Consider the following 144179-nt stretch of genomic DNA (forward strand, 5'->3'; position numbering starts at 1 on the left):
CAATATAATTGCAAAGCATATGCCAAAATAAGCTTTTGGAAGATCAGTTTGCTACAAGATTTAGGTACCAAATCTCCAGAAGCATAAATCATGCAGACACTATATGGCACCCTCCCCCAGTGGATGAAATTCGCATAAATGTTGATGGATCTCTTTCTAACTCTAATGTAGCAACGGTAGGCAGAGTCGCCCATGACCATCAAGGAAACTAGCTATAGGGATTTCAACGTCAAGTGGGATATACCCCTAACATGATAGCTAAGCTTGAGGCAATAAGGAATGCCCTTAATCTTTGCTTTGAATGTGGTATCCAAATGCCATGGTCTTTACTTATTCATTAGAGGCTTTAAACCTCATCTTCAGAGACATTATTGCAAACCATCCATTAGAGACTCCTTGTTTGTGGATAAAAACACTACCATTTACTATTGTTGTCGTGAAGCAATATGTTGTGTGAACTTTCTTGCCAAACGTGCTCAGGATATGGAATTTGAATTTCTCCTTTGGTTACATGCTCCTCCTTTTTGTATTGAGTCCCGTTGGACTAACTTGACTAACGCCCAACTAGCATCCTCCATTTAACTTCCTCAAGAACTTTGTACCTTACCTTAAAAAAAAAATGTTGCAACTAGTTGTATTCAAGGAGGGAGGCCATAGGTACATCAATGGGAAAAATTACATGTGGTGCTATAATACTCCCTTCGTTTTCAAATATAATTTTTTTTAACCAATTCACATGATTTAAAAAAGTTAGTTAACTCTAATAATTATATCAGAAATTGAAATATTTAGACTAAAATGCCCTAGTAATTAATGTTTAATTTTTCCTTTTAATTTAATGACACTATTCATTTATGACGGATAGTTTGAGAAAAATATAATCAGTGTTTCTTGAAATTTTTAGTTTTGTTTATAATATAAAAAAAGAAATATGGAGTAGTTTCTCTTATATTTCAAAACAAAGGGAGGGTGCTAGAAATTTTTTTTTACAATTAAAAAATAACTTATTTAAAGAAAATTAATTATTTCTTGACTCCCATATCCAAAAAATTAAATGTGTAACTAACATACTCCCTTTGTTGAAATATGCAAAGTATTTTTAAGAGATTGGATGTTAAATAATGTATGACTTTTTTTTTTAGTTTCTGAAGCTATAATAATGTGCTTTTTTTCAAAAACGATCTTAATAAATAAATTATTTTATAATTTTTAAATAGAATATTATATTAAATAAAAATAAATATGAAAAGATGTGTTAATTAGAAGACATTTAACTAAATTATTAGGAAATAAAATTTAATTAAAAATATCATAATATTTTTAATAGAGGGAGTACACCTTTCGCTGGGTCTCACATGAATAAAAGTTACTTCTAATTATTTTATCAATATTTATTGATGTTATTTAGAAAAATTTTAATTTATTCTTATTAAATATTTCATTTTTTAAGAAATATTTTCTCTCTAAAAAAATTTGGTAAAAAACTATTTAAGATTAATAAATGCTCTCTCAATTAAAAAATATAAGGCATTTTTTAAAAAATTGATTGTTAAAAAATATAAAGCATTTTTATTTTTTTGAAGCGTAATCATTATCTTTTTTTTTAAGATGTCCCTATTAATGAATGACTTTATATTTATTATATGTTATTTAATAAAAATAAATATAAAAAATAAAATTAATTTAAAAATATATAATTATTTTATTAGAGATAAAATTTTATTAAAAATATTTTACATTTAAGTAATTGACAAGGACAGTGTGAAAAGTGTTCCGATGTCTTTTTCGGGTTTGCGGCAGTATTCTTTTCTCGCTGTTGGACTTTTCGTTGATTTGTTGGGTCCTTTATAATATAAATCAACTTTCAACTTTCAACTTTCAACTTTCAAGCAAACCAAAGCAAAAGCAAAAGAAAATTACGATCAGTCGATTTCGCTAGTAACCTCCCACTAACCCCCCTCCTAATGCTTGCTTGTCGGCTCTACTTTTTTGTTTTTTCTACAGTGCTTCGTAAACCTTTCACAGGTTCTCCATTTTCTTCTCCATATATGGGTTCACTGGGTCTCTCCAACTCTTCCATATTTATATCTCGAATAAATCATGGCTATCTAACGTTTTTACATTTCAAGATTCGAAATAGGATTTTTGTTTGCGCAGTAATTTAATCATTTTGACCAGTCAAAAAAAAAAAAAACCCAACGGGGAAAAGGTTCAACCTTTGTGGGCAAGACACGACATTACCTCTCATTTGGTTGACTTGTTTGCTTATATAAGTGTGTAAGGAACCCAGGCTGCATCATTGATCATTGCTTTCCCCGAAGAATGATATTTCTTCTTTTTCCTACTTCGTGGTTAGTGGTTGGTTTGTTGGGTGTGAAGAACAAATGCCGATAAAAAAGTTTATTAATTATAGTGGTAGAGACTGGAAGAGAAAGCAATGACTGGAAATTGCTTCGGTGCCACGAATTGGTGTAAACCTAAACGGAGGAATTATCCTAATGATCAGTCACGCGAACAAGGTAAGGAGAATGGGGTGTTTTGACTTTTCTGATTCATCACTGAGTTCTATGATGTTCATGATTATGTCCAGTCTGTTGCATGGCATGTTTCAATACATCTCTTCTTCAAACCCGATATGAATCTGTCACAGATTTTGAGATTGTCTGTCTATAACTGCGACAGTACAAAGTTGTTTACTCAAGAGATTTGTATTAGTTTGAGATATCTTTGTCATCTCATCAATGCATCTCAGAACCTGCGGACAACATTTGTCTGGAATTGTTGCATGTTCTTGTGGGAACTGGGATCAGGATGGAGGTCTGGTTGTTTGGGAACTTACTTGTCCAACTTAAATCAGACTTGCCTGCCTGAATACCTTTCAGAGATTTTGAGAAGCTTGCTAGGGTTTTCTTTTTTACTAGCTGTCTCTTTGTGAGAAATTTAGTGATTTACTTGTTTGTGCTATGTGTTTTTGAATGGCAGTGATATCAACTAAAAGATTTAGTTATAATTCTTTGAGATCAGCAACAGGAGACTTTCATCCATCCAACAGAATTGGTAGAGGAGGTTATGGAGTTGTCTACAAGGTGAGAGCAATTGCCCTTATCAGTAGTTTTTAAATTTTGATTGTGCATCTGCCTTATATTCTTTGTTGGCTTTTTATGGGTTTTGCATTCCTCTCTTTCAATTTTCCCCTTTATTTTTGGTAATTTTCTTATTTGCTCAGTCATTAATATTTGCAGGGAGTCTTAAGGGATGGAACTCAAGTTGCTATCAAATCTCTTTCTGTGGAATCTAAACAAGGGACAAGAGAATTCATGACAGAGATTGATATGATCTCAAACATAAGGCATCCAAACCTTGTTCAACTAGTTGGCTGCTGTATTGAGGATAACCATCGCATATTGGTCTATGAATTTCTGGAAAACAATAGCCTTGCAAGCTCTTTGCTTGGTAAGTAAGTGAGCAATTTAAAAATGCATATTATAGTGTGAATATGTGAGTTTTTCTCTCCGCTGGTTGGATATTCAACTTTCTTTAATGTTCAGAATTGTTTGCCTTCATGATTTTGGTGTGAAAAAGCTCATTGAAATGTTGTACATCGAACGTTTTTGTAGGTTCTCAAAATAAATGTGTTGCTCTAGATTGGCCAAAGAGGGCTTCCATTTGCCGTGGTACAGCTTCTGCTCTTGCATTTCTTCACGATGAGGTTCAGCCTAATATCGTTCATAGAGATATCAAAGCTAGCAACATACTGCTTGATGAGAACTTCAATCCCAAAATAGGGGACTTTGGCCTTGCGAAGCTTTTTCCTGACAATGTCACCCATCTTAGTACGCGAGTGGCTGGAACTGTGTAAGAACAAATGCATGGTTTATATTATTTATATTGTTATATGTGAATGGCACCTTTATGTTACCCTCTGAAAGTTATTTTGAAGCTAGATCAGTCTCTTTTTCTTTAAAACAAAGAAAAGAAACAAAATTCTTCTCCAAATTCATTTGAATTTGACTTTTTTTTCCTTTAAATATTCATTTCAAGAGAAGAAAATGCAAGTGGCTTATAAATTTTTCAGTTTCTTTTGAATCCTTTTAGACAACACGAAGGCTTATGAGCTGCTTGCATGAGCATGTCTGCTCTCATTCTTGGATTAGTAGTGTTGTCTGATATAGTAATATGCTTCATATATCCATAGCATACAGTAATACAATCATCTTATCATTGATTCGCAGCATGTTACTTATTTAAAGTTGAAATGTGATTAACAGCAGTTTAGACATTAAAAGCAATTTAACAATGGTAACTGTGCTTGGAATGAAAAGAGAAGTTTAAAGCTTCTATCTCTAAGTCTCCCCTAAAAAAATAGTTCTACTTCTATCCATAACGTTATCTTTATTAGGATAAATTAATAAATGCGTAATGGATATCTCCAAACTGCTTTATGATTTGCTCTTGGTGATTCTATGGGATTTGGCTTCACCATTCAAATTGACTTTTTCTTAAAAAAAAAAGAAAAATTATATCTGCAGGGGATATCTTGCACCAGAATATTCACTTCTAGGACAGCTTACGAAAAAGGCAGATGTATACAGTTTTGGCGTCCTCATGCTTGAAGTAATTAGTGGTAGAAGCAGTAGCAAAGCTGCATTTGGAGAAAAGCTTCTGGTTCTTGTGGAATGGGTATATTTCTGACTCTTATGTATCAATTAGTTCTGAGAAATGCAGGGATGTTAATTTGACTTGTTTAGTTTCCAAAAAGAGACAGTTGAAGAGAGATAAAATAATTTGTCAATATTGGCTAATGTAGCTTTACAAATCAACTGTTTTTTCTTTTTCCTTCCCTGGTCCTACTATAATCTTGCACATGGCTTGGTCTCTCTGTCTGTATATTTTGTACTGAACAGATCATTTCCATCTCGGGCTTTTTCCTCCTGCTACTAGTTAACTGCAGAGTTGTTTGTTGATGATGCTTTTTGATATTTTTAAGTTAAATGACATCTTTGTGTAATTCTTATGTATCATATTGTATAATACTCGAAAAGTAATTTATTTTAAGGAAAATACAAAGATATGCTTCAAGTTTAGATCATTTGCAAACACTCATTTCCACTTACTTAAAAGTTAGCCTCTAAATTTTCACCTTCTGACATCCAAAATCATTTGTCTTTTTCTTGCTAACAAAAAGGCCACTTCACCCTTGTCACATGGCATGTCTTCATTGGTTCAAAAGTAATAAGTTTGCCTAAATAGAGAATGGCTTGCATGAGAACGAAATGAAACTAAATGGGCAGTTTTATATTTGTAAAATTGGAAGGTATATTTGCAAATGACAAAAGGTTGACGAAACGTGTTTATATTTTTCTTCTGTCTTTTGAGTTACATTTATATAACTACATATTACCTCAGGGCATATTTATAAGAAACACTTGCAATTAAATTGTAACTATCAAGTGTTTCTTATAAATAGACCTGGAGGTAGTATAACTAGATATTTTATGACAGGCTCATGCACAAAGGTTGGAGTGAGGTGGGGTTAGTGGTCAATTCAAACCTTCATAATATAACCGAAAAAAAGAAAATTGTTGTTTGTGAAAGAAAAGAGCATAAAACATTGAATGTCAGGACTCATAACACGTTGCCGTGTGTCTTTCACTGTTTGCTTGAAAACACATGATATCTGTTTCTTCTGACATAAGAATTTACTTGAGGCAGATCTGGAAGCTGAAAGAAGAAAATAAGCTTCTGGACATTGTTGATCCAGAACTAACTTGCTATGATGAGACTGAGGTCATGCGTTTCATTAAGGTTGCTCTGTTTTGTACCCAAGCAGCTGCTCATCATAGACCCACCATGAAGCAAGTTGTGGAAATGCTCTTCAAGGAAGTTCACCTTAATGACAAGGCTTTGACAGGGCCTGAAGTTCATAGGTGGCATCATGCCTCCAGAAAAGCTGTAAATTTTTTGGAAGACACATCAACTTCTCAAGTGGATAAGTCTAAAAGACCTGAAATTTCGCACATAAGCTTGAACCAGTTTGGTCGTTCTGATATCATGACAGAGATGCTTCCTAGATGAATTTTCTACGGTTTTTACAAGCCAATGACTAATCCCTTTCGAGGCAGAGAGATTACAGAAATAGGTCTTGCCTCTTCCAACAAGGGTATTTTCATACCCTTGGTATACATCAAGAATTATGACAGATGAAAAAGGCATTATGGTGTATTAAATTTATTTGTAGCAAATGGCTGACTCTTGGATTGATCACCTGTATATTCCCCAAACCTCAAGAACCGTCGAATAAATCAGAGCATGGCAAGATCGGCCATTCTTTTGTTAGCATATTGCCAATTAACTTCTCTATGCATGGTAGATTTTGTCATGAGTATTCTAGATACGAAGAGGATTAGAATAACAAGGAATTCAACCCAAAAGAGAGAGAGAGAGAGAGAGAGAGAGAGAACAAGAAGGAATTCCCATTTTATAGGCACTTAGATGCATTCTGATTATGGTTTTACACGAGTTTGGCATGGCATTGGCTTGGTGACTAGTAACAATGATTATTTTGATTGTTACATGTGTAGTAACATTGAGAAAGCAATGGCTATAAGCACTTCAAACAAAAGCAATGAGTGAGTAGTAACAATGATAATTTGAATTTGATGACCACACTTCAAACAAAAGCAATGGCTATACGCAAAAGGAAAAGATTACGAGTGACTTACACTAAGGATCTTTCCCATATCATAGTGGAGTCATATTTCGACAATTACATGTTGATGATCAAGTTTCCTGTGTCTTTAGATTCTGCCCTTCTATGTTTTTGTCTTGTTACTCTGTACTTGTTATTTTTAACGAAGTATTCAGCGGCCTAACATAAAACCTGGATGACATCATGTATCTTAAAGATTGAAAATCATCTCTGCACGTATCATTGGGATATAAAGGTTTTTTTTTTTTTTAATGTTATCGTAGTTCAAAAAGTTCCCTTTGAACTTTGATTGCCTCACTTGTTCAATTATATATATATATATATATATATATAATCATATTATCACATAACAAAGTAAACAATGATGATTCCACTATGTCCCACTCCATCAATATGGAATTTTGTTTCTATGAATCAAAGCTTTTTGCCCTTCTGGTGGAGGTGCCTATTGCTTGCTCTGGCTGCTAGTTTATTTCCTCTGTTCTATAAGTCTACGGTTAAAATGGGGGAATTTATATTTCAAGACAGAGAAATATAACTTTTGATTTCTGTTTTTTTTTTAAATTAACAATCCAATCCCTAAAAAATTAATTTTAAACAATTTAATCCTTATCATTTCTTGGCTGGAAACAATCTAGTCTATATAATTTCGTAACTTAATAAACTAAAAAGATTAAATTATAATAAATCAAATATCGGGTAGAATCAATAATTAAAAGAAAGTTTAGAAATTAAAAATTATGCTTCCACTTTTATGAATCTTGCAATGAATTTATTTTGGTTAAATATAACGAGTAGGTTCTATTGATAATAAAAAATATTTCCTCTAAGATACTGAGAGCATTAAGTAAATATTTCTCAATTAAATTATTACATATACAAGGGTTGGAGTTTGAACTCTCAATCACTTACTTAAATGATAATAGTCTCTATCACTCACGTAAACTTTAAAAATCATTTTTTAACAATACTATGAATAGTAAAATATGTAGCAAATTTAATTCTATATTTTAAACATATTTCCCATGTATTATAACTAAAGAAACAACATAACTTGAAATTCCTATATTTTACTGCAAATTTTTGCACTTTTTTTGTATTTTAGGTCTCCATATTTCTATTTTTTGGTATTCTAAATCTTTATAACATCATTCATGGAGAGGTTGAGAATAACAAAAAATAAAAATATAGAGACTAAAATACTGAAAAAAAAAGCGCATTGATTCATGATAAAACTTTGAGCAAAGTACATGAATTTAAAATTATGTTTTCCCTTAACTAAATCATACTATTTAAAACCACAGAACTGAAATTTTTTTTTTAAAACTCATTAACTCTATTTATTAATTTAATAAATTTTTAACTTCACCCTATTAAATATAATTTAAAATAAAAATGTCCCTTAACTAAATCATAGATTTTGAAAAATGGGTCATACTGTTTTTCAACCTTAATAGTATAACAAATTTTTTTTAAAAATATAATATGTTTGATGATACCGGTGGTTCAATTATTTTACTAATATTCTCTTTACATGAAATCCTCTTAAAAGTTTAAATCACATGAGAAAAAGAAAAGGTTCCCAGGAAGTGATAATAAGGAGTTATAACTTGGTCACCGAAACCTACCACAATAAAACATTTGATGCCCAAACCTCGGTCAAAGCAGCCCATACTATCAGCAATAACATCTATTGCAGTATTTGGCCAAAAATACGTCTATTGCAGTAGACAATGGAGATAGACAGGCTGTACTAAAAAAATTGAGATAGACAGGCCACACAGCACAGGAGATCACAGCCAGAATAAAAGTCCAGAAGCAAACAAAATACCAATACATTATTAAGTAACCAAAATCGACATGGATATTTTTAACTTTCAACATAATACACAGCCACACACCCATGACCAAGATGCTCACAAACTAGCGGTCACAAACTTGACATACTGATTTTCACACATAGAATGAGCAGGCAGCAACCCTCTCAAGCTGCCGCAACAACCTCCACAGCCTTGGGAGGTGTAGTTGCTCCATCAGGAGGCCCGGACTTAGCATTCTTTTTCAGTTCTGATGATGGGGGTGGCGTCATATGTGGGGGAGTATTATGCTTGAGCTTCAACAAAATTTGGCGCATTCTTGAAAGTTCAGTTGGCTTCCCTGGCTTTGGCCCCTGAATCACTACAATGGAAGGCTTCTTCTCCTTTTCCTTCTTCCCTCTTTTCTCTATGGCTTGCATTTCACGAGGTATAAGCTCATCAATTGCCTTCCAGTAGTTTTTCTCTGCCTCGGCATGGAATTTCTCTCGGTTTGCCAGAAACAGCTGTGTCAAATTCAACAGTAAATATTATATTTAAGACAGAAGCCTGAAGTTGACGCAGTCATGTTATTTACACAGCTGGTGGAGATTGTCTTATAGGTTGAGAGGATAATAATAACACATATTAATACTACTACCTAAGAGATGGTGGAAGTAGTGCGTATGCAGAGACAAAATAGGAAGGAGGAAAACATAACAATATAGGAAATTAAAGGAGCTGCAGTCTGGAGATATGTCGTTCTAAAACATAATTCTCATATAACAGAAATGAAAGTTTGAGAGGGTGACAGATAGAAAGATGCCAACTTCCTCGTAGAGGTTTCACTGACCTCACGGTCTTCACAAGGATGGCGATGCTATGAAATCATCGGTGCAATTCAACTTCAAATCAAATAATAATGAAACTGATAAGGTATTGAACAAGGCTGTGTTTTCAGAATAACTATAACTGATTGGAAAACTACTCTAACTAGGCTCTGATACCATGACACTAAAATGAGGTGAAAACTGATATATTGCTTCACTGAATACACTGGTGGAGAGTATTTATACATGAATAATGCAATAAGAGAATAGTAAAACTATTCTAACTAAATACGGTTAAATAAATATTAAGTAGTTTTACAATTAGTTACAATAACTACATAAAATAATTGTATAAAATGTCAACTTGACACCTCAACTCAGAGAGTTCGTATTATACTCGCACATTGCACAGGAATGCGTAAAGCAGACATAAATAGTCTTAATATGCATGTCTTCAACAAAATTAGATTAAGAAATACTTGAAGTTCATCACAGCAACGCAATAACAAGCAGAAGATCATATGAGAAAACTCTAGGAAATATATGTGTGTGAAATAATTTACCTTCTGTTTTTCCCTGTTTGACGCTTTGTTGTTCTCAACATTAATCTCACGCTTCCGGCAAAACTCCATTTTGTACTCCTCCGCCTCCTCTATAATATGTTGCCTCAGCTCTTTCTCCTTCCTCTCCTTCTCTTCAAGTTCAGCTGCGTTCTTTCTGCCCATCGAAACAAACCATCATCACATCATCTACATGCAACAACTTCATACGCCGATACACGGAGACTGAATTATATTGGACTCGAACACCAATAAGAAGCAAAGAACAGCGATCATGAGCTTACCTTCGCCATTCCCTCAGGGCGAATCCCACTTCAGGTTCCATGTCCGCTGCAGGCGGTAAGATCGGACCATTAGAGGCACCAAAATCAGAATCGAGATCCTTTACACTCTGCTCCGGCGAGAACGTAGTGTATACGCCGGCGGCGGAGTAGATCGATGGCGGAGAAGGAGCTTCCGAGACTGGCCGAGACGAAAAAAAATCGTCGCCGGCTGCATAAGACTGGTTGCCGAATATGAGAGACGAATCACCAGCAGAGCTGGCATCGAAGTTGGAGAACGAGTCTAAGCGCTGAGATTGGAAGTGAGGATCGAAACCGATATGGCCGTCCTCCCCGAACGGCCAGTTAGAGCTTCCGAAGGATGACATTGCTTGGCTTGAAATTCTCCGATGACCGGGCCCCCCGGACTTCGCACGAAGCTCTCCGTGCTGGTCGATGGTGAGACTTCGAGTTCCACTGTGATTGCATTTTAGTTCTGCAGAAATTCTTAAAATGCGGTCGAATCTATCTTCAAAGCGACAACGACTGGACTCTTATTGGGAAATGGTGCCAAGCAATGAAATTTAGATAGAGCTAGCGAGTCATTTAATGCCACGTCATAACGTAATGTGGAATTATGCATAGCTGATTAGAGTTCCAGGACATAGCACAGCGCCACGTCTTGCTTCGCTGTCCCCACCCCCTCTCGAATGTTCTTCAGTTGCATGACAGATGTTTCGCTTACGTTTTGCAGATGGCCACAGTCCGGCACTCTCATTTTCTTATTTTCTTAATATATTTGTCATAAAAATATATAATTTAATTGAAGAAGAATTCATGTATTCCAGGTGTATGTCATGTCATGATAAATATTTTTTAAAAATTAATATTTAATATTACTAAATGTTCAAATCCAAAATTTATTAGAACTTGAATGATGGTAGTTTTCTTATAATAATTTGTCCTTTCTATAACGTTTCAAATTTGTTTAAAGAATAAGGAGCCTTTTTTTTTTTTTAACTTATTCCTGCAAGTGTTAGTTATTTTTTTCCTCCTTCGATCTAATCGTAATACCCCAAAAAAAAAATTCACTCCTCTTACAAAAAAATACAATTAAAACACGACTCTGTTTAGTATGGAAGTAAAATTTTGACTTAACTCAAGATCAGCCTAAGCATTCATAAATTCTAAAATAATGATTCTAAAACAGTAAAATATTTTCATAAAAATATATTAATCTAGAGTTTATCGTGCAGTTCCATTTAAATCCTTACTTTTAAACAAAGTCGGAGTCTCACTAGATTCAAGTCAAGATGCTCATATCTATAATCTCCTTAATTACGTCCGAACTTTAGAATTGCTTGACTTGTCATCCATTATCAACCACTGGGTCCCCCAACTTTAATCTAATAGTTTGACTAAGAGGTAAGAGGATGCTAAGCAATGATCCCACACGTTTGATTAACTACACATAAGTAATATGTATATACGTGTGCTGTTGAGCTTTAGATTGAGGGAGGTAAAGAAGGTTTTCATTTTCATTGAAATTCAAATTGTTTTGAAAAGATGATAATTTAGAGCTCGTTTTGATCAGGTTTATACACAACACAGAGGAAGGCTTCCCCAATATTTATATATGATTAATCCGGCTTCTTCCCTTAAATCCATATCAGAGTTTGCTCTCGAAACTAGCTCTATAATTGTGTGTGTGTGTGTGTGTGTGTTCGCAAGTTATTTCAGAGTGCATCAGTGGAGGAGAATGTGTTGTGTAATGATTCTATAAGTTCCACGAAGCACACACAAGCCCCATCATGCAAGTATTGGTCTTGTTTTGGTTTTGTTGATAAACAACAAAAGAGAAAAGGGAATGAAATTCCATCAAGCCAAACGGCTTTTCTCCTACCTTTCCCTCCTTTCTTACACCTTCCATTCCACCTCACCTGAAAGCAACGATATATAAAATAATATTAAAAGGATGATATAATTTTGCCAATATAATAGTATGTCTCTATATTTTCATTATATTTTATTTTTAATTTCTATAGTTTTATTTCATTGTTTTCAGTCTCTTTAATTTGATTTATTTACAATGTCAATCTATACTCCATCTCTTTAAAAATAGAAAGCATTTTTAATATTTTAAAATAGAATCAATAATTGTTACATTTTTTTTCCTCCAAAAATATCTTTACAAATATACTATTTTGTATTTATTTTAGAGTAAAATATTTTATTAAATTGAAGTAAATATAAAAAAATAAAATTAGTTTAAAGATAAATAATTATTTTATTTGAGTTAAATTTAATTAAAAATATTTTATATTTTTAAATAAAGAAAAGGTAATCTTAAAAATGTGTATTATGACCCTAAGTTAGCACCGTCAGAGTTAAATTCGCTAAATTATACTCAACTATATAATTGAGACTTTGGTAATTGATTGCGTCAGCTTTGTCTTTCGGTGATTGAGACTTTTAGATAATGATGTTATCTACCCTGGTTGCATTTGCCTCTATCTCTCTCACATTCCATTTAAATAAAATAAAAAAAAGGTTTTTTCTCGTACCTTTTATTTTTTATCAGACCCGATCAATTTATTTATGTATCGATATATTTTACTATGCTGGCAAAATGGTTAATTGAGTCAAGCACATATTTGTGTAATTAGTTTCCATCAATGTCACATATATGCACTTTTAAAATTACAGAGGATAATGTTGCAAACTAAAGGGATTGAGAACAACCAAATAAATTTATTGGAACTAAAAATAAAACATAATTAAGTTATAATGATCTACTATTGTATTTTTCTTGTAACTTCTAATTCTTATATTTTTTTCTCAATTATCAATTTAATTTTTAAATTTTGACTCATTATAATTGAATACTTATAATTTATTAAGTTTATTGGAATTGTTGGGATTGAATTATGTTAAGTCAAAAAAGCTAGAAGGATTAAGTCGTTTTGAGTTAAAAAATTGTAAGACTTGAATCATTTTGATCCAAAATTTAGTAACTATATCGGCAATTGAAAAAAAATTCAAGGTTAAAAGCTATATTTTCTCATTATCCAATCAAGCATAAGACTTGTTGGCAAGCTAATCCATTTATCTATTATCCTTGCAATAAATTTGTTAAGCTTTAATTTTTCAGTAAAATCAAAACCGATCCTATTTTTATGGATCTTGCTTTTAAATATGATGGAAATTAAAACTCATTTCAAATTGAATCCTTACACATTAAATCAATAACTCATTTTTCTTATGACAACTATAACATATTCTGCATTAACAAACTGGATTACAGTACTTCCCAATTGTCCATGAATGGAAGTTAACTTTTCAACATGTCTTTTTTAATTCTAAAACCTGAGGCGTTATTTGTAGGACATTAATTTCGTTCACCTGATTCAATTGTAGTTTATTACTAATAACTTATTTTAATCCTATAATATATTTAGAAGAAACCATCCGTAACGGAATTATGTAAAAAAAAAAAAAAGCTTACCTTTTGACTTTTACATTCTTAATATAATCTTTTAAAGAGACATTGTTCAATTTTTCATATAGATTATGTTATTATAAAAATGTAATGACAAATAACAAACTAAAGAAGATCTGCATGAAATTAATCCTTATTATAGTTATACGAGTAGTAAATAAACCGATGTTTTAAAGAGTTAAAATTAATATTTCGACAGAGTCATTCATGCTAAACGTTTCGAGTTTCTTTCTTTCTTTGTTTTTTTTGGTTGTAAAAAAAAAACAAAAACCACAACGTTTCATCCATCGACTATCAAGTAAAGCTGTCAATTAGGGTCAGCCCAGCCCTAAAGGGCCGGCTCTTGAAGGGCCAGGGCCTAAACGGGCTGGCCCTAATAAACCCCATTGCACGTTAGTGTTTCATTTTATAAGGCCCGACCCTAGCCCTTAAGGCTAAAGGGCCCGGTCCTTAGGGCCTCGGCCCTATTTTTTTAAAATTATTTTTTTAATTAAAAATTATAAAAAATATATTTATAATCATAAAAAAAGTTATTATTCATAAAATTAAATTTAAAAAAATAAATTTAAATTAATTTACACCACAACAATAAAAAAAACTAAAACATTTAGGTCTAATATCAAATAGCAACATCAAAGTGAATATCAATAGAAATCAAACTTAGCTAATATTATCAGCCAAATCTTAATAAATAAATGAAGGATGGATAAATGCATTTAATATGTTCATTTCTTTGAGTTATGTATTTAATCTTTTATTTTTTTTATATTATAATTTTTAAAAAAAACAATAAAAGGGCCTAAAAGGGCCAGCCCTTTTATTTTCGGGCTTAAAAGGGCTGACCCTTTTAGGCCCAATTTACTTTTTTAGAGGTAAAATAGAAGTCTGACTCTCAATTTTTTTAGGCCTAAAAAGACTGACCCTACGGGCTCAGCCCTAATTGACGGCTCTACTATCAAGTAGCAAATTGTCCAAAAAGGTTCTGGACAACAAAAGTTGTCCAAATAAGTAATTTGCATCGCCATTGGCAGAATTCGGAATTGCAACATATTTTGGGCCTGCAAATAAAAATTAAAGAGAATTGTTTTTTTGGGCCAACAAAGGAACATTGTTGATTATTGCTATTGATAATCATTCAATGATATCTAATCAGACTATACATTTATTTTCATGAAATCACAATTCCAATAAGATAAAACAGTTAATGCCAAGTTCGTACTAATTATTAGACTAGTTGTCGGGGAAAAATAATCAAACTCTCTACCTTAACCCTTGTTTTTGACATATCCTTTGCCCATTTCCTACGTTGCACCTGTCAGACTAATTTATAAAAGCCATATTATTGATGACACAACATCAAATCTCATATTATATTTCAATCTATTTTGAATAATTAAGGACGGGAAACGTGTAAAATGGTCAATAACAATAAAAAAAAAAGAAAAGGAAAAAAATGGCAATAAGTAGATGGAGAACAGGAAGGAGGTCATTTTTGTAATTTGAAATGAAAATCCACGTTTCTTGGTTAACCGGACCCTTCTCGCCTATAAATACAGGAGAAGCGCTCAGTGGTTTGAAACCGCAGTGGGGGAGGGAGATAGGGAGTTGAGAGAGAGAGTAGCCTCTAAGAGACTCTAAGTGGGAGATGGTGAGGGGGATTACAAGCGAAGGACGAGACTAGATGATTGTTCCAAATAATTTTCATGAACTTCTCATTCTCTGCGTATTGCCGTTTTCGTTGAATCTGCGTTCGAGTTTTTTCTGCATCACCTCCCTTTGTTACTCCAAACGAAATTAGTACAGATGAACCGTCTAGGGTTCAAATCCGTGGTCTACCACGGTGACTTGCGGTTAGGGGAACTGGATGTTATCTCCGTCAAGGGCCAGAATTTCCAGTTCCCAAACAACGAGATTCGAATCCGCCATATATCGCCGAGGAGTGAGCGCTGTCCTCCACTCTCAATACTCCAAACTATTTCTGCATTCTCTGTTCGATGCAAGCTCGAGTCATCACTGCCTATCGAACAACCTCATTTGATCAATCTTCATGCTTCGTGTTTTTATGAATTCAAGGTTTCAGCCAAATGCATTTTTCTTTTATTTTACTCTGTCACTGGTATTTTCCTGAAATTCAGTTTGATTGCTCATGAGGAAATGTTGATTAGTAATATAAACTTAATATTGACATTTGCATTTTACATCAATGACTGAAGATTCAGGTTTTGTCATTCGGTCAACCAGGTTGGATTTCTCGGTAGCACATGAATTTTGATTGTCTCTTTAACTCCTTTTAATTATTTCCCGTTTAATTTCTACTTCAAATTATATAAGTGAGGTGGTGATGCATTGATTCTGATTTTGGTTTTGATTTGGGTCGAATAGACGGCGGTGGCATTGGTTGGGGATGAAGAAATTCACTTGGTTGCTATGCCAAGTAAGAGGAAGAAGTTTCCATGCTTCTGGTGCTACTCAGTTCCTGTGGGTCTATTCAATGCATGCTTGGGGTTGTTGAATCTAAGGTGTCTTGCGATTGTGTTTGATTTGGACGAGACCCTCATCGTTGCAAATACTATGAAGTCATTTGAAGATAGAATTGAGGCCCTGCGAAGTTGGCTTGCTCGTGAGACTGATCCCCTGCGACTGGCAGGAATGTCTGCGGAACTTAAGCGTTACATGGATGATCGTTTGCTTTTGAAGCAGTACGCGGAAGGTGACTGTGTTGTCGATAATGGAAAGTTATTCAAAGTTCAACTGGAAGAGGTCCCTCCTTTGTCTGATAACCGTGAGAAAGTTGTTCGGCGGCCTGTCATTAGATTGCAAGACAAGAATATAGTCCTCACTCGCATCAACCCAGAGGTTATATTTCTGATCTTATACAGACGGTATTTATCCACGCATCATTGTCTATGTTGTTATGTTGGACTTCATGATTTTTATGGAAAGGATTCACGATCACGATCACGATCACGATCACGATCACGAGCTGAGAGCTAATTGTAATTAGTAAATGCTCATTAACGAGCAGGACCAGGGAGTTCGGGATTCTTCTCTGAGAGACTTGAGGACAGTCTTATAGAGAGGTCAACTTCGACAATGTGAAAACATACCTTTTGCTGGGACACGGAATTCATTGATGTGTGTGATTCATAGAAATACTCATAAAAGGGAATTCTTGTTTTCAGAAATTAAGAACACGTAACAGCCAAAGCGATGCCAGAGCCTGATAGATTAAAATATCATTCTGTGAACAGTTATTACTTATCAGCGATATTGGATTATAGATTCATATGTTGTTTAATATTGAAGGCTACCTTTACATATCCGAGATTGATGTTGAGCTTTCTTAGATATTTTGGGGCTTTATTTTCAAAACCTTGGAATATGAAATTTTATACACTTTATTATAGAGGTGGAAGGAATGAAATGCAATTTACAATATATGTTAAAGTTAATGTTTACCAGTTCTATGTTGTAGGTCAGTTTCTCTTGGTTCAAGTTTTCTTACGCCATATTTTAGACTTACTAGTTTTATACTCTTCCTCTCCCCTCTGGGAATGATTTGAGAGATAGAAAAGTGGTATAATTGTTTAGAAGCGTTTTCTTATATAAGTTTTTTGACATTTACAGTAATCTTTACTTGTTTCCTCACTTAGATTCGAGATACTAGTGTTCTAGTAAGGTTACGACCTGCTTGGGAGGATTTGAGATGCTACTTAACAGCAAAAGGACGGAAACGGTTTGAAGTATATGTTTGTACCATGGCTGAAAGGGATTATGCCTATGAAATGTGGAGGCTTCTTGACCCTGGGGAACATCTTATAGGTTCAAAGCAACTTCTAGATCGTGTAATTTGTGTCAAATCAGGCAAGTCCTCTTTCTTTTGCCTTTCTTGATGCTTATTTCGTTGCAACATTAAAATATTTCTTCTATAAAAGAGGAAAGGGAAAACATAACTTTAGGTCCTTGAAATAATGAAAAACAAAAGTAAGGGACCAAAAACACTGAAAAAAAAAAATACAGGGACTAATAGCAAAATGCGAGTAAAATACAGGGATCTAAAGTTATGTTTTTTCAAGAGGAAACTATATCTTGCTTTCTGTATACTTTTGGGTCTCATGACATTTTCAAAATAAATTGCGTAAGTGGCTCTGACTGATTGTGTGACAACTAAAAGTTGCTCAGATTCATTCTTCAACTTGTCATGTTTCTGGTTCTCATAATGGTCACTTTCTTCATGATGTTGTTGTTCATCTTCATTTCCCTTTTTCTCTCATACGTACCTATCTCTTTGGGGATGGGGTTGCCAAAATTCTATAAAGAAAATTTGTAAACCGTTGATTTTAATGATTTTTGTAGGTTCTCGAAAATCTTTATTGAATGTCTTCCAACATAATATGTGCCATCCAAAAATGGCAATGGTGATTGATGACCGGTCAAAGGTTTGGGAAGATAAGGACCAACCCAGGGTTCATGTAGTTCCTGCCTTTACTCCTTATTATGCTCCACAGGCAGAGGTTCTGTCTTATTTATTGCAAATGAAATACTTTTCTAGTCTTACTTGATCGAAACATCATATTTTCTTTGTTGCATTTTCAGACAGCCAATGCTGTTCCAGTTTTGTGTGTAGCAAGAAATGTTGCATGCAATGTCAGAGGTTGTTTTTTCAAGTAAGTTATTTACAATTGTTTTACATGTTCAAATGTTTTTCTTCCAATGGCTCTAATTTGTTATGACTTGTGGGCAGAGAGTTTGATGAGAATTTACTACAAAGAATTTCTGAAATCTTCTATGAAGATGAGGTTGCAAGTTTACCAAAACCTCCAGATGTCAGTAACTACTTGATGTCTGAGGTATGTCACTGTAATGTATTTTCTTAGTTTATCGGTGATGATTAACAAACCTTGAACTATGTGGTGCTATTTTGCTGCTGTGAGATGCTTGCTTATTTATTACTGTGACATCAACAACTTCATTGAATGGCAGGATATGCCGAATGGTAATGTGAACGCCCCCATCAGTGAAGGAATAAATGGTGTAGAAGCTGAACAGAGGGTAAACCAATCTGTTAGCTTCTGAGGTTTTCATATCTGTGTTTTGTTTCTCTGTTATAGGTGCATGCTTTGAAAGTTACGATAAAACTTTATAGTTTTGGTTGGAGATTGCTTAATTTTGCCTGTGATGGGTCTTTTGCTGCAGAATATTGATATTCTTCATAAGGTTGAAAATAATCATAGACATTACTAATATTGTCTTGTTGTCACCCTTTACAGGATGAGAAGTCTTCAGTTGATTTGGCCACTCGATCTATGATCAATAATGTCGAGCTGAAACCCGAAACCTCTCAGCTACCTGCTGGTGTAATTTCAAACGCCATATACCCTATGTCTTCCACCATCTTCATTCCTTCTCAAAGTATGTTACTTGCGTATTCTAGTTTTGAAAATATATGCTGTTTTTTTTTATCTCACAGCAGCTCTTCTTTATTTGTCTTAGAGCCTGGTTTGCTTGGACCTGCAGTCAAGAATGAAGGAAGCTCTGTTAATCATGATTATGACATGAAAAAGGGACTATTAACAACGAGGCATGTTCCAGATATAAGAATTCAAAGTTCTGGTGAACCCCCTCTTATATCAAGGCTTCCCACTCAAGCATCACCATCTTTAATGCTCCCACATGGAGGCAGGTTGATAGAAGATGACATAAGTAGCAAAGTTCAGCTAAACATTCGACCTACTGTATCTGTTAATGTCAAGTTTGAAAGGCATCAACCTCAACTGAAACCTTTGTCTCTGAGTATGCCGGTTTCAGCTTCTAATGCTTTATTCTCACAAGCATCACAGGGGAAGGGTGAAGAGGTTTGTCAACGGACAGTATATTGCTTCCTGCTTTCAATGGTGGTTGTGTGTTGTTTGGAGTACTTTAAAGTTGCTTCTGTCAATTTTTTCTTAATGCAGGCAAGTTCTGCCCGTGATTTGCATAGGCAAACTCTTTCATCTCCATCCCTGCTTGCAGGTATTTCATCAGAACTATTTTCTGAACACCTTTTTGAGTCTCGTCTGTTGTCTATTATTACTATGAACTATGTATTTCTTTTAACACCAAGGGCGCCAAATGGCTCTTTCCAAAGAAAAAAAAGAGAGGCCCTTGATATTGTAAGGAAAGTGATCTTAAATAATCCATCCAAATGAGAAGAGCTGTTTTAGTCTATAGCAAAATGCCATTTGTGTAAGGAATTGACCTTAGAGGAAGTTAAAGAATTTTAATCTGGCTTGTCTTTCATTAAGTACAATTTTTATACCATATATCTCTTTTTGACATCCATTCTATTCTCTAACCTTTCATTGCTTTACTTGCTTAAACTTCACGATCTTACTGTAAATTGTATGATCCATTTTCCCTTTTTCATATCCATATTTCTGAGTTGGGTATAAGTGAACAAGTTTCTCTTATATTTGTGTGGGAAAATTCATTTGGGGATGAGACAAATTTAAAAATTGGGGGAAACGTGAGAGGAGGTTCTGGTTCTGTTATAGTTTCATGATATTTTGTAGGGTTCATATCTTACAAGATTATTATTGCAGGTATACTGGCTGTTATTTTCTATATTTTTTTGTATGGACCTTTAAAAATGTTTAATTGTCCCTAAGTTGAATTTCTGGGACCAGAGAAGGCTAAATCCTTCTGACAAGCTTTCTTCCAAACTTTTCAGTGGCAATCTAATTTCATAAGTTGATGACTTTTGATGTTGATGATTATGCTATGTTACTGACTGAAGCTTTTTTTTTTTTTTCTTCTTTTGCAGAGGATGGCGCATCTCAGGATCACATGTCTCCCAATAACCGAGAATTTCAAAGTGAAGTGGGAAAATTGAACTTGTTACCCGCTCTATCTATTGGAGTTCTGCAAGAAATTGGAAGGCGATGTAATTCTAAGGTATATGTGGTTTCTGCATGCAATTTCTTTTTAAATTTTTTGTTTTTTCAGGCAGTGTTTTTCATGTGTTTCTTTTTGTAGGTTGAATTTAGGTCCATTGTCAGCACCAGCAAGGACTTGCAGTTTTCAATGGAGGTCAGTGGAAATTGTTTTTTAATATATCTTTTTCCAGTGAACTCGGAACATTTTATGTATGTATGAATAATTGTGTTACATTGCATCATTTTTTTTTGGGTGCATATTTTATAAAATTTCATGATGTTATATAAGATTGATTGGCTTAACAAGCGCTAGCTGTTGAATTACAAGTCTGATTGACATCATGTTATCATCCATGTTGAGCCATGTGGAATTTTTGCCTGGTGTCACTGGTGTCTTGAATATCAATGAGCATCATAGTTCACTTTGTCCAATCATCCACTTCTTATCTGTATAGTTTCTCATAAAATGTGTATTCACTATGTTTTCTTTAGTTAACTTTGTTTAGGATTATGAGATGTCCGCTTAGTTTGTTATTAAAAGCTTCATTGTGGAGTGCTTCACCATTGGTCACTATTTCAGTTTCTTATCTTTCTTAGCATTTTCTTTGCTATTTTAGTTTATGATTTGGGCCTTATGTAGCATATGTTATAGGTTCTCTTTCGTTTGATCCTCAATCTGCTCCACAGCTTTCATGTGTAGTTTTGGACTCGTGATTCTATGATGTCTTTGTTCAGGTACTATTCACTGGTGAGAAAATAGGTGCTGGAATGGGTAAGACAAGGAAGGATGCACAACAACAAGCTGCTGAGAATGCCCTCCGCAGTCTAGCAGGTGAAAATATTTTCTTATAAACCTTAATAGTGTTGGTCAAAGTCAAAATTTTGTTATGATTATAATATTTCCTTGAGCTGTTCTTCAATTTTGGTAACATATAGAATATTTTGGTAGCAAGGAACTTAATTGATGCTCATACAGGAATATTCTTGTTTTATAAATGGTTTTGAGATTGATAAATAGGAAACCGTTGCTTCACTTGGTAGGAAATTTATTGGACTAGTGAGGACATATAGGGAGCATTGCCTCTTTGCTTGATCAGGATTCAGGAGTGTCTGAGTTTTCCCTTTGTCCACTGGTTATGCAAATAAAACAGTTCTAGAGACTCCTTAGTTACGTGATTTGTGAGATTTACTCATTGAAGCATCTTGAACAAATGAGTGTGTCCCAAGTTGAAGGACACCATCTGCAGGCAGCTGACTCAGTTTTTTTAGTATCTCCTAATAAAATCTTGCTCTATCTGCTGACTAAATTGTGCATGTATTTAACTTAGCATTCTCATGTATTAAAGGTTGAACTGTCCAGAATACCAAAAAACTAATTGGTTCACAAGGTGAATATTTTTGTACATATATGTGGGGCATTGAAGAAATTAGTGCTATGTAGTTTTGGTGACCATTGTAAGAGAGTTGAACAATTAAAATTGTGGTATATAAAACTCCTTTGTGCTAGAATAACCCTTGATAGTTGATTCTTTAATGCAACCTGTTTTATTCTTGTTTAATCATTGTTTTTAAAGTAATTATTTCATGGAGTTTTGAAGTTCTAAATGCAATATTTTTAATATGGAAATTACAGAGAAGTATGTTGCACATATGGAGCCTAGATTTGGAGCTGTCGACAGAGAATTTGACAAACTCTCTCTTGGACATGAAAATGGTTTCTTATGGGATGACGTCAATCCTGAATCTAGTGAACTGCTAGGAGATGGGCTGCCTAAAGAAAGTGCTTCTGAGGTGGGGATATCTGATGTTTTTCGTAGTTGATTTGAGTTGTTTGTTTAAGGAAATAGGTGATGCTTGGATAAGGGGTATGTGGACTAGAAATTCCTGATGAGGCCTAGTGGTTGTATAGAGAAACCACTCGTATTATGGATTTGCATAGCACCGATGTGTGAGAGCTTAGTCACTGAATGTGGAGTGAGCTGGCTTCACGTCTGCTACTGCTGCCTTAGACAGGGTTCTTAAATTCCTTTTGAAAGGTAAGGGTTTGGTGGTCAGTCCCTGGTTTCTGCCCGTTATCCAAGTATTCCCTTGTAGTTAATTATGCCTATAGTCTTATTCCTATCGTATGCTCCTAATTTAATTACAACATTGTCATTTTTTCAGTTAATTGGTAAACATGAAGCAATCAATTGATATTTGTGACCCTATGTGGGCTCTATATTCTGTGCAAGAAAAATCTTGGATGTATTAGATGGTCTGTAATTGCTGGCTTATCATAGTAGTTATCAAGGTAACTTAATCCGCCCTGATTTTCAGGCTTTGAATGGTGAAACTAGGATCTCTTCAGTAGCTAGTGCAATCAATCCACAACTAGAAAAACGTGCCAGCTCACCAAGGTAACTTATAAAGTGTTGATTATTAGTGCCATTTTATTTTTCTTCTTTTTATGGTTTAACTAGAAATAAAAGAGAGGGTTTTCTAGTTCTGTGGGGTTGGAGATAGGACAATTACTTAATTGTTGTTGGTTGTTGATTGGTCCTATTAAGGAGTGTGAAAGAAAGCATCACTTCAGCATATGAATTTACTGTTCAATTTCTGTTTGTGCCGTTCCTTCATATTACAGCTTTCTGAAGTATTTAATTTATATTGTTTTTGGTTCCTTTCAATACTTTTATCATTTTATCCTTCACTGCTTACTGTTCCTTTTGGGTTAAGGAATTCTATGCTCTGGATTGATGTATAAGAAATATTTTCCAAAAAGAAAAACACCATTCAGTTTTTCCCTTTTGGTTGAATTTGATTTTTTTTTTTTTAACACAAGCTTGGTTTTCGTAGTTAATATTTCATATGTGGTGTATGTTAAGTACTCTCATTCTTTCTTCTCAGATTAGATCAATCCATTGCCAGTAAACGATTGAAGGAATGAAAGACAAAATTCAGAAGAACTATTCCATTGCTAGTAAACGATTGAAGGAATGAAAGGCAAAGTTCAGAACTACTATTAGGGCAGCAACACGAAAGAATAGGCACATACTAATTCATGGGAAGGCTGACAATGAGTTTCAGAACAGATTTTGATGGCTGTTACTTGCCAAGTCATATTGCAAATATATGTAGCCTATGCGGAGGTCATATCTCTTGGTAAAGTCTATGCTTATGGAGGAGGGCGTCTTTTTTGTTTTGCCCTTCCTTACCTTCTTTTTTTGTATCTTATTTTCTTTTGTCTAGTCTGGCAATTGTAATGTTATATGATATATTTCCATCAGAAATCACAAATATCTTCTTACACCTCAATGTTTAGTTAGTTCAACTGGAATGCCAGCCATTTACTACCTGGAGTTTGACCATTTTTTATGCATATATTGTAATAGTGATTTTTACAAGTTGTATTATAGTAAGCAATGACTTGAGCATCAATTTCTGACAAGTGTTTGCTTGTGCTCTTGTGAGTTACAAGTATAGTGATTTTTCTATAATGATTTTCTATCTGTTTCAAGCTGGGCGAAGGGATTCTGCTTTTCGGCTGCAAGTTGGTGGTCAGCCTGAGATCTTTGGCAGCTTCATTTTTAACTTTCATGCTTCCAGGGTAAGTGGGCTGTTGGTTCAGAAGCGCCCAATGATGGCTGGCTTGTTGAAAAAAAAAAAAAAACACTGTCGGTTATTTTCTTAGAGAAATTTGACATGGAAAGTAACCGATTTAACGTTGGTCAAGTGGATATGAATTTTTGTTTTGAATAAAAACTGATCATCATTCAAAACAAAAACAAAAAGCCCAAACAAGCAATCAAACGTCTAGTCTAATGAAAGGTGGGGGATGATTAAAAATATAATAAGGGCTTTCCAACAAATGTGCTGCTCTAGCAAGGTTTTGGGTATAACACTTGCCCCGAGTGTTATCCAAAAATCACACAATTCAAATAAATTAAGTGTGGTTAAGGAATTAATCCTAAAACTAACTTAGAAAACAAACCATTTAAAGCCTTTAAAAAAAAATTTATAGGTTCTACTTATAGCACGCGGAAGCAAGCTAAACGAAAGTGAAATAAAAAGATGCTATCATGACAGCATTAAATTGCTGTCATGACAGCCCTCCTGAGCCAACTTCTAGGAGGCACCGTTTCGTCATTCGACCTCCGATCGAAGTGATTTTAAAGCTCACACGTCACATTCAAAGGGTACTATAAGTATACCAAATTTCAAAAAGATCTAACGGTCGGATTAAAAATTAGACATGTTAAAAAATTGGTTATTTTGGCTGTTATAGCACTTCCGGACCAACTTCCGGAGTGCACCATTTCATCATCTGATCTCCGATCGGAGTGATTCCAAAGCCCACATGTCACTTTTAAAGAATACTATTAGCATACTAAATTTTGAAAAGATTCAACGGATTGATTGAATTTTATGCAGGTTACAACATCAACACTGTAGCTGTCATGACAGCAATGACAGCACCTCCAGACCAAATTCCGAAGTGCGTCGTTTCTCCGTCCGATATCCGATCGACGTGATTCTAAAGCCCACACGAAGCTTATAAAAGGTTTTACTTGTGACCCAAATTTTAGAGAAATCCAATGGTCGGATTAAGATTTGGACACCCGGATGCAAAAGTGCAGCTTTTTGGTAAAAACCATTTTCAAAATTGTCCAAATCTCATCCTAATGGTCACAAACCTATGGGAACACTTTGAACACGTCAAATAAGATTAAAAACACCTGATAGAACATTCAAATGATGGAAAACCTCTATACATCAAAATTTGACCACCCGGGTGCCATTTCCCAAAATGGACCTTAAACCCCCAAAATGCACAAATCATACAAGAGTGGTCACAAATCAATCCAAATATCATGTGTTTATATAAATACATATGCTAAACATTTTCACTTGGCTCAGAGCTCCTTGTGGGGCCCACGCACCCACTCTCTCTATCCAAGGTGTATGTTTGCCCATAGCACACCATTTGCAATGCAACCACTTTGCATTTGCTTATAAAATCACATATATATCAAAATAAAGATCTTCTTGTAATAGAAACTTGGTCTACTAAGTAAATCCATCAAAACCACACACAATAACCAAATTTTTTAGCCACAAGTCTGCAAACAGACAAAAATTCATACACAAGCACACAATCCACACATATTCACACACACATACATAATCATATCCTACTGGCATCCTAATCTTAAATACATTACAATATATTTGCTCAAAAGAAAGGGGTTGCAGTTCTTTACAAATCACAAGCAAACCCCTAGCTTTGCTCCTTTCCCCGTCCACCACTGGATCTTTCGTCTGGACCTAGAATATTAAAAAGAAAGGGGTGAGATAACTACAGTCTCAGTAACAGTGAAATCTACATTGATTATTACAAAGTAAGCCATAATCAAATAAACGAATAATAAATTCAACATAGTATATAATTTAGCCATTTAAAATGCATGAATGCATGACCTAGGCCGGTATGGCCTTTCATGACCAACAGAATGCCCCCTGGCACTCTTTAACTCGCAGGTAAACCTTATACCTACTTGTACCTCCACAGACACAAAACATAATCTAAGGCATGATCTAATCCACCAAACCTCCTATGCCCCTTCGACGTGAATCCTAAGCAGTTAAAGCTAACTCACTCCCAGAGCCAGCCCTACTTACTTTCCATGTGAGGGCTACCTTGGCCTAGGCACTCAACCTCACACTTCATATGTTGAATTCCCTCCCCCACTGAGAGGTGTCGAACACTCAATACACTAACCACTTTAGTGCACTGAGCCCACAATACGTAAAACAACACTGAGTACTGACAGTGTGCCATAGAATATTAAAAATCCACACCTTCTCATTGGTGAACTCCCACCGAGATCATGCATTTTACTCTTGTCTACCTTTCCTGAGTATTGACCATTCAACACTCTAAAGTAGTATAATATTTATAAATCTCATTTCCATAAAAACATTGTTATTAAACAATTAGAAAACATATTTGCACCATAATCAAAGTAGTACCCCATAACCCCTTATAAAGCACATTTAATCTTTTAAAACATGTAATGCATGATAACTAGTAATATTTATTCAAAAATAGCTAAAAAAAGTAATAAAAAATATAAATTCCCCTGTTACCTCAACCCTTTGGTGCCAAAAGGGTTCCCCTTGTACAAAATAGGGCTCGGCTTGTTCCTTACTTCTCAATAAGTTCCACTAATAATTTTCTACAACATATAAGTGATCCACATCACTTATCATGACAAATAGCATCAATGAAGACTATAACTCATACCATACAACTTGGGTTTATGAGCTATAATCCATCCCAATAGTCCATATATTTAACCAACCATTCACATAGTATCACTTAACCACCAAAACCATTTATTAGCCATCATTAGGCTAAATTTTTAATTTATATAAAATTTTTAATCAATTAAAAACCTTTACTTAGTGCCACCAACTTTCACCATTAGCCCTTATAATGAAAACCAAACCTTAATTTAAATCTTATTGGGCTCAAATAGCAAAATTATAACTAAATCAATAAGCTTAAACCATTGAAGAGCAAAAACCCAATTTCTCAGGATTTATTTTGTGCCCAAAACACCTCTTTTCATTCAATTATCCACTCAAAATATTAGATCACTATATAGAAACTCAAAACATGCTCCCTAAGATCTAAAGAAACAAAGGCTTATAAGAATAAAGCCTTTAGAATCAAAATCTAAAAATCTCCTCTTCCAAAAATTGAAGAAAATCAAGAGAAAGAGAAGAGGATTGAAGTAGGGAGTTTACCTATCATGTAGCCGAGCTCACAACGGTCGTAAAGACTCCTAGATCCAAGCCTAACTCCCTCCCTTTCTCTTCTCTTCTTCCTCTCTCTCTCTCTCTCTGCGTTTTGTTCTTCTTTCCTTTCTCTGCGTTTCTGCGTCTCTTTTTCCTTATAAAAGCTGATCTAAAAGTTTGGAAAAAATTACAAGAAATGGCCCAACATTTTTTATTATTACACAAAAGCCCGGGTCAACTTTGGTAATTTTTTCCATAGTTAAAAATCAAATAAAACTAAACTTTTGCTTAGAAAAATTCAAACTCTGGACCTCTATCAAATTACTCTAAATTTTAATTTAATTATAGATATTTTATTTTATTTTATTTTTATAAATCCGAGTCTTAAAATTTCGGAATGTTACATTGGGCATGGCTAATGAGATCTCTAGAAACACAATTAATAGAAACAAACCAATTTTTAAGAGGTAAATTACAGGTAGTTTGAATGATTTTATGATAGGGGTGATCTTCATGTTGCTTTTTGGCTAAAAGATTTATGGCTTCAACACTATCTAAGTACACCTTAATGCTAGTAAATCTTTTTGACCAACAAAGTTGTAAGCCTTTATATATACCTAACAATTTAGCAATGGACGATAGATAGTTACCAAGTTCGCAACAAAAATCCACTATCCACCCCTAACTATCATCAATTATGCAACCTCTACAAGTGTCTATTCCTTTGAGTCTAGATGATTCATCTACATCTAGTCTTACAGCTCCTTGTAAAGGTATATGCCAAGAATAGGTGTAAACAGAAGAGAGTTGAGAGGAATTTGATTTAGCAACATATCTCTGGTTGACCAAAGCTTTGAGGAAGCATTTGCTTGAATTTTGTAGGATTTGCTTGTCTTGCCCGTCAAAGAGTTTTTTGCATCTTATGGTCCAGATATCCCAACACATATAAGCAAATAGAGTAGTCCATAGTAGTCTTGATGTATAGCCTCTCCTAAGGGAGCATTTTGAGTTCCATCTAATCTAATTTAGACAACTTTGTTGCATAAATTTAGACCAACACTTCGGTTTCACGACTCATCTCCATGCATCTTGTGCTATTTTGCAATTGCGCATGTGCATTGCATCCCTCGCCTCATTACAACTAAAAGGGCAGGAATTTGAGTCAGCAAGTCTTCTTTTCGCCTTCAAGCTTGTTGTATGTAGCTTGTTCTTTCCTAACAGCTAGATGAAGGTTTTGATTTTTTTCAAGAATGGTCTACTTCCATATTTGTGTCCATATCTTGTCTTTCTCTAGTGTTGTACTTGCAGAAAGGAAATCATAGGCAAATCGTATGTTAAAAGAGCTATCAGTGAATGGCTTCCACACAAATTTTTCTCTCCCTCTCATCTCACAAGGTGGTTTAGAGTTAGTGATTCGATTCATTATAGAGTAGTAAAGCCAGTTCAACATTCTTGAGCAATTCCATGACCCATCAGCTTGAATAAAATGATTAATATTCAAATCAAGGTCTACAAGAGTGTCATTGTTCCAGATAAAATTACAGACTAGTTATCATACTAGAAATTAAAAGATTGACCAAGAACAATACACTCATCAATGCCTTCAATGAAGGTGTCTAAATGCTTTTCCAAGTTTTAGAAGCTTGTTTCCTCTTGCAAACTAAAGGAATAGTGTTGTTATCACATTTATATTTGGATCTTAGCACTTTCACCCACAAGGCTTCCTCTTTGCATACTAAATTTCAGGAAAGCTTTAGCATAAAAATTTGATTTTGTTTAAGGAGGACCTTAACTCTTAAGTGTAACATCTTGAATTTTAATTCCCCGATGAACTAAACTTAATTATGTAATTAAGTTAGTTAAAGTGGTGTGTGGCCAGAGAGGTCTAATAATTATATTTGATGGTATTTCAGTCCTAATTATGGGTCCGATATCAAGGTGGGCCACTCGAGCATTGAAAGGAGAAGAAAAGGAAGAGTTAAAGTTGTTGTGTCACACGTCACGGTGTGTAGATCGTTCGCTGTGGCGCACAGACATTTCTGAGTGAAGGAAAGACCTCTCTATGCCATGCGCCGCGACGCGTGGCCATTTTCTACAACATATTAGATGCGAAATAAAACAGAAAGAGAAAGAAGAGAAAAGAGAGAATGAAGAGACGCGCCAATGCTCTGCTAGGGTTTACTTGAGAATGACTTTGGGAGTATTTTAAAGGCTACAAATACCTAAGGTAAGTATCACATTCATTAATCTCTCTATTTCTTTCACATTTATGAGTTTATGGTTAGGGTTTGATAGTGAAAGTGGAATTTCGGTCCATATAGGTTATGAGTCTAAATTTGTTGACTCAAATGAAGTTAATGAGGGTTTATTAGAGTATCTAAACTAGGTATAATGAGTTTTGGTGTCTTGAATTGTTGGGCACCATTAATATCCAAAAATCTCATTTATTATAGGTGGTTGAAAGTTTTTGATACCATTAATAGGGATTTAATGGCTTATTAATGTTATTGGAGGCTAAAGGTAATTATTAAACTTAATGGTTAGGCTCCACCTCTTGTAGAGTGAATGCTGGGCAATTTAAAAGTAGAGATTAAGGGTTTAAATGTTTAAGTTAGTTATGTTAATGAAATTTAACTTGATTGATTGTAGTTTTAGCTTTTAGTCACCTATTGGATTGAAAATTCAAGCTTGGAAGCTAGTTAATTGAGAGGTAAACCTTTAAATTCTCAAAAGTTTGAGGTAACTGGGAAAAAAACTCTACTTTGGATAGTTGTATGTTAATTGATTGTTAATTGGTTGTTGAATGTGAATTGTGAATGTTACATGCATGAGATTGATTGTTAAAGTAAACACTATATATTAGTTTCATTGAGTGCATGAAAAAGCTATCTTTGACTTGAAAATGCAAAATGTAAAGTCAAGAGAATTTTAATTTTGAACATGCTTTTGTTTTTAAAAAATGAATGTAATGACGTGTTGAGGTAATTGTTTGTTAATGAGAAATGAATTTTGAGAAAAAATGAGAATACACACTTGGGTAGTGCAAGGTTATAAGCCCAACGTGGTTGTTGTAATAGTGAGTATATGAAAGCGAAAAAGTGGGAATAAGTGAGTAATGATTATGGCATGATCAGTGGAGGGAGTTTTCCTAGGGATTGGTAGTAGAGAAAAATTTATATGGTATTGAGGATGCCCTTCGGTGCACGGGGGTATAGCCTTGTCCCACTGTTTGTCGAGGAATTGTCTCATAGTTTGTCGAGGGACTAGAACCTAATTATCTCCACTGGTTTAATGAGGAGAATAATTTAGGGTATGAGACACCTCAGGGATTCGAGAATGGGAGAAGCCATTGTCTAAGAGTGAGTTCTATGATTTTTAACTGAGTCATACCTCATAATTGGTGAGTTTGGGTAGTCCAATCACACGGACGGAGCCTTAATTCATGTTATAGCCTATGGTTTCGGTCTGAGGAAATAAGGAGGATATAAGGTTAGTTGATCGTTGCCTAAGTATATATATGACATGTCACAAATGATAAGTGGTGGCAAGTCTAATGAAAATGGGTTATATCACACATCTAAGAATATGATGATAATACACCTAGTTATGAGAGTTAAAGAAGTTATTTAATGATAAATGATGAGATATGATTTATGTCAGCATGTCTTATAAATTTGATTTTCTTGTGCATGTATTTGGTTTATAATTGATATATAACTACATAGGATAGGTTTAGCCTTGGTTACTGAGTGGCTAGACTCATCCTCTTATTTAATACTTTTCAGGCTCTAGCTCTGGTGTTGAGAGGGAGAAGATTAAAGATGCAGAGAATTAGCATATTCCTACTGTATGCCTCTAGTTTAGATTTAATTGTGTAATGGTATATGATTTGTCAATTCTAGGATGTATGTCACTACACTTGTACTATTTTGGTTGTTGGAAATGTTAAAATTATATTTTGGGCCCTTAGTCTTTGTGTATGCTGATATATATATATATATATATATATTCGTAGGGCCAAAATACTAGTGTAAGTATAGAAATAATGATTTGAACATGTTTTGAATGATTTGGGCAAGGTGCAATCACATTTTACCTCCCCCTCTATTTTTAGTAAAATGAAGTTGAGGAGTGAATTTTTATTATAATAATGTTTCAGTGCTTGTGACGTGTTATACTGGTAGTCCTAGGTCTATTGGACATGGTTCAGGTGTTAGGAAAAATTTTTGGCACTTATTGAGAGTTTTGGATGCCCATTTTATATAAAAGTATTGAAAAGTGGTTAAAGTTTATTTCGGTGTCCAACTTCCTAGTATGATATGTTTCAGAAGCAAAACTTGTGCCATTAGCTAATACTTGTAAAGAGTTTTCTATAGACATCTAGATTATGTCATTTGGACAACGGATGGAGAATTAGGGTAGTTAGAAGCTCTCCAATTCTGCCATTAAATGACAGCAAAATCAGTAAAAATTTCGTGCAACATGCCGTGATGCATGGCACCTGAGCCGCGGTGCATAACACAGAGAGCAACACGCTACGGCGCAGTGTGCACAAGTCGCGGCACATTGCCCTCTATCATAGCACTTCTTGTTTTTCAACCGTTTTTGACTTCTTTCACTTCTCTGAGATATCCCATACTTTTGTAACTTATTTTACTTTGAAATGAAAGATTTTGATTGATTTTAACTCATTTCTATTTAAAAAATTTAGGATCCCTTACTTTTAGATTAAACCTTGGTAATCACTCTTTGAACTAATCCTTTGATTACCATGAGTTTCATTTATTAAATGTGTTTAATGGAGTGAGGATGTTTCACTAAGCCCCTTTCATCTAAAATAAGATGAACTACCCCATAAAAAAGATTTATTTACTTTCCCAATATCAGCCAAAACCCTTTTCGATAAGCGTAGTTTCCATGTGGTAATTGGGCAAGACTATGAGGGCAGATCTAACAAGAGCTGATCTAATTGTGAAATTAAGTAATTTACCTTTCCAACCTGATAATTTCATGCTAACTTTCCCTAAGATCGATTTGAAGTAGTTAAAAGAGGCTCTAGTGTGAAACAGTGGGATGCTAAGATATTTCCCTAAATCCCTTGATAGGACAATACCTATGATTTTGCTGAAGTCCAAGGCCCTAGAGAAGTGTGCACCTTTTGAAACACATTCGCATCTTGCTTTTATTCACTTGGTGTCCTAGAATTTTGCAGAATCTTTCCAGGCAATCATTAATAACTTCCATTTGATCTATAGATGCCTCCCAAAAAAAAAGGTCATCTGTAAAGAACAACTGGGAGATCGGTGGGCTATATTTGACTGGAGATATAGGCTTCCATTTTTTATGAATGATCTCACCCTCAATCATATGACTGAGTTTTTCCATGCAAATAGTGAAGATGTAACGAGAAATAGGCCTCCCACTTGATCCCTCTTGTCAGCTTGAATTCTTCAGATGGTTCCCTATTCCATAAGATTCTTATAGTGGAGCTATTCATGTAGGCTTGTTTAAGATCAAGAAGAGGTGATTCAAGACCCACTTCTTGAAGACAATTTCGAATAAATCTCATTCAAGCCTATCATATGCTTTCTTAAGGTCAACTTTTATTGCCACTAGCCCTTTGTTGGTTTTCTTGAATTTCATAATATGTATGACTTCTTGGGCCATAATCACAATGTCACTTCCTTGTCTTCCCTTAATGAAGCTACTCTGGTGGTAACCCACAATTTTGCCCATAACATGTTTGATTCTGAAGTTAGCACTTTAGAGATTATCTGATAGCTCACATTACAAGGAGATTGATTGGAAGTCCTTTATGCATTCATATTTCTCAGATTTTGGAATAAGAGCAATATGGGTTTGGTTGAGGTTCTTAACTTTTGCTGGGTTAGAGTAGGCAGATTGCACCAATTTTATGATTACTGCTCCCAGAATAGACCAATATTGTTGGTAGAGAAAGGCTTGAATGCCATATGGCCTTAGGGCTTTCATCGGTCCCATGTCAAAAATAGCATTTCTAATCTCCTCAGCTGTAGCAGAACAATGCAATATGCTCTTATCTTCGGGACTTAAGTTTGGGATAGGACATTTGTGTTTGAAGCCATGACCTATGAGAGTCGTCAAATTTAAATAATTTTTGAAAAAATTCAACTACCATTATCCTCAACTCATCTTGATTGTCAATCCAGTCCTCTGATGAGTTCTTCAAAGCATTTATTCTATTCCTACGTCTTCCCATATTAGTGGATGTGTGAAAAAATTGACTATTTTTATTTTCCCGTTGAAGCCAATTACACCTAGATTTCTGGTACCACAAGAGTTCGTCTTGGGCAAGAGTTTTGTTATATTCATTCCAAAGGTTAGCTTCCACTTTTTGAAGGTATTGATTGTCTTTTTTCTACTCCTAGCCTTGTCCAAGACTTCAAGGCAACATAATAGATTCTTCTTTTTCTGGGAAACGTTACCAACTCTGTATTTATTCCACTTAGTAGCGGGTGCTTGAAAGTTTTAAACATTAATGTTCCATTGTTCTTCAGACCAAGCCTTCTTGATGATATTCGGGAATTCTTCTTCCAACATCCAGGCAGCTTGCACTCTAAATACCTGATTTTTTTTGCAACGACAAAGGAGAACTTAAGTTCTTAAGAAAAAGCGGACGATGATCATAGCTGACTTTAGGTAAATGGTGGATTTTGAAGTCATTGAACTGCATAAGCCATTGGGTATTAGCAAAGCCCCAATCAATTCGCTCTTTAATTCAACATTTCTCCTAAGTAAATTTATCACTAACAAAATTAATCTCAGCTAGCTCAAGATTGTGGATACAGTCGCTAAATTGTTTCATAGAGGCAGAATTATTTGAGGTTCCTCCCACCTTGTCTTCTAAAAAAAAGATAGGCATTGAAATCCCCAACCAACAGCCATTGCCCTGAGATAGAATTCTTAAGAACAGAAAGATCATTCCAGATATGTTTCCAAGATAATTTAGTTCACCATAAATGCTAGTAAACCAGAACCCATTATCACCACGAGGATTGGTCGTAAAAACATGAAGTAGTTGAGTAGAGGAAGTAAAGTACTGGACAAAGGTTTCTACTTTATTCCAAAAAATCCAAATATCCCTACAAAACCTATCGCTTGCACTCTAATCCAATCAGAAAAATCCATTTTTCTTGACACTAAATCAGCGTTGGTACCATTGATTCTGGTCTCTAATAAGACTAACACCATGACCATAAAATCTCTAAGAATGTCTTGAATACACAGATGAAATTTTTTTGAGGTAGAGCCTCTACAATTCCATACTACTAAATTCATAAAAAAATATTTTTTTTCTTATTCAAGGATTAGTAGAATCACCTGGCTAGCTAGCCTTGTTTGACATTGGGGTCTCAGCTACTTCAGCCAGATCATCATCTACTTTGTCACCATTTACTTCGTAGAAGCATTCCTGTGAGTCACCATTCCTGTGATATTTGAGTCTTGCATCCATTCCTAGAAGGAGTCGATATAATGGGAGAAGGGTCATTTGTATGAACAAAGCACACTCCTCTTCCCGTTAGAGCTAGTGTGGTGTCTCGAGGGGGATTATTTAAAGATTCAATGATCTGTCCTCCTTTTGGGTCTTGGACCGAGTTACTTGGAAAAAGAGGTCCTTTAGCAACATTTCCAAATGTAACATTGTGGATCCTATTTGAGAGCTTGCATTTGAGGACAGGTGAGAGTATCTTAGGCCGTGTGGCCTGATTTCTCTTAAGCCTAATAGCTTTTGAACTTTCTTTTCCTATGTCAGTAGCACCCCCTAGGCCTTTTCTTTTTTGTTTGACTTTTCTTGATTTTTTCTTTTTTGAGAATAAGCTTGGAAAGAGAAAATTTTTCATGCAACCTCCTCATTGACCCCTATATTATTATGAGAAATGTGCTTATTCTGACTAGGAATAGGCGAAGTAGCTTTTTCTTGGCTCAAGGGATTTGTAGCCTGAGTATTTTCTTCTCTTTGCTCAACCTTGCTGTGACAATCATCATTCTTTTCGTCACCCACTTTCTTCCTCCAGACCATATTCGGACCCTTATTTGTGAAAATCTTGTCCTTTTCTTTCCTCATTTCAGCTTCCATATCTTCTACGAGGGCTGCAAATCTGGAGGAGTTGGTGGCACTTGATACTCCTTTCGGTCCTTCTCTTTGCCCAGAGTGCAAGTCATTTCTACCTCTAAGTTGTTCAGACCTTGAGACTCTTGGATGAAAAGGACGTTTTTCTAGCATCTATTCCCCACATCGAACTTCAAGCGAAATATCATCAGTTTTCATCGAATTAAAGGTTGAAATTTGTTTCTGAACCTGCTCTTCAATTAGGTTTTGAACTTGCTTATCCTTTTCTATCGTGCTCTTAGTTGTTTTTAAGGGGGGACAGTCTTCACTTTTGTGCCCCACCTTCCCACAGTAAAAGCAAATGACAGCAATGCCTTCATACATAACTATAAAAACTTTCCTTCTAATCACAAATCGAAAATGCAGCTGCTTGGTCAAGTCCACTTCAACGCTAATCCATGCGTGCCTTCCCCTCTCGAGCATGCTCTTGTGGTTCACTTGGGCCAAGTTGTTCATATCAATCTTCAAGGCTTCTCCAATCGTATTTCTTATTTCCCACATGAACTCTTCGGCGTAGCAATGCATTGGTAGGATTGGTATCCTCACCCAAAGAGCAATCTTCTTTTGCTGGTTGATGAACAGGTTAAAGTTCGAGCTCCACTATTGAACAGCCAAACAGTGTCCGGAGATAACCTAAGGACCATCACTTAGAACTTTCTGATATAATTCCATGTTTGCTGTTCTAAAGGTGAAATAATTATTTTCGAAATCAATAAGCTCAAAATCAAAAGAACCCAGCCTAGTCCTGAGTTCAGCCAAGCGAATCCGCTTCCCCAGTAGCGTGATGATAAGAGAATCTTTCCAAGGTTTACATAGTTCTTTGAGTCTTTCATCAGAAACCTCAAGCTTGGGTAAGGCATCCACGATCTTCTTTTGTTCTTCTGACCACTTTGGAGCATTCTGATCTTAATCCAGCAGCCACTCCTTGAATTGTTGCTCAAAATCATGCGTGCAGGCTTTTTCTTCTTTCCCAAGTATTTTAGCTTTGCATGATATCTGCTTCAGCTTACTGTCACTCTCTGGTTTTTTCATTACACTAGCAGAAGGCATCTTCTCCATGTGAACGTCTTGGTCTCCTGTCGCGCCCTGCATGATGACGTCATCATCGAGCTTCTTTGTACTTCTCTCGAGAACATCTTCCTCTTCAGATGATCTAGCACCACCACTTTCACCCAAGGGGGTGGCGGACGAAGTCAAAGCACTAACTCCATCCGGCCCTCTCTCTCTCTCTCTACCCTTCTCACTCATCTCTCTCTAATTGGATAGGAAGTTTAAATATGTAGTTTGGTGTGAAATGTTTTGTTCGAGGAAGATCAAACAAGAGACAAATATTACTTAGTCCATGTTATAAGGCCTTATCGTGTTTTACATTATGATCGCTTTATCATATTTGTCAATAATAAATCTTTTATAATTTTTTAACTTTGTTAATGATATATTATTATATATCAATGATAAATTTTTTGTAATTTTTAAAATTTTTAATGATAAATTTTTTTTATATCAATGATAACTTTTTGTGAACCAATCATGCTTTTAAATTTTAAAAATTTGGCCTATAATTTTTATGTACATGATTTTTTTGGATGAGATGAGTTGATTGATGCTGTAATATTCTGCGAGTGTGGTGGAGAAATTGAGAAATATAGAAGGGGTCACACTTTGATGAGGGTAAATCTTAAAAGTTTTGATTATTTAAAAACTTCAAAGATTCCGGTTGCTTGTTAAAAACTTGTGAAGTAGTGTGTGTCTATATATACATAAGAAAATAAGAGAAAAAGGCATGACAAGTCTAAGAAGCTGTAAAACACAAGAGTATATTTATTTTTCACCTTTGATTCCCTGGGTTCTCATTTGGTGTTATTACAATGATAAGCAACGCGTGTTCATTGTTATTTATAAATTATTGAGAGAATTACATTTAAAAATCATTCAAAAAATTTATTCATAAATAAAGACCAGTAATAAGTTTTATTTGATATGTTAACAGTAATTTATTTCGCATTTGTCCTTATTTGTGAATTAGTTTTTTAAGTGATTATTCATATAATCCTTTCTAATTTTTTTATTTTTATTTTTGACTATGTATTATTAAAATATAAAGTAAATTAAAAAAATAAAAAATTAAATTAAATTTGAACCATCTGCAATCAATCTCCACAGCCCAACTTGATTAGGCGCTTCTTGCTTCTATATAACTTTATACAAAGAAAAGATAAATAATAGTGAATTATTTGATATATAGAATACAATAAAGAGTAAATTAGCCCAATGGCCATGAACAACAAAGTTTGCATAAATTATGAATGTTTTTAAATATTTTAAAATATAACCCATTTAAAAAATTAATTAGAGGTGATTTTTTTCTTTTTATATACAAAATAAATATATTATTAAAGCGCTTTGCATAAATTAGTTCACGAATATATCTTCTATAACTAAATAAATAATTTTAACTTTTAATTAACTAAATTAAATTCCTACACACACATCCATCATATCTCTTCTTCTTTCATAATAATTCCTTTCCTTTTTTGGTAGGCAGATTCACATATTGCTTTTTTGTTATCCTAACAAATGCACTCTTTTGCAAGAGAAGTCCAAATATGAGTAGGTCAATTTTGTGCCTTTGCAAATTAGTCTTATTGTTAGGCTTCCTTGCATGAAAATGAATGGAAACCCAAAACTTTTATTGTATAGGGGTATTTGATTCTTTATGATAAGCTAAAATATTTAGAATTTTTTACAACTTATGTTTGATTTGTTTTGAGCAAATACTTATGTTTTTTTTCGTATTTCAAATCTACGATAATATGTCAGTGATATACAATTATATATTGCTAATAAACTATATTAGTGAAAACTTATCAACATCATTTAATCTTATAGATATGAAAATGCTTAATCTCATCATTTCTTATGATGAGAAATAAAATTTATTAGTTTAGGTATTTAATTCTTTGTGATAAACTAAAATATCTAGAATTTTTTACACATTGTGTTTGATTTATTTTGGATCAATGATTATATTTTTTTTCATGTTTTTGATCTATAATAGTATTAGTGATATACATTTAATTTTGTAGATATGAGAATGTTTAATCTCATCATTTTTTTTTTTCAAAAGAGGGTCAAATGAAGCTCTTTTTCATGTTTGAGTATTTGAAAGAAGGTTTTTGTCCAAAAATATATTTGAAAAAAGATTATATTATTTAGAAAGAGAGTAGTTTTGTCATGTAAAACTCAACTAAATATTAAAATGACCATAATGCAAAATATAATAAATGTTAGGCTGTTTATTGGGTTTGGTTTTATAAAATAAGTTCTATATGCAAAAACTCTTAAAATAAATCTTGTAAAAAAAATAAAATTGAACTAAAAACATGATATTTGTAGTAAGCAAAAATGTACCACGTGCCTGTTTGGATACAAAAGATAGTCAATTATTTTGGGTAAAACCATGGTTTGGGTGAAAAATACCCAAACACTCACATTGCCCATAATCAATTAATTGGTTGCTAACCATGTTCCCGTATAAGTTGTTCCAAATTCAATTACACCATTGTAACATTGCCCCTTCACAGCCTGAGTGCCGTCCTTCTAATTTCTCATTAGATTTAAAGCCCTTTGGTTTCTTTGACAGTATTATTGCTAGCTTGGCTAATAAAAGTGACTAATAATCAATCATGTACTATGCCTCTGACATTCTGGAAATTGATAAGGAGAAAGTATAAGTTAAACAATATACTTTACTTGTTAAATAATGTTTAATAAATTTAATAATATTATACACAACTTTATGAATATTTTGATTTTCAAACTTAATGTCCTTTATAGTAATTTAAACATCTAAAATTGTTTTTGATTAAATCATCCAAGCATTTTTAATTCTATCAAAATTAGTTTAAAAAAAATATCCAAACATAATCACATTGTAATATAATCAATTATAATCAAAATAAATCATATTAATCAATTTTTTATAATCAATTATGTCTAACTGAAATCCAAACATATAAAAATTGAACGAATTCCAAGAATCAAGAAATTTATATAATTACATGATCTAGTCATAGTTACTTATTCCATCAAGTGATTTGTTATTTATTAAGCAAAATCTTGTGTTCCAATGTTGTATATGAAAAAAACCTCTTGTTGAGAGAGCTTTACACTCATGTTCACTCACTCAATTAAGATCAAGAGAGGTTTAATATATGATTTTTGAAAATTGGTTGGATATTATCGCCATTTAAATATTCCACGCTGTTTTTGTCCGAGGGTTGTTAATTAATTACTTCACGAAGATTCCAAAGACTTAAACGACGTAGACCATTATCAGGTGGTTGATTTGAGGAGGAGGATTATGATTTATGAACAGACAAGATCTAACCTGCTGACTTCGGTCTTTTAAAATGTTGATGTTGGTATCCTTGAATCTTCTTGTCCAAGTGCACTTGCCTTGCCACTACCAGTGCCGTACGTTTTGCGCTTCACTCATTTCAAACAACTGAGCATCGTCAGTTTAGCATCCTTTCATTTCATTCCTTCATCACTCCACATTTATTATAATAACAACTTGGATTTCAAGCATTTCTTTCTTATGATTTCTTAGTTTTAATATTCGAATCCCTTGTGGTTACCGAGGAGTCGAGGACCACTTTGGAAATCTCCTCCAGAGGTAACACGCCACTCGGATTATTTTCTGCAAGCATTAAACTCTTGTAGTTCCCTGGTAGTCACTCCTAACCATTGAACAATTTTTATAGCAAAAGAATCCAATAGGGAAGAGAAGCAAAAGCATTTCACATACTGTATTACAACATGCCATTTGTTACAAGTAAGTTCTGTTGAGCTCACATGAACATAGCTCTCCATTCTTGTGCACCTGAAACCCCTCATACTGTACAAAAGTGAAAGAATCATACAATCTACGACTACACAAAATTACACTTCTAGAACATACCACGCATCTACTCTCAATACCTGCTAAGAAAGTCTGTGCTCCCATCCATCTTTGCCAGGCTAATAAAATGGCAAATGGATCAGAACAGTCACACAAGTCTCATAGGCAAATTTGCTTTTTGAAGCATTATAAAACCATACTATTCACGATGAACATGAGCTTGTCACGAGTCTCACAGAAAGTGTAGTAATATCCATGATTAATTTGATCTACCCATTCTTTTTTATCAACCGAGTTTACTGAAGAATTTTTTCTCATAGCAGCCCTAGCTTTGACAGAAACTTCTTCAATATTCCACGACCCCATTGAACGTCACTTTCTAAGACATTTTCATGACCTGTGTGAACCTCGGAAACTTTGACTACTGCTGTGGTTGAATCGAACTTGTCTTGAAATTCACTGCCAACCAGCTCTGGCTCATCACTGAGCGCTTCATTTTCCAAGACATTTTCATGACCTTTCTGAACCTCGGACGCTTTGACTACTGCTGTGGCTGAATGGAAGTTGTCTTGAAATTCACTGCCAACCAGCTCTGGCTCATCACTGAGCGCTTCATTTTCCAAGACATTTTCATGACCTTTCTGAACCTCGGACGCTTTGACTACAGCTGTGGTTGAATGGAACTTGTCTTGAAATTCACTGCCAACCAGCTCTGGCTCATCACTGAGTGCTTCATTTTCCAGGGCACTTTCATGACCTTTCTGAACCTCGGACGCTTTGCCTATTGCTGTGGTTGAATGGAACTTGTCTTGAAATTCACTGCCAACCAGCTCTGGCTCATCACTGAGTGCTTCATTTTCCAGGGCACTTTCATGACCTTTCTGAACCTCGGACACTTTGCCTATTGCTGTGGTTGAATGGAACTTGTCTTGAAATTCACTGCCAACCAGCTCTGGCTCATCACTGAGTGCTTCATTTTCCAAGACATGTTCATGACCTTTGTGAACCTCAGACACTTTGCCTATTGCTGTGGTTGAATGGAACTTGTCTTGAAATTCATTGCCCACCAGCTCTTGGGGTTTTCCATCATCTGATTCTTCTTGCTCCTCCTCATTGACCTGGACCCCATCATTCGATTCTTCTTGCTCCTCATTAAACTGGACCTTTTCATTTCCATCAAGCAAAGAATGAATAGCATCAATAACTCAGCAGTTTCAGCTTGTTTTGGAGGAATTCACAATAATACATTACCTAAAAGAGTGGAAAGAACTGCTCGACCAGTGTGGAGAAGCCACGAATTTTTATTACAAATTTATAGCCCAAAGCGCTCATCAGATGCTTGTGGTACTAATGCTAACTGAGTCCCTTAAATCTAGACACATTGCAAGTTTTATGGCTTCCGGTTGCATCTTTCAGTATAATAGCTTGGTTTTTTGGTTGTTCATCATGATTGTCAGAGAAGTTGACTATTGATTACAAAAACAGGTATAGTTAATGGTATTACTTTTATTCTCAATTACATTGGAGTCATTGTTTTTTCTTTCTTTTCAGGCCTTCAAATGACGAAATTATGTACGAAGAAACAACTTGATGTGCCACGGAAATGGACAAAGCTTACTCCATTAATAAACATAAATGATCATACAGAAAGGGAGAAAAAAAAAATCTTTTTATTATGCAAGTAATAATGTTCTAAGTGGAATAGAACCCCAAGCCTGAGAAGAAAAGAAAAAGAAAACCCTTGTGCTGGAAACAAAATCAACCATTTTTCTGCCTAGGATAGGTTTGAACAAGAAAAATGAGGAAGGAATTACGTGGGCATCATTAGAAAGCGAACGTGGCGCTCATCAAGCAGTTACCTCTGGCAAGTTCTGATCCTTGGTTTCAAGTGCTCCAACTGAACTGTCCATGTTAACCTTCTCTTCAACTTTATCTTCAGTTGTTTCTTCAGTTTTAGGTGGTGTCAAGCCAGGTACAAGAACAGGACCTTCTTCAAATTCAAATAGGTTGCCCTTCACATCTTTCTTTCCCTGATTATCAACTTGAGGACCTTTCCCCATGTGTTCAAGATCATGGACTGTAACTTCACTCTGAAGTGCCATATTGTTCACACCTCTCCTCCGAGGTGTGTTCTTGGGGGCATCTTCTGATAAATCTATATTTTCTGCAACTATGGGCATTGGTGTGTTCTTGGGGGCATCTTCTGATAAATCTATATTTTCTGCAACTATGGGCATTGGACTCTCCATTGAAGAAGAAGTAGTATCAGCTATAATTTGTTGCATGTCTGGTTGAGCAAGTGGTTTCTCCTCTAAATGAGTTTTGCTATCTTCAAAGTCTAGTACATTGTTGGTTGCATCAGATAGCATATCCTCTTCCAGATGATCCAAATTCTCAGAAAAATTTGACATTTCTGAGTCAAACTGGGGTTTCCCATTTGAGTGATCAGATTCTTCTTCCTCTATTAGTTTCTGAAGCTCAGCATTCTCCCAATCCTCACAAACGGTTATTCTGTTAACAGTTCCCCAAGTCTTGACAATTCGGTCAGACCCAGGCTGCCAAATAATATCCCCAGAAGTTAGTTTCAGAATAAACTTGTATTGGATTGATTTCCCAGCAGGTGCATCCTGTTTAGACACAGGAAAGTCTATTTATGCCTCCATGTAAAAATACTTTTATTCTTCACATATCTGTCAGATTTAGAGATTCTACTCACCATCTCAACAGACCATACATGCCCTTCCGACCAGGTCATTGGTAGTGCATTTGAGGGATCCCAAGCACCAATCATAGGATCATCACCTACTACATGAAACTGTTCGCCGTACATGCAATCTTTTTGTAACTGAAATTTGACCCGAACAACCTTTGCTTCCCCTGCGCAATCCGTGTATTGTTGTCTTCAGAATTTTTTAGAATATTGTGCAGTAGAAAAGTCATGAAAGGTAATTAGGACCCACCTGTATGCTGTGCTTGAGGCTCTTCAGTTTCCAAGTCCACCTGCAACATGTTATACAAGACAAGATTGAATCTCGCCGGATATTCCAAATCTCACACACACACTCGCACAAGGAAAGAAAGCAAATCTGGATCTTGCTCCAGAATCTGGAACAAGGAGAACCTGATTGAGGGGGAAAACAATTTTCGTCTCTCCAGTCATTTTCAGAATCTTTTATTTCTTAAGATAAGAAATTTATAAGGGACCTAAAAGATGGGGGAAAGCTGTGTCCGACAGCTGCATGCGAAATTGCAGGAAATAGAAGAGCCATATACAAATTTAAAACACTTCACACAGAAAGCAGCTAGAACTTGTGCCAACCTGATTCATTTCGATTGATAATATCCACTTTGCCACCCCAAAAAATAAAGAAGTAAAGAAAAGAAAAGAAAGAAGTAGCAAGAACTTAAAAGTGTTGATTGAAACTCACAAACATGATATTCTAAGCAGACAAACAAACCCAGAAACAGAACCCGTCACTGAAAAAAATCACAACTACGGCAAAAAAAGCAAGTAAAGGAAAACCCATCACTGAGGGGGAAAAAAATGAAGGTTTTGGGGAAGAAAGGGACCTGGGGTTTGGCTGGCACAACATGAAAAGGGGAAACACCCTTGTTGTGAACCGTTTGAAGGAACCGAAGGTTGCCGACTTTATCATTAGAGAAGGAAGAAAATTCAAGCCTGTCGTAGAAGTGAAAGGCAGAAACAAGCCTCGGCCTTGGGGAAGAAGATCCAAGGCCATCCAAAAGGGGCTTAGAGCAAGAACTGGTGATGGCTTCCATCACTCGGCGGAGTGAAGTTGACGACGAAAGTGATCACAGCGGAAGTTTTGTGGTGGGTGGCTTTCTTCTCGGTTGTACAGCAAATACAGTTTTTTGTTGGTTAGTGGCTGAGAATGCAAATCAAATACATATCAGATGCAGTAAGGTAAGGTCAATTTTATAGAGGTGGGACCAAACATGTGACTAGCAGAAACATGTAGAAACGGATCTGGTTACACGTGGCATTATGGAGAAGTCAAAAAAACATCAATTGCTTTTTACTGCTTTTTATCCGACGCGAGAATCTCAGCCTCTTACGACAGGTGGTTTCGGTTTGGTGGTTCACATGCCTCCATCACCGCTATTTCTAGTCAAGTCGCCTCTATTAGATTGGCCTGTAAAATTGAAAACCGGGTAAATCACGTTAATAATATCAGTAAAGGTATTGTCTGATTCAATAAAATATTTTATTTATAATTAATTTAATCATGACTATAAATTTGAACTTGTTCACTAACACGGTTTTGAGTAATTTAATTAGTTTTCTTTTTAATAAAGGCAGTATTAATTTGTAAAGTGGTTAATTATTATTTCTTCTATTAAAAATATAACATTTTTAATTAAATTTCACATTAATTAATAAAATGGTTGTTTATCTTCAAATTAATACTATCTTTTTATATTTATTATTCTTTAATAAGGTGTTTTACTTTAAAATAAATATAAAATAATTTATTTATTAATGATATTTTTAAAAAATAATAATTACACTTTAAAATATTAAAAATATCTTATATTTTTTAATACTTAACTTTTTAAAAAATGCTCAGGGAGTATCTTGCAGGAGAAAACTGAAATAAAGGTAAAAACAAACAAACAAGCGCTTTAATTTCAGTTAATAATAGGTTTGTTAAAATCATAACTAAATTTACTGCTCTTGCGTTGCATTTCATCGGGTGACAAATTTTTAATACTAAAAATAGAAAAGTTAATGTTTGTGCATATAAGGTGCAAATCTCAGTGCCTTCGGCTTCAGAGTAGGATCAATGTTAGAATTATAATTTTATAATTGTACATATCAAGTAATTGTGGTGATGAATTTATATATTATTTGTTTTTTAGACACTTATTTTAAGTTTTACAGATTCATTATATTTAAATATTTAGTTAACATATTCCCTTTAATTTTATTTTATAAATTTTAATTAAGTAATGAGAAAGAATAATTAATATTAAGAATGGACAAAATTTATTTAGTAAATTAATAAGAATATCAAAACCATTCTTGTTTGAGTCTCATATTTAATAGCATAAAAGTGAACTCTGTATTTGTTTAAGATTGATCAAAACACAAGAATACGGATAAATTAAATCTACTTTATAAAAAAATATATACTCTTTCTTACATTGCTTTTTATGAAAGTCTATTAGGATTTAAAAATATTTTTTTTTCCTTTTTAAATGGCCATCTAGCCTTATGTAGAGTAAAAACAAACCAACTAGAGGATATATTAGTGTAACAAAGGGGTAGAGCATGCATTGTTTGGAACTCTACGTCTATGTTGTGATCATAATGGTTAAAATGATTTTTTTAAAAAAAATGACAAGGCCAAGAAAGAATAAATAAATTTAAAATAAGCAAAAATCTACCATAAGATGAGCTCAAAATGATATAAAAAGAATTATTACATCCTTATAAGAAATATGAAATCTGCTTAAGTACTCTACATATACATTTTTTTACTACAAGGTTTGGAGAAAACTGTGCGAAATAATGACAGATTATGTTAGTAGACAAAATATTTTTGGTAGAAATTTGATGTGCCAACCAATTAGTACAATTATTTATCTTTTTAAAGAAATGCTCAAAAGTGATAGCTTAATGTCTCATAACAAATTTCATGGTTTTGTTGATAGTTTTAGCAAATGAATGATTTTTAAAGAACTCATTTCGGACAACCATGAGTCTTTTAAGAGAATCAAAATAAATGTAATTTTGTTGAACTCATCGTTTTAATTGATGTTGAGACTTTTAAAAATACTCATGAATTCTATGATGATATTGAGATGATAGCTAAGATATTTAAAATTCTTAATCCATTGTTTGGTTACACCAGAGACTCCACATATATTTGTTTATAGAAGAAGGAAAAATATAATCTTTAGTCCCTATAATTTTATCAGGTTTTGCTTTTAATTCTTATAGTTTTTTTTCAATGTTTTTAACCATTATATGGACTAAAAGTACTAAAAAAGTTGAAATTAGAGGAATTTAAAAACAAAGGACACAATCTTTCTAAAACTATAGGGACTGGAAACACTAAAAAAATTATAAAAATTAAAAATAAAACTTAATAAAATTATAAGAATTAATAATTATATTTTCTCATAGCCTAGCGAAGGAATCTCATAATTTCATATTCCTTGGGAGCTAGGCTCTGTGGGCACAATCTCTTTTTTAATATTATGATTTTTCTTTTTAAAAAATCAAATATTTTTAGGTTGCATTTGAATAGATGAATTTATATTGAGAATTTAAATTTAAAATTTCATATTTAAAATTCATAGATTCTAAATTCTTTATTTAGATGATATAAAAAATTTTAAATTATAATGTTAAAATCTTTTGTTTGGATTTAAAGTAAAATTTTAAATTTAAATTTAAAAGAAACTTGGACGACTGGTCAAAGTCGATGGTCCAAATGGTCAACTTTCATCAAGATTAGACAGTCAAAGCCGACTGGGATTGTAGCACCAGCAATGAACAGGACGAGATGATGAACTACCATTGGGACTAGATTGACACGACAATGAGAACCAGATGGTCGACTTCCACTGAGACAGGACTGATGGTGACAATTGAGACTAAATGACTACCTTTCACACCACCAAATAGCCAACTTTCATAGAGACTGAACCAGGTGGAGTTGACTGTTTGAACTGGTCAACAGTGGTCATTTGTTTCTATCAACTTTTGCGATTCAGTCCAATTATCATTTGCAAGTCAATCAAGCCTTTGTAAATTCGAGTCAAATTATAAAAGACATTGAATTAGAATTTAAAATAATAAAGGTTTAGAAAAAATTTTAAATTTCAAAGATACTGAGGTAGAACTTGAATTTAAATTTGAATCAAATTTAAATCCATACATTTTTAATTAGCTAAACAATGAATTAGACTTAAATCTAAAATCAAATCTAAATCTTATGTATCCAAATATAACATTATAGAATTCACTTTGAAAATATTTCTAATTGACACACCGTGCACATGACAGATTTTTAATCAGAAGAATGGAAGAAGAAATGAAGTGAAAATAACTTAAAAAAAAAGAGAGAGTAAAGTCTATCATATGTTTGAAAGAGAGAAAAATTTAAAGTAATGTTTCATATGATTAAAAATATGCGTGTCCCATTAATTATTAGTATCACACAAGTCATGCATGTACATATAAACAAGTAATTCGATGTTTTTCCTGTGCAGAATTAATTATTAAATGTTAGTTTTGATCAAAAGTCCTTAAACAAGGCTGGTTCTTCTGATTTGTCCAAGATCTCAAGTCTTTCGCTCTCAAAAACGAATCTGGTCAAAATGGGAAGGATACATAAATATGGTCGTTGTAGGACATTCACGTTATATTTTTCAATCCTTATTTCAGCATCCCCAAGCTCACAATGGATTATAAAATTGTTTAATCTCATTTCATTAATCTTTACAATTAACAATTAAAAAAAATACATTGATTTCACAAGATGACGTGAATACATTTCTTAAGAAATCGCATGATCCTGATTCCTGAATACAACTTCAATTTACTTTTCTAACTAAAATATTAGATGCAAGATTCACATTGTAACTTTGTTTAATAACAAGTTCACATTATAACTTTTTTCTTTATATGAAATTCACGTCATAACTTTTTTTTTATATATAATTCACATTATAACTTGATTCAAATGTTAATTAGTCAGGCCCAAATAAGGTTGCTCCCCTCACGCAAGACATGGTGATTTTATTCTTAAGAAAAATCATAAAACCTGATTATGAGCCTGATTCTAATTTTAAGATGATGCAGAAAAAATAGAAGAAAAGAAGTTGAACCCCTCAAATTATTTGTCCAGTACGAATTTTAAATATATAATATGTAATCAAATAATAATATCTTACCACTAGCAATGAAAAAGAAAGAAAAGAAATATAGTATATTTTTGGCAAAGCTACCCTGACTTGATTATCCTCAAATTTGATCTCATTGCACTCAATATGAGGTTATATACATAGATATATAACATGAGAACCACAATTATTGAGAACTTGTTTTTTAAATTGAAAATGTAAACATAGAAGATTATTAAATTGGTAGGCTAGGTAAACATGTCTTTCTTTCCTGTTGAAAATAGTTGAGGCCAAATTAGGTTTTCGCTTTGTAGTAGGCTAAAGGCTTGAGCTAAGCCTGAGGCATATATAAACTTTTTATTTTTATATAGCTTAGATCTAAGTTTATTTAAAGAATGGTTTGACTTAAATTTTTTTTAACAAATATACTTAAAATACAATAAAATGCAATGCAAGAACATTATTGAAAAATTGAATATATAAATATAATATGATTGAAAACATCACCAAGAAGCTAGAAATGAAAAAGAATATATCTCGATTAAAAATTAAATGATGAAACCGGTAATGAAGAACATGTCTAGTGCTTTTGATTTTCAATGGAGGAAGAATAAGAAGAAAGGAGTTAAAGAAAGGTAATGTAATTGATTATTTTCTGATTTCTTAATATTATGCATATATTACAAATTATATATATATATATATATTTAACACATTATATAATATATATGTAAATAGATTGATTTGTAAGACTCACGATCTTGTACTTGTAAAATAGACTTAACCTATTTATTTAAATAGGTCTAGATAAATATTTGAACTTAATTAGAGCTTTTTAGTAAATAAGTCAAATCAGACATGAAGTAGGTTAAATTGTGAGTTTCTTATAAGTTGCTTGACTTACTTCTATCTCCATCCCTGTAAAGTGTTTTCATTAAAAAAAAAAAACACCAAGTACCAACTTTTTCTTGCCTTTCTAATAAAACCGACATGTTGAGTTCACAAAAGAAAAATCATAGCTAAGAACTATTATATACATGACTGCAAATTAGACAATGCTGTGATATAAGTCTTGCCATAACACTTTCTTCTTGAATAGCCAATTTGCCACTCCATTTATTCCACAGATGAACCCCATAAGTTTCTCCTCTGAGCTGAATCACTTTGTCTTTGACCCATCTTGCTTCGCCCCTGTTCTTTGGCTTCTGAAACCACCCTCCTATTCTGGTCCAATCCACAGGATAAAACGCCATTGGAGGTAACACTGTCAAGTTCAAACCATCTTCTTCTTCTTTCACTCTCTCCACTACTCTGGAGACTAAATATGGACCGTTATATCCCCACTTGTTACCATCAAAATTCAACGCAAATTCTTCTATGAATTGTGACAAAAGTGGGTGATTCTTATCAAAGACAAGGACTGCGTTGTTCAATCTAGTCCACTGTTTGGAGACAGAGCCCATACTCTGTGCTCCAATGCAATTCCTTAATCCTTTGAAGGGTTTAAGGATTATGAAATCTGTGTCCAGATAGATTCCTCCGTATTTGTATAGAACCACAAGTCTTATTAGGTTTGATAGGTTCTGAGATAAGGGAATCTCACCTGGGTCCTTCTTCCCTTTTCTCAGATCATGAAGCCATTTTTCTGCTGGAGTTTTATGAAACAAAAATGGCAGATTCGGTGTCACGGCCTCAACTTTGAAACCACGATCAATCAGAGGCTTCAGAATTCTGTACCCTTGTTTGGAATCTAAGGTTCTTGATAGGATTACTAAGCATGCCCGAGGATGAGCCTTGAAAAGAGATTCTACGGATAACAGTTCTCTGCTTCTAAACAGATTCGCAGGGTAAATCCAAGTCATGAAGAACTGAGCCTCACATCCATGGCTGAAGAGTCCTAAAACTCTAGCATGAAACTGACGAGTTAAATTGCTTCTTGAATCGAAAATCTTGAAGTCGTGAAACCTTTTCCGGAACCAAGCGATCCTTTCCTTTTCTGTGACATTCAATGGAGGAATCAGAGGCTTCTGGCTTCCTTGATCATCATCATTATCTTCTTCTTCTTCTTCAACGAGTACGTGGGAAAGCGTTGGCTGTATTGCTTTCTGAATTCTGGGTTTCTGCAATTGTAACTGAAACTTCTCAGGAGCTTTATTATTTAAGGAACAATAGGAGATAGTTATGTCTTCACAGAGAAGAAGAAGAATTGCAGAGAGAGTGATGAAGAAGAACATGATACAGAGTTTGGCACGTATAAGAATCCTGCGATCAAACATTGTACAGAGCATCCGATGATGGTGAGATGATGAGACAGAGGTAGCCAGCAGGAAAATGTATAGCTTTCAGGAATACAATATGAAGGAAAGACTGAAATTAACAATAAATGATAATGAATTCGTCAAATTTGGAAGAAACTGTGGTGCATCGCCTAGTCAGGCGATATATGGTTGAATCCGGCTTGCAGCCGCAGATACCTTCTTATTCTTTCTTAAACTACTATATTTACAATTTAAAAATCTTTATTTTATATTAACTTTCTTGCGGAATTCAATTATCATTATCCCTTCTCTCTTCCACTCTGTTTTTTTTTTTTTTTTTAAGATGAAGTTTATCCTTCTATCTTGAATTTGAATTATATAAATTTAAAATTTATTTTAATTAAAAGTATCATTATCTTTTAAATTTATAATTAAAAATATTTTTCTATTTAAATATCATTTAGCATGAGCGAAACAACCTATGTTCTAGCCAAAAAAATCCAACTATGTAACATTATTTTTACTATTTAATAATAGAGAGAATGTCAATAAAGTCTCAACCTGAAATTTTGATAGTTAGGTCTCGACAAATTTTTTTAAAAAATAAATTTTAAATATTAATTCAAACAATTACAAACAAAAATCATAACTATAAAATGAGAGTTATATTTAAATTTTAAATATTTTATTTATGATTAAAATGCTTGAATTTAGAATTGTTTGAATCACTATTGACAATTGATATTTTAAAAAATTCTGTCAATGACCAAATTGTCATGCATAAATTAATTATTTTGTGACTTTAATGTCATTGTCGCATAATAATATATACGCAAGGTTGTAAAAATTTAATAGAAAGATCGATCACTCTTGTATTTTATTTTATTAAAGATTGGAGATCAAAGTCACACGAGTGACAAGTGATAACTTTGGCCTTGGCACTCAAATTATATTGATATTAATTATATGCTAAGTTTGAGAAGTCATATTCACGTCTTATCACATAATTTTTTTTTTATTAGAGTAAGTTAGATGAGTTGCATATTATATATTCACGTCTAAGAATTAAGTTATACGTTTTATGACTTGTGTGACTTATCATATTTTTTATATGATAAGTTTATAGTTTCTACATTGCTTCAGAGATTATTTGAACTTTCTCCAACTACAATTCTTGCCTCCTATTTGATTGACAAATTAATAAAAAAGATTGCAATTACTCACAAAGATCAGGTAAGTAATTAACTACAATATCCTCTTTTAATATTATACCACTCCAAAATAATGTACAGTTTTAATTATGAAAATATATTCATTGAAAAGAAATCTTAGGCCATAATTTTCTTCTAGTTATCTGAATGGTATTTTATTTTATTTTATTTTTATCATAGAACCAAGCTTATAGTTTCATAGTCAAATAAAGTCCCTAAGATTAGGCAACGCCAGAAAAGTAAATTAGACTTAAAATTTTGTTAGAGAATTATATTTTAATTTGACTGTCAATGTGTTCCATGATTAGAATATAATTTTGATTGATTCATGCCCACATTAATTTTTTTTTAGTAATTTTTAATCTCTATCACTCTGCATTTTTTCGGTGAATGAATTTAGTTCTACATTGCTTCCAATTTTCTCCAAAGCATTAGCAATTTCAATCCATGTGTAATCATTTTTTCCAATGTGCAGTTTGCTTATTTGAAAATAAAATGAGAACAGAAAGATATTCCTTCCATTAAAAAATATAAAATATTTTTTGAAGAGTTAGATGTTAAAAATATAAGGTATTTTTAATTTTTTGAGGTATAATTATTGCCTTTTCTCCAAAAGTGTCCCTATTGATGATGACTTTATATTTATTATAAAGTGTTTAATAGGAATAAATATGAAAAAATATGATTAGTTAGAAAGTAGGTAACTAATTTATTGAAGAATGAAATTTAATTAAAAAATATTTTATATTTTCAAACGAAAGGAGTAATAATTATGAATAAATGCGAAAAATAGTTGGCAACAATTTTTTTGGACTTATTTAACTTAATCACTTTGAAGTTCTTCGTAATATATAGATAGCTTTTTTCTGTAATTTTCACGTTAAAATATTGCATTTTTAAGTATCACAAATCTGATCTCAACATTAATATAAAATATAAGTATTATAATAATTTATACTATTTATAAATATTAAAATTATGAATAGTACATTATATTTCTTATTTGCTCATTGCATAAAAATAAATTATTCACCTTATAAAGATGATGATGATATAAATAGTAAATCACACACGCGCACACACAAAAATTATTTTTTTTTAAACCAGCATGGTAGAACACACACACATATATACATACTTTTTTTGTCTATATTTATAAAAAAAAATTGTACTACACAGTTCAAGAAAAATTAATTAACTATGTTAATTATGTTTGTAAATAAAAAAACTAGACTATAATATCCTTAATTAATTGTGTTAATCAAGCCTCTATTAATTATTTTTTGTGATTATGAATGATAAAATTATAAGGGATAATTTAAAAAATTAGCAATAAATACTTATTAAAAAATGTAATTTTATTTATATATAAAAAAAGTTTAGTTTCTATTATAAATAAAAACGAAAGAAGTATATATATATATATATATATATGTGTATATATATATATATATGTATATTCCTTTGCTTGTTGCACATGGAAAACTAGTATTTTATTTTTTTCACATGGAAAACTAGTATTTTATTTTTTTAATAGCTTCTTTTTGACAAGTTCTTAATGATCTTCATTAATTCGTTTTATTTCAAGATATAACGCTCAAACCTTGTCAAATTTGGCAAGGCCTAGAAAAATATTTATTAATTTATGGTGACATTAATTAATTAAGGATTTTAATCCTAATTATACAAAACAACATAGGCTCATTGATTTTTCTTTTTTGAATAAACTCTCATTGATCAATCAAAGAAACATATTATTGTATGTGACTTGATTTCTTGAACCCAATGCCAAGAGTGCTCTAACCAATGAGTACATAGCTCACTTTGTAGAGGGTAGTGATACTGATATCTTAACCAATAATGATTTAGAGTTTAAGCTCTAAATATGTAGCTGCTCTAAAAAATTATAGAAAATAGTTTTTCCTTCTTATGATTTTATCAAACTTAAACTAAATTAGTATTAATCTAATATAACATCCAAATATATATATATATATATATATATTATCTATGATATCATCTATATTTTAACAAGACAAGATTGAGATCCCGATATTTCATCTTAACGATTCAAAGTTATAGAAAAAGAGCCAAAAGGTAATTCTTTTTTTCTTTTTACTTTAAGGGGTAAATTCTATTTAAACTTAGCAACGGTTATAAACAATATAAACACAAAATACAATTTGGCAGTTAAAATTAAAATAACACGGGAAAATTAAATCTAACGTGCGCGTGCGTGTGTGTATACAGCATAAATTTAATATTACACTATTAAGATCAATCTCTCTTTTAGTCTTATTACTCTTTCTCATATCATATGTGGGCAAAAAAAAAATCAAGTCTAATCTTATTTGAGGGAATGATAATTATATTTGAAAATAAATAATTTTATGTAAATCTTAAATTTTAAATTACTAAAATTATATCCGATTTCAAACTCATGAGTTGCAATAATGGATGATCAGGTAATTACATAAAAAATAATAAATTAAACCAATTAATCCCATCTCCTAACCGGACTCTTCCGAGCCATCTCTTCTCCATGTGCATAATCTTGGAGATTTATCTTCCCCGACACCCGCAAGAATTTCGTTATGTACTCTCTAATGGAATCTTTTTTTGCAGATTCAAATATTGATCATCATACAATGTTTTATCAGAGAAAGCTTGGACGGTACACCAGAACAAAGAAAAAGCTTCGACGTGCCAGTTTCTCCATCTTCTCCACAATCACTTTCTTTGCCTGTATAATTTTGTGTGTCCACAAGTACCAAACAACGAGCCATGATTATTATTTCCTACGTTGTTCTTTAATAGATTTGCAGAATCCCATACCCACAAAAGGAACAGTGACAACACTTTCGCGCTCAATCTTTCTTACTTCTTCAAATATTCCCACGCAACAAGTCGATGAGGATGATCAGAAGGCTCCAGAACCGCCATTGAACCTCGCAACAAAATACCAAAGGATCAACTGGTTTCGAAAGAACCTTCACGAGTTCAAGATTTTCAAATCCAACAACCTCACTCGTCAGTTTCACACCAGAGTTGTGGGGTTCTTAAGCAATGAAGAATGTGAAGCTCGGTTTTTCATGACCTGGATATCCCCAGCGAGGTTGTTTGGGAGCAGGGAATTGTTATCCTTGGAAACCCTTTTCAAGTTTCATCCTCAGGTGTGTTTGATCATCGTTTCGATAACTTTGAATTCCAAACAAGGGAATAAGATTCTAAGGCCACTGATTCATCGGGGGTTCAAAGTTCAAGCTGTGACACCAGATTTGCCGAGTCTGTTTCGCAAGACTCCAGCAAAAGCATGGCTTCATGATCTGAGAAAAGGGAAGAAGGACCCTGGTAAGATTCCTCTGTCACAAAATCTATCGAATCTCATAAGACTAGTGATTCTGTACAAGTATGGAGGAATCTACTTAGACACAGATTTCATAGTTCTAAAACCCTTTCATAGGCTAAGAAATTCCATTGCTGCCCAAAGCATGGACCAGGTTTCCAAGAACTGGACAAGATTGAATAATGCAGTTCTTGTGTTTGACAAGAATCACCCTCTCGTGTTTCGGTTCATTGAAGAATTTGAAAGAAGTTTTGATGGGAACAAGTGGGGGTATAATGGTCCTTACATGGTTTCTAGGGTGGTGGAGAGGGTGAGGGAAGAGGGTGGGTTGGATTTCAGAGTTTTGCCTCCGACGTCGTTTTATCCGGTGGATTGGAAGCAGGTTGAACAATTGTTTAAGAAGCCAAGGAATGAGGAGGAAGAAAGATGGATTGAAGCAAAATTGGATGAACTGAAAAGTGGAGAGACTTATGGAATTCACTTGTGGAACAAGCAAAGTAAGAATTTGACAATTGAAGAAGGAAGCCTCCTCAAATTGCTAATATCTTATCACTTTTCTTGAAATGTTGGTGTACATCTTCCCTGATTGACTAATTAATAACATATATTTTCTTTTATGTAAATACTTTTATTGTATTTTTTAATGTCAGATATTCATGCCTTAATCATGACTTCAGTGCAATAATATTCTTTTTTTTCATTTTCATGGCTCAATGTAAATTTATAATTTTTATCGTTAACCCATATTTAAACTTGTGGCTATTGCCAAAGCTTCAATTGGTTTTAGCTCAAGTATGGTCCATTCTAGCCCATGAAAATATAGATTAAGAAGTGGCAACATTTACAATTAAAATTGATATTTGAATCTAGCACGTAACATCTTAAATTTTAATCTCTAAGTAATAACTTAATTATAAAAAATTTTGAGGTATAAGAAGGAAATTTTGAAACATAGGAATGGAATTTTGAGACTTGTGAAATTATTTAGTATTTATAGAGAATAAAAAAATTTAAAAATAGATAAAATAAGTTAAAATTTTTTACCCAAAATAAGATAAATTATAAATATTTAATTTTGAGAAAAATAATAACAATAAAAAGATAATAAAATTAATATATGTGTATATATGCAAGAGTGGATAGGCGTATATAAATATATTTATAATTTATAATTGCGAAATAATATTGTAATATATTTATATATACAAGAAGGAGAAAGATAAAAATTCATGCGTGTGGGCCCAAAGCCCACTCCACTCATTTATCTACCTAAACCCACACACGTTTATGCTTCATTCCAGCCGAGGCAGCTGTGAGTGTGAGAAAAAGAGAGGAGCCAACGCGAGTCAGAGTTTAGATTTAGGAATATATTCTGATATCTCGATTTGAATTTTTCTACTATATCAGGTAAGTGTTTTAAATTTTTGGTTATGTTTACTTATCTTCCTAGTTTTAAAATTCTTGAACGTGAAAAATCTAGGGTCCAATCTATTAGAGTCTTTTTTTTTTCTTTTTTCTAATAGAAAATTTTTCTAATAATATATCTAGATCTATTTTAAGATTTTAGGAAGTTTAATCTCTATATGAATTGTTTACGAGGTTTGAGAATTCTTAGCGTGAGAATTTAGGGAAAAAGTAAAGATTTGAGACGAGCAGAGGCTTTATATGAATGCTTTTAACTTGTACAAAATTCATTAGAAATATAAATATGGACAAACTGGCTGATATAAAAGGGTATGGATTTAAAAGAACATTTTGGGTTCTCCAAGGTGGCTTCAAGGCCCAAAAATAACTTTAGGATAATCTCATAATAGCTTTAAGGAAATTCTTTGGTAGTTTTAAATTTTAATACTTTTATATGTGTGACTTTTGTAAACTCTCATTGAAAGCTCTTTATTGCCTGGACTGACGTGTGACTATTTCCAAGCTAAAGGAGAACAGGTAACTCGAGATTTTTTCATATGTGTACAAACTTTGTGTTTGATAATAAATGTGAATAATCATAAATTTAAATGTGAGAAATTTATATGTTACTTAAATTTTGTCGAGCATGCTTATAGCTTGGCTATATATTATTGTTAGCATTTTATTTTCAAGCATGCTTGTGAATATAGATTAACAATGTATATTTTATGAAAATTGTATATTATTGAAGAGTAGTTTATTTCTTTCAAACATGCTTGTAAATTGAGTTAATTGAATGAGATATTTTTATTTCTTTTCAAGCATGCTTGTATGCAATATAAGTGTTGTATATGTCTAGTATGTATAGGAGAATGGTTGATGAGAAGATGATGATGTTGATGTACAAATGAATTAGTGACCATGTGGTTTGCTTCCATTGCGCTCACAATAATTGGCCTCTTTCAAAGCCTCATTCCTCAATACTTACCTGGTGAGGTTTGTAAAGAGGGAATGTGGGATAATGACCCTTCCTATTGGGTTCTTCAAGGAGGAGAGCTATAGTCTGAGTTTGGACTTTGTACCTTTGACTAAGTACACCTTCAAAGCTTGGTTAGTTCAACATGTAAGCTAGACCACATTTAAGCATATGCATGGTTCTAGTCAGCGGAATAAGAAAAGATAGAGTAATAAGAAAGATTATCAGTATTGATTATTAGTATGTTATAAGCTATATCTTATGAAATTCTTATATCATTACTGAATAATTCTCATGAACACTTGTATAATTGTTTTATAATTGTGTAGTTATAGTTTGTGCATGTATGGTTAAATTTTAGATTATTGATATATTAGTACTCACATCTTCTTTAACATTTTTAGGTAAGCTCAATAGAGCAAAAAGAAGAAGCGTCTAAAAGCTTAAGGCTTGGCTTAAATAAGCCTTGAGTCCCGTTTGAATTTATAAAATAATCAATTGTCAATTTAAGACTTTCATTTGGGATTTACTTATTGCTTTGTTTATTTTTTATTGATGATTTATTTATATGGATTAAATATTTTATAATAAGACTTTTGCACTGAAGCTTTTACAAAGATAGATATTTGAGCATAATGTTCACAAGTCTCAATATTTTATAAAAAAGAAATATTAACCTTAAACTTTTATACCTTAGTTGAATCTTTTTATAACAATAATAGCTCTTTGAAATTTGAAATAACTTTTTCTAACATGGTTACCTTTTTAAATATATATATATATATATATATAAAATTGAGATTTGGTTTCAAACTATTATACCGTAGTAATTATTTTTTATCATTTTACATATTTTTGTTGCCATGGTATTTGAGTAAGTTTTTAGTTAGTAAAGTTAGAGTGTTACATGGCACAACTTGATAATCATTTTAAGAAAGAAAAAATTGGACCTTATTGGTTTCTTATCACAAATCAAAACTCATAGTTGAACATTTAACAATGCCTTGAATATGATTATTTTTAATAGAAAGATACGTAGGTGTATGATAAAAAAAAATCTTGTTAAAGGAATAGTCTAAAGATAATTTTGATATGCACTTTTTATGTTATGGATCGAGTCCTTTACTAAGATGAGAATGTAATATTCAACTCACAATTTTTTATTTTAAAATTTAGAAATGTATGTGTTAGAGATAGATAGAGGTTCAATACAACGATATTTTAATCAAACATAATTATACCTTTGTACCATCTAAGTTACACATTCAATAATTTCATTGATTCTTCCTAATTACCTTAAATTATATTAGTATACTACTTATTTTGAAAGAAAAGGAGAATATATCTATCAACATATATTCAGAAAAGAAGTGTGTGTGTGTGTGTGTGTAAAGAAACAATATTCTCTATTTTGTTGACAAAATTGGTTGTAAGGAGACGTATCCTCAATCTTATCGGATAAGGTGCCCATAGTTTGCTAAGATATCAACCAAGATCAATCTCAAAAGATTTTTTTTTTAATTTTTTGGTAAAACAATCTCATAATAAGCGTTTTATCCTGCTAAACCAGAAGTTTAAAATCATTTCATTATCATCAAACTGATAAGCTCTGCAACACTTATTTTGAAAAAGAAAAAAGAAAATAACTCTAGTGTATCATTCTTTTGTTTTCCTCATTCTCACGTGTGATCGATAATCATCATCCGTGCCCACTGTCTGTTTCTTTTTTCTCCTTTCTGTTTTTTTTTATTAGCTTTTTTTTTTTAAATGGCTTGCGCACATGTTTGATTTGCGCACTTTTTTAATACTTCGTCCGCACTTATTTATGAAAAATAACTTATGGTTATGATTTAATTATAAATGATTTTTATAAATTAACTCCATAGTATTAATTGAGTTTCAAATTTCAAATTGTTATATTTTTTTAGGTATGTGGTTGGGCTATATAAAATAAAATTATCTGTGAATATCCATAGCTTGAAAATTTTATGATATTTTAAAGAAAAAATATAACTTTAAATTTTTGAACTTTGCTTAAGTTTTATTATATGTTTTTATATTATTTTTTAGTATTTTAAATCTTCATATTTTTATTTCTTAATATTGTAGGTCCTTATAACATCGTTCATGAAGGAATTTAAAATACTAAAAAGTAAAAATATAAAAATTTATAATATTAAAAAAAAGTATGAAAATTTATAACAAAACTTAAATAAAATGTAAAGATTAAAGTTATGTTTTCTCATTTTAAATGTGAAAAACATTTCGTTGACTTTTGATGATGAAAATAATGTTGGCATGATCCCAAGACAAGACAAGACAAGGACGATGGAATGGGATGGAAATAGGTTCAAATTAATTTATTCTTTTATATATATTCTTTCTATTTTTGTATATAAAATATTTTTAATAAAATTATATAAATTAATAAAAATTAATTATTTCATTAAAAATATAGCAACATTTTAATTTTATTTTTAATTATTATAAATAAAAAATAAATCTCTTTTTTTAAAATAAATTAATTAGAACATTCATATTTTTCTCTTTTTAATTTAATAAGGATATAATGATTCATTTATTAAAAAATATGTTAACAATATATTATATTTAAGGATAAAAAAATTATAAAAAATTCCTTATATATAAGGATGGAGGAAGTATATATATAGTTCTTATGATTTTATCAATATTTTCTCATCATATATATAAATATATACAAATTATTGTTATATTTTAAGAAGAATATTATAAAAATAAATTAAAAATTCAAATACTATAAATAATATGAACAGTATTCGCTGATGCGTTATACTTAATTTTCTGAACTTGATGACATTTTGTCAGTTTGTCACCAAGTTTCAAATTGTGTTCTAACTTCTTAAGGATATTTCCCCCCCAAGATGGTTAATTAGAAGTAAGCTCGATCTCTATAGTGTTAAAGACACAACATGGAGTTTAACTATTATCTCCAAATCGTAGACTGCCATTTAAAACATGATTTTTTTTTTATGAACAAAAAATAATTTCTTAAATCTCACCAATAATGGCTACGAGAATTAAAGTTAAAGATATACTTAAGAATACATCATTATAAAATATTAAAAGCCTGTTCTATACACACACACAAACCTACAGAACTGAGAATTCAATACCTGAAGCGAAGTTGCAGTTTCCTTCTGAGATTCTCACAAATCAAAAGTTTCACGCGTCTAAACCTAATTCTGAATCTTCCACATATCCAAATCCCTAATCCTGGTAATCTGCGAAAGGACTTCTTTCTAGTCAACCTGCGCTTCCTAGGTTTGAACCCATTTCCAAAATCTTCATCAACAAGATTGAAGAAGCTACCTTTCGAAGCTAACCCACTTTCTCTATCATCACTTCCATAAAACTGTGTGTGCCCTATCTGCATCATGATCATCGCCCATGGATCCTCGTACTCAAGCTCTGAGTCACTACCCCACAGAGGTATAGGCTTTATCAATGGCGACCCACTGTAATACTCAAAATGTGCGGCCAAACTGGTATGCTCCATATCAAACAATCTTCCTAGTGACGTGCTTCCTTCTTTCATCAGTTCCAACAAGTTTTTGCGCGAGGATGATGATGATGATGATGAACAAGATGCAAGTAATGATGAAGTTGAAGACGATGATAACGAAGATGAAGATGAAGAATGCAGAGATTTCTGGTGCCGTATAATCTGCATAATCTTTTCCTTTTGAGCTTTTGTGTCGATAAACCAGTTAGGCTGATCTTCATCTGTTTCTTCAGTAATTTCAGATACCATAATGTTAGCATATGTTTATGATCCAAGCAAGTAAACTTGTTATGGAGATAACTTAGAAATGATGAAATCAGAAAGGATGGAATATAATATGAAGAAGGGAAAGAAAAAACCATTTTAAAAGAATATCATATAATAGCCGGCGGTGCGATGTGGTTAGCATTTGGTTCGGCCTTCATTTTCAGAACAGAGAAACCGACATGCAAAAAGACAAGCTTCAACGTAAACCCTCTTCCTATTGGACATTGAAGAATTGTTCAAGAAGAATGAATATAAGCGTGTCTCAAAATAAAGAAAAAGATAGTCCACTGTTCCAGAAAAGTGTATAATTGACGCCCTATAATTGATGTTTATTTGAAAAAAATGACAAATAAAAAAGGCAGAGAATACTTGACGCTTTTTACGAAACAAGCATTAAATATTCAGGAAGATACTTGACGGTTATTTAAAGATAACCGTCAAGTATATATATTTGATGTTTTTTTATAAATAATTGTAATATAAAGCTAAAATTTATACGTCGGTCTTTAATAAACAAACGTCAAATTAATAGTAGAAAAAAAATTAAATTTTTCCATATACTTGACGCTTGTTTTGAAATAACTGTCAAGTTTGTCTATCATATACTTGACGGTTAAAGAAGCATCAAATATGTAATACTTGACGGTTATTTCATAATAACATCAAGTGTTATCATTTAAATTCCCTTCAGATTTTTTTTCGCTCTCTATTTCTGCAGATCCTTCGTCTTCAGAAAAAAAACTCAGAGCCACCGAAACCTATATTTTGTCACTCTAACTGCCAAAAAACACATTTTCGGTCTCGATTCTTGAGGGGTTTTTGATTCTCGGCCTCCATAAGTCTCGTGAGCACTCGTTCGTTTGGATTCTCGGTCTCTACCACTCTGCAACACACTCTCGTCTCTGTTTTTCTGCATATTTGGCGTTCCCTGTTTTTGTTGAGGTAGGTTCTTACTTTTCTAATCATTAATCTTCATTTTGAATGTATGGGTTGTTGATTTTAATTTTCATATGCAATAAATAGTTTCTGTGCTACTTATTTTGATCTGCATTGTTGTTCTTCTTAGTGGGTGTTTGAAGTTTTGAGTTTTTGAGTGCTTAATTATTGAATTAATGGATTATTTTGCTGATATGAGGAGATTCATTAAGGATTTGAAAATAGTATACCACCTAATTACCTTGTTTTTAAGTTCTGAGTGTTTGTTCTGGAATTGAATGATTAATTTAGATTTATATTCCTTGAGTCGTTAATTTTCACATCACTAGTTTTTCAATTGATTGAAAATTGGCTTATGAAAAAATATTTTTGAGATTTTAAATTGATATTTATATAATGTTTGATGTGGTTTAATATGATTTTAATTAAAATTGAGTTTCTTATTAATGTTGTTATTATTATTGTTGGATCATATATAGTCTCATTATGGATAACTTGATTTTTCTAAAGGCATAAAGACCTGATAATACTCATTTTAAGCTGTTATATATACTATCAATTTTTTTTAAATTATTCTTGAACATAACTTTATGTGATTGTTGTTGTGGATGCTATTGTTGTTGTCATTTAGATTAATAGAGATAGGGGATAAAGCTCGAGAAACTCTCTTTTTCAAGTCGTTATGCTGCCGAAATTATTTCAATGGCTAGCATTAAAATATAATTATTAGTTTTAAATAAGATTAAAGAGGAAATGTGCAAACATATGGTTAGTGACTTATTGACTGATTGATTTTTGTATCTAATTCTCCTACTATCTATGAGTAGTCAAAGTCACTAATTATATTTTTCTCTTAATCTTTGTAGGAATTATGGATAAGGAATGGATGTCTGCCAATCGTCTATCCAAAGAATATTGGGATGGGGTGGTAAATTTTGTTAAGCTTGCAGTTAAACATGCGGAGGATCCTACTAAGATTGTTTACCCATGTTTAAAGTGCGGTCTTTGAAGTGGGTTAGTCCAGATACTTGTGAAGAACACTTAGTGATTAATAGGATGGACTAAAGTTACAAGTGTTGGACAATGCATGGAGAGACAAGAGATGATATTGGTTGCAGCCAGAAGCATAGTGAAAGCTGTGTATCATCTCTTGATGATTTTGACACATACACACTTGAGGAAGATTGTCTTGAACAGATGGCCAAAGTAGTTGAAGAGGACCTCAAGGATTGTCCGAAAATGTTTAAGAAGTTGAAAAGTGATGCGGAGACATCATTCTATGCTGGTTGTAGTGCATCAAAGTTGTCAACAGTGTTAAAAGTGTATAATATGAAGGCAAAACATGGATGGAGTGATGCGAGCTTTACTGAGTTGCTTGGGTATTTGAAAGTAAAATTACTTCCTAAGGAAAATGAGCTTCCTTGTCGAACATATGATGCAAAATAAGTATTACGATCAATTGGCATGAGTTATGAAAAGATACACTCATGCCCTAATGATTGCCTTTTATTTTGGAATGAATATGCGTCGTTAACCGAGTGTTCGAAATGTAATGCCTCACGCTACAAGCAGAACGGCTCAAGTCTCGTGAAGGCACTGTGGTATTTTCCAATCGTGCCTAGATTTAGATGCATATATAGCAGTGCAGAAATTGTGAAAAGCTTAACATAGCATGTGGATGAAAGGATAAAAGATGGCATGCTTCGTCATCCTGCTGATTCTCCACAATGGAGAAAGATTGATTATGAGTACCCTGAATTTTGGGAAGAGAGTAGGAATTTATGCCTTGCATGTCTACCGACGGGATGAATCCTCATGGGATTTAAAGTAGTAGCCACAGTACTTGGCCAGTCATTTTGGTGATTTATAACCTTCCTCCATGGCTTTGCATGAAGTGCAAGTATATGATGTTGTCCATGCTAATTGTGGGACCCAAGCAACCTGGGAATGATATAGATATATATTTGACTTCTCTAATTGATGACTTGAAGATCATGTGGGAGCCAGGTATAGAGGTATATGATGGGTATAGAGAAGAAAGATTTAATTTAAGAGCTATGCTCTTCGGTACAATCAATGACTTTCCTGCTTATGGTAATCTGTCAGGGTATAGCATTAAAGGACAACTTGGATACCCTATTTGTGAAGAGGGAACACATTCTATGAGGCTTCAACATAGGATGAAGAATGTTTACCTCAGGCACCGTAGGTTTTTACACTAAGAACATCATTATCGGCGGTTGAGAAAAGTGTTCAATGGAAATCCAGAAGAAGGTAAGACACCTTTGTCGTTAACTGGTGATGAGTTGTTTGAGAAGATTAAGGATTTGGATATTGAATTTGGCAAACCATCTGCAAGGCACCTTGGGACAACCGGATGGAAAAAGAGATCTATTTTCTTTGAACTCCCTTATTGGACCACCTTGGATGTTCGGCATATTCTTGATGTCATGTATATTGAGAAAAATGTCTATGAAAGTCTTATTGGGACTTTACTCCAAGTGTCAGGAAAAATAAAAGATGGTATAAAAGCAAGGTTAGATATGATTTCTTTAAGAATAAGAGAAGAATTAGCACCCCAAGATAAGGGGAACCGTACCTTTCTCCCTTCGACAGCTTATACGCTATCTAAGAAAGAGAAAATTGTATTTTGTGAGTTCCTTAATACAGTTAAAGTTCCTGAAGGTTACTCTTCAAACATAAAAAACATTGTATCAATGAAAGATTTAAAGTTAAAGGGCTTAAAGTCTCACGATTGCCATGTTTTAATGGAGGATTTCATTCTAGTTGCTATACGTGCAATTTTACCCCCTAAAGTATGAGGGACAATCACTAAGTTATATTTTTTTTTCAAGTCCATTTGTAGTAAAGTGATTAACCCACATAAGTTGCCAAGGTTACAAGCTTGAATTGTATTAACACTGTGTGAGCTTGAGATGTATTTTCTACCGATATTCTTTGATATTATGATCCACCTAACTGCTCACTTAGTTGAGGTTTAAATGTGTGGGCCTGCTTATTTAAGATGGATGTATCCTATTAAGTACTATATGAAGATTTTGAAAGGTTATGTGAAAAATCGAAGTCAACCGAAGGGTTGTATTGTTGAACGGTATATTTGTGAAGAGGCTGTTGACTTTTATACTGAGTACCTGAGTCATATTAGCTATGTTGGGCTTCCAAAGTCTCGACATATGGGTAGAATAAGTGGAGAGGGGATCATGGGAAATAAAGTCATTACTATGTCAAGTGTACAGTGGGAGCAAGCCCACCTATATATGTTGCACAACACTAAAGAGGTTGAAGAGTATGTAGACAAGCATATGGCTGAACTTAGGAGGGACAATCTCAATAAATTAAAAATTTGGTATGCTAGGGAACACAATAAAACTTTTATAAGATGGTTTAAGGAGCACATTATTCAAATGTTAAATGTTAATTCCAATTCAGTTTCTAAAAAATTGAGATGGTTAGCTAACGGTCCAAGCAGACAGGCCATTTCTTACACTGTTTACCTTGTCAACAGATACATATTTTATACAAGGGAGCAAGATGATAGGAGCACAATGCAAAATAGTGGTGTAACTCTTGTAGCTCATTCCATGCATATTTCCAGCACTAAGGATAAAAATTCTATCTATGAAAACATGTCATATTTTGGTGTAATTGAGCATATATGAGATTTAGATTACATATCCTTTCGAGTTCCAGTCTTTGGGTGTAAGTGGATTGATCGAAAAAATAGCTTAAAATTTGATTATCAATTTGGATTTGTACAAGTCAATTTGAACAAGGAAGGGTATAAGGATGAGCCTTTTATTTTAGCGTAACAAGCTAAACAAGTGTTTTATGTCCCTGACCCTACTAATAAGGGGTGGTCTATTCTTATGTTACATGAAAAAATAAATAAAAATATAGAAATTGAAGATGACCCATTTGAAGGGACATCAAATCAAAGTAACGACACTGCTGATGAAGCTCTATACATGAGAAATGATCACAATAAAGGCATTTGGATTTCAAAGAGGAGTAAATTATTTCAGCATAAGAAGAAAATATTTCAAGGAGGGGGAAGTAAAAAACCAAATTCAAGGAAATGAAAAAGAGCAACTTGAACATGTAACCTTTGAATTAATTATGCCATTTTTTTATGTTTGAATTAGTATAATTGATTAATATTTGAATTAATTATGCCATTTTTTTCATGTTTGAATTAGTATAATTCATTAATATTTGAATTAATTATGTCATTTTTGTTTCATGTTTAAATTAATATAGTCGATTATATTTGAATTAATTATGGTTGATTAATTTTTTGAATTAATCATGGTTGATTAATTTTGGAATTTTATTTTATTACAGGTAAATGGATTCAAATTCTGAGTCCATTGAAATCCCTCCATTAGATCCCGCTATAACTTCTACTAATGCTCCGTCGTCATAAAAAAAATTGAAGCAGGAATATAACAATATTTAGCCAGGCCTAACAATAATGGAATAAGTCACAAAAGCAAGAGCTGTAAGGAAAAAATAGCAGTGTAGTGGAACAAGAAAGGCCAAGCCATCAAATCTGTAAAGTTTATAAGCTATATTGGGGTTGTGACAAAGACAACTGTACCTATCATGCAGAAGTCATGGCGCAAAGTTGATCAAGCCACGAAGGACATTTTTTGGGAGACTGTATCTGTAAGTTGCATTTGACTAAGTTATATTCTATTATAATATTTTAAATTAATGCACCTAACATATTTATTTTATTTTACAGTCAGGATTTAAAATAGATGAGAGCAAGAAGGATTTTGTCCTTCAAAAGGCTGGGAGGGCATTACGATCTTTTAGACATTTTATTACACAAAAATATTTGAAAGACCCTGATGCTGAATTTGTAACCCAAGTTCCTCCCCTATTACAGCCTTTAGTAAAGCAAGAAGATTGGGATGCTTTTGTTGTCTCTTAGCACGAGAAGGAATTTAAGGTATTTATGTTTCTAAAATTTAAATTTTAGTGCCTTTTATTGAATGTATCTATGTGTACTAATAGGATATTTTTGTTATTGATTAAAGGAACTGAGCGCCCAAAATAAGGAGAGAGTGGCCAAGAATGAATACCCTTATAGAGCAAGGAGGTTAGGGTATGCAGGCGTGGAGTAGAAAGAAGTGGAGGCTGAGGGATCGGATGTTACCATATCTCGCCAAAGACTTTAGGCATTGGCACGAACAAATAAAGATGGAGTGATTGACAACCCTCGTGTGAAAGAGGTTGTTGAAAAAAGTGTAAGTGTTATTCTTTTCTATCAATTAATAAATGATTATTAAAATGCATACTAATTAGCTCTACTTTTCACAGAATTCCCTCTCTCAAGAAGTATCACAGGGCAAGCTTACTGAGCATGAGGATATCTTAGCTAGAGTGTTGGGGACCCTTGACCACCCTAGTCGTGTTAGAGGTGTCGGCTTCGGTGTCACAAAGAAGCAATACTTTGGCAAAATTAAAAAGCAAACATCGGCTTCTTCATCCGAGGTCCAAGAGTTGAGAGAAGAGCAAGCTATTATGAAGCAACAGCTAAAAGCCCAGGCGAAGTTAATTGACATGCTATTGAAGGGGCAAATCCCTAGGAGGCTTTTGGCTGACGTTAGCCCTAGCGGAAAAGATAGCTGCACAGTCCCTTCAGACAAAATACTCGAGGTAATGTATTTTCTCTTCTAAATTTGCTTAACTAATTTTTTATCTAAACAACTGACATTCTTTATTTATTTAGGGCGAGAATGACTACAACTGTTTAGCAGACGATCCGTCACGCAAAGTAGTTGCAACAGGACGCGTGTATAACATTGTCGGGGACACAATCCATAAACTTCTCATCCCGCCCGATTGCATTAGGGTTTCCTTGCTTGTTGCAATCGATCCCAAGTATCCATTACCTTATCCTACCAATGAGATGCAGACGGTAGGAGATGGGTTGGGGAGCTTCATTGCATGGCCTAGCCACCTTGTTATGGTTGGTACACCAAAGCCACCAAAGGACCCAAAGCCGCCAAAGGACCTCTTGCCAACAAAGAAAAAGGTATATATGATTTATAAAATTATTTAGAATCTTTAATATATGTATATATATATATATATATATATGTCTAACTTTTTCATTGTATAGCCAAGGGGGAAAAGCAAATTGAAGGGCAAGGTGTCGGGCCATACTAAAGAGTCAGCCATGGTTTCGCTACATGCAGTGCCTATGCCTGTTGTAGAAAACAAATTCCATGACTCTCTTGAGACCTATGCTTCGGCTACGAGGATGATTCGTCAAGTGCTAAGATGAGGGCATTCGAATCTTTAGAGAAATGGATCACTATTAAGGTATTCATTCAGTTGGTTAAGTTTTTAATCAAGAAACTGTCTCATTATATTTTACAATTTCAGTGATATGTGTTTTTTTTACAGTGTCCATTCCAGCCAGATCAGAGCAATAACTGTGGTTATTACTTGATGAAGTTCATGAAGGACATTATCACTCATGCCCCTACCACATTATTTGACAAGGTATATATATAAAATTTAATTACACTTCAATTATAAATTTTAAACAATTTTAATTAGCTACCTATTAACTTGAAATTATTGTGACTATTTGCTTACAGTACTTCGAGGACGTCTATTGCGTTCGTTATATGGCTGCACATGTAGAAGAGGTCCTTGAAGAGGTGGCCCAATATGTTTTCAATATGTGGGTAGCAACAGTAGTTAGGCCGGTACAATAGTTAGTTACATTTATATACACATTTTCTGGGCCAATTTTTATAGGATAGGCCACTTAGTTTTGGAACATTAGTTTGCAAATAAGTTAAGCATATAATTTTTAGATTTCAAGGTCAAATGTATATGAATTTTTATGTTAATTAGATAGGAGATACTATTATAAACATTCATTATATTGCATTATTTTTGTTGCTGGCTGACTGGTTTTTATTTTTATCTATATCTTTATACAGAGGGCTGCTTTAAAAGCAGCCACCATATTTAAAAAAATTATACCATAAATACTTGACGGTTACTTTAAAATAACCATCAAATATCAATATAGTTGACGCTTGTTTCAAAATAAGCATCAAGTATTTGTTAAATACTTGACAGTTATGAGGAAACAAGAGTTAAGTATTTGTAAATACTTGACGGTTATAAGGAAACAAGCGTCAAGTGTTTGGCCATAAATACTTGACGCTTGTTTCCTTATAACTGTCAAGTATTTACAAATACTTGACGCTTGTTTTGAAACAAGCGTCAAGTATTTATTCTAAAAAGTGATATTTAGTTCATATATTTGACGGTTTTTTTCAAATAACCGTCAAGTATAAGATTAATACTTAACGGTTAAAAATCATCAAGTATTATTTCTTTAATATATGTTGCACCCTTACTTGACGGTTAAACCGTCAAGTATTGTGAAAAATAAGCATCAAATATGGGTATTTTTTGTGGTAGTAGTCATCCCAGATGGAAATTGAACGAAAGTATTATGTGAAATAAATACACAAATTTTGAGGAATTGTTAAGTAATGGGCTAGTTCATTGCAACAAGACTATGGCAAAGACAGTCTTTGAGTTTCTCATTGTGAACCAAACTAGCTACTCCCTCTCGTCGCCCTTATAAAATAGAGAGAGAAGATTTTTTATCCTATTTATAAATCACTTTATTAAACTTTCATCATAAATTTTTCTATATGACCTTTATAAAAGGTTGGAGAGAGAAAATATGTGGCTAAAGTATATATATTTAATAGGGATAAAATTAAAAAATTATGAAATTTCAAGACATAATTAATGAGTTTTAAAATTTTTCTTAGTTCCCATGAAATATGTTAAAAATACCTAATAAATAAGACAAAACAAGTAATCACTAATTTATTTTAAGGGTAAATAAGCAAGTTACCCACTTAAACCTTAATTATAGTAATGCTATAGGCTATAAACTCGTTTATTATGTAAACTATTTTTTTAACTTTTAAAAACAATATAATCTAGCTTTGGTCATTAACAAAAATTAACTTTTACCATTAATTGACTAAAAAATAATAAAAAAATAAAAAAATTATAGAGAAGGATCAAAAAATTACAATAAAGGACCTAAAAATTATAAACAATAATCCAAAAATTTACAGAAAATGATAAAAAAATTTGGTCTTTTTTTCTGGTGAAAGTTAATTTTTGTTAATGACAATGGCCAAATTATATCATTTTTAAAAGTTAAGAAAATAATTTACATAATAAACTAGCTTAGAATTTATAATGCTTTTAGATCTAAAGTTCAGAAGATAATTTACTTATTTATTCTTATTTTATTAGTATCTATTTTATTAAATTATCACAATATAACCTCAAAAATTAATAATAAATATTTAAACAAAATTCTGTTTGGAATGAAAAGAAAATAAGAATATGAAAAGTTAGAGAAAAAACTATCGAAAAAGGACATTTCTCACCCTTGTTTTTCCTTAATTTTTCTTTAGAGATGGGGAAAATTAAAGGGAAACTTTATGTTAAGCCCTGAAAAAAATAAAAATCTTCTACTTTTATCTCCTAATTTTCTTTCCTCTTTATTTTTTTTTTTGTTGTTGCCATGATTGAACAGAGGATGATTTTACTGTATTAGTGCATTTCATCGAAAAGAAAGAAATAAGAAGAAAAAGATTGCATTTTATACACGTATACAACAAAATTTTATCCATTGTATTACTTGATGCAGGCCTTTTAATTTTTTATGCAGCATATTAATTGTGCCCATGGCTGTGGGTAGAGCCAAAAAAATGAGTTGAGCTCGCGAGCTAGTCCATTTAATCCACATAATTTAACAAGTTGGGTTGAAAAAATTAGTCCATTTTTTAAAACGAGCTGGGTTAGCCCAACCTGCAAAAATAGTGAACTAAAAAGGGCTAGCCTACGGGCTAAACAAGCTGGCCGTGGGCTAGCATTATTTAAAAAAATAATTTTTTATTTTTTAATTACATTATATCTTTTTATAAATCTTTAATAACGATAATATTTCTTAAATATATAATTTATGATTTTCAAATATGTTCTTGTCATTTGAAATATAGTGTAAATCTTTTTTACAATTTACAAATAAAATTTTTGTTATAATTTGTGAAGATGATTTATTAGTTTTTATAGAAATATTTTAAATATATATTATTTATTAATCTCATAAGATTTATTGATTGAAATTATAAATATGAATTCACTGAGAAAAATAATATGAGTTTATATTTAAATTTTCTTTCTTAGTGACAAAGATAGCACACCTAGGCAAAAAGATGATTGATAGTAAAAATCTAACAAAATGAATTTGCTTGGTTAAATTTTATGTTTATTTTATTTATTTATAATTTTTTTAATTACTAATTTGCTTTAAAATATGAAATAAATATATAAATTTATATTATATAAATTTTAAATTATTAAAAAAATTAATAATTTTTTACGGGCCAACTCGTGAGTTGGCTAGCCCGCTAGAAAATGAGTTGGATTAAAATTTTTAGCCCATTTTATTTGATGGGCTGGCCCAACTCAACTTACAAAAGTGCCAACTCACGAGCTAGCCCGTAACCTATTTGCCCAGTACTAGTTGTGGGCTATCAAGTAAGTGTAATTTTAATGGATACTTTCTCCTAAGGTAATATAAATTGCTTTTTAAAAATATTATTTAATTTAAAATATAAGGTATTGAATATGTGTTATATATATTTTTAATTATACTCTTATTTTATTGAGTAATTAATGAATATATTTTGAATAAGTTAAATATTATATTTATCACATTTAAAGACACAATTAAAAAGATGTAAAAAATTTTAAAAAATTAAAATTTCAACAAAATTTTTCTAAAAACGTAAAATAATTAATAATGACTTATATTATAATTTGAAGAGAATAATTTTTTTAAAAAAAAATGGATTCATTTTTTATGGTGATGTTTGGAGTTTGGACAAAAAATGGAAAAAAAATTGCCGAAACTACTTTTTTTGAATAAATATATGAGAACTATAGAAAACTTATGATACTTTAGCAAATTTAATATGGACAGGGAATAATACTATATAATAATAATAATAATAATAATAATTTTATATATAAGTTAAAAAAAATACTATATTGATATGGTGTTGAAAATACAACTTTAATATTGACTAACATTATTTTAATGGCTAATACTATTTATTGAAAAACGGATTTTGTTAACTTTAAGTTGGGCCTGTCAAAAATATTAACTTGAAAATGCTTTGTTTTGTTGTGGATATATTAAATAGCAATGAAAGGCATGCGGATAGGAATCAAAAGTATGAACTCATTAATTTGTGATATTCAATGACAAGCTAATTTGTTGGTGATGAAAGATCTATCAAATATAATACTCTCTTTATCTTAAATTATAACATATTTTTGAATAAAAATTTTTATACTAATAAATCTTATTAAATACACTTAACAACTTTATATTTTTAAAATAAAAATATAAATTTTTAAAAATATTATTTATTTAATATATTGAAAAGAGAGAGAGACAAAAATTAAATAGAAAGAGAAAGAATAACATTAGAATAAACATATTTAATAAAAATTTAGTATTTTTAAAGTATCTTATATGTTGAGATATTTAATTTCTCCCAAAAGTATTTTATAATTTGAGAAAGAGAAAGTATATAATTTAAGTGTGGACGTTTATATTTATATTTGATAAATTTTCAGGCAGTAATAATTTATAAAAATATACTTTTAGTCTATATTTTTATTAATAATAATACATTTTTAAACATAAAAATATTTAAAAAATCCTCATTGTAAGAAAGGTCTTTGTTTGTTCATGAACATATTAGTCTAAAGACTCAAACTCTTGATCAAATGTACTCCCTTCGTTAAAAAATATAAGGTATTTTTTGAGAAGTTTGATATTAAAAAATGTAAGGCATTTTTAGTCTTTTCAAGGTGTAATCATTGCCTTTTTTAAAAAAAATGCCTCTATTAATAATGACTTTATATTTATTGTAGAGTATTTAATAAAGGTAAATATAAAAAGATAAAGTTGATTGGAAAGTGGGTAACAACTTTATTGAGGGGCGAGATTCAGTTAAAAATATTTTACATTTTTAAATAGAGAGAGTATAAAAAATAAGGATTCTTTATTTAAAGTGAATGGGATTTTCTTTTTGGTTTTTTTTAATAAACTCTAATGTGAGTACAGGTGTGAAGGAGTTTTGAGATATAAGGTGAAATTATTTAAGAGATATGATATATTACTCCCTTTAGTTTATATTATAGAACAACTTTTAGAAGGGTTCTTTTTTTGTCCTTAAATTAAATAAGGCATATGGAGAGTCATTTATTAACATTTTCTAATTTTATCCCTATTATAAATTTAATTTTATGGCTCATTGTATATTGTGTCTCTTTCTCTTCCTAATTTTAATAGGATAAAGTTAAATATTTTTTCATTTTAAGACATATCAAATGAGTTGATAATTTTTTGGTTCTGATAAAGTTGTTAAAAACACTTTATAATAGAGATAAGAGGGAGTATTATTTATCTAACGAAAATATATAATTAAAATTAATACTTAACAAGCAATTGTGTGTGTGTGTGTGTGTGTGTGTGTGTGTGTGTGTGTGTAGGTATGAGATGGTTAGGCTCGATATCTATCATTTCAGGTGGAAAAAAAAAACTGAAAGGATCAAGTTTTAACCTTTACTCAATATCATTGTTGTTCATCACAGTTTATTCGGTGTATTTAAATAATACGATTACCAAACATGTTTGAGATGTGAAGTCTCAAATATGATAAAAAAGTTTTTGGACTCTCTTATCTCAATTTACTCGAATGTAAAAATGTAAAGATAATAATGTAAAGATGATTTGATTGTTAGAATTGAAATATAAAGTTGCAAAGATTACAATTGCAAAATTGAAATAACAAAGCTTAAGCCTAAGTGCAAAGTAAATTTGATTTAAAACTAAGCAATGATTCCACTATGCGTGTGGATTGTGTCCCTCCTTGATTTCATTAGTTGGATTCTTGTTATACTTGTACGCTTGAGACTGCTGTGCCTAAAGGATTAGGAGCCCATATGCGAAACATCTGCCATCATTAGGCATGGTCCAGTGAGACTCAAGGGCTGCGCCCCTTGCCATAGCACGTTCTTAGCACGAAATCTTATCTGGGAACGGATTGGGCCTTTTTTTCAGTTGAGTATTAGGCCTAACATTTCTCATTCCTTTAGCTTTGTCATTTTGAGTTTTTGTTAACTTGACCTTTTATTTTAGGTCCAAACAACTACTAAACTAATTACTTATGGGGACTACAAATAACAACGTGTTTCACACATGATGGCAGATCTTGATAAAAAAAATCTAGTTACCATTGTGATTTAACGTTTTTTTTTGGCCAAGGATTTAATGTTATTTTAGCATGTCTAATATAATTTAGAGGAAATTATTAATTCATTGATTTATTTCCTAATCATATTTGTTTTGATTCAAATATTTTAACAATTATTATTTATAAAAATATAAGATTAAAATAGGATAAATATGTAAATTTAGTTATGAACTATTTTTCAAAAAATATTGAATAGTTTATACTATTATGTGATACAAAATAAATCATAAACTTATAAAATTAAAACACCTAACACCTTCCATTTACTTTTTAAGAAAGAGATGTTATTAATGTAGGGCCCATGTGAAAAAGCTGACAATGCAAGCAATCTTCATCTCTCTCTTGCTCTACATAAGGATATGAAGCTTGTATGTAATATCCTAAAATATATAAAAATAATAATGATGATGGAGTAAAGGAATTTAATTTTAGGGGGAAGAGTTAGCAACATAAATTTAGGGACTAGTGGAAAATGCCAGTGGAGATTGGAATCCGATTGTTTTGAATAGGGATGGTCTCAAGATATCTCATTTATTTTTTACAGATGATATAATTTTGTTTGGGTTGGCTGATTCTAGCCAAGCTAATTGTATAAATATGTGCATGGAAAAATTCCATCAAGTTTCGAGACAAAGCATAAACAAGACTAAAACAATAGTTTGTTTCTCTTGAAATGTCAATTTCAATAGAGCCTATAATCTTAGCAGAAGATTGGAGATTGGACTTACAACTGATTTGGATAAGTACTTGCGTATTCCACTTTTAAACAAAGCGAGCAAGTGCTATGACCTTTGTCCCTATTCTTGAGAAAACCAAAAAAAATTGTCAAGCTGGAAAGGGAAGTTCTTGAATATAGTGGGAAGAGTAACCTTAGCGAAAGCACTTCTATCTGCCCTTTCTTTGTATCATATGCAAACGATGTTCCTATCGAAGAAGATTTTGAACAATTTGGAGAAATATAGCCAGAGTTTCATCTGGGGCGACTAGAACGAAGCTAGGAAAATTCATCTAATCTCTTGGAATGATATTCAAAAGGAGAAAAAAGAGGGAGGACTAGGAATTAAGAATCTTATCAAATAGAATGAAACCTTCCTTATGAAAATTTGTTAGAATTTAGTCACAAGTACGGAAGCCTTATGGGTTAAAGTCTTTAGAAGCAAGTATGGGTGTGGAGACAAGGATGTTTCTATAATTAAGAAGAGAGGAAGAAACTCGCAAACTTGGAAGGGGATTTGCACTGTTTGGGATAGCTTAAAGGAGGGGCTTGGTAAGAAGGTTTGTAATGGAAATAACACATACTTTTAGTTTGAAAATTGGTTTGATCTTAATTTTCCTTTGATTGAGCTAATACCAGGGAGTGAAGGGCTTATAGATAGACAAGAATTTGTTTCTGACTATGTTGATGAGCTTGAAAATTAAGATACTTTTAAACTTGATCTTTGGTTCCATCCAAACACTGTTACCGATATTATTCGTGGTCATCCACCCTACGAGGAGAGAGGAGAGGATAAACATTTATGAAAGCCTTCCACTGATGGTTGCTTTACTATTAAACCTGCTTATAATTTTGTGACTGCAAGTACAAGGAGCAATGCGGATAGCACATGGAAGATTCTTTGGACATGGCCGATAGCAAAAAAGATAAAGTCTTTTATTTGGCTCTTTATTCATGGAAGGACCCACAACTATGAACTTAGAGTTAAGAAGGGCAATGGCAGATTAGAACTGCCCATATGGCTGTGAAACACTTGAGGATTCAATGCACTTGCTCAAAGACTGCCGGCAAGCTAGAGTTCGATGGTGAGCATATGTTTGATATGAGAAGTGGAGTATTTTTACTAGCTTGCAAGGATTGGATTGGAAAAAATGGAACTTAACAGAGGAAGCATGCAAAGACTATACTAGTAAGATAAATTAGGCTACTTTGTTTAGTTATGTATGTTGGGATATTTGGGTCACTAGATGTAAAAAAGTTTTTCACAAATAGGAGGATGTGAGGGAAAGTATGGTTATGTCTACTTTATTTAAAGCTTATAGTGATCATGATCTTATTTAGAGAGCTCCTCTGTTATCCTATGATAGAGCTGCCCCTAGAGCTGAGTATAAATCTAGAAATGGATTCATGAATTTAGAAGTGGATGGCTCAATTTTATCTAATGGTCATTCTGGTTGTGGGGGTGTAACTTGGTCTGATGGAAGAGTGTGGATTCAAGGCTTTAATTGTAAACTTGTGAATGTCCCTTGTACTATAGCTAAAGTTATTGCAATATTTCATAGTTTAACTCTTTGCTGGAATAAGGGAAATTGGAAAGTGAATCTCTTTACTGATTCCATTGAAGCTATCAATCTCCTAACTTGAGATTTTCTTGATAATCACCCATTCAAGGATATTATAGCTGATGTGAAGATGTTTTTCAATCAGGACTGGATTATGGAAGTTCATCATTTGTATTGGGAACATAATCATTATGTTGATTTGTTAGCTAGAAAGTCTCATAATTTAGGAGTTTTTTTATATTTTTGATCATCTTCCAAGCTTGTCACAAAGGTTGGAGAATGATGAAGGACTTTCCCCTCTTTTGACTAAAAATCTGTAGCCTTTATGGCATTTATTTTTAGTTTTATTCCACAAAAAAATGCTAGTGGTAATAACCTTCCGACACCAAGTTTAAATCTCTAGCCATAGAAGGAGCAATTTTTTTTTATTTTCTTTTAACCATGTGAATTTACCTTAATGCCCTTTAAAAAAAACAAAACACAATCAACATTGTTCAAATATTCTTGCTCCTTCCCCTTTTCTTCTTCATTTCAATCAGCTGAGAGAGTCCAACCTTTAACAGTTTTCCACTGTTCTCCGTCGCTCCTCCTCACCAGATTCTTCTCTGCCTCCATCCCTTCCCTTCTTTTCTTTTCTTGCTCACTGGTGAGGTTGAGGCAGTGGGTTTTGTGAGACTTAAGACTACTTCTTCCTCTTTGCTTCTTTCTATGCGTGGACGTCGAGTAGTTGGGCTGTTACTATTAGAAGTCCAAATCTAAGTTGCTTCTCTCCCCTGTGCACATAGTTGATTTCTTCTCCTTTCACCTTTTCCACTGATGTTGAATATTGATTGAGTGAGTTTGATTTCTTCATCTTTTTCTTTTATGCTGTCAGTATGGGTGTCTTATGTTGGTTGCTGGACATTCATGGTGGTTGAATTTTAAATTCTTTATTTTTGAATTAGTGATATACATGTAAATAAAGATTGCTACTTGACTAATTTTAAATTGAAGGTTTAAGTTTTTGGTTTCTGTATGGAAGACCATGATATGCATATATTATTTACATTGGTTCTTAGCAAAGGATGATTTTGAGAAGTATAGTTTAGATTATATTATAATAATACAATTAGTTTGGTTAAGAACAAAATGGAGAATTCGGAGGCATAAATGAGGATACACAAGAAAAAAATGTTTAATTTGTAAAAATATTTATTAAAATTTTATTATATTTAATAGAGACTTTAGAAGAAGATAAGCTTGATTAAAGTTGTGAGAAGGGAATTTTAAGAATGAGGTGATATATCAGGTAAGTAAATAATGTTTCTTAATAAAAAGAGTGATGATATTTCTCTTACTTTATTTATTTATTTATTTTAATTATTATAAACAAATGTTCTTATTGTACCTTAAAATTAAGCTGATTTAAAGTATGTAATTACCTTATGTATTATTTGAGTTTAATTATGGAGGTATTCTTATGGTATTGTATTTTAATATTTTCTTAAAAATATTATACATACAAGGATCAGATAAATTATATATGAAAAAGTTATTTACATTTTACAAGTTAAAGGAAAATTTTTGAATTATGAGGATTTTTTGACTCCATGCAAGACAAAAATGTTTTATAGGACTAAATACAAAATATTGGTTGCTAACGATAATTTCTTCAACCTCTAGTGCGCCATGGCATACTTAGCTAGTAGGATATATTGGAGATGCTAGCCCTATATGTTGGCCAACACACGTAGAAAAGAGGATAAAAATTTATGAATATAATCCATGCCTGTTATTCATGAGCTTTATGCTTATGCTTGTTTTCCATGGCTTCTAGCTACATCGGGTGTTACTTACTCTCGTGGACTATGTGTTCATATCTATTATTCATTTTGTTTAGGTCCTAATAGAAAATAAGTTTTTCAAGATATATTTTCACTCTTAAGAATTGTATTTTTATAATTTGTTTTATATAAAATATATATTCCTTGTTGATTTTGATTTTTCATTTTTCATTTTCTATTTTCTATTTTTGCTACTCAATTATCAAAGATAAATTGTGTTGTTATTTTCTAACCCCATTGGTAATTAGATTAGCCTCTTGTTTCTTATTGTATATGTTTATAATTATCATTTTTATTTATTATTATTATTTAGAAACGTTATTTATTGGAAGAATTTCTAGCATTCAGATAGTAGAAGTGGACCTGCTCTTCAGTAGACCTTATGGGACTCCTTGAGACAAGAAGCACTTTGTTGCTCCAATTACATTGTGAATTAATGTAAATATTTAAGCATTTTTTTTGTTACGGAGTCACTTCACGAATCATATAGGTAAGATCTTTATTTAAAGTATTTTGATTTGTATGTATGTATATACTATATCGGAGTAGAACTCCGAATGCTACTTGGATATTCTTTTTGGTAAGTTGCATAGATTTTAGAAAATTCAACTTACAGTAGAGACTTGTCCAAAATTTCTATAGCAAGCTTTGTTAGGAATGAGGAGCAACCACCTGAGATTAGGGGGAAAGGAGAGATGGGTAAGAGTAGTAGAAAGATGCCATATCTTAACTTAAAATTTCAAGGCTCAAGTTTATAAGTCCTTCTTCTTTATTATATATTAGTTATTAAGCCCAACTTTATCCAATGTCAGACTTTCCACATCGTCTTGTGTCCACTCATACTTGAACAACCTAATAATTTCTCTCTCAAGTGAGTCCATAAGTTTCCTATATCAAAGACGCCCTAAACACTAAATCCCTTGTCTTTTTAAGGCCACCCCATTTTGCAGGCTCCAAATAATGTGGCGCACACAAGTCTCTATTACAATTAGGGCCAGTCCCATTTTGGGCTTCAAATGTGTGCACAATAATGGGCTTACAGATTCTAGGCAATACCTAGCTTTGATACTATTTGTTAAGAATGAAGAGCAACCGCTTGAGAACTAGGTACACAAGTTCTTAAAACATTCTTGAACACATATCATAACTTCTCATTCTAGTTAACGCATTTTCACTTCACAAAAGCTAGATACATTGTCACAAGACATTTATACATGTAACTATGACCCAATATATCAACACGACTTGCCACAGTTAAAATATGTGACACGTCATATAATCATATAGGTAATGATTAAATGACCTTATATCCTTCTTATTATCTTCATCCATATGACTAGACTACTCAAGCTCACCAATTGTGAGATGTGACTCGGCCAAAGATCACATGGCTCAATCTCAGACCACGGTTTTTCCTACTCTTAAATCTATGGGGTGTCAAATATTCTAAGCTAATCTCTTTGATAAACTAGTGAAGATAGCTAGGTTCTAGTTCCTTGACAAATTGTACGATAAGGCTATATCCTAGTGCATCGAAAGACAGCCTAAATATTATATGAATTTTTTCTACTCCCAATCCCTTAGTGATCTCCCGTCCATTGATCATGCCATGTATGATGCTCACTTTCTATTCACATTCTCATTTATTCCTTATCACAATCAACACATTAGGCTCATGATCGTGCGCTATCCAAGTAAGCACCAATACTCATTTCACATAAACACATATATTATCTTTTTCAATCATAATACACTCATCATTATCATTATCAACACTCAAAAACTTATTTCACAATCTCTTGCATTTTAGTTTAAACCGAAACAATTACATAATCATACAGTTTCATAGCACATTACATGCATTCACAAAACATAATTTACATGTACAACACATATTTAACACCACAATGCAATTAACATATAACTATTTAAAGTAAGATTCTTCTGGTTATCTTAAACCTTTGAGATGTCAAAAGTTTACCTTTCAATATTCTAACTTCCAAACTTGATTTCCAAAGTCACAATAGTGTTGCAAGAGCTCAATTTATAATCAATTAAGTTGAATTTCATCAATAATGTCAAACACACATCTCTTGATTACACTTTCCATTTCTAGCTTACCCAATGCCCACATTATATATGTTTGGGCTTACCTATTGGGTTCATTAATTCTCTTTAATCCCCAATAACATAATGAACTATTAAACTCTTACTAATGGCATTACAACTCTTCTAACAACCCTAATAAATGCTAAATTCGCATATTAATGGGGTCTAAATGCCAAAAATCTCGAAACTCAGTATTTCTAAGTTTAGATACTCAAATATACTCTCATTAACTCTATTTGAGTTAATGAATTTGGACTCATAACCTATATGAACTAAAAATTATCTCTTACTATCAAACCCTAATAAAAAACTTATAAATGTGGAAGGGATGAGAAGAAATGGAGTTTAAGGCACTTACCTTAAGTATTTCTACCTCCAAAACATCCCAAATATTACTCAAGAATGAACCCTAGCAGTGCACCTTGTTGGTCTTTTGTTTTCTCCTTTTTTTCTTAGTTTTTTGCTTCAATTTGCAACTGATATGTTGCAAGAAATGGCCGTGTGTTATGGTGGACGTTGCATGCGTTGCGACTCATGGCACAAAGATGCCCCCTTCTCACTTCATTTGTATCTATACGCTGCAGCAGGTGTATTTCACGCTGCGGCATGTGGCATAACAAACTTCTTCCTTGATTCCTTCTCATTTCGATGCCTGAGTGGTCTGACTTTACTCCGGACTTATAATTAGGGTTGAAACACAACCAACACTAGTCATTAGACCTCCCTAGCCACATACCATATTATTTTACTTAATCATTATTATGAAACTTAATTAATCTAGGGATTAAAATTTAGAATGTTACAGGCATCCATTACTAAAAAAGTCCATCAACATTGACCTCAGCACCACCTACAACTGCATTGGTGTGTGGCAAAATAATCGCATCAAGATCATTGTGATTGATTAAGGTAATAAAACCACTCTTTCTTATGTAGCTTTCACTAACATATAGTGTTTTATTGGTGATAAGGCGAAGAATCATGTTCCCTAGAACCCATATAACACTATGTTCGATGTGAAATGGCTTATTGGATGGAGATTCTCCTATGCCTCTATTCAAAACGACATGAAGTTCTGGCCTTTTAAAGTTGTTTCCGATGCCCATAATAAGCTTATGATTGTTATTCATTATAAACGTGAAGCGAAACATTTTTCTCCTAAAGAGATCTCCTCCATGGTTCGCATGAAAATGAAAGAAGTGGCCAAAGCATTTCAAAGTCAAACTATTAAGAATGGCATCATCACCGTGCCTGCATATTTCAATAATTCATAAAGGCAAGCTAGATCTTACACTTGCGTCGCTTCTTCCATTGTCTCAAATGTTCCCAACCACACCCTCATCTTGCTGTGCGAAGATGATAGATGAGGATGATAATGGAGGAGTTGGTATTTCAGAGGAAGGGCCAAAAGAATGGTGTTTTAGTGAGTTACACACATTTTTTTTTTAGTCAAATAACTAGTCAATTAACGGGCGTCTACTCATATGGAAGAAAAGGTCCTAGCTACTACATTTTTCATAGTTTATATTTTATTTTGCATTACTCTATAGTATTAGTATAATTTACCTAGTGCTCATTAAAAAATAATTTGTGACTAAATTTGTACATTTATCCATTAAAATATTCTGCATGTGTGTGTATTTCATAAAAATAAGATAATCATCTTCTTAAAAAATTTAAATATATCACGTAATAAAAATATTAAAAGTAAAACCAAAGTAGATACATATTTTTAATACAAAATAATATTACTTAAAAATATTTCAATCATTGTTTCATTTCAAGTATATGTATTTTGATCATAAATGAAAAAAGTGAGTGGGCTTTATATCTTGAATATGGAAAGCCCATGAAATTTATAAATAAACAATGCATGAGTCGAACATCGTTCTCGATTTCAATTTACGTATTGATGACAGGATTTAATGTCGTTAACAAGTAGTAGCGGCTTCGAAAGAGCCAATATTGAAAACCAATAAATAAATAAATGCATTCATTTATTTATGAGAAAAATGCACTAGGACTTTGCCCCCATCTTCTCGAACTTCTGTAAGTAAGCTGACTTCATTCTCACATTATAAATTAAAGGGAAAGGAATTTCATAGTAAATATAGATAATTAAAATTTTAAAAAATAATTTTTCAAACTACAGTACTACTATATGTTAAGTTATCACTTATTCATCATTATATAGATTAAAAAATAATTAAAATTTAAAGTTGAATTATCCATGTATCACTTTTTCTTTAAAAAATTCACAGCATTATTCTTGACTACACACACCCCCTCTATTTAAATATAAAAGAATTTCAACTAATTCAATAAAGTTAGTTAATCTTTATAATATAGTCTAAAATTGATATGTTCAGACTAAAATGACCTTCTAATTCATGTTTATTTTTTTTCTAATTTAATGATATTATCAATTTATGAAAAATAATTTGAGAAAAATATAATTACTTTTTTTAAATTTGTAATTTTTTATAATAAAAAACAATGAAACAAACGCAGAGTAGTTTCTCTTATTGTAAAAGAGACAGATAGAGAGAGCATATATATTAAACATTGAGGAAATTCGATTTTAACAAATACTCCTAATTTTTTAATACGTGGGAAACAAAATAATAATATTATCAAGGCCGGGCATTAAACGGGTCCACCGGTTTTGCTGGTTTTGATTGCGAGTTTTATCAATTTCAAACCACATATGGCCGGCCCTCACTTCTCAATCCAAGGGGTCCAATGGGGCCATTTGATTAATGGAGTATAACCATATAATTTAAAGGCAATAGAAAGCTTTATGCAAAAGGTAAGACTTATATATATATATATATATATATATATTTAATTTTATATATTTAATATACTTTCATTCAATTAAATCAAAATAAATAAATTTTGATACATTAATAATATTAATAATAAATAATTTATAAATAATATATACATATATTTTAATTTAATTGAAAACAAATATTTTAAATAAATAATGTTAATTATATAATTTTTCCGTACATGTAAAACATTGTTCCTTCCAAAAATGATCCTAGTTCAAACATTCATCAGAGATCTCATTGTAGCGGTGGGCCATAGTTGTGATGATTCCCTTTAATGTTAATTTATTATGCGAATACCGCCTCAGAAAATCTTTAAAAACTGCTTCTTCTTCCTCTAGCTCTTTCACCTGCAAGTCTGCAACAAGCAGCCTTTTGTTTCTTTTTTTAATTCATTCCATTTTTCCTCTGTTCCGTTAAAAAAAAAAAAATGGGAGCTAAGAAAATGTCTCAGAAGCTCTTTGATTATCGGCTTAGAAGCCGTACCACCAAGTCCCCTCTTTTCTACATCATTTCATTTATTGCTATATTCTTCTTCGTCTATGCTGAGAAACTTTTCTCAAGTTCTTCAATCCTACAGACCATTCATCTGACTGCTCAACAATCCGCAGACGAACTCAGTTTACCTCAACCTGTTGAACTCACTGACTCATCCAATGTCGACAATGCCGACGCTTTCCAGCTTTCTCGTCAAGAAAACGATGAAGAGACAGAGACTGATCAGCAATCCGCAGATGAACTAAGGTTACTTCAATCTGATGAACCATCTGAGCCATCGATTCTCGAAGACGCTTCCCAGATAAACAATGACGCTTCCCAGCTTTCTGCGAAAGAAAATGGTGAAGAGACAGAGACTGTTCAGCAATCCGCGGATGAACTAAGGTTACCTCAATCTGATTTACCGTCTGAGCCAACGATTGTCGACAGTGGTGACGCTTCCCAGCTTTCTGCGAAAGAAAATGGTGAAGACGATAAAGAGAAAGAGGCTGAAGAAGAAGAAGAGGAAGAGGAAGATGAAGAAGAAGATCCTCTTATACCTCCGGAAAATGTGTCCAAGGAAGAGAGAATGACCTGGTTCAGACGACAACTTCCAGAACTGAAGATTCTGAAATCAAGCGGCTTATCGCTGCAGTTTCATAGCAGAGTCATGAGTTTCATCAACACAGGCTGCTTGTTGCTGTTTCACATCATATGGCTTTCACCTGCACGGTCCTTTGGGAACAGAGATTTCCTCACCATGGACACACTCTTCCAGGTTCATCCCCAAGCATGCCTGCTCATCTTATCAAGAACAATGGATTCCAAACGAGGGGATACGATTCTGAAACCCCTTATCGATCGAGGCTTCAAGGTTTTTGCAGTCACACCAGACTTGCCTTTCTTGGTCAAGGACACACCAGCAGAAGCATGGCTTCAAGAGATGAACATTGGAACTAAAGATCCAGGACACATCCCATTGTCCCAGAATCTGGCTAATCTCATAAGGCTAGCCTTCTTGTACAAATACGGAGGTGTTTACTTGGACACAGATATCATAGTACTGAGGGACATGTCAGGTTTGAGGAATGTGATAGGAGCACAAAGTGTGGACTCGGTGACTAGGAAATGGAACAGATTGAATGGTGCAATTATGATATTTGATATTAACCATCCAATTCTGTTGGAATTCTTGCAGGAATTTGCATCAACTTTTGATGGGAATAAATGGGGACACAACGGGCCTTATTTGGTCTCAAGAGTTATAGAGAGATTAGGAAGCATCCCAGCAAACAATCTCAGAATTTTGCCTCCAAAAGCATTCTACCCTGTGAACTGGTATAAAATTGGAAGGCTTTTCAGGAAGCCGGAGAACGAGTCAGAATCAAGATGGGTGGAGAGCAAGATCAGCGAGTTGTATGCAGGAGAGACGTATGCAATACATCTGTGGAACAAGAGAAGCAGAGAGTTAGAGATTGAAGAAGGAAGTGTGATGGCTAGAATAATCTCACAACACTGTGTTGTTTGTGCTGGCATAACAAGAAGTTAAAAGGAACAAGGTTACTCAGCTATAAGAAAAGCGTTACTAGTTCCTTAAGTGTCAACTTATCTCATCTGGGGGGGGGGGGGGGGGGACACAGAGATCAAGCAAAAGTGTAATATTACACATTGAATTGTTTCTTTTTTTATTAGCAAAAGTAATTATAGATGATCAACTTATTATCTTTAGATTCTTCTGAATATAAGGGGACCAAAACTACCAGATTTTACCATAATAATTTATTTACTAGGCTATGCAGTCAAGAGATCTTTTGTTGAATCCTTCCTGCTAAAGTCTCTAGTAGGAGGCATAAGTGCAGAACATATATGTTCTCTCATTTATGACATACCAGTTTGCAGGTTGAAGGCTGATTTGATCAATGCATTTTATGGATAATTTCTCCCTGATGTATATATTCAAGTAAAAAGATATATAAATGTTTTTTGAGTTCAAAGGTACCCTCTGGACTTGACTTTCAAGCCTTGAACCAGATAAGCAAGACCTGGTTAGCTATTTTCATAAACAAACTCATATGTGTTGAGCTCGGGCAGTCTAGTATTCTATAAGCTAACCTATGCTCGATGAGTTTATTTATTTATTTATTTTTTGTATATGTGTTGAGCTCGGCCAATCTAGTATTCTATAAGCTAGCCTATGCTAGATGAGTTTATTTAATTTTTCCGTTGTAATGCTATGTGATTGTGCGCATTAAAAACGATCTTGTCAACCAATTGACAAGTTTTCATTGAATGATAAATGATTCTGAATAATGAGAAATGGATACAAGCCAGTCAAGTTACATGATTACATGATATCAAAGCACTTTGAATAAAAATTTCAAAACTATTAATTGGTGATTAAAATAGCCTAAACATCAACCACATAGAAAAAAAGGAACTCCAAATTAGGCAACTACATTAACATCAAGAATAGGATAACAACCATTATCAGAGAAACAAGAAGAAGCACAGAATTCTCACCTTTATTTGTGATAGATCAACAAGATCTTAGAAGCAGGAAGAGTTCTCACAAAAAAGCAAAACTTGTAATGTTACACTCTAAGTTGTTTGACAACTTCGACCAAAATGAAGTTATTTGACAACAAACTAGAAGATAATTAACATATTCCAAGACTTAATATTAAATTAAATGGTGGGTTTCATGTATTATACTGAGCTCTCCATATAAAAGCCGGCATAATTTACGCCTTATGAATAGTATGATTTCCTATAAAATTATTATACATAAATAGAATAAATACAAATTATTAATTCTTCTCGCTGTTTGGATCAGATTACATACATGACATATTTATTTCCCTGACAAAAAATAATGATGGGATCAATTTGATTAACGGGTGTCGGTAACGATGATGTGTGCGAAGCTATTAAGTAAATCATTGTAAGATTGTAAAAACAAAGGGCACTAATGGCTTCCAATAATTTTCAAAAGGGTCAGTCTTTCTCTTTAAATACTGATAAACTGCATTGTAATTTGTGAAGTTTAAGTTCTAACTTTAATTCTCAACATTTCTCATTTTATTGATGTTTTTATAAGTTTGGACTCTGTGGCCTTGGATGAATTATTGACAATCCTTAGAATATGAATCCCTTGGTTCCTCTGAACAAAGGAATCAATCATATTTTTATTTTTTTTAAATGCAATTTATAATTTTTTATTTAGTTATTTTATAAAAAAAAACGTTTGGTCTGTTTGTGGCCAGTTAAACGAAATAAACGGTCAATACATATTGATTAAAAAAAAAACAAAGTCAAATCAATGGGTTAAGAGGATTCAAATTGCTATTTCATTGATTTATCATGGCATCAATATCTACTTCTTTATTTGGCCACTAATCGTGAACGTCAATGGTTAAGGCAATTAAAGTGATAAAGAAAGAAATGTTTTTCATGCACCACGATGAACGATGATGGATCATTACTACAACAGCTGATAATCTGCTTTGCCCTTACATTGCTACAATTAAATTTCTGTCAATATAAATCCCAAGTAAAAATAACAGGTGTTAATGTGAAGATAGAATATGATAGCAACATGTTGAAAACTAAAACATGAAAACGTGGAAATAATAGAAAAGTACGGCAACAAAACGCATTAAAGTTAACAGCAAATAAAATGCTGCACTAAACCAGGTTGAAATATCAGTAAATTCCTTGACAAAGACACTAATAATAAGTGGAATTTTATGCCCCTTTCTTGAATGAAACACTGAAATTACCAAATTCAAGAACTAGGACTGATCCAAATGTAAACGTAGAAGAGCCCCATTAGCTATTTCAAGAGACACACATGCATATGACAAAGGTTTCCATTTTCCACATGCATGCATGACGCATTAAACACCATTTCCTCCATTATTGATTTATATACTTGTGATGTCTAAACTTCTTTATATGTTTAAAATTGTGTTGATGCCTCTGTAGCTGCACTCAGAGCTCACATTATATGAAAGTTCTTAAAGGTCTTTTGTTTCTCCTTGACAGAAAGTTGCGTCGATTTTTTCATCAAAGAAACTTACCTCCCCACAAATCAGTCATGGCTGCTTCCGATGAGAAAACGTCTCCGAAGATCTTTGATTACTGGATAAGAAACCGCCCAGCCAAATCTACTGTTCTCTACTACACCATCATGTTTCTGGTTTTCTTACTTGTCATCAATGTTGTAAGTATCTTGTCTAATTCCCCGCGAGCCACATATGGCCTGAGAAGTATTCAGAAAACTCTTGGCAAAAAAGAAACTCCAAAAGCTGATGATGAACCAGTTGAATCACCATCAATTGTCGCGCAAGTAGAGGAAGAGGAAGATCCTCTGGTCCCACCAGAAAACTTGTCCAGGGAAGAAAGAATGGCATGGTTCAGAACCCAACTTCCGAAACTTGATATACTCAAACCATGCAATTCATCACAGCATTTTCACACGAGAGTCCTGAGCTTCCTCAACAACAACTGTTCTGAATTGTTTCACATTATATGGTTATCACCGGCTAAATCATTTGGGAAAAGAGAATTCCTGACTCTAGATTCATTCTTCAAAGTCTACCCGGAAGGATGCTTGGTGGTTCTATCAAACACCATGGATTCCGTGCGTGGATACAGAATTCTGAAACCATTTCTTGATCGCGGATTGAAAGTCACAGCAATTACTCCGGATTTGCCTTTCTTGTTCAAGGACACTCCAGCTGAATCATGGCTTGAAGAGATCAAAAGAGGGGAGAGAGACCCTGGTAATATCCCCTTGTCCCAGAATCTATCTAATCTCATAAGACTAGCAATGTTGTACAGGTATGGAGGAGTCTACATGGATGCGGATATGATAATTCTGAAGGATTTCACACATTTCAGAAACGCAGTAGGAGCCCAGAGTGTGGACCCTGTGACTAGAAAATGGTCAAGACTAAATGGTGCAGTAATGATATTTGACATTCAACATCCAATTCTAATAGATTTTATGCAAGAATTCGCAACAACTTTCGATGGGAATCGATGGGGTTATAATGGGCCTTACTTAGTCTCCAGAGTTATACAGAGAGTTGGCACCACCCCAGGATACAACCTCATGATTTTGCCTCCAAAAGCCTTCTTTCCCGTGGATTGGGTTAAAATTGTCAAGCTGTTCAAGAAGCCAGAAAATGAATTAGAAGCCAAATTGATGGGAAATAGGTTTGTTGAATTACTATATGATGGGGAGACTTATACAATTCACATGTGGAACAAGATTAGTAAAGTGACTGAGATAGAACAGGGAAGTGTCATTGCAAGATTAACCTCTGCGCGTTGTGTTGTCTGTGTCAATATCACAGGCAGTTGATGTGCCAAGGTTCAAAGACAAGAATGGAGGCATCTTCGCATATGAATGTTTAGAGATACATTTGATATCTACTGCTCTATCGGTTTGTAATTTTGTTTACCGTCACAAAATAAAGAGAGAAATTTTGTGCTTTGTTTTATAAGAATTTTCTGTTAATTGCAAAGTTCATTTCATAAAGTGTGCTTGTATTTGATTTTGCCAAATCCATGACACAAATAAATCTAAAACAGTACTTCGAAACTCCCATGAAGTTAAAAGTGCATACGAGGATGGCATTGAGACGTTCAGGCACAAGAATCTGCGAAGGGATATTGTTGTAAGGATTCTGTATAAATATAATATAATGAGCTATCAAACATTCTGATATCAAAAGTCAATAGTTGAAGATTATTATGTTATGGAAGAATTTCTAAATATCTCAGTATCTCTGAAATTAATATAAAAATGCAAGAACAAAAAAATTGTGCTTTTCTTCCATTTTTAGCATGCTGATAGTTAAATTCATGGGAAAAGAATATAAGCTTAAATTGTGGCAAAATCTTTTGATTTTCTTGTAGCCTCGGTATTCTCAAGTTAGCATAGCATGAAAATTGAGATCCTTGCCTTTTCTTACTGTGGCTCATCTCGTAGCCATGGACGAATCTACCATTGTTGAAAAGCAGAGCCAAAGAAAAAGAAGCAGCAGCGACAACAACGCTTTCGCTAAATTCGTGCCTCTTGCTTCGCCGTTAGGAGACGACGGTGGATCCCAAGAGGCGAACCCTGAAGCTGAAGGTCACGAAAATGGCCATAAAAGACTCAAACCAAATCCATTGTCGGAATTCGCCTACACCTCCTCTTGCTCCTCTCCTCCTCTTCTCCAAGAAACTATCGGCCGAGAGAATCAGCAATTTTCCCCTCCCTCCACTGTAATAAGCAAGCATTCTGCTGATACAGGACCGTCTCCATCTTCCATGTCTAGCAAATCCCGTACCGATTTGGAGATGCTAGATGCGAAAAGCAGCCAGACTCTCTCATCTGGTGTGTTACGATTTTTCAATGTTCGTTTTCTTTTCGTGCAATTTATGAAAGTAACATGGTTGTGAAATTCAACTGGAGGAAAGAAGACCGGATTGAGCTGGGATCGATAGGTTTGATGGCAGCTGAACAATTATCTAAGAGACCAAAGATCGGAGGAGTCTACCAAGCAATTAGGGTCCATAGAGAAAGAACGGTAAAACGGCTTAAAGAACTGTGTAATGAGGAGCCTACGATCGATGTGGGGATTGAGATGGCTGATGCGGCATCTCTTTTGAAGCTTATGAGCTCCTCAACTGATGAGATAATTGAGAGCGCAGGGCAAAAGGCTCACAGGGGAGCATCGTTGTTGCTTCAAGCAGAGATTCTTCGCAAGAATGGTCTGCAGCTACTTTCTGAGAGCCAAAACTCGTTTAGGGATATCCTATAATTACTGGTTGATTTTGCAACTCCCTTCAATTTTTTGGCTTAGCCAACATCTCGACCTAATTATCAAATCCTTTTAATATTTCACTTACGCTCAAGTTATCTAACTTCTGGTATATAATACGTTTGAAAGATATGCTTTGGTTGGAATCATACAACTGAAGTCTTCGTGTTCATGCATTTCTACAGACTCTGTTTCGGGGATTCTTGCATATAACTTGTAATTGGCAATCATATCACAATAAGAGGAAGTATATGATATCCTAAGTTGTGATTTCACTGATTTGTGTATTGGTTCTCTTGCATATTTATAATATCAAAATCTTTTATATCCTAGTATAAAAATACTCACATATAAGAAGCTTCAGGGATAGTTGGACCCAGTAAATCTGCCTCTCCCAGCTCTAAATTCTAATAACTGAAAATCACTCAGCCGTCTATCTGCCGCAGTAGAATATTATAGTTTACATGTGGAACTCCATCTGTTTGATAAAAGTGTCAAATAGTTTTGTCGAAATTATTGCCCTTAATAGATGCTGACTTTGGCCAAAACCTGTTGTCTTAATATTGTCTGTAAAATTTCTTCCTACCGCTTTCTATATTGATAATTGGTACAAGAATCTGCATTATTGATAAACATGGTTACATCAAATTTTACCTAGTCACGGGCAGAATAATAGGTCTGCATAACAGTGAGAGCAAGCAGCAGAGCAGCTGCCAATACTCCTATCAACTTCCATACATTAGGAATATGATCACGAATCAAGATTCTATAGCTGCGTTTGCAGAAGTACTTGATGCATGCGACACACGGCCTGCAATAATGCCACATCATTATAGGGAACTTTCTCAAGGGGTTCACTGTCGAGTGTGTGTTCAAGTCTTATAATTTACTGTAACTTGAATCCATTTGATCTACCCCACTTGTGACAGTACCAAAAAATTCGAGCAAATCTTCGTTACTTTTCTTGGTTTCTTTTACTATAACTCCATTTTCGACGAGTAGCTCAATATCCTGGAGAGAACAGATCAACCCTTTGAAAAACAGAGCATAGGAAGTGAACTGCCTGTTGATTCCAATTCTACTCTGCTCCCAAGCTATGAAGTTCCTCAAGTAAATTTCTGTGGTATCCACTATATGCAGAGGTGGAATTTCTAGAACCCCTTTGCTGAACTTAAACCCGAAGTCAAATCTACGGATGATTTTGCCATGTGCAGGCCGAATTGTTACCCCAGAAGCTCTCAGCCTTGTAGCGCACCGCCTAAGTTCTTGGTAAGCTTGCTTCACCTTCTGTCCTTCATCAACAACGGAGGATAGGTGTAAAAGATGGAGAAAGTGGGCGACACTTGAACAATGAATCAAAGGGTATCCGAAGAGGGAGAGTGCAAGATCAGAAACAAGATGATCAGCATCCCTCGTAAAGACACTGGGAAAAAGTATCCTAGCTAATGTCTTGAGAACAAAGAAGGGTATTTGGTTCTCAAGCAGAGTGAGATCCGTAAGGACAGAGAAAAGGAACTCTTGGTTTTGAACTATAGGATCGGAACCATGATGGATCTCGTCATTGGCAAATGAACTCATTAGCTCTGGAGGCGACAACCGAAGAAGTAGTTCTAACAAGAAACAACCATCCAAAAGCATAATCTTGGCTAGTTCGTGGGGGTCATACTTGATGTTACCTCCGTAGCTTGCACGAACAGCATCATCCAAGCCGAGAATGGCGGTGCCACATTTGTCTAAGGCTGAAACTGGGTTTTGGGTTCGGTGAAGTAGAGACAGCATGTAACGCCATTTGTGCTCTTCCATGGCAAGCAGGTGGCTTTTGGTTCCTCTGTGAATGGGTCCAATCGTGACGAGTTTTGGCGAGTAAGCTTCGTCATTGGGTTTTCGAAGTTTAGTGGGGACGCTGGGAATGCTGCTTATGAACGATTTAACTTCCCTATGATCAAGAGAACCCAGTGTGACCCTGATAGAATGCATCCAAGAACACTCATTTGGGGTTTCGTCCATTGCCTGAAACTGGTCTTGGGAAGATTTGGATAAGGCAAGTAAAGCTAGAGTGATGAAGATCAAAGGAAGCTCACGCCTGTCTAATGAGAGATTGTCAATAACACAACAGCCCGAGCGAAACTAGAAAGGGCAACTGCTAGTCAAAGGGGAGAGCTCGATTATTAAATTAATGGGAAATGTCAAAGAGAGATTTTGATTATGGAGATATGGTTCCTTCAAACGAAAACCCCAAAAGTTCACAGAATTACGCTACAGCTGGATACCACTTTAGATTTTCTGGGCGGGGTAAGACTGCAAGTATCAGATTATCAGTCAGAAGGTTAGAGTTGATAAACAAGAATGAATGGCCGCCTCGGCACTTGACCCCCACTCCGAGTATTTCTTCATTGTTAAGCAAGCTCAGTGTATAAGAAAGCAGAGGGCAGCAAAAAGATAAAATGAATTATCATTATTTAATATTTAATGTTTACTGTGGAATGCGGCATAGGGCAAGATAAAAGGGAAAGACGCCTCCTGAAAAGGGCAAAGAAAAGGCTTCAAAAGCAAAATCATGAAGAGAGAGAAAAGTGATTGAACATTGAAAAATGATAATTAAGGACTCTCTACCATATTAAACCTAATTATAAATTATAACATTTTAAAATCTTAAATTTAAAATTTTTGATCCTTAATTAAAATAAAAAAATATATTTAATTTTATAAAATTACTCCTTTTCTAAATACTAAAAAGAAACAACAAATTAGCTTACGTCACATTCTTTGTTCTTGTTTCTGGACGTGAAAAACCTATTTTCATATGTGAAAAATATGGGCAAAAAATTAGTGAAGTGCGTAATTATTTGAATCATCATCTTCTTCTCTCTTAATAATAGGTAATTACATGATTGTTTTTTTTACATCTTCCCCTTCGTCATGCACGCAAAAAAAATCTGCAATTTCTTCTTCCTTATATTTAACATCTTCTCTATCATGCACACATGAAAGAATTTTTAGATTTTTATAAATACTGTCTTATATCGTTTCTCTTTTATAGTGAAGAAAAAAGTAAATTTCTTGATGATTAATAAATTATATATATAGAAATACACAATAAATGATTTTTGAGAACGATAATATTATTGAGTGAAAAATAAGAAAGATGTAATATGGATGCTGAATTTTTCTATTTTGTGATGAAAAGTGGGTTAATGTTGAAAAATGTAACATAAATGTTGAATTATTATAGTTATGGTTGGAATTGCAGGAAGGATAGTTGTGAAATAATGAATTTGTGTGTTGCTTCTAGTTTTTGCAGGTTTATTTCCCATATGTCAAGTACTTTAGTAAAAAAAGTATTTTGTTATTTTCACATTGAAGGGCATTTTGTAAAAGATTCACAAGGGAAGATGACCTATGAAGATGGGATATTAGTTTCTAAATTGATTAAAAAAGACATAAATCATGAAGAGCTGTTGAAGATGATGTCATCAATGACAGGAATTGAAAGTATTACAGTTGACTTGAAATTTACAGCAAAATTTTGCTATTGAATGACTTTTTGTATAAATACCCACACCATATTTTTTATACTTGTAGAGGTGACAAGTTATGTAAATAGGTTTGCAGTTTACATTGTTTTTTGAGAAGAAGACGGTAGAAGTACCATTTAGGTATATAGGATATTTCTTATATAAAAAAGGATGCAAATATGGTGCACATGTATTGAAATCAGTGTAATATAATACTGATATCTATTTCAGGTTTAAATATGTGCAAGTGTAAATGCTGTCATCATATAAGACTGCTGAAGTCACTAACATAGCATAAGAATATTGCTACTGTAACCAATGAAAACATAAAATCTCACTTTGGAATAGATTTTTTCACAATATTTGAAACTTTCAAGTGTAAATGCTGTTATAACATAAAACTCACTTTTGAAATGTTTTAAAGCCACATGTGAAAATACAAGTATCATTGAAGAAGTCACTAACTTTGATGAAGAATATGAACACTAATGTGACTTGTTAAATTTATACTAAAATCTTTATATAATGTGACTCATCACTAATAATATATGTGATATTTTAGACTTTGAAATGTTCTAAAGCTCTAACTTTATATAGCTAAGGGAAATCTTAATCGCAAAAACTAATATATTCAAACCATTATGAAAAAGTCACTTTTTCTCAATATATGTTAGTTATTTTCTTAAATCGGGTTGGTGAATTTTAAAGTAACGTTATTGGATCTTAGTTTGGCAAGTCATTTTTTCTTAAATAATCTATTTCTAAGTGAGGTTTTGTATTTTCACAATATACGTTAGCTATTTTTTAGAGTTGGATTAGTGAATTTTCAAGTGACGTTAGTATATCCCAATTTGACAAGTCACGTTAGTATTCATATTCTTCACTGAAGTTACTGACTTCTTCAGTGATGCTTGTATTTTCATAAGTGGCCTTGGAACATTTCAAAAGTGAGTTTTATGTTATGACAGCATTTACATTTCAAAGTCTAAAATACTGTGAAAAATCTATTTCAAAGTGAGGTTATATGTTTTCACTAGTTACAGTAGAAATATTCTTATGCTATGTTAGTGACTTCAACAATCTTATGTGATGACATCATTTACATTTGCACATATTTAAACCTAAAATAGACATCAGTATTATATTATATTGATTTCAATACATGTACACCATATTTGCATCCCTTTTTACACAAAAAAAATCCCATATACCTAAATAGCACTTCTACAGTCTTCTTTCCAAAAAATAATGTAAACTGCAAATCTATTTACATAACTTATCATCTCCACAAGTACAAAAAAATACGGTACAGGCGTCTATACAAAAAGACATTTAATAGTAAAATTTCACTATAAATTTCAAGTTAGCTGCAATACTTTCAACTCCTATCATTGATGATACCATTTTCAATAGCTCTTCATAATTTATGCCTTCTCTAATCAATTTAGATATTAATCTCCCATCTTCATAGGTCATCTTCTCTTATGAATCTTTTACAAAATGTCTTTCAATGTGAAAATAACAAAATATTTCTTTTGCTGAAGTACTTGCTATATAAGAAATAAATCTGCAACAACTAGAAGCAATACACAAATTTATTACTTCACAATTATCCTTCCCGTCATCACAATCATGACTATAATAATTCAGCATTCATGTTGCATTTTTTAATATTAACGCACTTTTCATTACAAAATAAAAAAAATTCAGTATTCATATTACATCTTTTTTATTTTTCACTCAATTTTTTAATACTATCGTTCTCAAAAATAATTTATTTATTTTATATTCAACTACCTTACTCGATCGGGCCGGGTTATATTACTGGTCACAAAAAAACTTCGGTATATTAACTCGACACAATTATTCGTGGCAGATATACGCTTTGGCTGGCATTAATAATGATCTAACATCTTTAGAAGACATTTCACAAAATGATGAAGTAAGACGTGACATCGATTGGTCAGATTGGATATGGGTGTAACTGTGATTTCAATCCTGCATAAGTCCTTTATATATATATATGATTGTTTGATTGGTTCGGATTTGACTATCATTAGATTCAATTGGAAGTAATTTTTTACATCCAAAGTTAATGATATTCACAGGATAAGATTGAGACACTTCTATCCCGAAATAGGCTCAAGAGCCTCAAAAAAGTTGTCTGAAGCTGAGAAGCTTCGCAACCAAGGCATGCATCTACTCTATCAAAGCCAAATATCATTTAGAAAAGCTGTTAGGAGTATAAAGCCAAGGAAACAGCTCATCCTAAAAAAAAAACTAGTTCATCAGGTGAGAGAATTTCCTAAACAAGTCTCACTACTTAGATGAGATTCCCTATCACAAAACACGCCTGACAATTGATCTTAACATCTTTAGGAAACACTTCATAGGATCAGGAAGTAATTAAGACTTTACAACATTGATTATTGTGATTTGAATTTACTAGGTTGTTCAAGTATGAATGGGTTTCAGATGATGTGGAATGTCTTATATCAGATAAAATTAGACTTAATAATCAATATATAATAAAAAAAAAGAACTCATAAACTTGAGCCTTAAGGTCTAAAATTAAGATGTATTGTTCTTTTACTAATCTTGCTCATCTCTCATTCTCCTCCTCAAGTTTTTGGACGGTTGCTCCTCATTCCTAACTAGGCTTATTGATTGCTCAGGACCTGTAAGCCCGTTATTACACACACATAAATTTGAATTGTATTTTCTTACTTTTCAACCATAGTTTTTTAAAATTTGTAATCAAAAGATTTGTGAAGAAATATAATGCCGGTCATCACATAACAAACGGCTATTCAGAATGTGAATTAGGTGAAATTGAACCAAATATCAAAATGGGAATTATTACTTCTTCATTGAAGCCAACATCTCTACTGATGACTATCTTTAAGCAAAACGTCAGGCGATCTAAACTTCCTACAGAATTTTATGTATGATAGAGTGAAAATATATTAGTTTTTTTTTTAAAAAAAAAAATTTGGTCTCATATTATAACTCACTAGAACATAATATATAGATATACTAATTAACAAGGTCGATTTTTGATAATAAAGTATTAACTATATAACTTAATTAATAAATTATAAACAGACATCTATTTTAACCTTAGTTTGATAATTTCTCTCAATTTACTCGCTAAATTCTTTTACTTGCTCCATCAATGTGGACAATTTTCCTTAAAAACTTTTTTTCTATATATACTTGGTTCAATTGGGCATGTTTGTTTGTACATCTAATTTAATAAATATCTAATAAGTCATATTTTTACATATTTTAACAAGATTTAAATTTAAAATTGTTATTAAGTACAATATCTACAAAACTTTCAAGTTAGATGTGTGCTTTAAATGACTAAAATCATGTATCCTTTCAACTTTTCTACACTAGAAATTCTCAATGCGAACGTAAAGCTCTACTAATAAAGTGCTAACTGCTAAGCCACTGCTAACCAATCCGTATACTTGACAAAATAAATAAAAAATAAAAAAACTGTTCCTGTTTAATTAAAACCTGAAAATATTTCAACATGAATTGTCATTACAGGTGGTTTATTTGTTAATGCCATTATCGAGGTCCGTAATCGATCTAGTTTGACTAATCTCACCTCTCAAAACATATAAACAAAATCCATTGTAATCTGACTTCATGGAGATGACATCATTTAGATGACGCTGGTAATATCTCTGCAATAATGTAATTTAATTTCAACGACTTTCAATTTTTTTCCCCAAAATGACGTAGTCGACATATGTAAATCACATATACAAGTTGATCCGATCATTGAGTATTATTGATTGTCAGGTTGGGTGTGGGGATGCTTTAAAATGAAACAGAATAATTAAAATCCCGTGACTCCGGACATTGTGCACCCCCAGCTGCATATCATAAAGAATCATATGGCTTGTGTTTTAATAATTAGCCACTCTTAGTAGACTTTCATTTTTAACACTTAGTAGTTTATAATCTATTCTTTGTTGATTGCGGGTTGCGGGGTTCGTGACATTATAGCATAGGATTATATATTCAGCTGAGCGTATGTTCACATTAACATTGATCTACTCTCTCTCTCTCTCTCTCTATTATGCATTAATATTGATTGATGGAGTAACGCAATTCCAAGTAATATATATATATATATAATAAAATCAAAATGTACTGTAACCTCTCTAGGTTAGTCATTAGTTTTGTCCAATATATATATATATATATATAGGTGGCTGGAATTCGATTTTTATATATTTTATTGTTTGATTTATTTTGCACGCAATGCATGGTCTTCCTCGAAAATGGCTTTATGTTTAAAGAATTTGCAGTCCTGTGTTGATGGCTTTGGTTTTCAACATTTTTGATTTCTTCTAGTTATTGGAACAATCCAAGCAACATAAAGATTAGATTATCATCAATTGAGATGTTGACATTTCAATGTAAAAATATGAATTCACACTCCTAAAAGAAGTCCCGTGCGGTTCATTTGTATTTCTATTCCCATATATGAATGAAATGCAATAGAATGCAATGCAATGTAATGCAATATTGATTACCATTATCCATCTGTTACATTTGGTTTGACGTCAAAGAATATAATTCTTTAACATTAAACGAATATAATTGACTTATAGTTAAATTTAAAATATCTGATTATCTTTCGGGTAAAGTTAAGGGATAAAAATAACTCTTAATCTTATATTTAATCATATTTAAAAATTTAATGAGCAGCATGTCCTACAATTTCTTCCTTTCATCCTCCTCCAGTCCTCGATCCTTCGAAATTATTGAAAAGCTAAAAGAGCCTTTGTTGAAACACATAGCTCTTGGCCATCATGGGGGCTGGGGGGTGGTCGTTTTCCCTAGCTATTGTAATTAATGTAATTAGCAATTCTTTTTTGCCCAGTTTTTCTACACATTTTTCAACTTCGCATATGACTTGCTAATCACAGCTATGATATAATTATAAGATGATGAAATCAGCCAAAAGCTTGAATGAACTTTTCTATTCTTTCTTAGGATAAATTTTTATAATGTATTTGTTGGTTGTTGTTGAAGTAGCATGCTCCAAATTAATATATATATATATATATATATATGTAGTACTATAGTAGATTTTTTTTTTTGATAAAATTCTATATTAGAAGGTTGGCTCTGTCTGCATTGTTGATTAATTGTACGTCAAAGTCCATGCTCTGATCCGTATATGCACTCTTAGAATATAGTTCCGGTCCTCATAGAAATTTCGTCTAGAGTATTGTTGAAATACGAATGATTATTAAACTATTTAAGATACTAGTTTCAGGGTTAAGGATTTAAAACCATGTTTAAATAATAATCAAATCAGTGATAATTAAAATATTTTATTGAATTAATTAAGACACTGATTTAATAATTTATTGATGAACATGTGAGATTAACCCGATTTTAAATACTATATTTGTTTAAGTAATTATCATTTCTGAGTTGACTTCATTTTTTTTTTTCAGAGTGAAAAAAATGAATGCTATATTAAATTAAGAAAGAAAAGGAAGATAATATACTCTGGAGAATCCCATCTTACATCATTTTGGCATGTTTATTTCAATTTTCTACCATTTTTCGTTACAAGTCGTGAAGAGAAATTAATGTAAATTCCAAAAAAAAAGCAATTAATTAATTAAAGATCATCTTTAATTCAAATATTGGCTTTAATATGTTTGGATCACACAAAATTTCAACTAGACGGGATGAGAAATCACCAAACTTTAGTTTCACTAATTAATCAAAACTATGCATCAAAAAAATATAAAAAAATATACACTTTTTCTAGTCCTATTTATAAATAATTTTTTGAACATGTTTCACTAAATGATAATTTTAAAACTTATTAATATTGTTTAAAATTTTAATTTTGTCCTTATTAAACATTTATATAGCAATTATTTTTGCCAATATATAACATTTTTAACCATTATATATTCAAGAGCTATAGAGTCTAAGAGTAACTATATAGTGGTTTTTAATGACTATATGGTTGAAGTCTATGTAGCAGTTATTTTCAAAAAATGTTGAATAGATTTTTTTCAATTTTGGTTTTAATGAATCATTCAATAAACTATAGAGTGATTTTTTCAAAATAACCACTAAATACTTGTACAATATTTAACGGTTATTAAAAAGATCATATTTACCATATTAGATAGATTATAGTCAATAAGAACAATAGCTCCTCCACAATTCTACTGTCAAAGTAAAATATATGACAACTTATAGTCAAAGCAAATTTAGAAATTCCTAGAATAAGTCTCTATTCTCCTTTTTACTACACATTCATGTAAATAACCAGAAATAGGGGAAAAGATGGATGCCAAAATAAACTAAACGTTGTACTCTTCATTATCGCCTTTAGGTCCCTCTATTAAGTCAAAAAGATGCTTATCTCCACAATCGAGGAGGCCACAAGAAAAATCTTCCAAAGGAAAACAACTATCAACTATGAGCTTAGCTAGTGGTCAAAGAATTTGTAGTCATGCATGTAAGGTGATATGCATCCCTGAACCTGGAAACGTCATATATTTTTTCGGGAGAAGTAAGTAGTTCTCATCGTCATCAGTTACTGAAAGAAGAAAGAAATAAACACTTGCACGCACCATTCACAGAAACCAGCTATAAGGAAAAAGATATACAGTAATAATGATGTGAATATATAGGAAGTATATATATAATAAATATTTATTATACCAAGAATCGGTGGAATACTCAAAGTTTTCCTCTGTGGGAGAAGACAATAAGAGTGACCTCTACATTGCAGAGGATAGAGATCTCATCAAGAGGGGATAAGACGGACGTGCAGCTTAGATCTAAAGCGAGGAGAAGACGGATGCATCACATATTGAGAGCCCTTACTCCATATTCTTCCTTACTCTTACGCACAGCTTAGATCTAAAAAAGGACGAAGACGGGACGCCGACCGACGACTTCAACGGAACACGTGACGGCATGATGCGATGCGAGCAAGGTTTGAGGCCTTTGGGACTGGACAGACAAGGCGAATCAACAGACCATGTTTGACAGCGACTTTGGCAGCTCCTTGGACTAACATCAACTGTGGGTCTCTGGCTGGGTCACGGGTGGAGGTGAAGCTTCTTGTGGGTTGGGAGAAGGATGGAGAGAGTGAGAGAGAGCCTGGAATTATTAGATTTGAAATCTGGGGTGGGGGCTCGGGCAGATGAGAGGGTTTTCTTTTTTTTTTTTATTTTATTTTTTAATTAAAAAAAACTTTCAAGAGTGTTTATTGAAAAAACACTTTCACATATAACTCCTATCAGAGTGCTTAAGCTGTAAGTGCTTTGATAGGCTTGCTTGTATAAATCTTTTGAAGCATTTTTTGAAAAGTACTCTCAAAACTTTTTCTTTATCTAAAAAATTATTTTTCCTCTCTATTTATGAAAGTATTTTTTTTTCTTTTCAAAAGCATTCCAATAGGCTTTATTTTTAAAAAAAAAACATTCTTTTAAAGTACATGTTGTGGGAGCGCTTATTCTAAAAACACTTTGATAGGTTTTAATTTTTTTGAATTTTTTGGAATCTAATGGATCACTTTTGCAAGAAACACTCTAATATAAAACATATATGAGAACACTTTTTTTCATAAGTTCCGTCTCACCATTCTAGAACATTTTTAAAACAGAAGCGCTTTGAAATAGGCACTCCTATAAACCTATTTTATAGTAGTGATTTCAAAAAATCATTAAATAATTTTGCCCATTTTTGGTCAATTTTTACCTAGCTGCCCAAAAACTATTTAACATTTTTTTTTTGAAATAACTGTGAAATAATTGTACCTGTATAGCATTTATTAGGAATAATAGTTAAATATATATATATATATAGCATTATATATCAATTAATTTTTTAAAAAAAATAGGGGGTTGCATTTCGAGCAACTCCCCACAAAACAAATTATAGACATCCTATACATGTACGAGCAATAGGATATTCTAATTTCAACTAAAATCTATATGCAATTGAATTCAAACTTATTCAAACCTATAATAACTTCTAAAATCTATTTAAAAGTACTTCAAAATTTTCAAAGAAAATGCTTATACCCTAAAATACTTATAAAAAAAAATTTGCTAAGTAAAACTTATTGCAAGTTTAAAAGGTCAAAGTTAACCAAAAACTAAAATTGGTTAAAGTAAGCTTATTTTGGTTAAGTATAAAAAACTTATATACTAGAAACAAAATTGAGGAAGCTAAAGTGGTTGTGATAATTTATTTTGTACCCATTACTTGAATAAATTCTCGATCAACTCTTCAAAAACTTCTTCAATTTGAGCTGGACTATATTCTTCTACATATGCATCGCCACAAACACAACATTAATCAAGTTTAAATATGTGATGTGTATAATATAATGTAAATTATTAAAATTAATAAAATAGAGATAGAAGACTTGGTCAGGCACAATCCCATCATCCGGTGCATGTTCAACTATGTCTTTCATGTATTTCATGATACTATTGGTGTCACATTGTTTTGGATTCTTTTGATCATCAAACCAAAAAAATAAAATTAGCTATGTTTGAAAAGTATTTGAGAACTTCAAAGTAAATACTATATTTTGTAGTACTTATTTATCATTTGCCTATTTTAATGACATTTATTTGTGATTCTCCCAATACCTTTCTTGATTTACAAATCATCATCATCATCATCATCAATATATCAATATCAATCATTATCAATATCAACACACAAACATACACATAAAAATCTTATAGCTTCAACCTGATTGGTTAAAAAAAATTAACTCTCATTAGTTAATAAATTTTAAACTAATATTAATATGAAAATTTTTTTAATTCATTAATGAGATTTAATTTATTTTTTATTTTTTTATATATTTTTAATTTACTTTCACGGAAGCATTAATTCAAGAATAGTTTCATTTTTAAATTTTTTTGATTGCTAGCATTAACTCTATCCAATTATCCTTTTATATTTGCTATATTTTTTTATGCCTTTTTAATTTTTTTAATCAATGAAATTGAATTTCTTTTCCATAATTCCAACAAAGACTGTTAATTAAAAAAAAATCTTATATTTAGTACGGGAGGAGTGTTAAACAAAGACTATTGACTATTGACTTTTGAGATGCCGAGCTTGTGGTCTATGGAGGTGACCCCACGTAGATAACGCCCGTTTGAAGTGGAATAAAATATTAAATCACATCCTGGCCGTTCTAGAATCTTAATTTTGAAACTAAACGGTTGGGATTTGCTGATCTTACTATTTGGTTCAATAAAGATATTTGAATATTATATCAAAGAAATTATAACTAATAAATTTATCAACTTAATACTATATTTTTCTTGCAAAATAGTATTAATCGAGTATAATATAATAGATATCCAATATAAAACCTATGGAAAATTACACTATTTATGTGATTGGACTCACCTAAATATGTCTAGATAGAACAGAATTTTATTTTTTATCAAATAGAATATATTTTTTCATAGCATCTTTATGGATAAATGTGCAAATTACTTTTTAAATTTTAAATTCAGTAGCGCCATAAATCTTGAACTTTGATATTAATTGATCTTAAAATGATAGAAAATAATATCAAAAATTAAAATAAAGTATTCAAATATTATAGATAAAGACCTAACAAATTACATAAAAGAACCAGATTTTTTTTCCCTTTTCTATAATTTTTATGTCTTTTTTTATTATTTTTCAATCAACTAATGGTTAAAATTAACTTTTATCGTGGAGGCCAAATTGCATCATTTTTTAAAATTTAAGAAAATAATTTATACAATAAATAAGTTTAAAATCTATTATACTAATGAATTTAAAGTTTTACTCATTTATCCTATCTTTATTAGCCTTTTTGGAAACATAATACTTGTCTTGATTTGATAAGCACATAAAACCTTTCTCAAGAACTTTTCATTTGTGAAAAAATATAATTTTAAATAATTACAGTGATAATTTTAAGAAGTATTACTATCTGTAATTTATTTTTAAAATTAAAAAATTTTAAGAAGTAATATATGTTTAAAGTTTGGAAGAATAGCACTTAAGATTTTAGAGGAGAAAAAATAATAGTGAAGGTCCAGTGGTGGTTTGAGTACAGTTACATTATTTATAAATTATATATATATATATATATATATAATTTATAAACAATGTCTTTTAAAAATTATATAAATTATTAGAACGAAAATGTTACTCCTTCCATTAAAAAATATAAGACTTTTTTTGAGGAATTAGATATTTAAAAATGTAAGGCATTTTTAGCCTTTTGATGTGCAATTGTTGCTTCTTTTTTTTTAAATTGTTCCTATTGATAAATGACTTTATATTTATTGTACGGTGTCTAATAGGGATAAATATAAAAAAATAGGATTAGTTTAAAAGTAAGTAACTATTTTATTAGAAGGTGAGATTTGATTAAAAATGTTTTATATTTTTTAACGGAGGAAATCATTTATTATAGAATACTAGCAGAATTTTAATTATTTGCTTTCACTATTTGTAATTGTATGCACTTGGCAGGAGCTAATAGGGAATCCAGACCTTCCTCATACCCTATCTCAACACATACATTCATATCCATTTAATTATTCATTTGATTTAATAGTGTCTAATTGCTAATTAAGTCATTAAAATAAATATACTATTCATTTAATGATTATCATGAATAAGCATTATAAAGTTATTTTTAAAAGCATTTAAGTAACAATAGTAAATAATCTATTACTTTAATGATATAATTGGCAATCTGATATCATTAAATTAAATACATAATTAAATGAATAAATATGATTGAATATAGAGAGATGTATTGAGAAAATGGAGAGGATTCAAATCCAACTAGTAGGTATATTATATACAGCTGCGACAACGTACAAAGAGTTTTCCGGGAGGCATCCTCAACATCCATGATTAGGGTTCCCATCAGTAACGAGATACTAGACAAGGAAAGCATAACTACATATTCTTATAATTTTATCATATTTTGTTTTTAGTTTTAATACTTTTTTATTCTAAGCCCCTATAATTTTTTTCAAATGCAACATTGGTCTCTCTATTTTTTAATATGTCCAAAGGGATAATAAACATAGGAACAACGTTAGTCTCTATAATGGTAATTTAGGAACTAAATAAGGCAGTTAAATAAATACCAATAAAATTGATGTTAAATAAAGGGTACCTAATGATATCTCATTGTAAACAAATATTTAAGTTACTAGGATCCCATTGGAGGATAATATTCGCTATTGGTGTTGGTCATCTGTCTCCTCATCTTTGCCATTTCTTGCCCTTATCTTTAAAGCTGATCATTCAAGTTCCTTATATGTCCCTTATTTCAAAAAGGATTGCATCGCTCCTCATTAGTTGGGGTTGCACATTTTAAACCCCATCTTGATGTTCATTATAAGGATCGTACTCATTATTAGTCGCCATCCTCTCTTCCCTTTTAAAGGATGCATGATACACAAAAATAAGACCACACTAATCCTAACAATAACAAAATCAGGAGAGAGCACCATAACTAACAACGTATATTGCCAAATAACTATATTCAATGCATCACACTAAACATATATCAAATCCAAACAATAAAGTTAAGTAGTTATCACAAAGCAGAGCCTTGAGATATAAGACTCTAATATCAAAATTAACACTCTAAAATTTCATTCTAATTTTTCATGAAAATATGATTAATTAATCAAACATTAACTATTAAATGCTTATTATAGTTGAAAATGGACCAATATGGTAATAAAGAGTAAAACTAAATTTTTCAAAACACTACCATGGTAATAAAAGCTTACCATGGTATAAAGAGCTTTAGATATTATTTTTAAACCCTACTATGACAGAAAAGAGTCTACCATAATAATAAAGAGTCAAATCCATTTTGTAAAGGTTTATCATGATAAAAAGAGAGTTTTTCTTACAGTAAAACATTTTATAAAATAGACTACCATGGTAGGAAAGAATATATCATGATAGAAAATATTCAAACATTACAAAGATAAGCCTACTATGGCAACTTAGGAACTATATGAGGTAATTAAATATATATCATTGAAATTGATATTAAATAAAGGGTACCTAATGAGATTCTACTGAAAACAAATATTTAATATCCAATATTTTGATAAAAATTGCAAACACAAGAGAAGTATGGTTCTCAAGAACATTTTTAATCTAAATGTCATTTTTGTCAATCATTAATAGACAACAAAGAGATACGTTAACCCAAATTAATTACACAGGACTCTAGTAGGTTGACAAATACTTTCTAAACATAAGCTTAATAATTAACACCTAAAATGGGCCTGAACATCACTTTTCTCAAATTGGTAGCATGACTTAACTAGAGTCTACACTATGGGGTACCTTTGACCATAACACATCCATTTCTTAGCATCATTTAGTAAACACATTCTAAACAAGAATAAAGTAAAGCCATAATTGGGTTATAGTCATCCAACATAATTATATATCAATATCTAAATAATCAACATCTCAAAGATTGATTATATCATAAATATTCTAAGTAATCAATAAGGAACATTAGGGATAGACAGAATTGTCATGGTAACATATGTAGAGTTAATCAAAGTAGAGTCTACATGCTTAATGTGTTCAAGAATTGCCCTAGATTGGCCAATATATATTACTTAACCAAAGAAGGCAAAACAAAAGGATTGTTGTCTCACATACCAAGTCTAGGCCTTTAATGCTTTTCGAGTTGGAATCACTCCTATAAAAATATTAACCACAAGAAATGAGACACAAAGATCCCATTAATGAGAATTAATATGTAATAATACATATGATGCAATTAATCATGCATTTTGCTAAGTGGGCATATTACAATAGATTTCCAAACACAATTTATCCAAAAAATCCAAACAAAAATGTATGAAACACCTTATACCCCCCTTACACTATGCCCAAAAGTAATAAACCTGGCCAAAGGTAAGTCAGTCTAAGCTAAGTGCCATTCATTGGATCTAATGAGAGAATATCATGTGGTAAGAATAGTTTCAAATAAAATCCCAATAACAACAATTAAAGCCCAACAAGTCATGTATATTTCAAGTATATTCGAACAATTTCATGCTTTCAAACACATGGTTTATACTAAACATAGTATATAAGCATATAATAATCCACTTGGAAAATAATTTCTAAACACTAACAACATATTTTCCAAACATGGTCAAATTTCCAAACTCATTAAAACACACATAGAAATTACAAAACACATATTAATAGTGGTTATCTTGTGACTTGGTCAATAAGTTTCCTTTCATAACACCACTTCTATAACATCCTCAAAATTTAAACATAATTAATTAAGCCTGACTAGAGTAATTAAGTTTTTTAGTGAGGTGTATAGTCAGAAAGGTCTAACAAGCATGTTTGGTTATAATTTCAACCCTAAACGTGGGTCCAAAGTGAAGTTGGATTACTCTGATATGAAGAAGGAAGAAAATCTTAAGGATGAGATTTTATACTATGCACCATGGCTTATGGATAATTAGTTATGGTGCATGTGGGTTGATGTGCCTAGGGAAAGACTTCTCTACAGCACATGGTCACTTTTCTGCAGAAATAAGAATGCTCTACAACTTGTGAATTTGAGAGAGAAGGAAGAAAAATGAAGTGAAGCATGAAAAGCTTTGCTAGTACTTTAGGATTTTAGACATTGGAGCATATTGGAATTAGAAAACACTTAAGGTAAGGTTTCTAAGCATATTTCTTCCCTTTTTCTTCCATTTCCTCTAGTTGGGAAGTTAAGGATTGGTTAAGAAATATGATTTTTAATCCATAGAGACTATGGGTTTGAACCCATTGATTTAAATAGAGTTAATAAGGGTTGAGTAAGCTAATGAAACCTAGAATTTATGGCTTTATGAGTGTTGGTGGTTGGAAGGCATTAAATATCCAAAATTCCACCTTAAAAATGGTAGCTAGGATAATGTGACTCCATTAATAATTATTTAAGAGTTTAATAAAGTTAATGTAAGTTAGAAGAAGCTAAGAAACCCTATAAATACCTTTGTATGATAAGAGATGGAATTTTAGGAATGAAGAAGTGATACAATTAATAGTGAAAACTACCCTAAAAGGGGTATTGATAAATTATGTTGTGATTAATTATAGAATAATCATTTGACACCATTGAAGCTTTATGGAAGCTTTAGGAGTGAGTATTTGAGAGGTAAAACCTTTGACCTCTCAAAGGTTTAAAATAAGCAAGATAATTCTTCCTTGTACTTTTGTGTGTTAATTTATTTATTGATTTATACTTTATAATTTAAACATGTGGGATTAAATGAAAATGCAAGTGTGGCATGACTTATTTGAAAAATCCATTATAATATAATCTTGTAATTTCAATGAAGTGTTTTTCACTCTAAGATTCGATGATGTGATTTGTGAATGGATTTTTAATGATTGTTGTCATGAGAATTTCAATTATTTGAAAAGTGAAAAGTTGAACGAAATTGTTTTTTATGAAGTTCTATGAATGTTTATGATATAGAGTTCAATGATGTGATTAAATGTTAAGTGAAGTATAATGATTGTGTGACAAAGGAGTTCAGTGACATTTTGTATTGTGGAGTTTGATAATATGTGTTAAATGCTAATATGTGATGAATATGAGACATTGTGCATGCTTGGGTAGTGAATACTTGCATGCTAGGAGTTATTGTATATTTATGAATTGCATGATCACGAGAGCTAAGAGCTCGCCTAAAAAAAGGAGTAAATAATTAAATCCATATGGTAAAGTTCCCATCAGAGTTTGATGGTTAGCCTAGATTGATTATATATATTATCTTATTTGTTCAATGAGGGACTTAAATCTAGCTAGTTATCTACTTGTTCAATGAAAAAACTAGTCTAGAAAGAATGACACCTCATAGCGTGAGAAATGGAAAAAACTGTGACTCACAAGTGAGATAGAAAGCCTTGACCGATTAAACTCTCACAAGTGTTTTAGCTAGGGTAGTCTTAGTGTATAGACGATCTCAATGCATTATAGCCCATAGTTTTATATTAGAGAAATAAAGAGGATGTAAGGAAGGTATGATTATATATATAATAATTAAAGCTTACATGATTGTCTGTATTGTAACCCTAAAGAAACAAATCATGTAATAAGTCTTGTTTTTATATGAAATAAAGTATTATGTCAATCATTATTTCATGAGCATAAGTACTATGAATGAGAATTTGAATTATGCTCTTGAACATGTTTAATGATTTCAAATTAATTATATTTGTCATTTGCATTTAAATTGATTGACATGCATTAGTATGAGTTAGATAAACTTTGATTACTAAACGGTTGTACCTCACTATCTTCAATATTACAAAAACTAGTTCAAGAAGATAAGACAAAGAAAAACAACCTGAGGTATAGGATTAAAATTCTATTAGTAGGCCTCCTTTACTTTTGAGTATTTATGTATATTCTTCACATGATATTGCCAACTAGAATTACTTTATGTTGTGACTTACTTGTACTATGAGTTTTTTTAATTTATATAGTGTATTTTAGGCCCTAAAATGCATGTGTATGGATTGTGAAATCTATGGCAAGGCTAAAATACTAATACAAGTAAGAGTTATATATGACATGTGAATTACAGTGATTAATCATTGAAATGTGAGATTAGAGCTCCCCTTTTTACTTTTGAGTTTAAGGGGTTGAGCAATGAAAGTATGTTTTATAAGTTTTGTTAATGATGCGGTGCATTGCGCAAGTCTGTTTTAATCTACTGAATGTTGTTTAGGTGGTATTTATGGCTTTTAGTATGAATTTTGGGCACTCAAGTCTTGTGTTAATGGTGAAAAAGAAAAAAATTTTAAAATAGATATCTAACTTTTGTATGAGAAATAATTTGAGTGTGAAACTAAAGTCATTAGTTAGAGTTATGAGAAAACTCTTTATAGATATCTAAATCACGTCAATTGAACGTTGGGCAAAGAAATAGATCACGTCAGAAGTTCACAGAGAAAGCTCTCTTTGTCAAATAACATACAATGCACCGCTATACGCTGTGCACTAAGCTGTAGTACATGGCACAGAAGCTTACGAGCCGTGATGCAAGTACCATGAGCTATGGCGCATGCCTCTATTTCTACACTATTTCACTGTTTTTAATTTTAAGCAAATGCGTTAATTTTTTTTATCCTATGCTTTCGCACACAAAATGAACACTGATTCTTCATTGTAAAGTCCTTTTAGTATGTTTTAAACAAAGAAAACTTAGGATCCCCTTTATTTAAGTTTGATAAATTTGTTATTCTTACTTGTGAAATTTGACAAGATTGATAATTACCATAATGTTTGGGAGATTTGGGATAATTAGTAAGTGTAACCTTACTTGTCTAACCTAAATATTTCAACTTCTACCAAACTCTTGATCAATACAATCCATACAATTATTTCATAATACATAGGTATTAATCACATGTGAAATCAATAAGTAACTCTAATAATAGAATTATACAGTCTAGACCTACCTTACAATTAGCACTAATTTAAGGTTAGGGTCCATTTTAACCATTCCACACTTCTCTCTAAAATTTTCATACACTAATAAACTATAATTAAACTATAATTAAGTCTAAAATCACTTATAATATCATAATTTCATCAATCCATATTCCTAAATTCATCCAAAAATACCTTGAAAAATCAAAAATTGTCCTCAAGTCTTAAATCACCATTCCAAAGTCTTAACAACATTTTCCCATACTCAAATAAACATCTAAACACCAAAAATTCATTCTAATGATTCGGATTCAACATAAACTCAGCTATATAGATCTTGAGTTTAACTCAAAATTCCTAAATTTAAAATTCAATCTCAAAGAAATGTTCTATACCATTTATTACACTCCCAACAATATCAACAAATATAATAAATCATCATAACTTCATATTATTTATCCTATAGGAAAACCCTAATCTAAAAATCATCCTCAAACTTAAAGAAAAATTGATAGAATGGTAGAAGGGAAGGCAAGAAACTTACCTTGAGGGTTACAAGGCTCAAATCTAGATCCAAGGCTCTGAAAAATCAAGTCCTAGCACAACAAAATTGCCCCTCTGTGTTTTCCTCTCCCTTTCCTGCGTTTTGATTTGACTTTCAGAATAGGAACTTTTATTTGTGTTTTCAACCATGACCGATCAGTATATTTTAGAACTGCAAACAATTGAAACTACTTAAACCAATTTGCCCTTTCTATTTAAGACAGTAGACGATTGTGTCATGTACTAGGTTCAACCATGGATGATTGTAATCCAAATTATCACATACTCCTTAATTCATCACCAAACCTCAACTTAACCATTCTAAATCCCAAACAACCAACACATTTAGATTCATAGTTATTTATTAACCTCAATAAACCTCAAATTAATATAATCCTCTCATTAAAATCTCACTAAAAATTAGGATGCTATGCAGGGCATACTTTCAAGTAGAAATAATGTTTATAAAGGTACTTATAGATAACTTACCAATAAAGTACTCACATCAATAGTGAAATTTAATCTCACAACCTTTTGAGTTAATCCTTATCAACTAGATTAATATTTGTCATATGAGAACATTTATCAGAACAACTATTGGGCCTTGATCTTTTAATTGGGCCTCAGAAGTTTTTTTAGACTTCACAAGAAGTATACATGGGGCTTCAAAAACATTCAAGCATTGCAGACTAGCCCATTAAATAACTCTAAGATTTATCAAGTGGATGTGACACAAATGGTAACAATTTAAATCCCTTAAGCATCATTTCAGGCTTCGATTTTTGGAGGTATATATGAAAAAATATTACTTGAGAGAGAACAACTTCTTAAATGGCATTTAGATTCCTCGAATCATTAGTCTTAAAATTGTCGGCTGTGGGAATACCTACATTCCTCAGCACAAAATCGGAGAGCAGGGCAAAAGCATAGACACATGTTTTTGAACTTGGTCTTTCAATATTGGGCCAATCACATATGCCGTTGAAATATTGGTTGGAGTCTTTTCATATATACAGCTTTTCATCTTATTAACTTATTGCCCGCTCCAGATATATAATCATGCTCTACTTATTTAACCATGCTGATGTTGTTCTTGTAACTGGAAGTGAACAAGCATGTTCTCGCTGAAGGATTCGATAGTACATGTCAAATCAGATGCTTTTAGATAGGATTCGATTATATGCTATCCAAGTGTATCTTGCGAGATCGTGGCTGAGGGAGATTGGATTACACTACTGCTACAAATCTGACGATGTACTCTGCATAATCAATACACATTACTACCATTTTCTCTATAGCCTAAAGTCCTCTGTTTTATCAGTTTCATCGCGTTTTTGTTCCGGTATTTGTGGTATATATATTTAACAGTACTATAGTCGCTTTTTTACACTCCGTTTTGCCAGAGATTGTTAACGTTGTATATAAACTAGTCAATTAATTTTGGAAGACCATATCATGGCGAGAGATAAAATTACCTTTGAAAATTATGGTCATTGCATCCAACAAGTTATCCCCGTGCATGATAAATCTATATTTCCCTCAAACTTCAAAATGGGAAAAAAAAAAGTTCATGGAGAACATATGGAGAATAATTTAAAATTCGTACTACATAATCTCAAACGAAATTAACACGGGTAAAATCTTATTCAAGGGTAGCAGAGACACAATTCAACAATGAATTCGTAGACGTGTTTTTCTCCGTTTCTAGCTCTCAAGGGCCACCTGGGGCATAATAGTCTTTCACTGTGTAAGCGGTCTCAATAGAAGTGAGAACAAGAAGAATTGTAGCTGCCACAAGTTTGAGGAGCATCCACGGGTCAGGAATGTACTTGCTGAACAAAAGCAGGAATTGGATTTTGATGCTGAATTTGATCCGAGGACCAAGCAGTTCCAGAAAACTCTGGAAATGATGCCACTTCATGGTCAACCATCCGGTCACAGGAACACTAATAATATGCTCCGGCACTGCGTTCAATCGCACGCACAAAGCACTGTATCTCGAATCCATATTTTCAGCTCCGGCTGTGATATTTTGGAACATGAACAGTAATTTGTGCTCGCTGATCGCAAAATCTTCATCCACTACAATAATGTTTTTGGATTTTAGCAGTCGGATGTCTTGAACAGAACAGATTAAGCCTTTCAGAAAATACGCGTACGAGGTGAACTTGAAGCTGATTTCTTTCAATCCGCTTTGCTCCCAGGCAATCAAATTCCTCCACTTCACATCCGTTCCTTCTTTTATATACAGCGTCGGGATTATCAGCTTCCGCTCACTTTCCTTAAAATCTATATAAAAATCGAACCTGTCCACAAACTCCCTCAGTGCTGAAGCCACAATTCCTGTTTTGTTGTCTGCAATATAACTCTAAATTTGGTTATGACCGAGGTTTTATAGATGTTAAATCAGAGATAAAAATTACTTCAAAATTACCGGTAAGATTAGAAGCGTTTGTATTCTTTTGTGAAGTCGCATAAATTTCGATTCTCGCAGCTTGGAGCTCTGTGGCGCAGCGTTTCAGTTCTTGTGTAGCAGCTTTCATGGAAGTCACGTCTTTGTCAAAGGGGTCGACGGAGGACAGGTGCATGAGATGAAGGAAATGATATACTCCTGCGGCAGCAATGTCGTATCCGAAGAGTGACTTGGCAATTTTTTCTGGAGAAAGTTGTATCCCGCCACCAGGAACATCCTGAGAAAGTGCAAGTAGACCGTCAAGTTCTTGTCCTTTATCAGCTTCTTGTTCTTGTACTTTGAAAAGTCGACGGGACAAAGTTGTAAGCACGAAGAAAGGGATTTGGTTCTCGAGCAGAGTGAGATCAGTGAGAACGCGCAAGATCTGTTTCTTGTCACTGTATCCATCCAGGGTGATATCATGGAGCCCAAGAAGAAGCTCTAAGAGAAAGCAGGCATCAAGTAAGATTATTCTGGCAAGCTGCTCTGGTTCGAGCTGGATCTTCTCCGCATAGCTCAATCGAACTATACTGTCCAGCCCCAGAATGGCCTTACTGCAGGTTTGAACGGTGCTGAGAAGCAAGTTTCCATGAGTGGGACGAGCAAGAAGCTTGTTCATGTAACTCCACTTGGTCTCTTCCATGATTTGCAGGTCGACTCTGGTTCCACTGTGAAAGGGTCCCATGGCCACAAACTGAGGTCTGTAGTTGTAATCTTTCTCTGTGTCGTTGGCTTGTCGAATTTTCTCTGCAACTTTCGAAATACAGCATGCCTTTGCTTTGCTGTGATTCACGGATCCCAGCGTCATTTGAATATCAACGATCCATTGATCAGATGGTGCCATTGTGAATTTGTGAATGTATATAGCCGGCGGAAGCACGAAATCAAAATAAAATGGAAAGAAAGACAGAATGGGAAATCAATTCCAATGTATCATGTAACACCAGGAACTGATCAATATCACTTCACTCGCTTGATTCCCGCTTCGCCAAAGTCTATCTGCTGTGTGCTCTTGTGAGCGCTTTTATTTGTATCGTAACCGGACATACATAGTCACTCCTCGCCAGGTCTTCCCATACTTCGCTCCAAAGCATTGCGTTTGATTTTTTTTTTTTTTTTTTTTTGGGAAAATGACCGTGAAGCCCACAAAACATTAAAAACACCCAAAAATTCCATAAAATCACTAAATATTGTCAAGTCCTAGAGGACTTGGGGTGAATTGATTATATAATCCTATTTCGTGGGCACGTCTCTTGATTATATAATCAATTCCAAATTTAAAATTCTTACATTTTTCATTTGAAAGTGATTATATATTCCTATCTTACACAGTCTAAAACTACTATTACGTTTATAAATTATTAAACTAATATTTACTTAAATTTTTTTTAATTTTAAACAAGTTAAAATCTAGCATAAAACTTATTCACTCTTAAATTCCTTGAGACCTAAAAGATATTTAATAATTTTATGGGACATGTGGCTATTTTCAATGTCTCTGCTGTACTTCATGGTGATTTTCTCTTTTTCTTCGTATTTAGCTTTGCCAAAAGGATAATTACAATGAAATGATAATTTGATATCATGAAATGTGATAATTATAATAAAGTTCTAAGAAACTTATTTTAGGTTAAATTTTTGCATGAAATTACTTTAGCACCCCTTTGCAACTAATTTTATATGATTCATAAGTTTGGTATAAATATTTGTAAGTTTGGTTCCACCAATAACTAAATAATTTAAGAAATCACAATTTTTTATTAGCAATTTTTTTTTAATAAGCAAAATCCAAATAATTTTATATGTTTACAAGTTTGGTATAAATATTCACAATTTTCATTTCACCAATGACTAAAATAATTTAAAACATCACAACTTTTTATTAACAAAGTTCAACTAATTTTATATCATTTATAAGTTTGATATAAATATTTACAAATTTGATTCTACCAATAACTAAAATGATTTAGAAATTCACAAATGTTTAAATTGTAGAGATATACTAAAGTAGAAATTCCTTGGGACCTCACTATGTTTATCACATTTTACATGATCAAATTGTTATTTCTTTATTTTAGAGAGATTTATTTGTCACTCCCCCTTTGTTAAATTCGCATAAATATTTGTTAAATTTATTTGAAAAAATATAACTTTGGATTCCCGTATTTTGTTCACATTTTGTTATTGATCTCTACACTTTTTTTTTGTGTTTTAAGTCCTACACTTTTGTTTTTAAGTGTTTTAGGTCATTTTACATATAAAGTGTAGAGATCTTGAAAGGACATAAAATAACAAAAAATAAAAATATAGAAATCTAAAATACCGAAAAAATGTAGGGATCAATAGCAAAACACAAACAAAGTATAAGAATCTAAAGTTATGTTTTCTCTCTTTTTTTTAAAAAAAAAAATAAAGCATCGGCTGTAGTGATGCAAATAAAAACAATAATGTGAAACAAACAAAAAAAACAAAAAACAAAGAAAGAAAATCCATAAAACTCGATTTCCAACCATCTTCCATGTGACAATTACTTTTATTAATGTTAATAAAAACTCAAGTTGTAAGTTAAAATTTTATATGTTATATTTTATTTTGAAGCACTTACTTGAAAGATTAAAAATATTGCTAATTAATAGCAAGGGTATGGAATCCATGCAATTGGACTAAATAATAAGAATGCGTAAAATGTGGATCCAGATTAATTGGGGGCAATTAAAATAATACAAAATTGAAGTCAACAGTCCACAAGTGACGACTCATCTTGCATATTCTACTACCAAAGTATCAGTACGTAATTCAGCCAGCAGAACAGTGAAAATGTGTTGGTTAAAATGAAAGTAAACTGGCTCCCAACATACATCGTATGAGGCCAAATCTAGTTAAAACAAAATCTCCTAAAAATTTTGTATAATTTAGTAGAATTAATGAGAATTTGTACCATTACATGGAAAGTTTTGCGCATTAATAGTGAATTTTTAGAACAGATCAAGATAGATTTAAGGGTAAAATGGTAATTCAGCCCTTAAATTATATGTTTATGAGTATCTGACCATACCCTTGGTTCCGTGGCATTTGCACCTCCAAAATATTTAAAATCGTGACAATCTTCTCCTAATATTAACTTTAATTATTAATTAATTAGAAAATTATATAAAATAACCCAAAAAAATAAAATTAGTAAATTTTGATTTTTTTATAATTTTTGTTAACTAACAATTAAAGTTAATGACAATGAGAAATTGCCACGATTTCAAATGTTTAGAGGTGAAAAGATAAAAGAAAATTAATTTATAATCTTAGATACTTCTGGGTAGCTAGGTCTATAATTTAAGGGGCTAGATTATTATGTTACCCTTGATTTAATTTGTATGATTTTAGTAGAATTAAAGAAAAGTTCCCGTAATTTACTCTTTGTCATGAGATGATTTTATATATGTGAAGAATATAAATAAATTAAGAAAACATAATCTCTAGTTCCTACAGCTTAATCAGATTTTGCTTTTAGTCTTTATAATTTTTTCAGTATTTTCAATCCCTATAGAGATTTATAAAACAAAGGTTATGTAATCTTTTTAAAACTATAGAAATTGAAAGCATCAAAAAAAACTACAAAAACTACAAACAAAATCGGATGAAATTATAAAGATTAAAGATTGTGTTTTCTCTTTAAAAAATAGCAATGTCATGAAAAACGAGAAAACCAAGACAAAGAAACCACAAAAGAACGAACAATAAAAAGAAAAGGACATTAAAGCACATAACACAGTTTGGATTTTGGAAACATTTTGTGCATTAACTAAAAATAATGTGACTTGATGTATCTTTATTTTTTATTGGAGAGAACATATGCACTACTGATTGTGCACCAAAGAATTTATCTTTAGACATGTAAGAATCGCAAAATAACTAATAAGAGTATAACTTAACTAAGAATTTGGATTCGGATTGATCCAAATCTACCCATTCAATGTCTCAATTATAATAATTAAATTTTATTAGTGCTTGAAAATTATTGAGATATTTTTTTCAAATATTTAAAATAATCTTCACAATCAAAATATCTATCATGCATATTGTCCCCTAGCCCTCAAAAATTCAAATCAACCACTAATCTAATTTGTGACCTGAAATGATTTGATCTATGAGATTTGATGCTTAATCAATCGTGTTATCATGCCACACGTGGCAGCAGTGTGAATTTATAACACTCGATCGGTCCAAGTTTTTTAATTTATTGTATTAAATGATAGTTTAATTTTATTTATAGGGATGACCTGGTGAAGTGAGATGAAAAGTGTCGGCATAAAAGGCAGACTTGAGAGAGGGTCTGACATCATATTGGAGGTTGAATTTGAGGGACGACCAATGTGCCCTTCTACAAGAGACGATGAACGCAAAAGAAAAATCAATGAATGCGAGAACTTAGTGAACGGAACGCTGGATGGAAACGAAGATAATGGCGCAGATAATAAGAGGCTTAAAACGGCTCATTCCGGAGATCCTCAGAACAAATCGCTTCCATCATCTCCCGGTAGTATAACCAGTTCTGTTCATGACGGACAATCTCCGCCGTCCATTAAAAGCAAAGACTCTTCTAAATCCCTGGCTCTCTGTGCAAACAGCAGCAGCAGCCTCTCTTTCTCACCTGGTGAGTCGTCGTTTTCTAATGTGTGCGTGCAATTTATATATGATCATACCCTCTTCTTCTTCTTCTTTGGCATTCGCTTACTGAACTTCAAATGATATATGACGCGTGGAATCTGCGGTAGACGAAACTGGAGTGACGTACCTGATAAATGAGGCTCACCGAGAGAGTATAGTGAAGCGGCGGCTGAAAGATCTGTGCCGTATTGAGAAGCCCACAATCAGTGAGGGGATAGAGATGGTTGGTGCGGTGTATCTTTTGAAGCGCACGAGTTCCTCATCTGATGATTCTAAATCTGAAACCGCCATGGAACAGGCCGTCGAGGCAGCAAAGGTGTTGTTTGATGCCGAATACATCATCAACAAGGGGCTGAAACTACTCTCAGAGAGCCAAAAATCGTTTAGTGAAGCCCTCTAATTCACTGTCTGCATTTGCAACTCGCAAATGATAAAGCTTTAATTTACCTTTCCAATGTTTCAATAATGTTCTACTAGTTCTCTCTCTTTTGTTCAATCTTCTGTGTGTAAGAAGTTTCTGGCTTCTGCTATATGAATAAGAGGGCTCTATTTTCCTATTCTTTGGCTATTCATATTCAATTAGAGTACTTGGGGCATATATTAATCTTTAACCACTATTGATGGGAGTTGGCTTTCCTCTTTTATAGAAGAGAACAGAGGAGGAACCACTATGAGATTTAATAATTTAGATTTGATAATTCTTAAAAGTGTAAATTTAATTTAAACAGATCAGATTTTTAATGAAGTAGTGAAGAAAAAAAGAAGTTGAAAGCAACCCCCTTTATTGAAGGGATACGCTTTGGTAGCTAGAATCATTGAGCTAACATCTTCAGTGACCATATATACAATGAAGTTAAGTAAGACAGTGTGAAGTCTATTGCATATGAATTGAAAATAGTATGTTGTCTAAAGGTAATTAAAGGTATGGTTTGATTCGATTTTAATTAAAATGTGAACCAAGCTAAATCAATTGGTTTGCACAAAAACTGACATTTGATCGGTTTTTCATTAAGGTCAATTTGGTTTGATTTTTAGGCAACTTGGTTCGGTTTGGTTCATACATGAATCAAGTTTCAATATTTTTTTAACTTTTTTTCCTTTTATTCCAACATCAAGTCACATTCTTAAATTTATTATTTATGAATGAAAATTAATATCATATCAAAAATAAAAATATTCAAATGTTGTTATTTATAAACAGTAGAATATGCGCATTGTAAATAACATCGACATGAGTTAAATTTCATTACAAATTATCTTAATGTCTATAATAAAAAAAACTTATTTTAAATAAATAAAAAGGAAAGATGCTTCAGAGGCAAGTCATAATGTATATGACTCTCATTAGTTAGCAACGACAATACACTTCTCTTTAATCTGAGCCATCTTTTACTCCAAAAGCAATTAGCAAATTAAATTGAGAAAAGTAGGATAAGGGATTCTATTAGTTTTCTGGGCTTGGGCTGGATTTTAGTTGAGATTAAAATTTAAAAATAATAAACACTAATTAAAGTTTAATATCAAGTATAAAAAATATACTTAAAAATATAAAAAGATATGGTTAAGATTTCAAAAGGCAAAACTATAACTTAAATAAAACCATTTAGTTTTAATTTATAAAATCAAACCAAACCGTATTAATGATCAATTATATGCAATTTTAATTGGATTGGTTTGGTTTAATCAATTTCATTAGGTTTTGCTCACCCTTAAACTTTGTTTGGTTGAAGAGGATGTGAGAGAAGGTAAGGGGAGGGGAGGAGGAGGGGGGGAGGGTTTGGAGTCCCCCCCCCCCCTCCAACCAACCAAAAACTCCAAAAGAATCCCCCCCTCCTTCTTCTCTCCCTCCCCTCCTCTCCCCTCACCTTCCCTTTTCAAAACCTTCCCCCCCTCCTCCCCCCACCTTCCCTTTGGTTGGAGGGGAGGGGAGGGGGAAATCCCTTCAATTTGGGGAGAAAATTAGGACAAGGGGAGGGGAGGGGAGGGGAGGGAAGGAGCTTTCATTACCTTGTTTGGTAAGATAAAGGGGAGGGAGAATTTTTTAAAATCTATTTTCTCCTTCCCTTCAACCAAACACTAATTTAATGTTGTTTAAATATGAATAAATTTAAGTCAACGTGAGAAATTTTATATAAGATAAAATTGAACTTCATATGACTAATTAATATATAATGAATGACTCATAAAATTGAGCTTATTTGATTTGTTTTGAGTTGAGAGCTAGTGTATTTTTACTTTCTTTAGTGTATTTTTGTTCCTTTCTCCCATTTCCAAGCTTTGCGCCTCTTCCTAACAAGAGATATGCGTGCATGACTGTGATTTGGATTTTGATTGCATGTTCATAGTATATATCAATCCAGTTGCAGAACATGAAGCATTGGATCTGATTAATATTTCAACCGGAATTGTCACCATAGGTTGTTTATTTGCTACGACCCAATTATTCTACTCTGCCTTTATTTTATTTTATTTTTTTTTTTGCCGACAGTATGCCATTGTTGAGTTAATCGATCGAGTTTGAAGAATCTCATCTCAAAAAATAAACAAAATCCATTTCAGTGCTGACTTTGGGGAGATGATCTTCACTTAGGTGTACAGATCTCTGCAAATTTGTAATAATATAATTTAAACAATAGCTTGTGTTTTAATAATCAGCAACTACTGGTGCACTTTAATTAGTTGCTCATCATCTATTCTTTGTTAATGATATTATATTATCAGCCTATATAGTCAGCCAAGCGTTCACATTAACATTTCTACTCTTTTTTATGGGGCGCGCATTATTGACTGAACGATCGGAGTAACGCTACTCGAAATATAATATAATAAAATCAAAATGCAAACCTCTCTGGACTAGTGATTTTTTAAAAAAAAATTTTCTAGATTAGTGTTCAGTAGTCCTTTTGGAATTCGATTTTTATAGATTTTATTTTTTTGATTTATTTTGCATGCACTGCATACTCTGTAACACACACAACAACAATATACAAATCAGATCTATGACTCAAATCTTTATTTTTTGGCCAAACAATCTGAAGCATAGATCTAAAATTCTGATAAAGAACAAAACCTTTTTTCTTTTTTCTTTTGTTTTTTTTTTTTGGCAGTAGGTTAGAAGAACCAGGGAAGTAGGTAGTGTGTCAGTGTCAGAGTTTTACATTAATCACAAAGTAAAACCGATCATTTATACAAAAATAGTTTAAGCTACTTTTTGGAAGCACTTACCATACACTTGTATAGTTGTGGTTAAATCTCTAATTACACAATGTGAGACTATCACACACACATCTAATAGGCAGGGGATGGAGGTGGCATCGCGAGTTCTGGTGTCACCGAAGAAGATGATGGGGAGATTAATTATTCTGGTGAAGGTTGATTCTTTTGGGAATTGGGTTATCTGCTGCGCTCTTTGCTGCCTCTTGTAATGCCTAAAATATCAAACCTTTATTAATTTAAGGTAATTGTCAGAGAAATTTCATCTAATTCCCCTAAATGATGGGTTGAGATTTTAGGTATTAGGGAATGTAATAGGGAAGACCGGACACGTCCCAAATCTAGCTGTTGCTGCTGCTGCTTTTTGAGAATTATATTAAAATTTTATAAAAAAATTAATTATTGTATCATTAACAACTGAACTAAGGCTAAAGATATTGCATTGACAATGACCTTAATTAATTTAATTATTAATAAATTTTATAATAATTAATTTTTTTATGTGAAAGATGAATGTAATTTTTTTTTTTTTTTGCCATGTTCACAGTATAGTGTGCATCAATCCATCCTCTCATGGCTACCACAGAACATGAAACATGGGCTTTGACTAGTTAGAATTTAAATTTCTTTTTTTATCTTCATCTGAAATTTGCAGTTGCTTTTAGTCTTGTTTAAATATTTTGATGGTGGTGGTAGGGCATTCAGAAAAACCATTATATGCCTAAGGTCTTTATTCATAATAAAATTTTGAGTGTCAATTACTAAAATCCTAGTCCCATTAAAAAAAACAAATTAACCGCGTCGGTGGCTAGATTGATGCCGAAGCTCTAGGGTGACACGATGTTCAACATTTTTAAGGTGACTAGGGAATTTGAATCCATAGCCTGTCCCCTTAGTTAATTTCAAAAGTGTTGTTTTTAAATCCCTATAATGAAGTTGTTAAAATTGAGCAAATGACTTGTTAATCTTGTACTGCTCATTCACAGACTTGTCAAATAATTATTACTTGTGTCAACGGTCGGTTGTTTTAGTGGCAATACCACTTCCCTCTCTTAAAAAGATTTTTAAGTTCATGCTTGTATGTGTAGGTGCATGTATCTTCCTTTCTTATAAAGAAGGATTAGGTTAGGGGTAAAATTAAAAATAATTATGACTTGTGAAATTTAACACTTCAAATTATTAATGTCAAATTATGATTTATCAATATTTAATAGACAAGTTGTCAATACTCAAATACCCATTTATCTGATTATATAGCAGTTAATTATATGTCAGTTATGAGTTGACTTCTTTTTAACTTTTTTTTGAGAAAGAAAACTGAATTTTATAAGTATTAAATTAAGAAAAACAATTCAAAGGAATCCTCTCTAGAGAGTAGCAAATCATATACCATTTTTCCCAGATTTGTGCCACAGGGACCTAATCTTTTATTTGATCTTTTTTTCCTTTTTCTTTCTCATTTCTTCTATTAACAAGTACTCTTTCCAATTCAAATTGTAAGATATACATTTTTTTTAATTTAACTTAGTCCAAAAAAAAAACATAACTTTAGATCATGTACTTTGCTCGTATTTTATTATTAGTCTCTATATTTTTTTTTTTGTACTTTTGATCCCTGCATTTTTCATTATTTAGGTACCTCTATAACCAAAAACATTGAAAAAATGTACAGGAATCAATAACAAAACATGAATAAAATACAGGAATTTAAAATTATGTTTTTCTTATTCCAAAAATATACGACACTTAGTATTTTTTTAATATTATTTTTACAAATTTAACCTTGTATTGATTAAGGTGGGCATTGTGAAATATCATCTCACTAAATATTTCTTCTTACTCAGGATTAAAAGCAAAAAAGGGAAAACAATATCAATTTTCATGAAGGTAAAGAAAAAATTATTACGTAAAATAATAATTAGAAGTCTTTTATAATTTGAGCCAGAAGAGGACAAACGTAATATCGATGTTTCAAAAAAAGATCAGCATCTATTATCAACATAATACACTCCTTATTCACACAAACACGTTCCCCACTTTCCCACCGTCGATGCAATCCACCTCGGCTAACAAATCCTTATTTAACAATCATGAAAACGTAAGCTTAGGGCTTTAAATCATTTTACATTATTTACTTGCTCTAACTAGCTCCCATCATTGGACAAACAAGTTGACTTATTCTCATCTCAAGAATTTAAATTAATCTCACCTAATTAATAAAGTATTCTCAATTAATATGCATTCACATGAACCACACGTTTAATACTCCCTTTCGTCTTAAATATAAGGTTTTTTGTTTTGAGAATTTTGATTTGATTTTAAATATAAGATCTCATTTTCTTTTGTCTCTTATATTAATGTTTTCTTTTCCATAATGTATAATCTTATTTATTGCAACATTTTTTATATCTATGCGTTAAATTTGAGTCATTAAATAGTTGGGATATTTTTTAAAAAGTATCACAAATTTTTCAGATATTAATTACAACTAATAATCAATGTATTCCTTCCAAACTAATATAAGTCATAGTTAATCAATTCACAACTTATAAATAATATTAATTGACATCTTAAATTCTTAAAAATATTCACACTTGTCTATTTATACTCTAATTATGTATCTTATATAAGAGACATAATAATAATAATTAAAATTTTAATGCATAATTTTTTAAAAGGAATAATAAATGAAGTGGAAATATAATTGAATAAATAAATGTAAAAATTATTTAATATTTTATATTTTAGATCAGAATTTTTTTTTTTTAAAAAAAAACATCTTATATTGTGGTCCCCGAGTAGCACTTACTTTTCTTAATCAATGACGGTTGAGATTTGAGATGCTGACCTTGTGGAAGTGACGTCATATATATGGCGCGGGTTTAAAATGAAAATAAAATAAAATAAAAGCACGACCTGGAGTTTCTAGATTCTAATAATTTTTACACTAATTGGTTGGGATCTACGCGCCTCATTGTTTGGTACAATTATTTAAGATTAAAATACATAAATTTTTTTTTTAAATTTTCAGATAGTTATATATAATTTTTTTATAATTAAACGTTCAAAATCAATCCCTATAATCTTTAATTTTACTTTTTTAAAAGCCCTAACCATTACTTACTCTATTATGTTATTATTAGAATTTGTCATATTAGATTAAGATCAAAATGACATTTTATTTAAGAAAATAATAAATGTGTAAAAATTATACTATTTATCCATTTTTTATTATCAATTGTGCATAATTTTCTTATATTAAAAAATAAATTGTTATTTATATAATTATTATCAATGGCAACTTTTAGATATTTTTTTCATTTGTTTAGGATAAAATATTTTTTTCATTGATAAAGAATAATAAAATTATAATTTTTCTCTTCTACTGTGATAACAAAAAACAATGTAATTCAATTAAAAAAAATAAGAGTATCATTTAAAAGCAAAATTACACTTTTCCCCTACTTAAATTGTGTTAAAAAAAATTAATATTTTTTATAGCATGTGTCATGTGTATTTCATTTATGTAACATGGCAAACTTTGTTAATAATATCATAGAGTTAATTAATGGGAGGAGGCTTTGAAAAACAAGATTAAAAGTTGGAAAAATTAGTTTGAAATGTTAAAAGATGAATGGGTCATTAGCAAATGTCTTAAAGTACGGAAGGTTTTATATATTTTAGAAATTATTTAATTGCATGTTCTAGCTGTCATTATTTGGTTCAAAACCATTGTTTACAATTACATAATTAAAAACCCTATTTTATGACTGTTGGATCAAAGAAGGAATTCGATTTTCTTAAAACAGGGTTCAAGACTTAAATATTGTAAATTCAAAAACTAAGCTTAATGCACGCAAGAAATATCTATCTGCCATCGGAGGGAGACATTAGCAGAATTACCAACAAGATTGGATTTTGCATCTTGAGGACCTTTATGAGAACAACTCTTGGGCCTCACAAAGGTTTTAGCCCAAGAAGTCTTTCATACTTCAAAAACCAATGTATTGGGCTACAAATAAATGCAGGCTTTAGCAGATTAGTTGGGCTACGCTCATCAAACTTCACTGCTTCAGAACATGCACTTGAAATTTTAAAAAAAAATAAGCTAAACTAAAGGTTTTATATTATGAGGCGGAAGAGTGCTTGTAGATTTTCTCCAGGAAGAACGCAAGGAGCGAACTTCTTGCAGTTTGGCCTTGCTGGAAACATCTAATATGTTGCTCTGCAACTGGAAGGTGGAGATTAATTATGTCCCTCGTGATCAGAATTATGTTGCGGACACGTTGGCAAAAAGAGGAATAGATGGATCTGATTTTTTTGATTCTGTTCCTTTTTTAACCTCGAGGACATTATGCATAAGGAGGCTATGGGGTCTCAATCTCCAAACGCTGTTTAGTTTCTTTTTGTAATTGGGCTTAGCCCTCTTTATTATAAAAAAAGGGGTTTTATATGTTTTTGGGGAACGCGCTAGAACTGTAAAAGTGTGAAACGTTTTATGTAGATCATCCTCTGCAGTACCTATAAACTCTATTAAATTTCTTCCTAATTCCTATCTGGTCATCTGTTTAGGTTTCTTTAATGCCATAATGCACTATTTTTTAGCTACCTTTCCAAATATTTTCTTGGTTCCATTCTGTGATTCATACTAGTTTAATTTGGTGGAATCACCCAGATTAGGATATGCTTCCAAACTTGAAAAGCATTTATAGAGATATTTAGGAATTACTCACCAACAAGGTGGTCAAATTGATAGTAAGATTTGAATATATAATCTTGTAAGTTATAAATAAAATCCTTATTAGCTGAACTAATTTGTATAAGTTGTTTTTGGTTGTATTCTATTCAAAGGCCAATTTCAGTTTAAGTGCCTCTGTGTGTGTTCATTTACTGAGCAATTTCTAAAATTAAACATTAATACACTAAAATTAAAAAAAAAATTCTACAATCCAAATATCACCAAAATTTGTATTTACTACAATTTTTTTAATATGCAAGGGAACATAAATCCAAAACATGATACAAAATTAATGAAGTTACAATAGAAGACCTAATCTTTTCATTATCCGTCATCTCTTGACAAAAAGATAGTAGTTGACTAAAAGCACATAAAAACTCTCCATAAAATCCAAAATGAACACAAAAATTTGCCTCTCTATACATAAAGTTCAAAGATATTATTCTAAAATAAGTCAAACAATCTCTAGCTTGTTCAATCATACCTCTAATAAAGGTTGCTTGCCATTAGATCTAGTAAGGAGGTTAATTGCCTCACCACAATCAATAAACACATGGACCCTGTGTAGATTTAGTTGGTTGCACATGTTGAAACTTTGAATTATACCAATAATCTCTAGAGAATAATGACCAACATTATTAGAGGTGAATGACCGTTGAAAGTTAATCTTTACCATATTTTTAGAGAGAATGACCATTAGGTCTTACAAGATCAACGTAAGACTATTAAGTTTCAGATAAAATTTTCTAGAAAATATATTATAAATATTGATTCAGATAATTATAAATGCAATAAATTTCAATTACAAATAAATTATTCAAATTTTAAATATAACTTTCAATTCAAAACTGTTTGAATCAATATTTATTTTATGTTTTCAAAAAAAAAAATCAAAGACTTGACAACAACAAAAAATCCAAAAACTACTATATGGGGGAAAATTGAAAAGTACTTAAAATATGGGTTTAACATTAATTTGTACATTTTTTATAAGCAAAATAAAAAAAATTCTCAAAATTTCCAAAAAAACCAATGAATTGGTGGGCAGAGGAAGCACCCCCTTCTTTAAGGACCTAACTATCATCAAATTGATATTTTGGATTAATGTCATTCTCCCATGATTTTAAGGCAAAATAAAATTATCAATGAAGTATAAAACATTGATTTTATTTGTAATATAATAAACAAAAATTGCTTTCAGACTTATCCAAAAAATACAATAAACAAAAATAGTCAAATAATTATATTTCTGAATAAGAATACAGATCACATAAATTTATTTTAACTCTCAATAAAATTATAGTAATAATCGATTAAAGATAAATAAAGCATTTCAAATTATTGGCCGATCCCAAACATATGAAGGAACCGCCAGTATAGTTTGGGAGCTCAGAGAATTAATTTAGTGCCATTGTTCATGTTTTGAAGGTACTTGTCCTTTTCCTGGTCGGTCATGAAGGAAGTGATCGGAAAAGACTTTCCGATTCCCATCGGAGTCTTGAACAGTATCTTAGTGGCATTCGTGTCGTCGTCGAGGCTCATCTCCGTGATAGGAACCCACACGAACATCTGCTTGCTCTTAATCCCACTCATCTTCTTCATCTTCCCCTTCTCGACGTAGGCAGTCACCTCCGCCGCGTAGCTCACCCTCGTGTTGGTGGCCTCGAACATGTGCTCGTACGGACCTTTCTGCTTCATCCACACGAAGCCTGTCTCTCGAACCCTACCACACTCCACCAGGTCCTGCAATGGAAGCACCCCTCGAGGAAACCCTAGTTCTTCCAGGAGCTCTACGGAGTGGCGATAGCATTCTTCTGAGCCATACACGATCTCTGCTCCTGCACGCTCCTCTGTTATTGATTTGCGGCTCGCCATTTTGGTGTAATGTTGATTAGTGATTCAAACCTTTAAGATCTGAAGGCCTTATGGTTTTTTTTGGGTGTGGGGTGGGTGCGGGTGGGGGTGGCTGTATATATATATATATATATATAATGATTAAGAAGAGAATAAGAGGAAGGTAGTTGGGTGGAGGTTGAGCAAATTGGACTACTGCTGCTGAAGTGGTTCACCCAACTGCTCCACCGTACCACCATAAACCCTATGCGGGTTTGGAATTTTGTGAATTTGTCAGCACTTAGATTAGATGTCAAAATTCTAATCATGTTTGGTATTAATCTGCCATGTATTTGAAAGCTAACTCTATTGGTAAGGGACTGCTTGAGTTGAGGTCATTACAAGTCTTGTATTAATTAAAGTTAAATTTAATAATTAATATAAAATAAAAAAATAACCTGTACATTTGAATTTTGAAATTTTGAGTTTAAATACAGCATCCTACTACTCTTCATCCATTTCTTCTCTCTCTTTTTTTACAGTTGCTTCTTGTTTTTAACATCTACAAAGTTACGTAGAATAACCCAACCGGATAGGAAGTTATACTATAGCTGAAACAATAATTTTAGGTTGGAACTTTGAATATACAACTATACTGTTTAAATCTACCTAAATTAGTTGGAGGCCCAGTATAACTACGACCAGATACCAGGAAATAAATGCTGGCAATAAAAAATATAGAATAAAAAAATAAATCAACCGGGACTTGAAGAGAGAAAAAATCACAAATTGTTTTGATTATAGTCATAAGGAAAAAAAACACAAAAATAAAACAAAAAAAACGAGAAGAATAACTGTTAATCGTATATCTAATAATAATATAACACGCTAAAAACACTAAATAGAGGGGGAAGAAATAGCTTGCACTTTTCGCATTCTGAGTTTTCACATTTGACACGTTTTGAGCAATATAACTAGAACAGATTACTGAAATACCTGGTTGTCATTTAATTAAGATGCTTCACCTACTTGGTTATTTTTGCCGTTAGAAACAAGTAAATATTTTTTTACTACATCTATTATACTATTAGAAGCAATCCTCTTCATGGCACCACTAAGTATTAAATATGGGCATCTCTTTTAATAAGAATATGAATATTAGTTCATCATGTCGTGAATAAATAACCTATTCCACTACACTCAATCACCATTGATAATAGATTTTTTTTTTTTGGTAAAGGAAAAAAAAAGTAAATATTAATCTAGGTGACTGTGACAACACGCTTCACTCGGGTGTGGATTGTTGTTTTCATATTGGAACATTGTTTGGGTCATCATTAGAAAAGTCCAGTAACTTCTCATTTGGGCTTGCGGCGAACAATTTGGGGTTCTGGGCTGTTATTGGATTGGCCTCACAGTTTGTTTGCCACGTGTAAACTATATGGGAACTTTTTAAAAAAAAAAAAAAACCCATACGGTGCATGCTCAGTTGACACTTGAGAGTGGTGCATACTATATCAGTAGTTAATTATACAATAATTAAATTAAATAAAGTAAAATTTCAGAAAATAAAGACTACTTTCATGCAAATAAATTAATTGATAATTTTTCATTAATTGTTTACTTCATTGGACTGTATGAGAGTCTACTTAAAAATTCTCCATGCTCCTCTCTATGCATACACTAACGAGGATTTGTTCAATGTGTATTGATTTAGCTTCGCGCGCTCTCTCTCCAACGTAGATTTGCTCTCTTTAGCCAATATGAAATATAGAAAATATAGAAAATGTGTATCATGAATTTGAAATTTCTGGCAAAAGAAAAGGAATAATAATAATAATAATGGGAATAAGGATAAACCGATAGGAACAAACAAGTTAAAGGGAGAGAGGTTCATGCATTATGATTTGTGAATATAACAAAAAAAAAAAGAAAAGAAAAAAGAAGAGTATTATAAAAAATAGAATAGTTAAGAATGGGCACATGACCAGCAATACATCCCACCCACATGCAACCCCATGTGAATGTTTGTAGGTCCATCCCCCCATTTCTATCTGTTCCCCCCTTCTTTTTGAGTGATTCGTGAACCAACCCAGATTCTCGGAGGAATTTCAGTTTAATTTATATACCATTTTTTTAATATTTCATTCATTCAACTTATTTAGATTTTTTTCCCCTTAAATTTGAGAGAGAAATATTAACATAAAACCCCCCTCTCCATAATCGATATAAATCAGATTTTTTTAAAAATATTTAAAGTTAAGAACAATACTACTCCTTTTCCTTAAATATTGACATACCATATGATTAGACGATTTATGTCGGTAATTTTGACTAATTATGTTTTTTTGAAAATAAAATTAGAGAGTAAAATTCTTGGTGATCCGTCGTGTTATTGCAAATTGTACGATCATGAAGGCATAATTTGATTTTGGAAGCATGCAAAGCAATAATGGCATGACAAGAAAAGAAACAAAATGGCAACGAAATCTTTATAAGATTTCCCCAACAAAACCCAAAAATAAACAAAACAAAAACAAAAAGTGAAAGAGAAAAGAAAATACTACATCATTTATAAGTGTTTTTCTTTCGAATGCATTAACCCATGCATTTATATAGCAAAGAAAATCACAACCACTAGACACACTATTTCTTTTCATCATCAACTAACAAGTTAAAAAATTACTATATAGTAATAAAAAAAAAAAAGGATTGAATATAACCCGGGAGGGAAAAAAAGCGCAACACACGTGAAATGAAAAAGGGGAAGTATCACTACTATTCCCCATGTATGATACAAAATATGGTAACTGTAAGACGGCAGTTTTCAAGGGTACAACTTCCATATGTTGAGACGGGCCAACCAGCACCTCCGTTCAGAGATGACGTGCGTGGGGGGGCGGTGCCGCCTTGGGCGGCGGCAGCCCTGACGGCTGGCACTGGTAGCACTTGGCAAAGAGCCCGAACGTGTCAATTTGCTTGATGAAATTGGTCATGCTGGCCCATCCTCCGAACCCAAATCCAACCACGAAGACCCAAACCACAACGAAGGCATTGAAGACATACATTGCGGTCCAGCTCGGCATGAAGAAGGGAGGCTTCTCTGCTGCGTTCTGCAGAAACAAAGGCACAAAATTTAAACAAACCGATGCATGCAATGCAAAATTCCTCATATCTCAAAGGAGTCAATAAATGGGAGTGAATTATTGGAAATGAGAGGGAGATGAGTCAAACAAGGCCAGCTAAAGAGAGCGCACGGTACAATAATTGAACTGTTGCGAATAACTAAACGAAAACGACGTCCCACCAGCCTCTATTCTTCTCGTAATATTTCCATATCCATGGCTTCCATGCTTTTGTTCACTTGCTGCGTCCTCTCTCATTCTCCACTTTTTTGAACTCTCTCTCTCTCTCTCTCTCTCTCTCTCTCTCTATGTCCATACCACTTTTAGTTACTAGCACTATCGTGTGTGCATAAAATATATAAAACCTGACAGTCCCCAGTCCCCACCAAACAGCAGGTAATGGGGGGAATGCGAAATGACAAGCATAGCCTTGAATGAAAGGAAAAGAAGATGAAGGAGATACCTGTCGGGCGGAGGCTTTTCTGTAGGTGAGCATGTGAGCGAGGGAAGGGATGATGTAGACGGTGAAGCTGACGAGGAGGGCGCCGACGGCAGAGTTAATGGGGCCGAAGAAGGGGAAGATGATGGCCAAGAACCAGATGGGGATGACGATGGGCAGCCTGGCCAGTGCTCTGAGGCATATGCTTCTGGTGTCATGCATCCCTATCACCTTCTCCCACACGAAGTACAGTGGCGTGCACGCGAACCCGAATGTTATGAACTGTTTCCACATTCCAATTTTTCATTCAATCTCACACTTCATCTTCATATATACGTGCATGTATATCATCTTATTTCAAAGCAGGGTGTCCGAATATAACATTTGGACTTGAACCATTGACAGTTTCATTTTTAGATAGATATAGATGGAAAGCATGTATGACTGACTCTTCACTTGCTATTAAACGAGACTCGAATAAATCAAGTATGTTTTTGCATGTGAATTGACCAAACAAAGACAACTGAGAAAAATCCAAGCTACAAAATGACACAAATTTAACCATATTAAATAACAGGAAACAAAGAGGCCCAATGGTTAATATATAATTTTATTATGCACTGCCGGCCCCTACCCTCGTCCCCACATTAGTTTAAAATTTAAAAAAAAAAAGATTAAAATGAATAAAAGGTAAATAAAGAGAAGGAAGAGAGGGAGGGGACAGGCCTGGTGGATGAGCATGAGGATGACGGCGGCGTCACGGAAGCGGGACTTGGGGAGGAGAGAGAAAGCGTTGGAGTGGGTGAGGAGCTGATCGCCGAAGGCCCAGTAGACGGCGGAGGCGGACGGAAGAGTGAGAGTGAAGACGTAGAGAGTGGCCAGCAAGTAGATGTACTTGAACTTCTGTGGCTTCCACATGGCGTGCATTATCTCCCTGCACAGTTCACACTATCATCCCACCAATTCATTCATTTCTTTCTTATGTCTCTATCTGTATTTATATTTCATGTGATCTGCTGTTTTGGTCAATTCACATATCCTTCACTTTATTCTTTTTTATCACTACAACCGTTTATTTTATATTGACTTCCGAATGTAAGATATTTTTCCACCGTTTACCTACCCCATCAAAACAAATAACAAGGATGAAAGGATAGGGTAAATTAATAAAATATGTTATATTTATTGTGTCTAAACGAAATTTCATGTCCTAGGAATATGTTGATTGACAAGGAGAAGGTCACAGTAAGATTTAAAAAATAGTTGATAGCGATGAAGTCCCAACAAAATTTTTTTAGGAAAAAAAAATTATAAATATCATTTAAATAATCATAAATTTAAAAGTTTTAAGTATAAATAAAACATTTAAAATCTAAAATAATTAGAATTTTTATTTGTAACTTTCTGAATAAATAATATAGGACACTTCTGAACGCCTTCATAATAATTAACAAAAGTAATTAGAAGTGATTTTTATCATTAAATGGGTAAAAAATTATTATTAGTTTCCATGCTTACCTTCCAAATAAAATTAATCTATCATAATTATTTTTATTTTCTTTCTTATATAATCTCTCTCTATCCTATAATTAACAAGGATGTTTGTAAAAGAAAAAAAAAATTAATATGCAATTTGAACCCTGATTTCAACCCTAAACTTTTAAAAAATATATTTTAAATCCTAAACAATTAAAATTAAGTCAATTTCACTCCTATCATTAATGTCCATCAAATTAGAATGTAATTTTCACTAAATAAAAGTAGGAGAGAGAGGAAAAATGAAATTTGAAAAAAACAATACATTAAACCTTAATTTGATAAAGGTTTGTTGAAATTTAACGAGACAAAATTATCCCAATTTTAATTATGTAGGATTTAGAATACACCTTTTAAAAAGTTTAGGCTTTAAATAGCTCCTAAACCTGTTCACAATTCAAATCATATATTAATCTAAAAAAATAATAATATTCACTTTTTTCCTTGCTTACCCTCAAAATAAAATTAATCAAAGTGTCCTACATGTTTTACCAACATTAGCGGATCGAAAATGTCCTATATGTTAGACTAGAGAAACAATTTACAACTTATATTTTAAAAAAAAATTTCAAGATCTAACTATAATTAATTTTATTTTTTTACGACTTTACTGTCCATGTTTGCATTAGATGTAAATTCACCATATGATACACATTCATGAATATTTTTGGGTTCGGGCTAAACTTTTATATATATATATATATATAATTTTTTATAATATAAACTTTTTTGGTAATGGATGAACTTTTATATTTTTAAAATGTGAACCTTTTAAAGGAATTGCTTACTAAGGGAGGTGAAATTTTTTTACAACATTAATTGCCCATGGTAAAAAACACCAAGACTTGAAAATTTTTAAATGATAAAGCTACAATGGTAAAGAAAAGTGAAAAATGCATGATGTTGTCTGTGATGTGGGTCTGGTAATCCTAGATGGCAGGCAAAAGCTGCGAAGAGAAGCCGTGTAGACACTGAAGAAAGAGAAACGCGCGACGGAAACAAAGGAGAATTATGCAGCCAAAACAAATAACGGAATTCGATTCAGCTTACACAGTAACGGCGTGCCCACCAAACGTGTATAGTATATTAGTTGCTCCGGTGAAGTACAGCACCAGCTTCGTTGGACCCGAGTGAGTCACCCCCTCTGCCTGCGACACCAAATCACCATAAGATCTTTTTCGTACATGTACAGTTTCTCCGTCGCTATTCATTATGAATAGTAACAAACCTGGCCGTGAACAAGCGCTGCTATTGTTAGATACCAAGCCGTGTAAGTGGTCATTCCCAGACCCAGAAATGACCAGATTCGATAGTTGTGAAACGATGGTATGAACACAGTGGTTGCACAGCAAGCTCCAAATATGTATGTCCAAGTTCGTTTGTCCAATTTGTCGTTTATGTAGTAGATGTTACTGCCATGAATCCAAACGCCGGCATGAAATTTTGTTTCAATTGGAAGAATTAATATCCACTTCAGATCAACCAACTGAGGATCGGGAATGGAGGCAAATTAAGCTCATACCTTGCACAAGCTATGAGCTGAATCACGGATCCGAAGAGGAGGAAAGTACAGTTGAAGGCCAGCCCCACTGCTTTCCAATACGGACCCAGCAATCCATCAAGCACTTCGAACCACTGAAATCCCACCCAGAAAAAAGTGTGATTTTTTTTTTGGGAAGGCTTGGTGATTTAGGAATTAGAATCTTCACGACGAGAAGGCAAAAATAAAAAAATGGAGTCATCTACTTGCCTGGATGACATGGTTTTTGAAGCTAACGTTTTCCTTTTCCTTTCTGGTACGGTATTCCACATAGAGGACACTGATTAGATAAGCGGTCCAGCTTCCGATTAGGCCGTAAAATACTTGCAGCAATATACCCGAAAGCATCCCCAGTTGGGAGAAGGAATAGGGAAGCGTCAAGAGAACTTGAGCTACCTGTAAACGGCAAGATTTTGCTAATAATTAGAGAATTGGGAGATAAAAATAAAGTGAGTTGGGGAAATGGGTATTTTTAGCGATAGATATGTACCTGATTTGAAGCACAGCTGAACCAGGCGTCCCAGACGGAGCCGCCATGCCAGAGAAAGCTCTTGAGGGTGAACATGGAGTTATCTTGTTCCTTCTCTTCTTCCCTCACTGTGCCTCCATCATTCTCTGTTTCGGTGAGGTTGGTGACTATGGCTTCCTCTGCCTGCTTCTGAGGCACCATTGTCTCCGAAATACGCGAAAGGCAGGATCCAAATCTCCTGGCGGATCTGAAATTTTATATATTATGTTCACAGATAAACGACAGTAAATGAGACAAAAAAACGATGATCAAACGCAGCCCCAGAAAACGAAAGCCTATATAAGACCACCCCAGATCCAGATAACTGCGAATTCCCCTCCCCCCTCCCCCCAACAAACCGAAAAATAAACTCAAATCCTCTTATTCCCTCACACACAAATCCAAAAGAAAGTGGGGAAGAGAGAACAGAATAAGAAAAGTTTTACAGCAAGCAGGAAAATCCAACACAATACACTCATCGCTTTCCACTAACCTCGGTCGAAATGTCTCTTTCTCCTAAAGGTTGAAGAAGGAAACCGCAGATCTGTCTCCCAAAACAAAATGGCCTTTGCTTTCAATAATGCATTCTTTTACCTTCCTCTTGTTTGAGTTAGTTAAGTGCTCTGACACAGTTGGAGCAGCAGCAGTGATGCTTCAGAATTTACCATTCATGATGCACAGAGCTTCACAATAAAAGCCACCGTTTTAATGCGCCACTAATTTGCACAGAGAAGGGAAGTACCGCAACTCCAGAGCGGCGAGGAGACGCAAAAGCAGGAAAATATCAGAAATTGCAGAGACTGAACAGAAAGGACCCTTTTTCCCTCGAAAGTGTTCAACGAGGTACTGCGAGACGGGGCTGTATATTTAAGTAGGTAAATAATAAATAGATTAAGTATGGCTAAAAGCAAAAGCAGAGAGCGAAGCAGCTAGCTAAGCAAATGCACTATGCAATGCTTGAATGTGTTTGCGTTGTGGCTCTTTGTTGCGCTTACCTCTTTCTCTATAAATTTGTGGGGGTGGGTGGGGGGAGAGAGATGAATATTGAATACACAATTGAGTTAACTGTGTATTCCAAACTCCGAATCAATTCTTGGGGGTCTCTCGGTTTGTTGGTAACACAGAATTTCGGACGGAGACCGAAGCGAATGAGCGAGCGAAACGTTGTTCTGATCAGTAAGAAGTGAAACGAACGGAAGGCCTTCCCTTTATAAGCCCAAAAAAGTCGCTTCAACGGTTAAGATTCTCCCTCCATCAATTCGCTCCACAATTATTATAAATAGAGCCATTTCTTTTAATCTCGAAAACATTCAAGACCTAATTATATTTTTGAAGTCTAAAATGATAAATAAGGCTTAAAAGGATTGATTTTTTAAGCCCTCTTACTTTTTTTAAAAAAAATTAATATAAAAAAAAGTAAAAAAAATGAAAACTCTAGTCTGCTTTTTAATTTTTTTTTTTAAGCTCTCGTTCACAATTTCACCTTTCACACACGGAGTCGACTTTCTGAGTCTGTGATTTGCGATAGTGCAACTGTGACCTTGCTCTGTCGCCCTTCCTCTGTGTCTTGCTTCGTCTGTCAACTAGCTTTGGCCATGACCAATAGCAGCAACCCTCCTTTCCTCTACGATCTGTCACTATGCTCGTACTCTGTTCCTCATCCTTGCTCAGAGCTCAAGTCATCTGCTTCATCCCTCATCTATAGCATATTCACATTCATGCTTGCTCAGTCGCTCACTGCAAATAATAATGATGAAGAAGAAAGATATGAAAAATTAAATATCTTTGTCACTAATAAAGCTCCACAAGAAGAAGGATCAAATTATATTGATCTTGATAATAATAAAACTCATCAAGATTTAGTTAATGATGCCATCAAAATTTAATTATTATTAGTGTTACTTTCATAATGTTACTACTTTTGATGAAACTTAAATTTGTTATTATGTGTATTGTCTTAAAATTATTATGCTAGACTTAATATTATATGTAATATTATATTTTACGTCAGTTTGATTAAGGCCCTGGTCCTTTAAGGACCAGCCCTTTATGATTTGGCCGGCCCTAATTGATAGCACTAATTATAAGATTAGTACTATGGTTTCATATTTAATATAAATACCTTATTCGTTGTTTATAAATCTAATTCATGTGCTTGCGAGACAGCACCAGGGTTAATTTTCTTCTAGTTTTTTTTTTCATGGTTTCATTAAAAAAAAGGAAAACAAAATTATATAACTTTACTCACGAGAGAGATGCTTGATTCAACAATTTGAGAGGATGAATCAATTTATTTTTGAATTTCAAGTTCAATTCTTAAAATATACAATTGCATTAATAAATATGTAAAAAGAAATTTTTAAACATCTGTCAAGTCACCGTTATTTCACATTAAAGTAAGAATTTAAATTAGCATGGGTAGCAGGGGATAAAATTTTCAAGTTTTCCATAATATCAGGTGATAGAATAAAAAATTTGTTAATATTTAAAATAATATTTACTAGATGATGAGCCAAAAAGACATTCACTTAATGAAAACTTGTAATTCAGGACTAGCATGGAAGAAGTTCATATTAACGTTGATGAAAAGGCTACAATTACAAAGTTTTGCTTTCTAATGAGATTATCCAGTATTCTAAGTCTAAACTAAAGAACCTAATGAGATCTAAACTATTTCACATTGATCTAAAAAAATTATAAATGATGGAAAATCTCTCACACCAAGTATTTAATTTGTAACAAGATTATAATTTTAGAGATCTAACTTGAGATCTATAATTAAGCTAGTACAACCCTAACAATTAAATCTCTCACACCATTTAGTTTTGTTTATTGTTTATAATTTTTTTTTATTACTGACAGTTATGCTTGGGTTAACTTGATTGAGCGGAAGATTACAGACATGGCAAGATGATGGCATGCAATCTATTGTGTGTGGCTTCTAGGACAGCCAAAACAGTTAATTGGGTCTTTGACCATTATTGTTTAGCTTTTAAGTTAAGTAATTTTTTATGTTTTTAATTAGTTTAAAAATACAGTTGACGTTTCTTTAATTTCTACAGAAGATAAGAAAGTCAGAAGCTGTTTCCTTGTGGTCCAATTTTATGATTGTCTATGCTTCAGATTAGCACTAGCAGTACTAAACAAGGCTCAGATCCAAATCCTAGTTCATGGATTTAAATTCCCAATTAATTCTTTTCTTTAATGTGAAGAAATTAATTTTAATTAATGTTGTGGTTAATTAATTTGGCTAATACAGCACTAAAGTGGTTTCAAGTTTGATCAACCTCCCTCATGTCCCCGTAATCAACGCTATTAATTGGATGGTACTCAGTTCGAATCTCGACGCGCTATGCGTGGAGCACACTCTCTAACTCAAAGAATTAGGTGGCGGAGAGTGTGAACACGCTCGCGTGTGCGTGCGAAAACGACGCCTTCGAGGCAGAAGATGAGACTTTGAGAATTTAATAATAGAGGAGTGCAGTGCTAATAATTTGAGCCGCCAAGCCATCGAAACGAAGTTTGCTTTTCTTTTTTGCTTTTTTTTTTAAGCGCTTTTAAAGCGAAGTGCAGTTTCGGAGCACAGCGCGTTGCGTGACCTTTTTGACGAGATTTGGCTCAAGCCGAACCGCCATGGCCCCGCCACTTGTCCCACGCTTCTAAAAGACCACACGCGCGTCACATCCATTAACCACCCCTTTTTTCTTAATAAAATAAATCTCCCAAACTTTTTTTGTAAAAAAATATTACACCCAAATAGGCACACAAATTATAAAAGAGGATTAGAAAATATGATATGATAATTATTTTGAAGTCTAAAAAACTTATCTAACATTAATTTTTCACAAGATTACCATAGCAATACTCCCAAAATAAATGACAATTTTAGAATAACAAATAAGTACATTCATTAATGGGTTGACTAAAATAATAAGAAATGACTAAATATATTATAAGAACTACGTATATTTTTATTTTTTTTAAAATAATATTTATTTAAATTTTAAAATATAAAAATGGTCTATATAACTTTTTTAAATTTCACCCCTAACTTATTTCTTTTGTATAGGAGAGGCAGACGCATACCCTCTGCGCATTCAAACAAACATATCAATGCCAGTCATTGACAAACAAGTATTATTATTTAATGTTTATTTTTAAAAGTGTAGACAAACTAATAAAAACTCACAAAACAAATTTTTTTCAACAGATAAGTGATTTTTTTAATAAAATAAGTTAAAACAAACGGGCTCAAAATTTGGTATACAAATAAGTAAGATCGAAACAAAATGTGGGAAGAGAAATAGAGAAGGGGAAGGAATAAGAGAGAGGGAAAATGGAGGGGACAAAGAAGGAGAATGGGAATAGTGGGCATCCCACAAAAGAAAGGGCCAATATGAATTAATGGGCAGGGAGGATCCATGTTTGGAGCAAACTAAAATGTCCTCTGGACATCCCCAACCCCAACTTGCCTCCTGCATTTGGGGATTTGTCCCCTCACCCCCTTCCCTTTTTCTTTTTCTTTTTCTTTTAATCTCTGAATTATGTAATAATTAAACTAGAATTTAAACCTTCTTGTGATATAGAAAAAAATCCAGGGAATCAATACTCATTATGGTTTCCTTTTTTTTTTTGGTTAATTTTGTTTTTGACGTGGAAAAGTTCGGATGGAAGCAGTAAAAATGATCAGTGAGGCGGATTCTGTGCGTGTTGACCTAAAAAAGGAGTAGGAATGAAATGGGGCAGTGAGAGAGAGAGAGAGGGGTCAAAGGGAATAATAATATATTAAAAATAATAATAAAAGAAGGGGAAGGTGATTTCACTTAATTAATCACTTGGGGGCTTAGTGGGCAAAGCAATGATTAGGCAGTGAATGGATTTTGAGGCCACTAATTAAAGTGATTTCCCCCTTCAGCATCAAAACTCGGAAGGTGTTCCATTCGTGCCCTCCATTTGGGACCCTTTATATATATATATATATATATATATACACACTTCTTCACTCGTGTGCTTTTACAAAAATAATTCTCCCTCCGTTTTCATTCATAGCACAATTTTGCAGGGTGATTTATTTTTTATTCATAAAACAAGTTATGAAATTTCAAGAAATATTTAATATTTTTCTTAATATGTCCTATTAAATGTCTGAAATATTTGATATAAATAATGCCTTCTCCATTAAGGGTTACCAATAAAGTGAGCATAAAATAAGAGTATAACTGGAAAATTAAAATAAATTTAAAATATGCATTAATCAAGTTAGTTTAATTTGTGCATGAGAATTTGATAATTTATCTTACAAATAGAAAGGGAGGGGGAGGGGGAGGTACTAGGGAGTACTCCTTCCTTTTTTTTTTTTTATAAGAGTTAGTTTTGTGATTTTTTTTTATAAGAATTAGTTTTGGGATTCATCAAACTAAGGACATAGTTAAAGTTAATAGGTCATGTCTTAAAAATTTTAGTTTAGTTTTTCAATTCTATCCTCCATTAAATGTTATAGATTTGATTTTTTTTTCAAATACTTTTGTCGAAATTAATCATTGATTAGTTGATATATTTGAAAATATATTCTAATTCTTTCTAGAGAAGCATAAAGATTATTAAAAAAACGATACTATAGCTCTCAAAACTAATACTTATGAAAAAAAAGACAGAGAGTAGTATTTCAAAAAAAAAAAAAAAGACAGAGAGAGTGAAGAAGAGAATGAAATATTTTTCTCAATTTTTTGGTGAGCAATATGTTTCACAAATTACTCCGTAATATATATGTATCACAAATGAGTAATGACTAATAATGAAAATCTATCTCAGCTCAAGTAAATGCCAGGCATGGCTAATTTCGACCTTTGTTCATCAATGAGAGTAATTGAAACTCCACATTTGGCAGAAGTAGGTAGCTTTAATGTGTTTTTTCACTTATTGCTGCCACTCCACTGTTTGTTGACTATCCCAGTTATTTCAAATTTTATATAATGATATTTTGTTTCTCCTTTTATTGCCTAATATATATATATATATATATACACACACATATACATATAAGCAGTAGATGAGATTAGAGAGAGGGCCTGTTTGGATGGTAATTAGATATAATTAATTATATTATAATACAATCTATTTGAATACTAAAATTGATTTCAGCTGTATAAATTTTCATAAAGACATTGCTTTTTAAAATTAAATTATTGGTAAAGTTTTATTTAATATTATTAATTTGTTAAACTTTATTTAAGAGGTAAAATATATTATTTAATAGTAAAATTTAAGTTATAAGCAACTTTCCAATGCTTATTTCAAAACATGATTTTGACTCAAATAATCAATTATCAAGATTTTAGCTATTTGGGTAATTATCAGGAAAATTGATTATTTGGCGATTCTTCGGTCTTCCCAAACAAGCTGATACATGTTAGTTAACAAATGGTTTTGGGTCAGAAAAGATCTTTATTTTATTGATGATCAATTAATTTTATTACATTGAAGATGGATTCAGGAATAATAACATAGGAGATGAGAAATGATGAGCTTGTTTGTTTTGTGTTTTTGAAAATAAAAAAATTTAAAATTTATTTGGATAAGTGTTTTTCATTTAATTTTTTTAAAACTATTTTTATTTTTTGCTTTTAAAATAAAAAATAGAAACAATTTTAAGTTGTTTTCATTTTATTTTTCTTGTTTTAAAACACATTACATTTGATTATTAAAATTATAATTGTCTTGACTAATTTTTATTATTAATTACCACCATTAATTGCTTATAACTATTACTATTGGCTTATTTTTTAAATTGACATAACCAAATAGATTTTCAGTTTATTTTATTTTAAAAAAATTTTAAAAATTGTATTATAAAATAATTTTAAAAACAAAAAATGAGAACAAAAACCAAACAAACCAAATAATACTCCTAAACACATTACAAATTACTTTTAACATATTTTACTTTCACTAAGCATTGAAAAATTAAAAATTCATTAGCTTATTTAAAAATTTAATAAATTTTTAACTTTACTCTTATAAAATATATATACTTTAATAACTTACTTTCTCCCAATAACATTGAATAAAAGGTAAAAAAATTTACAATAAAAATTTAATGATATATAACTTCTGAATAATATAAAAAAATTTCTCCCTCTACTTTATAAATAAAACTGAGTAATAATTGTTGAAAGTAGGAAGGAGGATTGGAAAAAAGAGGTGTAGACATTAAATAAAAAAAGAGGAAAGAAGAGAGGGGGGAGCATTAACAGGGAAGAGGGGAATTAGAAAGTGGAGGAGAGCGGACAATCAACAATGGCCTTGGATAAAAATTTTTTGCTCTATGTGTTGGATGTTATGGAAGAATTGATATAAGAAAGTTATGGAAGGAAAACATCTTAATGCATTTGAAATTGTTCAAAGCATCAAGTTTCATTTGATGGAAATAGAGGCAAATGGAAAATTTAAACAAAAAATTTTTCAAAAAATGAAAGGTTTGGAAGAGAAATAGAGACATCCGGTGATTGGTTATTATAGGCTTGAGATAGGTGGATTGATCAATCAAGAGGGATATCCTACTTGCGGAGGGGTCATTAGGAATTCAAGTGGGGATTGAAATATGAGATTCCAAAAATGACTTGGTTTCTTGCCACCTACAGTTGCTGAACTGCAGGTCTAATGGAAAGATTGAGAATTAATAAACAATATAATTTTACTCAGATTTACTGTCATGTTGACTGTATAACTTTGATTCAGCTTTTTTAACAAGGATGTCTGTCAGATCATCCACTTAGGCAAGAGGTACATGAAGCTAGACAACTCCTATCTTCTGCTAAAGACATACATATTTAATACTCTAATTAGAGAGACTTATTGTGTAGTAGACTATCTTGCCAAGGAAATACATAATATGATCGATTGCTTTATCCTTTTAAATACATGCCCGCCAGGTTGTATTGGTTTTTATCAATTGGATAGAAATGTGTATTCTATTTTGTTTGCTTTTTTCTAATGTTAGAAATTTTTAAGCCTCGACTTATCTTGTAATTTCAAAAAAAGAAGAAGAAAGAAAGTAGAGGAGAGGGCCATGTCAACCCAATGACAGAAATTGCCTTTCTCTCTCTTTCTTTTTCGATTATTATTTCGTTTCCCCAGCTACTAGCTGCCTCTTTCTTACTTTCATCTCATCCTAACTTTCATTCATCTCATTTGTTTTCACTTTGTTAGTCTATTCTTAGTAACTAGACACGCTTAAAGTAATGTACCATGAATACCAAAATTTCAACATGTGGTAGACAATCGAATATGACGTCACACAACAATTTTCAGGGAATTATGAGATTTTCAATCCCTTAAGTTTATCTTTATTTGTATCGGTTCTTTTAAGTTTAATTTTTATCGACTTAATCCCTTACATTTTTTAAATTATCATGCTAGTCGTTTGAATTTTGAAAAACAAACCGACTCTCAAATTAATCTAATATATAAAATATATTGATAATTTAACATGACAATAAATTAGCTCTTAAATCAATTTAATTAATTTTATCAATATGTATAATCCCCTATGTTGTATTTTGTTCTTTTAGTTTTTA

The 144179-nt window shown here is 32.5% G+C and overlaps 15 protein-coding genes across 22 annotated transcripts; 7 read left to right on the forward strand and 8 right to left on the reverse strand.

The window, feature by feature from the left end:
* The first annotated feature begins 2266 nt into the window (after nucleotides 1–2266).
* LOC129287998 (putative serine/threonine-protein kinase) lies at nucleotides 2267–6336 on the forward strand. Its single transcript, XM_054924301.1, has 6 exons — nucleotides 2267–2519; nucleotides 2983–3086; nucleotides 3243–3453; nucleotides 3618–3855; nucleotides 4530–4680; nucleotides 5713–6336. The coding sequence occupies exons 1-6, from the start codon at nucleotides 2438–2440 to the stop codon at nucleotides 6073–6075; spliced, it is 1149 nt and encodes a 382-aa protein (XP_054780276.1). The 5' UTR covers nucleotides 2267–2437; the 3' UTR covers nucleotides 6076–6336.
* Nucleotides 6337–8526: 2190 nt separating this feature from the next.
* LOC129288674 (clathrin light chain 3-like) lies at nucleotides 8527–10666 on the reverse strand. The gene is made up of 3 exons (XM_054925385.1): nucleotides 10177–10666; nucleotides 9896–10049; nucleotides 8527–9029 (listed from the first exon to the last, which is right to left on the reverse strand). Exons 1-3 carry the CDS (start codon nucleotides 10539–10541, stop codon nucleotides 8694–8696), a joined length of 855 nt encoding a protein of 284 aa, XP_054781360.1. The 5' UTR covers nucleotides 10542–10666; the 3' UTR covers nucleotides 8527–8693.
* A 4577-nt stretch (nucleotides 10667–15243) lies between these two features.
* On the forward strand, nucleotides 15244–23982 carry LOC129288336 (RNA polymerase II C-terminal domain phosphatase-like 2). Of its 3 annotated transcripts, XR_008587981.1 has the most exons (17): nucleotides 15244–15724; nucleotides 16034–16507; nucleotides 17305–17515; nucleotides 18008–18165; nucleotides 18248–18318; nucleotides 18396–18501; nucleotides 18635–18703; nucleotides 18922–19063; nucleotides 19145–19506; nucleotides 19606–19663; nucleotides 20454–20584; nucleotides 20666–20719; nucleotides 21301–21397; nucleotides 22199–22356; nucleotides 22475–22601; nucleotides 22882–22961; nucleotides 23452–23510. XR_008587981.1 is itself a non-coding variant. In XM_054924856.1 (16 exons), exons 1-16 carry the CDS (start codon nucleotides 15455–15457, stop codon nucleotides 23489–23491), a joined length of 2481 nt encoding a protein of 826 aa, XP_054780831.1. In that variant the 5' UTR covers nucleotides 15244–15454; the 3' UTR covers nucleotides 23492–23982. The 3 variants fall into 3 exon arrangements, 1 of the variants encoding a protein (XP_054780831.1); XR_008587980.1 differs by having other exon boundaries at nucleotides 22199–22601; XM_054924856.1 differs by lacking the exon at nucleotides 22475–22601 and having other exon boundaries at nucleotides 23452–23982.
* Nucleotides 23983–35221: 11239 nt separating this feature from the next.
* LOC129288255 (uncharacterized) lies at nucleotides 35222–36742 on the reverse strand. Its single transcript, XM_054924762.1, has 4 exons — nucleotides 36505–36742; nucleotides 36149–36399; nucleotides 35777–36094; nucleotides 35222–35608 (listed from the first exon to the last, which is right to left on the reverse strand). The coding sequence occupies exons 1-4, from the start codon at nucleotides 36740–36742 to the stop codon at nucleotides 35222–35224; spliced, it is 1194 nt and encodes a 397-aa protein (XP_054780737.1).
* A 3531-nt stretch (nucleotides 36743–40273) lies between these two features.
* LOC129288664 (uncharacterized) lies at nucleotides 40274–44281 on the reverse strand. 4 transcript variants are annotated; one of them, XM_054925361.1, is made up of 6 exons: nucleotides 43968–44281; nucleotides 43358–43397; nucleotides 43114–43274; nucleotides 42257–43024; nucleotides 41532–41560; nucleotides 40274–41489 (listed from the first exon to the last, which is right to left on the reverse strand). In XM_054925361.1, exons 1-6 carry the CDS (start codon nucleotides 44175–44177, stop codon nucleotides 40712–40714), a joined length of 1986 nt encoding a protein of 661 aa, XP_054781336.1. In that variant the 5' UTR covers nucleotides 44178–44281; the 3' UTR covers nucleotides 40274–40711. The 4 variants fall into 4 exon arrangements, with proteins under 4 accessions (XP_054781336.1, XP_054781338.1, XP_054781337.1 ...); XM_054925363.1 differs by having other exon boundaries at nucleotides 40274–41395; nucleotides 41477–41560; XM_054925362.1 differs by having other exon boundaries at nucleotides 40274–41560; nucleotides 42257–42952.
* A 4931-nt stretch (nucleotides 44282–49212) lies between these two features.
* On the reverse strand, nucleotides 49213–50704 carry LOC129287426 (uncharacterized). Its single transcript, XM_054923577.1, has one exon. It carries the CDS (start codon nucleotides 50558–50560, stop codon nucleotides 49292–49294), a length of 1269 nt encoding a protein of 422 aa, XP_054779552.1. The 5' UTR covers nucleotides 50561–50704; the 3' UTR covers nucleotides 49213–49291.
* Nucleotides 50705–54268: 3564 nt separating this feature from the next.
* LOC129288260 (uncharacterized) lies at nucleotides 54269–55649 on the forward strand. The gene has a single exon (XM_054924767.1). It carries the CDS (start codon nucleotides 54336–54338, stop codon nucleotides 55647–55649), a length of 1314 nt encoding a protein of 437 aa, XP_054780742.1. The 5' UTR covers nucleotides 54269–54335.
* Nucleotides 55650–84043: 28394 nt separating this feature from the next.
* On the forward strand, nucleotides 84044–86150 carry LOC129288934 (uncharacterized protein At4g19900-like). The gene has a single exon (XM_054925748.1). The coding sequence runs from the start codon at nucleotides 84110–84112 to the stop codon at nucleotides 85703–85705; it is 1596 nt and encodes a 531-aa protein (XP_054781723.1). The 5' UTR covers nucleotides 84044–84109; the 3' UTR covers nucleotides 85706–86150.
* A 1785-nt stretch (nucleotides 86151–87935) lies between these two features.
* On the forward strand, nucleotides 87936–89687 carry LOC129288855 (uncharacterized). The gene is made up of 2 exons (XM_054925652.1): nucleotides 87936–88021; nucleotides 88201–89687. The coding sequence occupies exon 2, from the start codon at nucleotides 88253–88255 to the stop codon at nucleotides 89522–89524; it is 1272 nt and encodes a 423-aa protein (XP_054781627.1). The 5' UTR covers nucleotides 87936–88021; nucleotides 88201–88252; the 3' UTR covers nucleotides 89525–89687.
* Nucleotides 89688–89966: 279 nt separating this feature from the next.
* LOC129288856 (uncharacterized) lies at nucleotides 89967–91246 on the forward strand. 2 transcript variants are annotated; one of them, XM_054925654.1, is made up of 2 exons: nucleotides 89967–90544; nucleotides 90631–91246. In XM_054925654.1, the coding sequence occupies exons 1-2, from the start codon at nucleotides 90157–90159 to the stop codon at nucleotides 90969–90971; spliced, it is 729 nt and encodes a 242-aa protein (XP_054781629.1). In that variant the 5' UTR covers nucleotides 89967–90156; the 3' UTR covers nucleotides 90972–91246. The 2 variants fall into 2 exon arrangements, with proteins under 2 accessions (XP_054781629.1, XP_054781628.1); XM_054925653.1 differs by having other exon boundaries at nucleotides 89969–90544; nucleotides 90628–91246.
* Nucleotides 91247–91850: 604 nt separating this feature from the next.
* On the reverse strand, nucleotides 91851–92978 carry LOC129288262 (UPF0481 protein At3g47200-like). The gene has a single exon (XM_054924768.1). The coding sequence runs from the start codon at nucleotides 92976–92978 to the stop codon at nucleotides 91851–91853; it is 1128 nt and encodes a 375-aa protein (XP_054780743.1).
* Nucleotides 92979–113109: 20131 nt separating this feature from the next.
* On the reverse strand, nucleotides 113110–115018 carry LOC129289526 (UPF0481 protein At3g47200-like). Its single transcript, XM_054926304.1, has 2 exons — nucleotides 113992–115018; nucleotides 113110–113912 (listed from the first exon to the last, which is right to left on the reverse strand). Exons 1-2 carry the CDS (start codon nucleotides 114851–114853, stop codon nucleotides 113269–113271), a joined length of 1506 nt encoding a protein of 501 aa, XP_054782279.1. The 5' UTR covers nucleotides 114854–115018; the 3' UTR covers nucleotides 113110–113268.
* Nucleotides 115019–118291: 3273 nt separating this feature from the next.
* Nucleotides 118292–119228, forward strand: LOC129289668 (uncharacterized). The gene is made up of 2 exons (XM_054926480.1): nucleotides 118292–118657; nucleotides 118779–119228. Exons 1-2 carry the CDS (start codon nucleotides 118297–118299, stop codon nucleotides 119069–119071), a joined length of 654 nt encoding a protein of 217 aa, XP_054782455.1. The 5' UTR covers nucleotides 118292–118296; the 3' UTR covers nucleotides 119072–119228.
* An 8614-nt stretch (nucleotides 119229–127842) lies between these two features.
* Nucleotides 127843–128578, reverse strand: LOC129289464 (uncharacterized). The gene has a single exon (XM_054926231.1). It carries the CDS (start codon nucleotides 128495–128497, stop codon nucleotides 128012–128014), a length of 486 nt encoding a protein of 161 aa, XP_054782206.1. The 5' UTR covers nucleotides 128498–128578; the 3' UTR covers nucleotides 127843–128011.
* Nucleotides 128579–130999: 2421 nt separating this feature from the next.
* LOC129288408 (auxin transporter-like protein 2) lies at nucleotides 131000–136782 on the reverse strand. 2 transcript variants are annotated; one of them, XM_054924951.1, is made up of 10 exons: nucleotides 136599–136782; nucleotides 136097–136462; nucleotides 135586–135811; nucleotides 135306–135491; nucleotides 135078–135190; nucleotides 134784–134967; nucleotides 134606–134703; nucleotides 132746–132953; nucleotides 132044–132301; nucleotides 131000–131568 (listed from the first exon to the last, which is right to left on the reverse strand). In XM_054924951.1, exons 3-10 carry the CDS (start codon nucleotides 135763–135765, stop codon nucleotides 131332–131334), a joined length of 1464 nt encoding a protein of 487 aa, XP_054780926.1. In that variant the 5' UTR covers nucleotides 135766–135811; nucleotides 136097–136462; nucleotides 136599–136782; the 3' UTR covers nucleotides 131000–131331. The 2 variants fall into 2 exon arrangements, with proteins under 2 accessions (XP_054780926.1, XP_054780927.1); XM_054924952.1 differs by having other exon boundaries at nucleotides 135586–135802; nucleotides 136097–136782.
* Nucleotides 136783–144179: the final 7397 nt, after the last annotated feature.

Source organism: Prosopis cineraria, unplaced genomic scaffold (assembly GCF_029017545.1).
Source record: "Prosopis cineraria cultivar Desert tree isolate PC_DT_omini unplaced genomic scaffold, ASM2901754v1 PC12, whole genome shotgun sequence".
NCBI lineage: Eukaryota > Viridiplantae > Streptophyta > Magnoliopsida > Fabales > Fabaceae > Prosopis > Prosopis cineraria.

Coding starts and splice junctions, on each gene's coding strand:
- LOC129287998 (XM_054924301.1), top strand. CDS start 2,438: ATGACTGGAAATTGCTTCGGTGCCACGAATTGGTGTAAACCTAAACGG. Junction 3,454..3,617: donor CCTTGCAAGCTCTTTGCTTG/GTAAGTAAGTGA, acceptor ACGTTTTTGTAG/GTTCTCAAAATAAATGTGTT. Junction 3,856..4,529: donor ACGCGAGTGGCTGGAACTGT/GTAAGAACAAAT, acceptor TTATATCTGCAG/GGGATATCTTGCACCAGAAT.
- LOC129288674 (XM_054925385.1), bottom strand. CDS start 10,541: ATGTCATCCTTCGGAAGCTCTAACTGGCCGTTCGGGGAGGACGGCCAT. Junction 10,050..10,176: donor GCCCTGAGGGAATGGCGAAG/GTAAGCTCATGA, acceptor TTCGATGGGCAG/AAAGAACGCAGCTGAACTTG. Junction 9,030..9,895: donor CAAACAGGGAAAAACAGAAG/GTAAATTATTTC, acceptor AATTTGACACAG/CTGTTTCTGGCAAACCGAGA.
- LOC129288336 (XM_054924856.1), top strand. CDS start 15,455: ATGAACCGTCTAGGGTTCAAATCCGTGGTCTACCACGGTGACTTGCGG. Junction 15,725..16,033: donor CGTGTTTTTATGAATTCAAG/GTTTCAGCCAAA, acceptor TGGGTCGAATAG/ACGGCGGTGGCATTGGTTGG. Junction 18,704..18,921: donor GTGTAGAAGCTGAACAGAGG/GTAAACCAATCT, acceptor CACCCTTTACAG/GATGAGAAGTCTTCAGTTGA.
- LOC129288255 (XM_054924762.1), bottom strand. CDS start 36,742: ATGAGTGAGAAGGGTAGAGAGAGAGAGAGAGGGCCGGATGGAGTTAGT. Junction 36,400..36,504: donor GAAAAAACCAGAGAGTGACA/GTAAGCTGAAGC, acceptor TGCTGGATTAAG/ATCAGAATGCTCCAAAGTGG. Junction 36,095..36,148: donor ACATGGAATTATATCAGAAA/GTTCTAAGTGAT, acceptor GCTGTTCAATAG/TGGAGCTCGAACTTTAACCT.
- LOC129288664 (XM_054925360.1), bottom strand. CDS start 44,177: ATGGAAGCCATCACCAGTTCTTGCTCTAAGCCCCTTTTGGATGGCCTT. Junction 43,398..43,967: donor TTGTGCCAGCCAAACCCCAG/GTCCCTTTCTTC, acceptor AACATGTTGCAG/GTGGACTTGGAAACTGAAGA. Junction 41,561..42,256: donor AGGATCAGAACTTGCCAGAG/GTAACTGCTTGA, acceptor GGAAATGAAAAG/GTCCAGTTTAATGAGGAGCA.
- LOC129287426 (XM_054923577.1), bottom strand. CDS start 50,560: ATGCTCTGTACAATGTTTGATCGCAGGATTCTTATACGTGCCAAACTC.
- LOC129288260 (XM_054924767.1), top strand. CDS start 54,336: ATGTACTCTCTAATGGAATCTTTTTTTGCAGATTCAAATATTGATCAT.
- LOC129288934 (XM_054925748.1), top strand. CDS start 84,110: ATGGGAGCTAAGAAAATGTCTCAGAAGCTCTTTGATTATCGGCTTAGA.
- LOC129288855 (XM_054925652.1), top strand. CDS start 88,253: ATGGCTGCTTCCGATGAGAAAACGTCTCCGAAGATCTTTGATTACTGG.
- LOC129288856 (XM_054925653.1), top strand. CDS start 90,157: ATGGACGAATCTACCATTGTTGAAAAGCAGAGCCAAAGAAAAAGAAGC. Junction 90,545..90,627: donor CAGCCAGACTCTCTCATCTG/GTGTGTTACGAT, acceptor ACTGGAGGAAAG/AAGACCGGATTGAGCTGGGA.
- LOC129288262 (XM_054924768.1), bottom strand. CDS start 92,978: ATGGACGAAACCCCAAATGAGTGTTCTTGGATGCATTCTATCAGGGTC.
- LOC129289526 (XM_054926304.1), bottom strand. CDS start 114,853: ATGGCACCATCTGATCAATGGATCGTTGATATTCAAATGACGCTGGGA. Junction 113,913..113,991: donor AAACGCTTCTAATCTTACCG/GTAATTTTGAAG, acceptor GTTATATTGCAG/ACAACAAAACAGGAATTGTG.
- LOC129289668 (XM_054926480.1), top strand. CDS start 118,297: ATGAAAAGTGTCGGCATAAAAGGCAGACTTGAGAGAGGGTCTGACATC. Junction 118,658..118,778: donor CAGCCTCTCTTTCTCACCTG/GTGAGTCGTCGT, acceptor AATCTGCGGTAG/ACGAAACTGGAGTGACGTAC.
- LOC129289464 (XM_054926231.1), bottom strand. CDS start 128,497: ATGGCGAGCCGCAAATCAATAACAGAGGAGCGTGCAGGAGCAGAGATC.
- LOC129288408 (XM_054924951.1), bottom strand. CDS start 135,765: ATGGTGCCTCAGAAGCAGGCAGAGGAAGCCATAGTCACCAACCTCACC. Junction 135,191..135,305: donor TCAAAAACCATGTCATCCAG/GCAAGTAGATGA, acceptor GTGGGATTTCAG/TGGTTCGAAGTGCTTGATGG. Junction 134,968..135,077: donor CAGCTCATAGCTTGTGCAAG/GTATGAGCTTAA, acceptor GATTCATGGCAG/TAACATCTACTACATAAACG.